The sequence below is a fragment of the Anomaloglossus baeobatrachus genome, chromosome 5, assembly GCF_048569485.1.
Source record: "Anomaloglossus baeobatrachus isolate aAnoBae1 chromosome 5, aAnoBae1.hap1, whole genome shotgun sequence".
NCBI lineage: Eukaryota > Metazoa > Chordata > Amphibia > Anura > Aromobatidae > Anomaloglossus > Anomaloglossus baeobatrachus.
The window spans coordinates 105,831,135-105,975,313 of NC_134357.1; the positions used below are offsets into that span (position 1 = coordinate 105,831,135).

Consider the following 144,179-nt stretch of genomic DNA (forward strand, 5'->3'; position numbering starts at 1 on the left):
TTAGGAGACAGTTGTAGAGAGTGGTTGAGTGGTGATTCTCGTGTCGAGAGGTCAGGGAGCTGGGCTCCTTAGTTACTAGGTGGCAGACGTTGATCTGGGCCTGGTAGGAGCTGGAACCCCAGTCGCAGGGGACTGTGTCAAAGGGCACGGAACTGTCGAGCAGGGCAGCCAGCAGCCTTGAGCTTTCTCCAGGCAGGGGCCAGGCCACGACTGGGTACGTGAACCCTAGGCCGGGAAGTAGCTTCATGCGTCCTGGTAATTTACCCGACGAGGACGAGGCCTTCAAGACTCGCCCTCCACCCGCTCCAAAATCGGGGTACTAGAGCAACGAGAGGGATAGGACTTTCCCACTACACAGTCCAGAAAATCCCAAGCGTGAACCCTGAGAGCAAGCTCACTCCGTTAGCCATACAGGTGAGCGGGACCCGTTCAGTTCCAAGCTGAAAGGAACCAACTGTAGAACAAGCTGCCAAGGTCAAGGTCACAGGCTAACAAGCAACATAATCAGGCACGGGATTCCGGCGTGCTCCCTCCTGGCTACAGAGGTGCTACGAATTCTGGTTCACAAGTTGTCGGTGTCAGCATTATTGGACTGAGTGAGTACGCAGTGACCCCTTTCCTCCCCACGGAACTCCCAACTCTCCATCACCAAGCCACGGGGCATCATCCCCCTACCCACGGAGGGGTTGAACATCCAGCTGCCATTCCCCGCCACCGGGCACCCTTAACAGCAGTGGTGGTATCCCACCTTATGACATACCATGGGTGGCGTCACGAACTACAATCACGAATTCCAATGTAAATACCCCCTTTTATTTCGGGTGTCCGAGCTACACCCCCCCCCTTGGGTACGGAGATCCCTCGAGCCACCGCAGATCCGGATCCAAGCAGCAGCCTGACTGCTGGCGCTGGGGCGGTACACCTCGAAAAACCTGGCGTCACGAACAGGATACAGGACCCACTTACCTGGGTGACATTCGCCTTGAAAGCCGAAAACCGCAAGTCAAGATTCTGCTTCCCACCAATTCCGCCATTTTCCGCCATCTGTTCGCACCAAAATGCTGTCTTCCCCGAGAAAGCACATGAAGCCTAATCCCCGCCCTTCGTCTTGCTTGTGAGGCTGGAACCGAAAGTTCCCAGAGGGACACAGCGTGTGAAGGAGTGCGAAGTGAAAACCAAGGGGGTGCGCGAAGATGTCGGCGCCAGACGATGGAAGTGTGGCAGCGCTGCCTCCACCCAACCAGGACAACGTTGATGCAGCGGGCGCCGCTCCGGCTGCAGAAGCGGCTGCACCAGGACCTGAGGCGGTTGTGCCCATAATGCCTATAACCTTGCCGTATGTACCGGGTGCTGCCTGGCTCCCACACTATGATGGCCGACCAGACGTGCTGCAAGGATTCAAGAGAAAAAAATGTAACGTCCTTGACATGTATGCCCTGACCGGACGGCAGTGGGCGTTGGTGGTGCTCGGGCAGTTGACTGGCACTGCCGAGCTAGAGGTGGAGACGTGGACTGAGGTGGATCGGGTATCCGCAGCCGCCATTTTCAGAAGACAAGGAGCTGCATTTGAAACTCGCATGGAAGCGGAGCTCAGGATGAGATTTTACAGCTGCAAGCAACAGCCCCAAGACAGCATTAGGGATTACGCCTTGAAGCTACAAGTGGCGCTGCGGACCCTACGACTGAGCAACAATATTGGAGAGCCAGAGGGGAACAAGATGCTAGTGGAGCAGTTCCTACAAGGCCTTGGGTCAGTGGAGGACCGCAAGCAGCTTAGGCTGTGTGCCCTAGAGCATTCTGCTTTGGACTTTGCTACCCTGAAGGAACAAGCAATTAAAGCCCTGCAACCCCCAAAAGGCTCCTGACTCTCCACTCCCGTCCTAGCAAGCTGGAACGTCTCCAATCCAAGTGAAGCCCACTGCCCTGGCACTGCCGGAGCCCCCTCCGTTAACAATGCCTGGGACCGGAACAAGCAATTTATCTACCCAAGTACAGCAACTAAGTAAAGATGTTGCCCGGATTCTAAAGGCAATGCAGCTCAAGTCCAAGACCACTTCATCAAGGGAAATCCAACTGGCCGACTGCCCTGAGGACGTCCCATGGATGAGGAAGCGGACCTCGGCGTATAAAGGACGGTGCAACGATCGGTATGGCCCACCAGTATGCTACAAGTGCAACAAGACCGGCCACTACGCACGAAGCTGTCCTTTAAGCGCGCAGCCCCTGAGGCCAAGGGCCAATCCCCAGGAATAAATTGCCAAGGCCCAGCAGACTGGAGAGAGCGGTATGTAAGGGGACGACCCATTGTTTCCATCACCCTGGATGGGATCCCGACCTCTGCAGTCCTTGATACCGGCTCCCAGGTAAAGACTATTCCCTACATACTGTATAAGAAATTCTGGCTTTATGATGATCTGACCCTACCGGACGATAGCCTGACCATCTATGCTGTCAACGGGTTACTTGTGACTCAAATTGGGTTCAAAGAGGTGACCATTAAGCAGGGTAGAATTGCCGAGACAAGGCCTCATAGTAATGCAAAATGACCCTAGTGATTGGAACCCGAAGATCATTTTAGGAACAAATGTCATTGAGAATTGTATGAGTGAAGTGCTGTTTTTGCTTCAACAGCTGTCTGAGACTGCAGGAGCATGGCGACAGAGAGTCCTACAAGTGAGATCCGAGCCCTCCTGCAGCAGCAACAGGTAAATTTTTCCGGAGGAGAAATAGGTGGTGTACGGGTAGTGGATGTGGCCACTCTGGTAGTGCCCCCACGAAATGAAATGTTGATATGGTGCAGGGCAGCTGTAGGCTCCCGGGGACAGGATTACCTGGCAGGGGTAGAGCCCCTACCCTCAGAGCATTTGCCCACAGTGTTTACGGCCAGGGGGGTAGTTGATGTCCAGAACGGGAGAGTGCCCATGTGAGTGCTGAACTGTGGGGAGGAGAAAGTTACACTACCCAGATACGCCACCATAGCCAAGCTGTTTACAGTAAATGCAGATGACATCCATGCAACAGGCTCCTCAGAGAAGCCTAGCCGGCTCCCCAGTGGTAGCCCCCAGGACCCGGCAGATAAGTGGTGTCAGGAGTTACACGTGGGTACCAACTTTACACCTGCACATCATAAACAAGGGGTCTACAGGGTTGCCAGGGAGTATGAGCAGGTCTTTAGCAAACACCCATTGGACTTTGGGCGGATTAAAGGGGGACAACACCACATACCCACAGACACTCACCCACCTCTCAAGGAGAGGTATAGGCCTATACCACCTGCCCATTACCAATGTGCCAAAGATATGCTCAGAAGCATGAAAGAAGCCTGAGTGATTCATGATAGCTGTGGTCCCTGGGCTGCCCCGCTGGTACTAGTAAGGAAAAAGGATGGGACAATCAGGATGTGTGTAGACTATCGACAGATTAACAAAATCACACACAAAGACGCCTACCCTTTACCCTGAATTGAGGAATAGTTAGCTGCTTTGAAGTCTGATACTTACTTTTTCACCCTTGATCTCACCAGCGGGTACTGGCAGGTGGCAGTCGCTGAGGAAGATCAGGAGAAGACCACGTTCGCTACTCTGATGGGCTTATGTGAATTTAATAGCATGCCATTCGGGCTGTGCAATGCACCCGGGACATTCAAGAGGCTAATGGAGTGCTGCTTGGGCCACTGCAACTTTGAGACCGTCTTGTTGTATCTGGACGACGTCATTGTTTACTCCAAAACCTACGAAGCACACCTGGAGCACCTAGCAGAGATGTTTGACACCCTGTCCAAATACGACATGAAGCTCAAGCCATCCAAATTTCACCTACTAAAGCCAAAGGTACAGTACTTAGGGCATGTGGTGAGTGCCGAAGGCGTAGCACCAGCCCCAGAGAAGATCAGCCATACAGAATTGGTCGCGGCCCACTACTGTCAGAGAGTTGCGACAGTTCCTGGGCCTGATGGGGTACTACCGGAGGTTTGTCAAGGGGTATACCCAGATAATGGCCCCCTTACAGGACCTTCTGGTGGGTCAGACAGTGCACGGCAAATCCTCAGGGCATTCAAATGGGGCAAGGAGCAAGAAGACTCCTTTGAGCGGATTTAGTCTGTCCTGACCGGAGACGAAATCCTGGCCTATCCTGACTACGGTCTCCCGTTCATGTTGTATACGTATGCCAGTAATGTGGGATTAGGAGCCGTCTTGTCGCAGGTGCAGAAAGGCAAGGGGAAGGTGATCGCCTATGCCTGCCGGAAGTTGAGACCTATGGAGAGAAACCAAGAAAATTATAGCTCCTTTAATTTGGAGTTCCTGGTGCTTGTCTGGGCTGTGACAGAAAGATTCAAGCACTACCTTGCCACCGCCAAATTCACAGTCTATACAGATAATAATCCGTTGACCCACCTGGATACGGCAAAGCTGGGAGCCCTGGAGCAATGATGGGTCGCACGGTTAGCCAATTATGATTTTGTTATCAAATATCGGGCTGGCCGTAAGAACACTAACGCCGATGCCCTGTCCAGGATGCCCCATCTGTTAGATGATGAGCGGGATGAAGATGATCTGGAAGAGGTGGAGCTACCAGCGTTCCATCAGCCCATACCTGAAGAGCGGTCCAGATCCAGTGTTCACCAGCAGGAGATGATCTGCAAACCGTTGCCTCATCACAGCTGGCAAGAAGCCCAGGACCGAGACCCTGCAATCAAGTTGGTCAAGGTGTTGCTAGCCAGAGCTGATGCCCGTCTTGGACCAGGCGCCCCAGAGGAGGCCAGAAAATTGTGACAAGACTGGGGTCGGCTTTATCTGCATCAAGGCAAGCTATGCCGAGGCTTGATCAACCCTAAGACCCACGAGAGAATCTGTCAGATCGTAGTTCCCAAGTCATACATTCCAGTGGTGCTGGAGGCATACCATGATGGAGCCGGGCACTTCTGGTGGAAGAAGCTGGAGATGTTGCTCAGAAGTCGCTTCTATTGGATAGGGATGAGAGACTCCATAGAGGCCTGGTGTAGGAATTGCGGCCCCTGTGCCCTGAGGAGGCAAGACGGCATAAGTCAACAAGCACCACTTCAGCCAATTGTCACCAAGCAACCCCTGGAGATCGTGGCTTTGGACCAAGTCAAGCTAACCCCCAGCCAAAGCGGGTACACGTATGCGCTCACAATGGTTGACCACTACTCACGGTTCCTGGTGGTGGTGCCTGTTAACACTAGAAGTCCCAGGAATTTCGAGCTCCATAGGGTTCCAATGGTAGAAATGTCAAATTACCCCTCCCTGGGACTTCTAGTGTTAAAGATTTGACTGCCAGTACTGCGGAAAAGGCGTTCCAAGCCCACTTTTGAAGGCCACATGGGTACCTTGACCGAGTCCTTACGGATCAGGGCCCTGCATTTGAAGCTGAGATCTTTCAGGAGTTCTGCAGTCTGTATGGTTGCAAGAAGATCCGCACTACTCCCTACCATGCACAGACGAATGGGATGTGCGAGAAGATGAACCACCTGGTGATTAATCTGCTAAAGACTTTCCCCATGAAGAACGGAATTGGTGGCCTGAACAACTGCCGGACTTAGTAGACATCTACAACAACATTCCGGTGGGATCCACCAAGTGTACCCCAGCCTACCTGATGAGGGCTCGACCTGGAAGACTCCCGGTGGACTTGGAGATGGAGGTTGAATTGCCTGAGGCCTGCGCACCCGGAGAGGATTGGGACTCATGTCGCCAAGCTCAGTACAAGCAGATTCAGAAGTGTGTTGAGGAAAGTTGGAATCAAACCCGAGAACGGCAAGAAAGGAACTTCAACAAACAAGCAAAAGTAGCTCCCTTTGGCCCTGGTGAAGTCGTGTTGAAAATAAAGAGGAAACAACACAAGTTGGATGATCAAAGGGAAAGGGAGCAGTATGTGGTACAGCCATCCAACTTAGACAACCAAAAGACCTGTTTGATCAGCAAGGATCACAGGAGAACTACGGCTACGGTGTCTCGGGATCATCTGAAAAAATGCCCAGAACCTTTAAGAGTGGCAGAAGAACCACAACCTCAGACCCAAGTGGCAGGAGAAAAGAGTGATCCATACCATTCTAGGAGATTTTCCGGAAGATTGGCCCATGCAGAATGGAGCAGTAATAGTCCCTGTGTTAATATTCCCACAACCTGTGGAAGAACCAGAACAGGAAAGGCTTACTGACACTGCACCCACTCCAGCACCTAGAGTAGTGCCCATACCCTTGCCACGCACACGTAGGGTCCTACCAGCAACACCTAGCGCTGAGGGTGAGGAACTTGGAGAAAGTGTAGCCATACCACAAGAAGGGGAGGAGGGAACAGAGTTGAGGAGATCATCCCATGTTAATTTTGGTCAGCTTCCCCGGAGGTACAGAGAAGAGTATTAAAAAAATGTTATAATACCAGTAGTTTAACGATGCCATAGAATTGTTAGGTACCGGTGCTTTTGTTTATTGTTTTTCACAGTTTGTTATTTTCTATGTACAAAATGTTAGTAAATAAATGCTGAATAACTAATTGCAAATGAACGAAGAAGTTACCTGATTAACCACTAGATTCCTTTTCAGAGTGTTCACCCGGTACATGGACTCTGTTATTGTTTTTATAGATATAAGTAAATATGGACCATGGTCATAGGACTGGCGTGACCAACACGAACTTGTGTATTGCACATAGTTGCACCTCCTGTGCCAACCAGAATCGTCGAAAGACAACACCCGGGACCTTAACCTGGTCACGGACCCAAGGATAGGTTTCCAGGGGTTCAGGTTGTTTGGTTGGCGGGTTATTGGGATCCGGGACATTGGGACTGGACTGTCGCAGGAAGGGGCTGCAACGGAGTAGGTTGGTTCTCCGTTGCCACCAAAATCAGTAGCGTCCCACCATTGAGAGACGAACTCAATTATTGTTTAGTAACATTTAAGTGAAGTGCCTCCCCTGTGTTGGATGGAACCTGTTAATAAAAAAAATTGTGTTAACCACTTTTCTTTCTAGTTGAAAAAAATAAATAAAATTAAACCTCTGGTGTCTGTAGCTCAGGGACGAGCTACATTTAACCAAGGGGGAATGTGACGCCCTGGCCTATCAGGTCGTCACAGGGTATTGTGCAATCTGCCCTTCAGCACAGTATCCGATCCTCCTTGGTTACGGATCCCTAGCCTGTGGTGTTGCCAAGAACAAGCTAATCAAAATCCTAGAAACACTCTGCACCACACCCACCAGGCACACCAGTGGACAGCCTGAAGGGAATAGGGCTGGCCACTTGGGGGGTTGGTAAGGGGAGGTCAGGACTGTTAGGAGACAGTTGTAGAGAGTGGTTGAGTGGTGACTCTCGTGTAGAGATTTCAGGGAGCTGGGCTCCTCAGTTACTAGGTGGCAGACGTTGGTCTGGGCCTGGTAGGAGCTGGAACCCCAGTCGCAGGGGACTGTGTCAAGGGGCACGGAACTGCAGAGCAGGGCAGCCGGCGGGTTTGAGCTTTGTCCGGGCAGGGGGTAGGGCACGACGGGGTACGTGGACCCTAAGGTGGGAAGAAGCTTCATGCGTCCTGGTATTTTACCCGATGAGGACGAGGCCTTCAAGACTCGCCCTCCACCCGCTCCAAAATCGGGGTACTAGTACAACGAGAGGGATAGGACTTTCCTACTACACAGTCCAGAAAATCCCAAGCGTGAATCCTGAGAGCAAGCTCACTCCGTTAGCCATACGGGTTAGCGGAACCCGTTCAGTTCCAACCTGAAAGGGACCAACTGTAGAACAAGGTGCCAAGGTCAAGGTCACAGGCTAACAAGCAACATCATCAGGCACTGGATCCCGGCGTGCTCCCTCCTGGCTACAGAGGTGCTACGAATTCTGGTTCACAAGTTGTCGGTGTCAGCATTATTGGACTGAGTGAGTACGCAGTGACCCTTTCCTCCCCACAGAACTCCCAACTCTCCATCACCAAGCCCCCGGGCATCATCCCCCTACCCACGCAGGGGTTAAACATCCAGCTGCCATTCCACCGCCACCCGGTGCCCTTAACAGCAGCGGTGGTATCCCACCTTACCACATACCGTGGGTGGCGTCACGAACTACGATCACAAACTCCCATGTAAATACCCTCTTTTATTTCGGGTGTCCGCGCGACCCCATCCTCCTCTCGGGTACGGAGATCCCTCGAGCCACCGCGGACCTGGATCCGAGCAGCAGCCTAACTCTTGGCACTGGGGCGGTACACTGATGCTCTCCTTTCATCAACTTTACTAATTGATCATCTATACGAATGGGATGTAATTGGATGCGCCCTCTCTTGCAGCAGGAAGGAAATGTTTTGTCCTGCGCCATTTTGCCTTGAAATTTTTAGATTGGCAGAACTTATAATGAAATGTCAGTTCGCCAGCATAGTGCTCTTCAATACGTGTCTGATCAATTTGATTGAGAAGCCCTTTAGCGGCCAATGTAACTTGCCGTCGTCGAGTGGCTCTTTCATTTTCGACACGTATTCTATCTTGTTCTCATCTTTGTGAAATTTGTGTCTTTGTGCATTGTGTGTTGCCTCATAATGTTGCCTCACAATGTTGCCTCACACTGTTACCTCGGCAACATAGGGCTGTGGATGACTCATTGCGCACAGACACACGGACACGTCTAAATTAGGTATATTGATATAAGATCAACTGAAAAACCTACTGAAAAGTCTGTACAGTAAATGCACTCAATACTTGGTCCTGTGACTACAATAGAATTAAAAGACATAAATTTAATACAATCGAGCAATGTGGTGTGATCGCGGCAAAAAAACCTTTCTCCTATACAACTCCATAAAGTAACTTTTTGATGATATTCTAATTTATTAAGACTTGTACATAACATCGGACCAGGCTACAATTTAAAAGCTAAGCATGTCAGCAGTTAGGAGGAGGTTTGCAGGGCTCCTGTTCGGTGCCTGCGCCGTCCCTGGCTGTTTAACCCACTAATTGTCACGATCAATACCGATCGCAACAGTTAGGGGATTGGCAAAAGGATCGCACTCTCTCTCCCATCTAAATCGGCACCCCCGCGATGTAATAACGAGGGCCCGATCATTGTGATGGTGACCTATTAAATGAAAAAGTTACAAAAAGTTTAAAAAAATAAAATATTAAAAAAAATCAGAAACTAAAGAATAAAAAAATAAAAAAATTCCAATAAATAGTTATATTTGTGTAAAAAAAACAAAATAAACAAAAAAAGTAAACATATTTGGTATTGCCGTGTCCGTAACAACTCGAGCTATAAAACTATCACACTAGTTAACCCCTTCAGTGAACACTTTATTAAATAAAATAAATAAAAAAATCTAACAAAAACTGTCTTTTCAATATACAGCTGACAAAAAAGTGGAATAAAATGCGATCAAAAAGTCATATATACATAAAAATGGTACAGCTGAAAACGTCATCTTATCCCGCAGAAAAACAAGCCACCATACAGCTCTCTCAGACAAAAAATAAAAAGTTATAGCTCTCAGAATGCAACAATACAAAAACTGTTTTTTTCTTATAAAATTGTTTTTATGGTATAAAAGCAGCAAAACAAAAATAAAACTATAAAAATATGGTCTTTCTGTAATCATACCAACCTGAAGAATAAAGTTATCTTATCACTTTTACGGCATGGCGAACGGCATAAAAAAAACAAAACCTATTCCTGAGTTGCTATTTCTTCTTGATTTTTGCCTCACAAAAAGTGGAATAGAAAGCAATCAAAAATTATGTGACCAAAAATGGTACCAATAAAAACTCCAAGCCATCCCGCAAAAAACAAACCCTCACATGACTCTGTGGGCAGAAAAATAAAAAAACTATAGCCTTCAAAATCCAATGATGCAAAAAACGTTTATTTTGTAAAAACCTAAAAAATTATATAAACCTGGTATCGCTGTAATGGTACTGACCGGAGAAATAAAGATGCCTAATCACCTATACTGCAAGGTGAACAGCATAAAAAATAAATAAAGTCAATTCTTCACCTGCTGTTGATTTGTTCATGCTGCCTCTAATAGATTGCAGTACGGCGCAGCTCATATATATCTTGCGCTCTACGCTGAGTGCTTGCACCAGGATTACGTGTAAGGGTGCGTGCCCATAATTAGGAATAGCAGCATATTGGACGCAGCGTGTTTTTGCTGCATCCAAACTGTTGCATTGTGCAGTACAAGCACAGTGGATTGATTAATAGAAATCCCATGCCCACTGTGCGTCTTTTCTCTGCAGCATAAACTGACATTCAGTATGGCTTCCCTAGATGCATCATGTGAATTTATGCTGCGGAGACGCGAGTGTCCTCAGCTGAGAAACAGAGTCTGGTGCCTCCTTAGTGAATAGATCCATCTTGTGTTATAACTAAATCACGTATATCGGAGATCTAGATGGAAACCCCGATGTAAGCAGTCAGCATAGAGCACAAGACAAATGTGAACTGTTGCAAAATGTTCTGTATCAAAATTTTCACAAAATAGCGTTCAACTGAACCCAAAAAAACACAAGTCCCCACTCAAGTCTGTCATTGTCAAACAGAATTATAGGAGGCTTCCACACTAGTGGAAAAACACTATGGCACTCCCACTCCAAATGAACCCCTCTCTTCTGAGCCCCACAATGTGCCTAAACCACAGATAGCATCCACTTGTTTGGCATTATTGTAGTGAGGAGAGCCCACTTAAATGTATGAGGTGCAGGTTTACAGACCCACAAGCTGGGCACAATGTACGGGCACTACAATGTGCTGGGCACAAGGGCTTATTTGCAATTTTTAATTCTGCAACATTCACTTGGTTTGACACCATGGTGTTTCCCAGAGACTAAATTGTTACTACACCCATTCTTCGTGCTTTTCACTCCATGCGAATGGGGGCCCGGGGGTTCTGCCATTCTTGGTCTGTCCCACTAGGAGGTCTTGCATGGGGGCTGCCATCTTGGTGTAACCCTTGATGAAGCGACGGTAGTAGCCCACCAGGCCCAGGAACTGCCTCACCTCTTTAACTGTGGTAGGCTGCGGCCAACTCTGGATGACTGGGATTTTCTCAGGATCTGGGGCCACACCTTCGACACTCACCACATGCCTGAGGTACTGCACTCTGGGCTTCAGCAGATGGCACTTAGAGGGTTTCAGTTTCATCCCGTATTTGGAGAGGGCTTCAAACACTTCAGCTAGGTGTTCCAAATGGGTCTCATACGTCTTAGAGCAGACGATCCCGTCATCCAGGTACAGCAGAACTATCTCGAAGTTGCGTTGTCCCAAGCAGCACTCCATGAGCCTCTGGAAGGTTCCTGGGTCGTTACACAACCCAAAAGGCATGCTGTTGAACTCGCAGAGACCCATCGGGGTAGCGAACGTAATTTTCTTGCGGTCTTCTTCCGCAACCGACACCTGCCAGTAGCCACTAGTGAGGTCAAGAGTAGAGAAATAATTAGCTGTCCTTAGCGCAGCCAACGATTCCTCAATGCGAGGAAGAGGGTACGCATCTTTATGCGTTATCTGATTAATCTTCCGGTAATCCACACACATTATCATGGTGCCGTCCTTCTTCTTCACCAGGACCAACGGAGCTGCCCAGGGACTACAACTATCACGGATGACCCCTGCCTCCTTCATGTTCCTCAACATGTGTCTTTGGCGCACTGGTAATGTGCAGGTGGAATCGGCTTATACCTCTCTTTGATCTCTCTCACTCCTCTCAACTTGAACAACAACCCAATCTAGGCTTGAACTGACTGTTTTTCCCACCCCAGGCTGTCTAGACCCCTGGGTGGGCGTGTCCAACCACCTGGTCCCGCCCACTGGTGTGCCTATCTTTCCCTAAGGGGGGTAACTAGGGTTTCAGGTCGGCTGTGTGTCACCTAAGTGAGGGAAGATGTTATGCGGGTGCCTATCTGTGACTACCTGGTTTTGCCAGGGCGTCACAGCGTCACAGACAGTTTACGGCAAATCCCGTACAAATACGTCCCCTTTTTATTTGAAGTGTCCGCGCTACCCCCAGGTCCGGTAGAATCCCTCGAGCCACACTGCGGATCCGGATTCAAGCAGCCCAGCTGCTGGCACGGGGGCGGCACACTGCACAACCACTATTATATCTCCCTCAGTCCAGTCTGTCTCCTCACGGACTCTTTCCCGCACTGTCAATGCTGGGTTAAACCACACACAGTCCAGAGTAGGGGAGGCGACTATGACACAAACCTGGAACAGGGGACACTGTTTCCTTATTTACCAAAAGTATCCAGTTCTGTGCTTGCCACCAGCTGGACAATGTACTACTAATACCAACTACTGACGAGTTCTCCCACTGGAAGAAGATACTGCTGATGTACTAGTCTCATTGTTCATAGCAGCATTGCAACAGTGACTTCTTCCTGCGGTGAAAATTGCTCTGTGGCCTGACATTAGTAGTACAATGCCAGACTACCTGACCTGAACTCCCTGCCAAAGCCCCGGATCTACGGTCACCACTGCTGCCCGACCTCAACTCACTGACTCTACTCCATCACGGCTCACCGCTACTCTCACTCTGCTGTCACGGCAGAACACTGTGACTGGTGACATTGGGAATTACTACAATACAATGGCATCCAACTTCTCCCACAGATAAGACCCTGACAGCCCTGTGGTCATCATGAATAGATCACAACTGCTGCAGCCACGATATAATAGATACAGTTAGATACTGACCAAAGTCTCCTCTGCCCTGCGGCTGCAGTATTCACGGTGTGTCATGCTCAGACACATACATATCAGCAAATAAATGCATAGCTGCAGAATAAATAAATACGGTACATGTTAACACAGTACATACCATTTCATATTAGAAATAAGTATATAATCAATACTTATTAATAGAAAAATAAAAATTGCAACACATTTTCTTTAACAAAACTTGACTCATTAGGTGCCAAATATTTTAATTCTTAATATTTTTGCAATGGAGAGACAAAATAAAAAATAAATAAATAATTTTATTTCACTCTGCAGCTACTATTACATCATGTGTCCAGTTCAACACAAAGAATTTCATGAAAGGTTCTCATTATGCAGTTTTTAGCCATAGATAGTAAGTGTATGCAGCAAGTAGGAGAACAATAAACTTCCATTATATTTCTGAATCTATTTGAATGCATAGCAAGCTATTCATATACAATATATTATATAGTACTGTACATTTTTGTATATAAATGATATTCCTTTTTTATAAATTATTAATACCAATCCTCTCTCCTATTTTCTATCACAGTGGGTTATCGAAGAAGGCATTACAGCTGCGATTACTACAACTTCAATGTCACTTTTCATGGAAACTTCTCATAAACGACAAAGACCCAGATGAACTAGAGGACCGATTGTATGACCAATTGACATATCTGGTCACCAAGAACAAATACATGGTGTACAATTTCCTTGCCTATGTGATACATCTGAGAAAAGATTACACAAAAGCTATTGCAAATTTAAAGAAAGCAGAAGAAATGATAGAAGAGAACAATCCGGATGGGACTGATCAAAAATATTTGGTGACATATGGAAATTATGCATGGGTGTACTACTACATGAATCAGTATGAAGATTCTCAGAAATATGTAGATAAAGTGGAGCAGATTTATAAAGACCTGAAAGGTCCACAGGATATAGCAGAAATCTATGGGGAAAAAGGCTGGTCATTCTTAAAATGTGGTGGACAATATTATGAAGAAGCAAAACAATGTTTTCAGAAGGCTTTAGAGCTAGAGCCAGAAGATCCTGAGTGGATCACGGGATATGCAACAGTGGTCTATAGACTGGAGGGTTTCAATGGCAGAACATGTACTGCTCCAGATTGCAAATCACTAGTTATTGAGAAATGCAGTAGAGAAGAGTCCAAAAGATCCCGTGGTGAAGGCACTTCTTGCATTAAAGCTGCAAGACCTAAAAAGAACTGGTGAAGGAAAAAAGTATATAGAAGAAGCCTTAGAACAAGCCCCAAGCCTTCCATATTTGCTCCGTTATGTAGCAAAGTTTTACAGAAGAGCTGAGATGGTAGGTGAGGGCTTGCGTGTCTTAAAATCAGCATTAGATCTCATCCCAACTTCTGGATTTCTACATCACCAAACTGGATTATGTTACAAAAGAAAGTACTTAAATATCAAAAAGTCGCTTGGAAATGGGAACTATTATAGCAGACAAATGCACTCTGCGGAATTAGATGACCTCCTCCAAAATGCCCTCTTTCATTTTGAGAAGACGGTGGAGCACAAGAAAACATTTGTGTATGCATACGTAGATTTAGCAAATATGTATAGTGAAGCAAAGAAGTATCAAAAAGCCGAAGAGAGCTTTCAAGCTGTTATGTCACTTCCCGATCTTACAGATGAGGAGAAGCAGCAGATCTATTACAATTATGGGCGGTTTAAAGAATATTGCATGAGATCTGAATCAGAAGCCATCGACTACTATAAAAAGAGTTTGCAGATCACTGTGCCCAATCAAGACAGAGAATGGAGTGAAAAGGCCCTAACAAGGATTTCTATGAGGAAGATTAAGAACGATATTCATGATGCTGAGGGCTACGCTTTGCTTGGCTTTGTCCATAATACTAATGGGGAAAGAAATGATGCAATTGATTGCTATGAAAAAGCCTTGAAATACGACTGTTACAATGAGGAATATGTGAGTGAGCTGTGTGAGCTGAAACTGATGATATGAAGAACAAGTGAACTAGAATGGAGATCTTGGATGATTAAACTTACCTTTTGTTTCCCTTTATCAATATATAAATCTTCTAGTAATTTACTAAGAATAAGTAAATAGTAAACCTGCATGGGGGAAATTAGGGGGATGCGGCTGCAGTGTCTCATGCAATGTCTCTGTAAAACCCTATAAGAGGAAAAGTAACGAAAGAGGGGTTTAAATTAATTAGGACCCACATGGCTGAGCTTCATCTATTTTATTAGCTGTTTTTGGAGTGATATTTACTTTTATTTTTGTGTCGTTTGTTCATTATATAGCAGCTTAATGCTTTCAGTTATCAAATTATAGTTTAGCTTTTGAAAAACGTATCCTTACATTTCACATGTTGCCATTTGCATAGGACTGCACTTTATAAAGGAAACACAAACATAAAAAAATAAATATATAAGCAAACTGGTAAAAGTCACATTTACTACATTATTAGAGCATAATTAATATATAATGAGAGCACTTTAATGCTCTGATTTGCAAAAATGCTTAATTTATATGTATATGTTTAAAATAGAGGATGCAAAACCCTGGTGGAGTGGCCATGTTAGTAGTCCACTGATCCAGAACCCAGGGAAGCTACTTTTACCCGGCTGCATCCCTGGCACTCTTCTGACCGTAATGATGATGGCCCACATATCAGTAGAGGCCCCGGGAATATACATGTTTATATAATGTAATCCTAAATTTTGCATTAAAGTTTTTAAAATTATTACTGCTTCTATGTTTATTATATTATTCATTTGTGAAAATAAAGTTTTGTTATATACCTATTTGGTAATTCTTGTAATATTTCTTTGTACTTTGGTACACCCATGGTACGGTGATGTAATAGCTTATAATAGGACTTGATAGCAGTAAAAAAGGGTAAAACTAGTGGCCTTCTTTAGGTCTCAGCTTCCATAACAATCCATTAGAAAGTCGCTATGAATTACAGCATCTAAGAAATTTGTGAATTGTAATTGTAAAAGCTATTGTAAAAGCTATTTTCAGTTAAGGTAGTCAGGGCCGGGTGAAAAAGTCTCAGTGGGCCCCATGCACACACACCTACACAAATATGTACACATACAGGAATGCAAACATTTACATATTTGAATACAAATTTACAAACATACAAATATATATGTATATATATATATATATATATATATATATATACACAGTAATATACACAGTAATATACACTGACATACATAAATACACACAACAAACATGCACACACAAACACACTGTGTGCAGAATTATTAAGCAAATAAGTATTTTGATCACATGATACTTTTTATACATGTTGTCCTACTTCAAGCTGTATAGGCTTGAGAGCCAACTACCAATTAAGTAAATCAGGTGATGTGCATCTCTGTAATGAGGAGGGGTGTGGTGTAATGACATCAACACCCTATATAAGGTGTGCTTAATTATTAAGCAACTTCCTTTCCTTTGGCAAAATGGGTCAGAAGAGAGATTTGACGGGCTCTGAAAAGTCCAAAACTGTGAGCTGTCTTGCAGAGGGATGCAGCAGTCTTGAAATTGCCAAACTTTTGAAGCGTGATCACAGAACAATCAAGCGTTTCATAGAAAATGGCCAACAGGGTCGCAAGAAGCGTGTTGGGCAAAAAAGGCGCAAAATAACTGCCCATGAATTGAGGAAAATCAAGCGTGAAGCTGCCAAGATGCCATTTGCCACCATTTTGGCCATATTTCAGAGCTGAAATATTACTGGAGTATCAAAAAGCACAAGGTGTGCCATACTCAGGGACATGGCCAAGGTAAGGAAGGCTGAAAAACGACCACCTTTGAACAAGAAACATAAGATAAAACGTCAACACTGGGCCAAGAAATATTTTAAGACTGATTTTTCAAAGGTTTTATGGACTGATGAAATGAGAGTGACTCTTGATGGGCCAGATGGATGGTCCAGAGGCTGGATCAGTAAAGGGCAGAGAGCTGCACTCCGACTCAGATGCCAGCAAGGTGGAGGTGGGGTACTGGTATGGGCTGGTATCATCAAAGATGAACTTGTGGGACCTTTTCAGGTTGAGGATGTAGTGATGCTTAACTCCCAGACCTACTGCCAGTTTCTGGAAGACAACTTCTTACAGCAGTGGTACAGGAAGAAGTCAGTAGCTAGGTAGAGTGTAGGCTAGAGGCTGGATCAGTAAAGGACAGAGAGCTCCACTCTGACTCAGACGCCAGCATGGTGGAGCTGGGGTACTGGTATGGGCTGGTGACACGCCCGCCCCAGGGCCTTAGAGATACTCGGAACTGGGCCGGAGTAGTCCGGGGATGTCAGTGGTGGCGGGGGTCCGGCTCCGTGACCCTGGCGGTGTCTTTAATAATAAAGGGGAGATGATGATGGGAGTTGTAGTTAATATTTAGTAAAATTTGTGATGCCACCTGTGGTATTTTGCGGCTATGAGGCCGCGACTGTGCTTCAGGTTCCCCGGGGTAGATGGTGATGGCGCAGCTGAGGTGATCTCTTGCTCCCCACAGGTGGAGCGAGACACCACAGGGCACAGTATCAAAGTCTATTTAGGGAGGCTGGTGGACTTCAGGGTGTGGGGCCGGGATACGGATAATAACAGACCAACACAGCAGTTTCTTTACCTCCTTCCTTTTACTCTGCAACACCCGGTGAAGTCCTGGGAGACCGGTACAAATGGTGGTAGCGATCCGGTTGGCCTAGAAGCAGTTGGGGGGGTATCTCCCTGGCCAGGTGAGTATTGAGGACTTCTCCCTACACTTTCTTCTCTTCTACAGGACCCCGCTGCGTTGGTTCGACGGAGGCCCTCTCTGCTGGGACTTGTGGTACTTCCCGCTCCCGTATGGTAAGCTACTCGGGCCTTCACTAATGCCACTCTGCTGGAGACAACACCGGGCCCTTAAAGTGCGGCTGTACCTTCGGGTTGTTTTGGGGCCAGGAGACCTGCAGTCCTCCTGCCCTTCGGATTCGGTTACTGGGACTCAAGCACCCTGGCAATCACGGACTCCGATGTCCGATTTTTAGCGTTTTCTTCTGAGGTGAGCCGGTTCAGCTCCCCTCTCCCCAGAATCTTCCTCCTGTGCCTCTCTGCAGACCTTGCTTTTCTGGGCTGAGCTATCTTAGCCCCAGACCCTAGCTTGCATGTCCGCACTACTCCAGTTCCTCACTCAAGCTCCTCTCTCCTCAACCGTCTGCTTTCAGCTCCTGACTAGACTGGACTCCTGTCAACTGTCAACTGTCACTTTTCTCTCTGACTGGAAAACTCACTCTGACTAGAACTGGCTGGTTCTAATCATTTCTCCTCACTACCTCACTACTCCTCCCCCAGGTCAGAGCTCCCCCTGCTGACCTGAGTAGGAACTGCATTCTTTGTAGGTAATTACTGGCCAAGGGACTCCCCCCTCTGGCTTCCAGGCTTAGTATTGACCTTTGTGGAACAACACTACTGTGGCAACTAGACCGCTGGGGTGCCACACTGGTATCATCAAAGATGAACTTGTGGGACCTTTTCAGGTTGAGGATGGAGTGAAACTGGCTGCGCCTGGGTTACAAAAGGAGAAACATAAAACGCACACATTTCAAGGACAACCTCAACTCCCAGACCTGCCGCCAGTTTCTGGAAGACAACTTCTTCAAGGAGTGGTACAGGAAGAAGTTGGTATCGTTCAAGAAAAACATGATTTTCATGCAGGACAATGCTCCATCACATGTATCCAACTACTTCACAGCGTGGCTGGTCAGTAAAGGTCTAAGAGATGAAAAAATAATGACATGGACCTCTTGTTCACCTGATCTGAACCCCATAGAGAACCTGTGGTCCCTCAGCTTGCCTAATACAACTTGCCTAATAATTCTGCACACGGTGTAGAGATATTTTAAAATGGGGAAGCCAGCAGCAGCCTCACTCACCTCCCCTGCTTGTCCCTGTCCAGCTCTTCCCGAGAGGGCATGTGGCTGTGCAGGGTTAGTCCATTATTCAAAGCTGTCTTATTCAAACAGATCTACCTGCTTTGACCAATAATTTTTTCAACTGAGCACACTGAGCAGCATGGGTGCGCAGCTTCAAGTCAAATAAACAAAACTGTGTGTACAGTGTGTCTTCTTTGTGAATATATGTGAAATCTGATACTGCATTGCATCATGCAGCTTTGCGTAGCTGTCCAAAACTGCTGCGTATAGGCAACGTAATCTCTTAGTGGCCACAGTACCACCAAACTGGAAAATGGAAACGGAGTCTTAGTCCATATTCAAAGCTGTCGTATTCATACAGGGCTGCCTGCTTTCAACAATAATTTAAAAAAAAAAAAAGCATCATCTTCACGGGATAGACAAATGGCGGAGGCTGGCAGTTGCAAGTCTAGCTAGTGTACCTCCCTTTTAAAGGGACTCCGTCATTACATTTTTACCACTTAAACTGAGAACAGCATTATGAAGCAAAAGAGACACTAATTCCCGATGTGTCACTTACTGGGCTACTTAGTGTAGTTTTGGTAAAATCACTGTTCAACTAGCAGGAGATTACCATTAGAGGACTACTTGGCGTGCTTCCAGGTAGTCTAGCAGATGCATGAGCTTGTTATATCTCAGCTCTACAATCAAATAATGCTAGATCTGGAGCAGAGAAAAAGTGATTTTATCAAAATGACAACAATCAGCTCAGTAAGTAACGCATCATTAAAATCAGGGTCTCTGTCTACATTATGCTGCTCTCAAGAGATGAGCGATCCCGATCCGTAAAGATCAGAAAATATTAAAATTGTACGATCAGGATCAGACATCCGAACATTTAACGTAAAGTCGGTGATCTTGCCAGAGATCTGTAAAAAACATCCTCTCCCTCCCCATCGCAGCCATGTCACGTATTGCCATGGCTGTGATTGGCCACTGTAAAATAAAAAGGAAGCAAAAGGGTTAAAGCAGTACATACTTACCGAGTATGCCCGCGGCTGCAGCACTTCTTCCGGGTCCGATAATTATCCCTCATCCATATTCACTGCTTTACCCACCCACTGACTTCTCTGATTGGCTGCAATCAGACAGCGCCCCCACCCTCTCTGACAGCGTTATACTGCTGGTGTAAAATAAATAAATAAATTAAAAAAGCAGTCTCCAAAGAAATAGCAAACCCCCAACATGCAACAACGTTGATGTAAGAAAACACAATACACAGATAAAAAATAGAAGTCAGCAAAGGTGAGGCCCGACTTACTAGATAGAACAGGACAGGACAGATAACCGATTGCGGCCAGCAAAAAAACCTGCAACAAATACCAATCTCATGATAATAAAAAATACTGAGCCAAACAGACTCTCCCCACTATATCAGGTACTCTTGTGCTAGACACTTTAAACAGAACTGCAGATATATAGGGAAGAAACAAAATGACAGAACAAATAATATTCTAAAGTGCAAATAATCCAAACATGAACAGAGAGCAAGCTCCTTTTCTTGCTGGAGGACTGCCCTGTTCACAAAAGCAGAAAGACAGATCCTCACATACAAGAAACCAAACAGAACCAAATGGAATATGTAGAAACACCCTTAAGTGCAAATCCAGCAATTAAGCACAGAAACAGTAAACATATCTGGAGTAGATTCAGGCACCAAATAAATGGGAAAAGTAGATGGGAAAACTCCCAGCCATCTTCAGAAGCAGGCAGGAACATTTATTACTGGTGACCGCCAGGCACAAAATGCTCTCCTAAATAAACCAGGCTGATCTGCAATAGGATTTCCTGAATTCCCAATTAATTCCATCACCTGTCTGAATCACAGATTCAAACTCCACTACATTACCATTCCTGGCCACCAGAGGGAGCTCCAAACCAGCACTCACTTGGATGACATTCACAACAGATCTGGTAACCGTGAACGATCACAAAAAATCCCATTAATCAGGGAAAAAAAATAAAACCACAAGAGTAGTTGAAAACTAAGCTGACCGCAATCCCCTATCTATCAGACAACACTAGAAGTAGCAGTGGGATGTTCCTAAGACACCTAGACACCTCGTCACTGCCAGAGAAACTTGCTACACCTCAAAGATAGAAATGAGGAATCCTAACTTGCCTCGGAGCAGTCCCCAAAGAAATAGAAAGCCCCCAACATGCAACAACGGTGATGTAAGAAAACACAATACACAGAAAATATATATTAGCAAAGGTGAAGCCTGACTTACTAGATAGAACAGGAGAGGACAGATAACTGATTGTGGCCAACAAAAAACCCTGCAAAAAATACCAAACTCCTGATAGGAAAAAAATACTAAGACCACTGGGTCGTCCCTTGCTATATCAGGTACTCTTGTGCCAGACACTATAAAGTGAACTGCAGATATAATGGGAAGAAACAAAATCACAGAACAAACAATATTCTAAAGTGCAAATAATCCAAACATGAACAGGGAACAAGCTCTGTTATGATTCAGGGACCGAGGAGGATCAAAAAATGCAGAATCCCAAATGGTAACAGAGTGGCTGGAACCTTAACGGATTGCAGACCTCATCCTGACACACAACTAGAAGTAGTCATGGGACGAGCCTACGATGACCTAGTCGTCTTGACTAGAGTTGAGCGCGGTTCATGGTTCGAGGTTCTCCAGTTCGCGGCTCGAGTGATTTTGGGGGCTGTTCTAGCTAGAACTAGAACTCGAGCTTTTTGCTAAAGCTCGATAGTTCTAGATACGTTCGAGAACGGTTCTAGCAGCAAAAAGACAAGCTAATTACTAGCTGGCTTTCTGCTGTAATAGTGTAAGTCACTCTGTGACTCACACTATTATAAAATTTCAGTGTATAGTGTGCGGGAACAGCGCATTCCGATCACTGCTGTATGGATAATGGCGATCGCCATTTTTTTTTTCCTTGTCTTCCTTCCCTAAGCGCGCGCGTGTAGTGGGGCGGTCCAGCATGTCAGCCAATCCCAGACACACACACAGCTAAGTGGACTTTTAGCCAGAGAAGCAACGGCATGTGTAATAGGATGTCCATGTCACATGTCCCTGCATTATAAAAACGGACATTTTCCTCCAGCATGCCATTATCTGCCTTCTGCGTCCTTGGTGTCAGTCATCACTGGCGCAGCTCCTATCGCCGATACTGCTGTGTACGCTCCATACACAGCGCTGTACAGCATAGGGATAGCACTTTCTATCAGTCCTTTTAAGGGCTCATACCGGCAAGGTCAGAGCCATAGGTGACAGGTCCGTGAAAACAGCGTTTAACAGCTACACAAGATGACAGCGTCTGTGTAGCTAAGGTCAGGGATTTCCTCGCTGCATTTCCCCATTAGGAGGGATAGAAAGGCAGGCTTCCTTTCCTCTACCCAGAGACCCACAACCCTGCCACTGTACCCTCCTGCCCTTTGCACACTCAAACTCATTGTTACTAAGCCATTATACTAGCAAACATTGAGTGAACTTAGTGGCATCCTAAACGTGGCTGTTGGACTTCTGTATCGTCCCACTAGTGCAAAGATATTTGCAGCACGTCTGCCTGCATTGCACACTCAAACTCATTGTTACTAAGCCATTATACTAGCAAACACTGAGTGAACTTAGTGGCATCCTAAACGTGGCTGTTGGACTTCTGTATCATCCCACAAGTGCAAAGATATTTGCAGCACCTCTGCCTGCATTGCACACTCAAACTCATTGTTACTAAGCCATTATACTAGCAAACACTGAGTGAACTTAGTGGCATCCTAAACGTGGCTGTTGGACTTCTGTATCGTCCCACAAGTGCAAAGATATTTGCAGTACCTCTGCCTGCATTGCACACTCAAACTCATTGTTACTAAGTCATTATACTAGCAAACACTGAGTGAACTTAGTGGCATCCTAAACGTGGCTGTTGGACTTCTGTATCGTCCCACAAGTGCAAAGATATTTCCAGCACCTCTGCCTGCATTGCACACTCAAACTCATTGTTACTAAGCCATTATACTAGCAAACACTGAGTGAACTTAGTGGCATCCCAAACGTGGCTGTTGGACTTCTGTCACAAGTGCAAAGATATTTGCAGCACCTCTGCCTGCATTGCACACTCAAACTCATTGTTACTAAACCATTATACTAGCAAACACTGAGTGAACTTAGTGGCATCCTAAACGTGGCTGTTGGACTTCTGTATCATCCCACAAGTGCAAAGATATTTGCAGCACCTCTGCCTGCATTGCACACTCAAACTCATTGTTACTAAACCATTATACTAGCAAACATTGAGTGAACTTAGTGGCATCCTAAACGTGGCTGTTGGACTTCTGTATCGTCCCACAAGTGCAAAGATATTTGCAGCACCTCTGCCTGCATTGCACACTCAAACTCATTGTTACTAAGCCATTATATTAGCAAACACTGAGTGAACTTAGTGGCATCATAAAAGTGGCTGTTGGACTTCTGTATCGTCCCACTAGTGCAAAGATATTTGCAGCACCTCTGCCTGCATTGCACACTCAAACTCATTGTTACTAAGCCATTATACTAGCAAACACTGCTGCCAGTTTAAGGGCTGTAGTTGCATTGACAGTGATAATTATTGTTGTTTATTCTGCTGTTAATAAAGATAGACCGCCGCTGCAATCTACACCAGCTCTCAATTTTTACTACCACATTTTAAGTGCACAATCTTGTCGCAATCAAAATGAGTGGCAAAATGACAGATGCTGGTGGAAAGGGTAAGAGGCGTGTTGGAAAAGGAAAAAAAGGGTTTGTCCGTGGGGAAGATGGCAAAGCTCCATTAACATCTGCTGAAGATAGACCATCTTCCAGCAAAAGTAAGATGTCTACTACTTACCGTGGACAATCCGATGTGCTCCCTTTTTTACGGACACGGACAACTGGAACAAAGGTAGATGATGGCCAAAAAAGGAAAATGCTTGAATGGATCTCAAGTGGTCCAACAAGTGCCCTCTCCGCCACCTCAACTACCGCATCCAAAAAACACCAGTCCTCTGAGTTGTCATCCCAATCAAACTTGCTTTCTCCCAGCCCTGAAGTCTCCATCCGCCCTGCACAGTATGGTGGAACTGAGATGGCTGAGTCTGCAGAGCTGTTCAGTCACACTATAGCCTGGGAATCAGAGGTCTGCTCCCAATCTACAGTGAGTACAGACCAGGAAATGGTCTGCAGTGATGCCCAGAACCTTTGTTACTCTGATTCAGTCCATGAGGACCAAGTTTCTGAGCATAATGTTGACCCTTTTTCACCAACTGTAACACCTGTTGTTATAGATAATGAGGAACATACTGATGACGATGAGACGCAGATACAAGATTGGGATGACAACTTAAATATTCGGTCAGGGCAAGAAGAGGCTCGGTCTGAGGGTGAGGGGAGTGCAAACACAACAATTGATGAGGAAGTTCTAGATCCCACCTACTGTCAACCCACAGTCAGGCACTCGAGGAGGTCAACAGAGGTGGTGGAGGAGGATGCAACTGATGACGAAGTTACCTTGCGCCTTCCTGGACAGAGTCGGAGTACTGGTAGCACATCTACAACTGCATCCTCAGCCACCACTCTGCCTCTGAGCACTAGTCGGGGTGGATCAACAGGTCGCATGGCCTCTAAGCCTTGCCTAGCCTGGTCCTTTTTTGACATAGCAAAAGATCGCCCAAATTATGTGATCTGTAAAATTTGTCATGATTCTGTTAGTAGAGGTCAAAACCTCAGCAGTTTGACAACTTCTTCCATGAATCGTCACATGAATAAATATCATATGTCCCGGTGGGAAGCTCACCGTGCTGCAATGCGGCCTAGCGGAGCGAACCATCCACTGCCTGCCCCTTCTAGTGCATCCGCGCGCTCTTCATCTTCTAGGACTGTGGGGACAGCTGTCACACCTGGTTTTCCACGCACAACTTCCACCACTGTAACCGCAACAGGCAGTTTGCTTGGTAGGTCGTCAGTTGGTTTGGAAGGGGAAACAAGTGCGTGTGTACAGCTCTCTCAGACATTGATAGCACCAACGTTGGATGAAGGCAACATCATGTCTACGCCTGCACTTTCCTCACAATGCTGCATTTTTCCAGGGACACCCTACTCAACACCGTCTACACACAGCAGCCATATCTCTGTCCCTCAGATGTGGACAAATAAAAGGCCATTTCCTGCGACCCATGACAAAGCTAAGAGGTTGACTTTATCCCTCTGTAAGCTCTTGGCTACCGAAAAGCTGCCTTTCCGCCTGGTGGACACAAGATTTTAGAGACCTTATGTCTGTCGCTGTGCCCCAGTATCAGATGCCCAGTTGCCACTACTTCTCTAAGAAAGGTGTGCCCGCGCTACACCAGCATGTCACACACAACATCACCGCTTCCTTGAGAAACTCTGTGTGTCAACGGGTGCATTTCACCACCGATACTTGTACCAGTAAGCATGGACAGTGACGTTACATGTCGCTGACTGGGCACTGGGTAACTATGGTGATAGATGGTGAAGGGTCTGCTGCACAAGTCTTGCCGTCCCCACGACTTGTGTGTCAATCCTCTGTCTGTCCAAGTTCCGCCACTGCTTCTGCCTCCTCCACCTCATCTGGGTCCTTCACCTCCGCCCCAAGCCTGCCTGGTCAGGCCACCAGCGTTCTCACTGTGCAGAAGGAATCACGCACCCCTCATTACTATGCTGGCAGCAGAGCGCAACGTCATCAGGCGGTCTTTAGCTTGACATGTCTTGGGAATAAGAGTCACACAGCTGAGGAGTTGTGGCCAGCTCTGCAGTCCGAGTTTAATAAATGGTTGTCTCCACTCAATAATAATGCAGCCACTGGTATGGTATATATTATGAAGATTCTGAATTACAGCAATAATACCTAAAATATAACTTTTAATGATTCCTCTTAAAAATAGGGAAGGATCACCTTGCCTATGCATAAAATTCAATAGGTTGCGAGATCCTCCATATAGCTCAGGGGACTGGCATACCTTGTAAACACGCAATGACACCTACATATAATTGGTGCTGGCAAAATCAACAAATTTAACCGATATGGTCAAGATTATTAATGCGGACGCTCACTTGAAACCCATTCACAGATCAACAGTGGCGTTAATCACTAGAGTGACCATAATACCCTCAGGTATGTGACTAATATGCTTCACATTCGGTTAAACAAATTAGCATTATCAAATGAACAAGTCATGGGGGGGCGGGTCGATGTAGCCGACCAGAGAGGACGCATGGGAAGAGAGCTCCTATAATCCTGATCTTATCCTGGCCATTTACACCCGGTTACCTGATCCATTTACTCACTGACCTGCTGCTGTGACAGGAGACACCATCTGGAGGCTGCAGATTCCCACTGGAGCTATTCTCTGACTCCTGCACGGCGTTGCTGGATCTCCTGAGGCTGGAGAGTGTGGAGCAGCAGCCATCTTCCTACAGCCTGCATTTCCACAGGGAGCAGCAGAGCATGACTCCGGAGAGCAGTGAGGAGTGACAGATTTATGGCCAGAGGTAAAGACCCAGGAGTGGTGAGCACAGGGAAGTTAATTCTCCCTTAGCTGTGTAACTGGCAGTCAGTGTGCAGCACATTAGGGGGCTGGCTGCAGTGTGGAAGACTTTAACCCATAGAGTGCTGGAGGGTCTGGAGTGTGTGCCTTGAAAAACGGGCCCTGCAGATTTTTCCTGACACATGAAAACAAATAAGTGACACATATTGAAGTCCCCACGCTGCACAGGCCTGCATCATCCTGATAAATACACCCTGAGTGCTGTGCTGTCCTGGGACTCCCTTCATTCTTATTATCCACCATATAAGTGGCTGTTTTCCGGCTCTCTGGACGTGGTGAGGAAGTGGAGACAGACATATTACTAAATATACATTATAAAGGCACAGATTCAGACGCACGGGGGCATGATAAGAGAGGGGTGCAGAATCAGCAAATCCCCAGTGTATCAATATGAGTCCCCCTAAACAAAGTGGAGCTATTGACAAACTTAAGGAGTTCGCAAGGGGTGGTCAGGCAGATGCCCCTAAAGCCAAGAGAAATGCCACCCCAAAAGGTCAGGCACTATTGGATGATGGGTCAGAGGATAAAGATGATTTAACCCTGAGGCAGATGTATGAACAGCTTCTACAAGCAATTTCTACAAGCAACAGCTCCCTCACAGGGAAAAATGAGCAGGTACATTCAGAGGTGGGCCTCCTGCGTCAGGACATGCAATCCTTGAGGGCCCGAACAGCGGAAGTCGAGACGCGAGTGTCTGAACTCGAGGATCAAACTTTAACACTCAAAACAAAAATGACCACAATGGCCGGATCGGCAAATGCATGGCGCCAGAAAGCAGACGATCTGGAGAACCGCATGCGTCGAAACAATATACGAATCATAGGACTGCCAGAGCGCTCGGAAGGTCAGCATCCGGAACAATTCCTGGAGGAGTGGCTGAAATGTAATCTCGGAGATGAATTCTCCTTGACATTTGCGGTGGAGTGGGAGCACAGAGTTCCAACGAGGCCTCCTATTCCAGGTGCGCCACCACGTCCCTTTTTAGCAAAGATGCTCAACTACAGAGATAGAGACACAGCACTCCGTCTGGCCCGACAGAAGAGCCCACTCAAATTCAATAATGCTGCGCTCTCGATCTTTCCAGACTTTTCGGTGGACCTCCAGAAACAGAGGGCCCACTTCATGGAGGTGAAGAAGAAATTAAGGGAGCGGAACATCATCTACTCTATGCTGTACCCTGCCCGGCTCTGCATAGTGCATGAAGGGTCGCCTCTGTTTTTTACTACACCTGCTGAGGCTGAGGACTGGCTACAGGTACACCCGAAACCTAAGGGGCAGAAGCCATGAGATTACTTTCCTAGGTGACATTTTCTGTGCCCCCTGGTGACCCTCTTCTTCCATGGTTGCTTGAAGCCCCCTTTGGAGACAGATGGGACTTGGCCAGGAATTGGTTCTTGTGAAATGGGAGCCCTATCTTGTGCACCCTTATACCACCTATACCAGGACACTGTATTCAGTGGTGGTATCCCCATTGATGTTTGAAATGTTTTACATGACTTATCGGAAAGGTCCTGAAGTTCGATATTGGTTCTATATGTTTACAGCTGCAATTGCATTAACTTTATTTCTTTGCAGGGACAGGCTTATTACTGTTGGAGGGTTTACCACACTTAATTGCAGGGCAGAAAGCGTCTTATACCTGGGATCCTGGTTCTATAAAAAGATCTATGTGATATGGGGTCAGAGCTAATATTTATGACCTGGAATGTCAGAGGCCTTAAATCGCCCAAAAAACGTATTAAGGTATTCTCCCAAATTAAGCAAGTCAAGGCCCAACTGGTGGTACTGGTAGAGACTCACCTCACACGGGACACAGCCAGACTAGTAAACAAACCGTGGGTACAATGGTCGGCACATGCGTTCCACACCAGCTACTCCAGGGGTGTCTCTCTATTGGTCCATAGACATATCCGTTGGGAAGTGAAGGTGGTGAGGCGTGACCCGGAGGGGCGATTTGCGTTTATATATGCGTCTATAAACTCTAGAGATTATGTGCTGTTATGTATTTACAACCCCCCGCCAGCTCGCATCTCCATTCTTCAACAAGCACTGAGCCTTGCCCTCAATTATCCAGATGCGTATGTGTTATGTATGGGGGATTTTAATCTTGTGATGAATGAGCAGCAGGACAGGTTTCGGATGGATGGAGGGGGACAACATTCCGCCACACACTTGACTGATTTGCAGCAATGCGCGGAGGGAGGTGGGTGGATTGACCTTTGGCGACTCCGGCATCCTAACACCCGAGAATATACATGTCATTCTTCTACTAGACGCACGCTGTCAGGACTAGATTATATTTTTGGGTCGAGCAATATCGCAACCTGGGTGGATGACGTGGTACACGGGGTCAGGGGCATATCAGATCACAGCCCAGTGATTCTTACTATGAAGACTAACCAAGGTGTTGGTAAACCCTTTTGGAGGTTAAACCCCTTTTGGCTGAAACTAATAGATCAAAGTGATAGAACTCTGTCCCAAATAGAGGATTTCCTGGAAGCACACCCTAAACCCTGGAATATTAACTTGGTGTGGGACACTCTTAAAGCCTACCTTAGAGGGTGTTTGTCTTCAACCATAACATATCTTACAAGAGTGACTAAAACTGAGGATGATATAGTAGAGGGGAGACTTAGGGACTTAGAGGCAATATATATATTGGCCCCAACCGATGGAAATAGAGCGGCCTGGATGCAATCATATAGGTTATATATGCAGCACTCTGAGACCAAGTCCAAACGCAAATTGTTCTTTACCCGACAATCATATTTTGAGCTTGGAAATCAATCCAGTAAATTATTGGCATATATGGTTAGGCAACACAACACTTCAAATACAATATTGGGTATACGGAGGATGGATGGCTCAATAGCTACATCCCCTGAGGATATTTTAGAGTGCTTTTGTAAATACTATAAAACCCTATACACATCTAGAAATCCTCATGGAGTTCAAAGTTGCGTGACATATTTGTCGGATTTGGAGTTTCCCACTTTGAGTGAATCACAACGGGAGTCTCTGGAGGCGGACATCACACTGGATGAAGTGATTACTGCCATCTTGGATATGGCTAGGGGGAAATCCCCGGGTCCAGATGGCCTTCCCATAGAATTCTATAGTAAATATTGTGACGTATTGGCCCCGATTCTTTTAGAGGTTTTCTCACATTTTTCAGCCGGTGACTCTCTACCTGCCTCCTTATACGAAGCACATATAGTCGTGCTGAGGAAGGAGGGTAAAGACCCACTAGACTGCGGTTCATACCGTCCTATATCCCTAGTTAACGTGGATTACAAGATCTTTACCAAAATACTGGCGTCCAGGCTTAATTCAGTCATATTGAGTATAGTTCACCCAGATCAAACCGGATTTATGCCTGGGAAAAACACCTCTATAAATATAAGACAGGTCCAGTCCATAGTGCAATATAGCACACTGGTCCAGGAGAACGAGTGGGCCTTGGCCTCACTGGACGTGGCCAAGGCATTTGACACGGTAGAATGGCCATTTTTATTTGCCTGCCTCCAGAGATTCGCTTTTGGGCCTAAATTCAGTAACTGGATTCATATGTTGTATAGGTCCCCGACAGCCAGGATACTAGTCAATGGTGCTATGTCTACACCCTTCTCATTGAACCGGGGCACAAGACAGGGATGCCCTCTGTCTCCAGCATTGTTTGCACTAGTTATTGAAGCTTTGGCAATTAGAATCCGCTCTCATCCACAGATCACTGGAATCACTATAGCCGACTGAACAGATCAAATAGGATTGTATGCGGATGACATGGTTGTCTTCTTAGATCGAGTGCAAGAGACTCTACCGGTGGTTATAGATACTATAGATACATTTGGGGAGTTTTCGGGACTACGCATCAACTGGGATAAGTCGGCTTTGATGCCATTAATGCATGGGTCTGGAATTTCAATGGAGGGTAGGTCACCTTTGCAAGTGGTAACTAGCTTTAAATACCTGGGAATACACATACAGAAAGACCATACACTAGACCTGCAGACGAGTATAACACCACTTCTGGAGCACATTAAACTTAAATATAACTTGTGGAGCAAGCTACCCCTGTCAGTGGTTGGCAGAATAAATTTAATCAAAATGATATTACTTCCAAAGCTTAGCTATACACTACAACATAGTGCAGTATCAGTACCCAAATCCTTCTTCTCAATGTTGAACTTGGTTACTACCTCTTTCATATGGGGGAAATCCAGACCCAAACTTCGGTTATCCATTTTACAGAGATCCAAAAGACTGGGAGGGATGGCTCTGCCGGAGTTCTTCCTCTACTACCTCACGGGACAGCTTAGGGCACTAGAGACTTGGATGCCTGGATGTCAGCTGCCAAACTCTGAGAGTCACTTGGCACACGCGGCTGGGACTGATTGTTTAGTGGGTTTTCTCGAATCAGAAGGACTGAGAACACCACGGCAATTACCCCTCCTCAGGTTGGCAAGATTAGTCTGGCGACAAGCCAAGAGGGTGGTACACTTCGAAGGGGTGGTGGCGGAACTCCCATTATGGGGGAATAGCCACTTCCATACTCTGAGAGATCACCCCTCGGCGCAATTCTGGGCCACTCACAGCGTCAGTGCATTAGGTGATCTTTTTGTCCCGGGAACCACAACCTTCAAGTCCTTTGAACAAGTCCTGATTGAATATAATGTTCCAAGATCACAGTTTTTTAGATACCTGCAGATTCGCACAGCGATTCAATCCCACATACAGAAAATTGGAGTGAGGAAATTGATATCATCACTTCCTATGATAGGTATTCTAAAATCACAAGGACCTCGAGGCCTCATCTCAGCTATATATACATACCTGTTGTCGGTGGGGGTGGAGTCGGACCCCTTGCCAGCCCAGGATAGATGGAAATCTCTAATTCCCTCTCTACAGGGAGAGGAATGGGAAGAGATATTGGAATCTCCGACTGCGGTATCCCCATCAGTTAATAATAAGTTGATTCAATGCTACATTGTCCACCAGGCATACCTTACTCCAACTCGATTATTTAATAATATGGGCCATTCTCGTACATCGGAGTGCCCGAGGTGTCATCTCTCAGGGGCAAATTTCATACATATGATTTGGAGCTGTCCCAATATATCTTCGTACTGGCGGGGAGTGACATCTCTGCTGACATCGATTGTGTCGATTCCTGTTTTGTGTGACCCTTTGATATGCCTGTTTGGGGTGGTGGAGGAAGAGTCCTGGGATCATTACATGACAATATTCCTCAGAGAGGCATTGTTTCTGACTAGGAAATTAATAGCTCTGAGGTGGATGGGAGATTCGAATCCAACTGTGCGGTCCTGGGTTAAACTAGTCAATGCATCCATAGTCTATGAGCGGGTGGTATATTATAATAGGGGGTGCCCGGGAAAATTTAACAAAATCTGGGGTTTGTGGAATTCTTCTTCAGACACACTTGCGGAGGTTTGAGGGAGATTATGCGGATAATGGTGGTTCCCGCTAGATGTTGGGATATGAAACACTGTCCAATGGTATATTGAGATATAATAATGCAATGTGGCTGTTGTTGTTCTTTCTTTTCTCCTTTTTCTCTTCCTTTTTCTACCTTGTTTTCAAAATATGGTCATGCTGATAGAGCTGTTCTTATGCTCAATATAAAATTAGATATATATGCAAATGATAAGAAGTTTGGATAATAACATTGTTCTATGTTAAGTGCTAAAGATATTATGGACTTTATATGACTGTTTATTGTTATATTTAAATATTACTATCTATGTACTGAGCTATCTTTATATGGCAAATGTCAGTTGTACCATGTTTGAAATTGTTAATAAAACGAAGTTAAAAAAAAAAAATTAACAAGTCATGGATCCACAAGGAATTTACTACCCCTGTGTCATCCTGGGGAGAGTAAATGCTTGTGGATTTGGAATGTGCTTGATGCAAATCAAAACATCCTGTTTGCAACTAGGGCACAAGTGCTGCCACTGATGGGGTGTCTGTGTGGCCCACTTTTTTTAAAAAAGGGAGAGTCCGCTTGGAGTAACCCTTGCTTACATTGTTTTTAAAAATGATCCAAGATGAACAAGTCATGGTTCAGCAAAGACTTTATCTACCTACCCCGGTGTCATGCTGGGGACGGTTAATTATGGCATATTTTTGAATGTGCTTGATGCAAATCTAGCTGTGAAGTGTACAACTGGGGCACAAGTGCTGCCACTGAAGGGGTGGGTGTGTGTGGGGCCCAATTTTTGGAAAAAAGGGAGACTCCGCTTGGAGTCACCTTGCGGTGTTTTACATGATTTTATAAGGGCGTGCCATGCCTATATCTGTGTCTCCTCCTCTTTTTCCTTGTCCAGCTCTTTTGTTTTCGCATGAGTATATGTCCTTGTCACTTTCCCATGTGTTTGTGTTGTGTTGTGAGTTGTTTGTCACCTTTTGGACACCTTTGAGGGTGTTTTCTAGGTGTTTTTATGTGTTTGTGAATGCCTGCCATTGTTTCCTATGCGGTTCGAGCTCGGTTCGTCGAACGTTCGATGAACCGAACTCGAACGGGACCTCCGTTCGACGAACCGAACTCGAGCCGAACCACGACCGGTTCGCTCATCTCTAGTCTTGACACAGCTGGAGAACTAAATATTCTCACAGATAGAGATATAAGAAAGCTAATCTGCATCGAAGCAGTCCCCAAAGATAGATAGATGGCTCCCCACATGTAAAGGCTACGGTGATATAGAAAAACACAATAGAAAGCTAAAAAAGAGAGATTCAGCAAAGGTGAGGCCCAAACTATCTTTATAAGAAAGGATAGGAAGGAGCACTGTCTGCAACTGTAGAAAACCCTAATATATACCAGCACTTCTGATATGGAAAAATCCTGATGTCACACAACCTCTCCCCCACTGTATCAGCACTCTGATGTTACTGGGATCCAAAAACACTAATGTAGATGAGGGACTGAATTAATACCAAGCATGGCAAACACAATACCTTGCAGAATCATGGAGCTAAGTATACAGACACTCCCAGCAGGGAATGATCCCATTCCACCAAGAACTCTACACAGACAAAATAGGAATCAAGCATTAGTATCAAAGCTGAAAAAACAACAAGAAAGTTGAAAACAAACAGCAGAGGTCCAAAGACTACTTATCTGAGAGGAGTTCTGGTAGTGAGCAGAGCTGGTTACAGAATGTCCTTAACACACAGGAGACCATTGAGCACTGGCAAGTAACAAGAGAAAACTACTCAGTTAAATAGCCCAATCTGACCCTGATTGCCAGTCTTTCACAGGTGTGTGGCTTTCATTCCAGAAATTTACTGCACCGCCAGCAGTGACCACAAGAGGGAGCCCCAAACTGGAAAACATATTCACAACAAAGCTCCCTTTCTTGCTGGAGGAACTGCCCTACTCACAAAAGCAGAGATACAGATTCTCACATACAAGAAAGCAAACACAGAACCAATTGGAACAAGCAGAACCAACCTTAAGTGCAATTTCAGCAATTAAGCAAAGAAACTAGCAAACTTATCTGGGGTAGATTTAGGCACAGAATAAATGGGAGAAACTGAAGGGAAAACTCCCAGCCATCTTCAGAAGCAGCAAGAAAAAAAACTATCACCGGTAGCCGCCAGGCAGAAAATGCTCTCCTAAATACACTAGGCTGATTTGGAATAGGACTTCCTGGATGCTCAATTAACTCCAACACCTGTCTGAATCATAGATTTAGACTCAGCTTCATTACCATTCCTGGCCACCAGAGGGGGCTCCACACCAGCACCCACTCGGATGACATTCACAACAGTACCCCTCCTTGAGGAGGGGTCACCGAACCCTCACCAGAGCCACAGGGTTTGTCAGGATGGGCAGCATGATGAAAGGCACAAACCAACCTGTCAGCGTGAATGTCAGAAGCAAAAACCCAAGAATTGTTCTCCTGACCATAACCCTTCTACTTAACAAGCTTTCGGCTATTAAGGCGGGAATCCCAAATTTTCTCTACTTCATACTCTAGATCCCCATCTACCAACACAGGTTCAGGAGGCGCTGCCATGGGAACTGCTGGTTCCACATGTTTCTTTAACCCCTTCAGCCCCAAGCCTATTTTGACCCTAAAGACCAGGCCATTTTTTGCAATTTTGACCAGTGTCACTTTATGAGGTTATAACTCTGGAACGCTTCAACGGATCCCGGTGATTCTGAGATTGTTTTCTTGTGTCATATTGGGCTTCATGTTAGTGGTAAATTTAGGCCGATATTTTTTGCGTTTCTTTGTGAAAAAAATGGAAATTTCGCGAAAATTTTGAAAATTTTGTAATTTTCAAACTTTTAATTTTTATGCTCTAAAACCAACGAGACATATGACACAAAATAATTAATAAATAACATTTCCCACATGTCTACTTTACATCAGAACAATTTGGGGGAAAAAAAAAATTTAAGGAAGTTATAGGGGTTCAAAGTTTATGAGCAATTTCTCATTTTTACAACAAAATTTACAAAGCCACATTTTTTAGGGACCACATCACATTTGAAGTGATTTTGAGAGGTCTACATGACACAGAACACCCAAAAGTGACACCATTCCAAAAACGGCACCCCTCAGGATACTCAAAACCACATTCAAGAAGGTTATTAACTCTTCAGGCGCTTCACAGTAACTAAAGCAATGTGGACGGAAAAAATGAACATTTTACTTTTTGCAACAAAAATGTTAATTTAGCCTCAAATATTGCATATTCACAAGGGTAGTAGGAGTAAATGAACCCCCAAAATTTGTTAGGCAATTTCTTCTGAGCACGCAGATACCTCATATGTGGCGAAAAAACACTGTTTGGGCGCACGGCAGGACTCGGAAGGGAAGGAGCGCCATTTGACTTTTTGAACAGAAAATTAGCTAGAATCGTTAGCCACACCATGTTGCGTTTGGAGAGCCCCTGAGGTGCCGAAACAGTGGAGTTCCCCCATATGTGACCCCATTTTGGAAACTAGACACCTCATGGCATTTATCTAGATGTTTATTGAGCACTTTAAACCTCTGGGGGCTTCACAAAAGTTAATAGAGTTGAGCCGTGCAAATAAAAAAAAAACATTTTACCACAAAATTGTTACTTCAACCAGGTAGCTTTTTTTTTCACGAGGGTATCAGGAAAAATTGCACCATAAAATGTATTGTGCAATTTCTCCTGAGTACACAGACACCTCATATGTGGTGGAAATCAAATGTTTGGGTGCACAGCAGGGCTCAGAATGTATGGAGCGTCATTTGACTTTTCAAACGCAAAATTGTCTGGGATAATTAGCGTATTCCATGTTGTGTTTGGAGACTCCCTGAGGTGCCAAAACAGTGGAGCTACCCCACATGTGACCCCAATTTGGAAACAAGACCCCCATGGCATAGAAAAAAAAATAGGGCGCACGCACAAATGTTCTGCAAAAAGGGGGGGGGGGGACTAGGTGGGATGGAAAAAAGAAGTCCTGTCCAAAGTCGAGTATGACTGCAGGACGATTGCTGATCAGGTACCTAATTGTACATGTTTTGTTTTGTTTTTTTTATTTGGGGTGCACAAAAAAAAGCAAAAACTAGAGCAACAATTACGTACCTGATCAGCCAATCACGTAGCTGATCAGCACTTGGCGGCAGGCAGGTGGGGGAGGAGGGGGGGAGAGGGAGTGGGAGATGCAATTGGGGATAGTTAGAAAAGAGCCACAAACAATACTTACAGGATGGATCAGAACAGCGGCAGATTGGGGGGCGGCAGATTGGGTGGCAGCAGATGGGGGGCAGTGGCATATAAAGGGAGCATCTGTGAATGTGAGACGGCGGCGGCTGGGATAGGGTGGGGGCGGATGGGAGAGGGCGCAGTGGATGCAGGAGCGGCAGAGGATGGGGGGAAGGGGGGATGGCAGGGAAGGGGAGTGGGAGGTGAGATTGTGGATAGTTACCCTACAGGATGGATCTAGGCAGCAGGATCACAGGAGATGAAGGAGGCAGCATATCGGGGAGGGTGAGAGGTGGGAGAGGGAGCGCAGCGCAGATCACGGGGGAGACAGGTGAGCAGAGCACAGATCACGGGGGTGAGAGGTGAGGGAGTGCAGATCCCGGGGGTGAGAAGTGAGCAGAGCGCAGATCACGGGGGTGAGAGGTGAAGGGAGAGCGGACAGCAGATCACGGGGGTGACAGGTGAGGGAGCACAGATCACGGGGGTGACAGGTGAGGGAGCACACATCACGGGGGTGACAGGTGAGGGAGCGAACATCACGGGGGTGACAGGGGAGGGAGTGCACATCACGGGGGTGACAGGGGAGGGAGCGCACATCACAGGGGTGACAGGGGAGGGAGCGCATATCACAGGGGTGACAGGGGAGGGAGCGCACAGCACGGGGGTGACAGGGGAGGGAGCGCACATCACGGGGGTGACAGGGGAGGGAGCGCACATCACGGGGGTGACAGGGGAGGGAGCACACATCACGGCGGTGACAGGGGAGGGAGCGCACATCACGGCGGTGACAGGTGTGGGAGCACACATCACGGCGGTGACAGGGGAGGGAGCACACATCACGGCGGTGACAGGTGAGGGAGCACAGATCACGGGGGTGACAGGTGAGGGAGCACACATCACGGGGGTGACAGGTGAGGGAGCACACATCACGGGGGTGACAGGGGAGGGAGCACACATCACGGCGGTGACAGGTGTGGGAGCACACATCACGGCGGTGACAGGTGAGGGAGCACACATCACGGCGGCGACAGGGGAGGGAGCACACATCACGGGGGTGACAGGGGAGGGGGCGGGTAGCTGACTACGGGGGTGAGAGGTGGGGGGAGCGTGCAGCACATCACGTAGGGGAGGGGGCGAGCAGCAGATCACGGAGGGGAGGGGGCGAGCAGCACATCACGGAGGGGAGGGGGCGGGCACCGATCACGAGGGGGAGGGGTCGGGCAGTAGATCGGAGGGACCGGTGGCACTATGACAGATGGAGGAGGACAGGGATTGCGCAGCACATCACATCACGGAGGGGAGGGGTTGGGCACCGATCACGAGGGGGAGGGGCCGGGCAGCAGATCGGAGGGAGCGGTGGCACTGTGGCAGATGGAGGGCGGCGGCGGCGGCAGCAGATCGGGAGGTGTGGGGGTGAGGGTGCGGGCAGCAACTTCCGGGTCTCATGCTCCAGTCTCATAACAGCATGGGACCGGAGCTTGTTGCCCTGCCATTGCACTGTGTACACTCACTGTGCTGGCGTGCTGCAGGGACGACAAGTGAAGCTGATGGGGCGGTCACCGGCAACAGGTCCACTGTGATTGGAGAAATCGGTCACAAGGCCGATCTCTCCAATCAGAGCTACTGGAGCTGGGGGAGGGTGAACCAGTGAGGTCACCCAGCTCCAGCCAATGGCCAGTGCTACAGCTGCACTGGGCAGGGCTGGATTTTAATGTTTCAGTCATTTTAAATGGCTGGAACATTACAGTGGCTGTGATTGGTTGAGCGGCGTTCGTCAGCCAATCACAGCCTCCGTAGGTCCGGGGAGGAGGCACCACCCCTCCTGAGGTCAGGAACAGGTCCCCTCCTCCCCGAATCTGCGGTTTATGTTAACACATTGCAGTCACCGGAGGCTCCGGTGCCGCGATTCCGCCATGACGGAAAGATCCGTCCTTGGTCGTTAAGGCCCAGGGCACAAGGACGGATCTTTCCGTCCATGGTCGTGAAGGGGTTAACAAAGACTTATGAAAAACATTGTGAATTTTAAAAGACTCAGGAACAGCCAAACGAAATGATAGGAGATTAATAATCTCCGAAATCTTATAAGGCCCAATAAATCTTGGCTTAAATTTAGGAGAAACCCTCATAGGAATATTTTTGGAGGACAACCAAACCATGTCCCCCACTTTAAACCAGGGACCAACAGTCCTACGCTGGTTGGCAAACCTTTGGGTATTCTCCTGGGCCTGAAACAATTTGTCCACTAACTGACCCCAAATCTGCTGCATTCTCTCCACCACAGAATCAACTCCCGGACAGGCCGAAGGCTCAACCTGCCCTGCAGAAATCCTGGGATGAAACCCAAAATTGCAGAAAATTGGTGACATCAAAGTAAAGATCTGGTAACCGTGAACGATCACAAAAAATCCCATCAATCAGGAAAAAAACAAAACCACAAGAGTAGTTGGAAACTAAGCTGACTGCAATCCCCTATATATCAGACAACACTAGAAGTAGCAGTGGGATGTTCCTAACACACCTAGACACCTCGTCACTGCCAGAGAAACTTGCTATACCTCAAAGATAGGAATGAGGAATCCTAATTTGTCTCGCTGCAGTCCCCTAAGAAATAGTAAGCCCCCAACATGCAACAATGATGATGTAAGAAAGCACAATACACAGATAAAAAATATAGATTAGCAAAGGTGAGGCCCGACTTACTAGATACAACAGGACAGGACAGATGACTGATTGCAGTCAGCAAAAAACCCTGCAAAAAATACCAAACTCATGATAGGAAAAAAGTACTAAGACCACTGGGTCTTTCCACTCTTGTGCCAGACACTATAAAGTGAACTGCAGATATAATGGGAAGAAACAAAATCACAGAACAAACAATATTCTAAAGTGCAAAAAATCCAAACATGAACAGGGAGCAAGCTCCCTTTGATGTTGGAGGAACTGTCCAGCTCACAAAAGCAGAGAGACAGATTCTCACATACAAGTAATCAAACACAGAACCAAATGGAATCAGCAGAAACAACCTTAAAGGCTGCTTTACACGCGCCTATATGTCGTGTGATCGCATGAGCGATCGCACCCGCCCCCATCGTTAGTTGCCCATGGCGCACAAAGTCGGTAACCCCCGTTACACGTACTTAACTCCCGAACGACCTCGCTGTGGGCAGCGAACATCCTCTTCCTGAGGGGGAGGGACGTTCGGCGTCACAGCGACATCACACAGCGGCCGGCCAATAGAAGCGGAGGGGAGGAGATAAGCGGGACGTAACATCTCGTCCACCTCCTTCCTTCCGCATTGCTGGCGAGATGCAGGTAAGCTGTGTTCATCGTTCCCGGGGTGTCACATGTAGCGATGTGTGCTGCCCCGGGAACGATGAACAACCGGCGCAGAGAAGGAAAGACATTATGAAAATGAACGACGTGTCAACGAGAAACGATAAGGTGAATATTTTTGCTCATTCACAGTCGTTCAGTGGTGTCACATGGTACGATATCTCTAACGATGCCGGATGTGCGTCACAAATTCCGTGACCCCAACGACATAATGTTAGATATATCGTAGCGTGTAACGGGGCCTTTAGTGCAACTTCAGCAATTAAGCAAAGAAACTAGCAAACTTATCTGGAGTAGATTCAGGCACAGAATAAATGGGAGAAACTGAAGGGAAAACTCCCAGCCATCTTCAGAAGCAGCAAGAAAACATCTATCACCGACAGCCACCAGGCAGAAAATTCTCCCCTAAATACACTAGGCTAATTTGCAAAAGGATTTCCTGGATTCCCAATTAACTCCAACACCTGTCTGGATCACAGATTCAGACTCAGCTTCCTTACCATTCCTGGCCACCAGAGGGAGCTCCACACCAGCACCCACTCAGATGACATTCACAACAGGATATGTTATTCTCAGGCTGGCAAGACCCATGCTTATAGGGCCACCCAGCCTAAAAATATCAGCCTGCAGCCACCCAGGATTGTCACATCCATTAGATGCGACAATCCTGTCACTTTGCCAAGCTCATCCCGATTTACCTGGTGTGGTGGCAATCGGGGTAATAAAAGGGGTTAATGGCAGTCAACAGCAGCCACTTAGCCCTAGATTAGTAATGGGAGAGGATCTATGAGACCCCCATTACTAATCTGTAAGTGAAAAGAAATAAACACAAATTCAAAAAATATCCTTTATTTGAAATAAAATACAAAAAATACCCTCTTTTCATAACTTTATTAACCCCAAAAGACCCAGGTCCCGAAAGACCCATAATCCACACGAGACCAAGACGATTCCAACTCTGCTATATTACTGAAGTCACAGATTGAGGCCATAGAACATGACCGAGCAGTGATCAGCTTAGACATCACTCAAGTTAGTTGTGGTCACATCTGGAGGTTCCCATCTTCCACTTGTGACCGCAGGTAAATTGACCTTCTGAGGTGAGGTTAATGAGTTCATTGAGGTCCCCTGAGATCAGATTACCTGCGGTTACAGATGGAGGACTGTGGGAATCTCCAGCTGTGACTGCAACTAACATGAGTGATGTCACTGTGATTGCTGCAGCTCAGTCTCTGCCTTAAACTCACAGTGGGTGGTTATGTTCTATGGCCATCCCCGTCACTTCAGGTGTAGAAGAGCTGGAAATATCATGGGATCTTGTGTGGATTAAGTTGGAGCTGGGTGTTTTGGGGGTTAATAAATTGGTGAAAGAGGTTTTTTTTATTTTTTGAAATAAAAGATTTTTCTGTGTGTTTGCATTTATTTCTTTTTACTTATAAGATTAGTAGTGAGGGGTAAAGTTCTGGGATTGTGACATCTAATGGGTGAATGCAGACTCTATTTTTAGGCTGGGGGGCCCAATAAGCATGGGTCTCCCCAGCCTGAGAATACCAGCCCCCAGGGATGGGTGTGGGGGGGACCACACAGGTTTTTTAAATTATTTATTTATTTTATTTTTTTTAAACTACATGCGGTTTCTTTTACTTTGATACATAGCCACAATAAGTGCATGGCTTGGGGGCTGCAACCTGTAGCCGTATGCTTTATCTGTGCTGGGTATCATAATATGGGGGAACCCTACGCCAATTTTTATTTATTTATTTAGTTTACACCACTATAAGGACACAGATAGCGTTTGTGATTACAACCAATCACAAACACTGTCTTAGAGGGTGGGGTGTGGTCCATCAGCAGCCGATCAGACACGCCGGTGGAAGGCGAAAGCAGTGAATATGGATGAGGGATAATTATCGGCCCTGTAATTAGTGCTCCAGCTACGAGGAGACTTGGTAAGTCTGTAACCCTTTTTTATCTAGCCTCTTTTACAGCCCCCACCACACACCATTTTTAAAGACATCACTTTTGCCTCCCATTGAATTTATTGGGTTCGGCTAGGATCGTTGATCTGATCGACGAAGATCTGAGGCAGGTTCGGTCATCCTGAACCGATCCAATGCCTTGGCAGGATCACTCATCTCCACTGAGGTAGCAACACCTGGTGACAGAGTCCCTTTAAATGCAGCAACTAGACTGTCTACCACTGGAGCAGAAAATTGGCTGCTGTGTGGAAACTGTTAAAACAGGCAGTCAAAGAATCGGTGCCCTGCTGAAAGCGTAGAGTTGGAAGAGCATTGCCATCTTTCATCAATGTCACCCCTTTGAAAATGAGCAAAGCAGTGTGAACTTAAACAAGTCAGGCACCTGTAACTTGTGGTTTTTGAGCAGTCTGTTGGATGGGGTTCCGTGGCCTATCTCTGTTTTAATTGGGAGTTGTGTGGTGGATCTCGGGCGATGAGAGCTGTGAGGGTCAACCGGGCTGTTCAGGGGCCTTTTTAAACATTGGGTGCTGTGTGGTGGATCTCGGGCGATCTTGGCTGTGAGAGTTAACCTGTTAAAGAGGCTGCTTAAAGGGAACCTGTCAGCAGAAATTTCGACTTAAACCTAACAGATTCCCCCTCTGCAGCTCCTGGGCTGCATTCTAGCAAGGTCCCTGTTAGTATTGTGGCCCCTTTCTGACCCAAAAAAAGAGTTTATATCGAGGTACCTTTTTGGCTTCTGATTCTCTAAATGTGTCACGGGGGCGGGCTGCCTGATGGCCGTTATTCTGCCCCCTGGTCCTGTATGCCGCCCCCATCGCCGATTTCTATACTTCTGGACGCCGCCCACTGCTCCAGCCATCCCCGCGCATGCCCAGTGCTCATCTCTCGTGGATGAGCACTGTGCCCAGTGTCACCGGTGGTGACGTACGTGCAGGGTTTAGATTATGGGCGGTGCTGTGATGTTAATTACCAAGCAACCGCCCATAATCGCGGGACCGCGCATTCCCCCTCGGCCTGCTTCTTTCTGCGCAAGCGCGCTGCAGCTGAACTCCTCCTGATCGGTGTAGTCACTGCTCCGCGCTCCTCCCATCTATTTCCTGCCTCAGGGCAAGATGGGAAGGAGGTGACGTGAGTTCAGCTGCAGCGCGCTTGCGCAGAAAGCAGGCCGAGGGGGAATGCGCGGTCCCGCGATTATGGGCGGTTGCTTGGTAATTAACATCACAGCACCGCCCATAATCTAAACCCTGCGCGCACGTCACCACCGGTGACACTGGGCACAGTGCTCATCCACGAGAGATGAGCACTGGGCATGCGCGGAGATGGCTGGAGCAGTGGGCGGCGTCCAGAAGTATAGAAATCGGCGATGGGGGCGGCATACAGGAACAGGGGGCAGAATAACGGCCATCAGGCAGCCCGCCCCCGTGACACATTTAGAGAATCAGAAGCCAAAAAGGTACCTCGATATAAACTCTTTTTTTGGGTCAGAAAGGGGCCACAATACTAACAGGGACCTTGCTAGAATGCAGCCCAGGAGCTGCAGAGGGGGAATCTGTTAGGTTTAAGTCGAAATTTCTGCTGACAGGTTCCCTTTAAGGGTCTTTTTTTACAATTCAGTGGTAGGTGGTGGAACTTTGTCAATCTTGACTCTATAGGGGAACTCAGAATACAGGCTACATATGACAAATTTGTTAAACTTCTTGCTCTGTGGGGGAATTCTGGCAATCTTGGCTGCGTGGGACAACTGTTTAAAAAGGTTCTGTTAAGGTTTCTGTTTTAAAATTATGATCTGTGGTTAAACTTTGGCAAACTTGGCTGTGTGGGTCACCTGGGAATATAGGCTATTTAGGGTAAACTGACTGCTCTGTGGGGGAAGTCCATGTCTGTGGGGTAACTGAAAAATTTTAGTTTCTTCATTTACTTGCTATGTAACCATAATTAATTGGGTGACAGAAGCCCTTTAAGTCATTTACCACATTTGTTTGCAGAGCAACTGACCTGCTTTTACCCCCATTCAGGTACCATTTTCGGCCCCCTAGCCCTTACTACATCTATTTTACAGCCCTGAACGTAGGCTCCCCATTAACTTGTATGGGTTTCGTTGTTTGGTGTCAAGTTCGCTCACCGATCCCGATTTTTTTTTCCCGTGCTGGTGCAGTGAACTTGAATATTCACAGGTTCACTCATCACTAATTAAGAGGCACAGATAGTTTAATGAATAAGGTGCATCTTCAAAGTGCTGTGAGCTCCTAGCAGAAATTTACTCCAGTCAGGGACTAGAGTACCTTTCCAGGAGTAAGTTACATCACTAGAGTGGCATAACTTTTCATGGATTTGATGGGTAGGTGTTGCTACGCCCCATCCCGCCCATGCTACAAACCATAGGAGACTGGGACTGCCATTAAAATTACAAAAGTCTCAAATTTGTTTGTGCAACATCGGAGTTACACAAAAATACAGTATTGTGACCTATTAAGGTGTTTTATTCATTGGTCCCTAAATGTCAAGCCACTGTCAAAGTTTCTTTCCTGATTTCAACATAATATAACATACAGTCATGGCCAAAAGTTTTGAGAATGACACCAAAATTATATTTTCACATGATCTGTTGCCCTCTGGTTTTTAATTGTGTTTGTCTGATGTTTACATCACATACAGAAATATCTTTGCAATCATATTATGAGTACCAAAAGGTTATATTGACAGTTAGAATGAGTTAATGCAACAAGTCAATATTTGCAGTGTTGACCCTTCTTCTTCAGGACCTCTGCAGTTCTCCCTGGCATGCTCTCAATCAACTTCTGGACCAAATCCTGACTGATAGTGACCCGCCCCAGGGCCGTGGGGTACTCGGTTCCGGGTGTTGGTTGATGGGATTATGTCACGGGGGCCTGTGCCCGGTTCCGTGGCCCTGGTGGTCGCTGAAAGTCAATAAATAATAAAAATAAAAAAATAAAGAAAAAATAATAAAGAAAAAAATAAAATAAATAAATAAAAGTATTTTGTGACGCCACCTACGGTTCCAGTATGGTTACTGGGGCTGCAGGTCAGACCTCTGGGGTGATGGTTAGGCAGCCAGTTTTTTACGCTTCCCGTAGGTGAAGCGGGGTCCCCAAGGCAGTTTTAGTAGTACACAGATATGGCGGTTTTTCTTCACAGCCTTTTCAACTGTCACTTTAGTGCAGCAGCCTATGGCTCCTCAGATGAAAGAAATAAAGTGCGTCACACCAATTCATTAACTCTGACCAGATTTTACTTGCAGGTGTTATTAAAAATGGGTTCAGTTTCTGATGTTACAGTTTTTGGGTAATCTGGGAACAGTTCAGGATCTCTGCACCAGGTTAGTTGTGTGGCCTCCCTGCTGCGCTGTGTCTCTCCTTGGTACTAGGCTGCCTGTAGCTATACCTTGTCCCTCTCTCACTGTCTTCACCTGTATGGCAGGCGGCGGGAGCTTCTCTAAGGGGCACTGCTGTACTCACTGCGGTCCCTAAGCTCTGTGTAGCGACTTTGCCTTCAGGTGCTGCTGTGGCCAGGAGATCTGTAGTCTCCCTGGCCTCCGGTCTTTATTGCTGGGCAAATTAGATCCCTCACAATCTCGGACGCCGGTGTCCGGTAATCAGCGCTGTTCCTTGGGGATGAACCGGTCTGGCTCCACCTCCCCGGTCACTCTTCTTTTGCCTCACTCTTGATCCCTCAGGCGGTCACACAGTTACTTGTGCAGGCTAAGCACTGCCCTCTCCATTTTGATGTCTTCCCTCACTCTCTGCTCGCACAGTCTCCTTTTCTCCAACTGTCAACTGTCTCTCTGACTCCGCCTCCAAACCTGGCTTTAAAGGGGACCTCACCTGAACTCGACTTGTAGAGCTCCCCCTCCAGGCTTGGAGTGGAAATGTTGTATGTGGGATTACCTGATGTGGAGACCCTTCCCTGCCCAGGTACAGGTATATTTGTGGCAACTGAACCCTGGGGTGCCACAATAGCTGTATTTTGCCAGAACTTGTTGGTTTTAGTTTGTCCACCCGTCTCTTGATGATTGCCCACAAGTTCTCAATGGGATTAAGATCTGGGGAGTTTCCAGGCCATGGACCCAAAATCTCTATGTTTTGTTGCATGAGCCATTTAGTGATCACCTTTGCTTTATGGCAAGGTGCTCCATCAAGCTGGAAAAGGCATTGTTGTGCGCCAAATTGCTCTTGGACAGTTGGGAGAAGTTGCTCTTGGAGGACATTCTGGTACCATTCTTTATTCATGGCTGTATTTTTAGGCAAGACTGTGAGTGAGCCGATTCCCTTGGCTGAGAAGCAACCCCACACATGAATCGTTTCAGGATGCTTAACAGTTGGCATGAGACAAGACTGGTGGTAGCGCTCACCTCTTCTTCTCCTAATAAGCTGTTTTCCAGATGTCCTAAACAATCGAAAAGGGGATTCATCTGAGAAAATGACTTTCCCCCAGTCCTCAGCAGTCCACTACCTGTACCTTTTGCAGAATATCAGTCGGTCCCTGATGTTTTTTCTGGAGAGAAGTAGCTTCTTTGCTGCCCACCTTGAAACCAGGCCTTGCTCAAGCAGTCTCCGCCTCACAGTGCGTGCAGAAGCACTCACACCAGCCTGCTGCCATTGCTGAGCTAGCTCGGCACTGTTGGTAGTCCGATCCCACAGCTGAAACAGTTTTAAGATACGGTCCTGGCATTTGCTGGTCCTTCTTGGGCGCCCTGGAGCCTTTTTGGCAACAATGGAAGCTCTCTCCTTGAAGTTCTTGATGATATGATAGATTGTTGACTGAGGTGCAATCTTTGTAGCTGCGATACTCTTCCCTGTTAGGCTATTTTTGTGCAGAGCAATGATGGCTGCACGTGTTTCTTTAGAGATAACCATGGTTAACTGAAGAGAAACAATGATACCAAGCACCAGCCTCCTTTTAAAGTGTCCAGTGGTGTCATTCTTACTTAATCATGACTGACTGATCACCAGCCCTGTCCTCATCAACACCCACACCTGTGTTAATGGAACAATCACTAAAACAATGTTAGCTGCTCCTTTTAAGGCAGGGATGAAATGATGTTGAAATGTGTTTTGGGGGTTAAAGTTCATTTTCTTAGCCAATATTGACTTTGCAAGTAATTGCTGTTAAGCTGATCACTCTTTATGACATTCTGGAGTATATGCAAATTACCATTAGAAAAACTTAAGCAGTAGACTTTGTAAAAATTAATATTTGTAGCATTCTTAAAACTTTTGGCCATGACTGTATATGGCACAAATTAGCCTCCATGAGAATGGTAAATTACTGGAAATAGTATAAAGCATATAGTATATAGTCTTTCAAGGATAGCATAATAACTCATACATTATCAAGTTTGCTTAGAAGACAAGGCAGCCACTTTCATCTGATGCACTTTTCACATGGAAGGTGGAGGGGGCATGAGGGGAGACTGTCGGGTAAATGTGAGGGGACAGTATTGGCAGAAAAATGAGGTTACAGTATGGGTGGAAAGGTGTGATTGGACAGTTGGGGGGAGGAGTGTAAGGGAACTGTAAGGCACAGTATGGGGGGCGTGTGAGAGGATAGTATGGGGGGGAAGTGTGAGGGGACTCCAAAGGGGGAAAAGTGTGAGGGGACAGTATAGAGAGGAGTCTGAGAGGGCATAGTATAGAGACTAGATAGTGTGGCAGAGGCCATATAGAGAGGGGGCAACATTCGGGGACAGTGTGAGGCTACAGCAAGTAAGGAATAGTAAACAGAGGGTGGAGTGTAAAGAGAGACCACAGTATGGATAAAGCAGTATGGTTGCAGATGTAAAATAGGGACAGTGTGGAGGTTACAGATAAAAAGGGAGGACAGAGACAGATATAGTTTGTAAGGGCGGACAGTGAGGATGCAATATTTTATAGAAGAGTACAGTGTGGAGGCCATATTCTATAACAAAGACAGTAGCAAAGTTATATTTATGCAGGGAACAGTCAGGGGTAACTATTTACGCAGGAGCACAGCAAAAACAGATATTTTTATTCAGGAGGATTATAATGAGACTGTTATTTTTAAGGTCACCATGTCAGGGTGTAATGCAGAAGACCAAGGAACATGGAAGTCTGCAGAAAGGAGCTGTAAATATCCAAAGTCATCATGGCATCTACAGTTAGGTCCAGAAATATTTGGACAGTGAGACAAGTTTTGTTATTTTAGCTGTTTACAAAAACATGTTCAGAAATACAATTATATATATAATATGGGCTGAAAGTGCACACTCCCAGCTGCAATATGAGAATTTTCACAACCAAATCGGAGAAAGGGTTTAGGAATCATAGCTCTGTAATGCATAGCCTCCTCTTTTTCAAGGGACCAAAAGTAATTGGACAAGGGACTCTAAGGGCTGCAATTAACTCTGAAGGCGTCTCCCTCGTTAACCTCTAATCAATGAAGTAGTTAAAAGGTCTGGGGTTGATTACAGGTGTGTGGTTTTGCATTTGGAAGCTGTTGCTGTGACCAGACAACATGCGGTCTAAAGAACTCTCAATTGAGGTGAAGCAGAACATCCTGAGGCTGAAAAAAAAGAAAAAATCCATCAGAGAGATAGCAGACATGCTTGGAGTAGCAAAATCAACAGTCGGGTACATTCTGAGAAAAAAGGAATTGACTGGTGAGCTTGGGAACTCAAAAAGGCCTGGGCGTCCACGGATGACAACAGTGGTGGATGATCGCCGCATACTTTCTTTGGTGAAGAAGAACCCGTTCACATCAACTGAAGTCCAGAACACTCTCAGTGAAGTAGGTGTATCTGTCTCTAAGTCAACAGTAAAGAGAAGACTCCATGAAAGTAAATACAAAGGGTTTACATCTAGATGCAAACCATTCATCAATTCCAAAAATAGACAGGCCAGAGTTAAATTTGCTGAAAAACACCTCATGAAGCCAGCTCAGTTCTGGAAAAGTATTCTATGGACAGATGAGACAAAGATCAATCTGTACCAGAATGATGGGAAGAAAAAAGTTTGGAGAAGAAAGGGAACGGCACATGATCCAAGGCACACCACATCCTCTGTAAAACATGGTGGAGGCAACGTGATGGCATGGGCATGCATGGCTTTCAATGGCACTGGGTCACTTGTGTTTATTGATGACATAACAGCAGACAAGAGTAGCCGGATGAATTCTGAAGTGTACCGGGATATACTTTCAGCCCAGATTCAGCCAAATGCCGCAAAGTTGATCGGACGGCGCTTCATAGTACAGATGGACAATGACCCCAAGCATACAGCCAAAGCTACCCAGGAGTTCATGAGTGCAAAAAAGTGGAACATTCTGCAATGGCCAAGTCAATCACCAGATCTTAACCCAATTGAGCATGCATTTCACTTGCTCAAATCCAGACTTAAGACGGAAAGACCCACAAACAAGCAAGACCTGAAGGCTGCGGCTGTAAAGGCCTGGCAAAGCATTAAGAAGGAAGAAACCCAGCGTTTGGTGATGTCCATGGGTTCCAGACTTAAGGCAGTGATTGCCTCCAAAGGATTCGCAACAAAATATTGAAAATAAAAATATTTTGTTTGGGTTTGGTTTATTTGTCCAATTACTTTTGACCTCCTAAAATGTGGAGTGTTTGTAAAGAAATGTGTACAATTCCTACAATTTCTATCAGATATTTTTGTTCAAACCTTTAAATTAAACGTTACAATCTGCACTTGAATTCTGTTGTAGAGGTTTCATTTCAAATCCAATGTGGTGGCATGCAGAGCCCAACTCGCGAAAATTGTGTCACTGTCCAAATATTTCTGGACCTAACTGTATATGGACTGGGAGAACTGAGCCTTCTATGAGGAAAGCTGCACTAAAAACTGCAGGAGGAGAATCTGTCCTACCTGTATAATAGGAAGTAGCATAAAATCATGACCTTAACATGACTTTTAAAATAAAGATAATGTGGCCAACCCAGCTAACTCATTCTGCAGCCATCAATAGACAGTATAATACAGTGGCTATAGGAGGCACATCATGCAAAATTTTTAATGAAACCCAATTGCAAAAGTGATTTTTAGCCCCACTTGTATTCATTTAAGTGAGAAACAAAAATGTCTCAGCAGATAACCGTGATGTTGCTGGAAATAAATCTTCATACAAAGGCCAACACCGATATTACCGCCATACAGTGACCATACAGTGGTAGATACTAGACATGCAGAACATCAAAGAGATTACAGTTACAGATGGTGACATACAGGTGACATTCTTTCAGATGGAGTAATTCACATTTCTCGTCTTTTCCATTTGGCCCAGACCAACACAACAACTTCTTCCAGCCACATCTCATTTGCAGAGATTTCAACAAAGACACATTTGACTTCCCACATATCCAGCCCCATCCCCATCCACTCCCAACCTGTACAAACTGCTCATCCTCCTTGTCACCCCAATGCTGAGCCACTGCTGCCATATGTGTCCGTATTACTACGCCTGCTGTGTGGTAGAAAAACAGCGTTCTTTTTTCTACCCCACATAATAATGCCACCACTGCGCCCCATATAATAATGCCACGACTGTGCCCCATATAATAATGTCACGACTGTGCCCCTTACATGGTAATAATGCTGTAACATCTTGGAGGTGGTTTCTCGGGGCCGTGCACCGGACTCCCCCAGTGAGGAAACCCGGAGCTAACTGTCCGATCACCCCACCAGAGGGCCTAGATGCACGGTAGCTGGTAGCTGGAACACTAGGAGTACGGAATCAGAGTCCTTCAGGGATCGGCACAGGAATATCAGAGTCCAATGGGCACCGTAACCAGGACGGATGACTGGAACCGGGTTCAGGTGCCGGGGTCCGGCGAGATGCGCAGGCTGAAGGTACCAGGTGGAGTCGGGAATCGGTGACAGTTCAGGCTGACGAAAGATGGCGGGATCCTCAGCAGTCACCGGGAGACTTCCTGGGGATCAGCAGTCAGAACCAGGTTAGGGCGGCAGACGGACTCTGCGGAAGAGACAGTGTTAAACGGGAGATAAAGTACAAAGGGACCTGAACACCTAGTTATAAAACACGTTGAACAGGCACTGCCCACCTGGAAAGGGAAGTTTATATACCCTGTACCTGTATCAGTCATATCCTGTTCCCGGGAAGCTGGCCCTTTAAGAGGAGGTGAGTGAGCGCACGCGCGCCCTAATGGGCATGCACGAGGCCCGAGTGCCGGTGGCCAGTACAGGAAGCAGTGAAGGAGATGCAGGGGTGCCAGACAGAGTATCTTGTGTCACAGGGAGACGCCGGGGACGGGGGACGGGAGGTACAGAGGACGCAGAGGAGGAGGAGTGAGAGGAGCAGCTGCGGGCAGGAGGACCGGGGACCGGAGCGGTGAGTGACAGGCGGCTCCGGGACCCGGGGAGCGTGACAAATGCCTCAATTGTGCAAGTTCCCTCTAAAGTAATAATGTTCATTGTGCACCTTTGACAGTCACAATACCCTGACATTTAATAATGTCCCCTGAATTCCCCCCATATAAAGCTCCCCTCTAAACAGTATGATGGTCCCACAGCTCCCCTCCACACAGTATGATGTCCCTACACCTCCCCTATGCACATTATCGGCACATAGGTCCCCCAAAACAATGATCCGCACAATGTATAATGGTCACCACACTGAAATGGCCACCACAGTAGCTTCCATGCTGTAAAATGACCCCCACATTAGCTCTCATGCTGTATAATACCCCCACAGTTGCTCCCATGCTGTATAATGACCCACACATTAGCTCCTGTCGTGCCCCGGGGCAGCCGGGCTGCTCCGATCTGGACGGTCCATGGCTCGAGGGATCCCGGATCTGGGGGCACTGTCGACCAGTTTTAAATGAAAATAAAAATAAAGTATGACTATGTACTGACCCGGGCCTCGGCCGGCTGCCAAGCCGCTCGGATCCGGGCTCGTCGGTGGGTGGCTCGAGCTCCTCCCGGACCCGGGGGTCACGTCGCTCTGAAGGGGACACTGGCGCTACGTGAGGGGTGGTGTACGGTGGGGTGGTCCATGGCCGAGGCCATGGTTTTTTGGGGGTTGAGTTCGTGACACCACCCACGGGTTGTGGTGAGTAGATGGACACCACCGCTGCCGTTGACTAGGCTCCCGGGGACGGTGTTGCGCAGCTTGGTGTTGACCCCTCCGTGGGCAGGGGGTGATGGTCCCGGGGCCTGAGGGTGAGGCTAAGGGAGTGTGTGTCGTTGTGGTGCGGTGCGGTACGGTGCGGTGCGCGGCCCGAGGGCACTGTAGTACTCATATGACAGACACACCGGAGTCTCTGGTAAACCAAACAAGATGGTGGACGGTGCCCGCAGCCGGATGCGCTTCTCCCCTTTTTCAGGTTGGTGGTTTCCGCCTTTCTCCTGCACCTCACTTTTAGTGGAATCGTGACTCCTATGCCTGAGCAACAGTAGTCCGCTCCCAAGCTTTATGTGTGCAAGGGACTACCTGGCTAGTCCAGGGCGTCACATTCCCTCTTGGGTTAATGCAGACCGTCCGCGGGCTGCCCATCCACCACCGGTTTATTTTGTTGCTTTAAAAACTGAAAAAGATAAAAACATGTTTACAAACATAATAACTTTTGTACAAGTTTAAGCATATTTTAAATCTTCCCTCACGGGAGGCACATTCTTCAACCGTTGCAAACATAAAACATTTGCATTACTAACAGTAACGGGATCGGGTCCTTCCGCTTGCCCACCCAAGCAACCTGAACCTTGATGCTGCCCCTAAGAAACAGGCAGCACCCCTCTTCCCCAGTCCAGGAATGGGTCCAGGTTTCGCTTTACGGGACGGTGTTATGATCCGGAACCATGGAAGACCACCATAAATCATTGGTAAAAGGTGACAAGAGCATTGGCAACTAATCTGGCCTCCATCCCTGTACTAACCATCAACACTAGAAGTAGCCGAGGGGTGAACTAACATCCTGTGCACCGCGAACTCAGCCAGAGAACTAGCTATCCTAAAGGAAGGAAAGATGAATAACTCTCTGCCTCAGAAAATAGATAAAGAAAAGCAAGCCACCCACATTCAAAGACTGCGGTGATATAGAAAAACACAATACACAGATAGATGATAGGATTAGCAAAAGGTGAGGTCCTACTGACTAAATAGGACAGGACAGGAAAGGGACTGATGGTGGCCAGAGAAAAAACCCTGCAAAAATCCAAGAACCCGATAGTACAAAAAGGTCCCCAGATCACTAGATCTGAACTCCGTCCTATACCAGGTGCTCTTGTCATACCAATGAACAGAAAGCAGGAATCATTACAAATTCAAGAAGCAACAAACACATGGACTCACAGGAGCAATACTCCAAACATAGCTGCAGGGGGCTTCCCAGCTAAGAAACTAAGAGGGAAGATCCCTGCATGCAAATAAACTGACAACAACCACAGCAAATGACAAATTCAGATAAGAGCAGAAGAATCAAACAATCAATATAGAGCAAAGCACTTATCTGAGGTAGATGTGGTCTGGAGCAGGGTGAAGCAGGCTGGTGAACAAATAACAACTGACATCTGGCACAGCCTGCTATCAGATCAGGGTTTAAATAGGCAGAGAGTTAGCAATGGAAACACCCATTGCTCCACACACCTGGTCTCTGACTAAACCATTCCTGGCCACAAGAGGGAGGTAAGCCACAAAATGTCATTGCCTAAGAAGCTGGCTGTTCACAGGGTGCTGTATCCATTCATATTAATAGAAGGTTGAGTGGAAGGAAAAAGTGTGGTAGAAAAAGGTGCACAAGCAACCGGGATAACCGTAGCCTTGAAGGGATCCAAGACATGGGCTACAACTGTCGCATGCCTTGTGTCAAGCCACTCCTGAATAATAGACAACGCCAGAAGTGTCTTACCTGAGCCAAGGAGAAAAAGAACTGGACTGTTGCTCAGTGGTCCAAGGTGATGTTTTTGGATGCAAGTAAATTTTGCCTTTAATTTGGAAATCAAGGTCCCAGAGTCTGTAGGAGGAGTGGAGAGGCACACAATCCAAGATGCTTGAGGTCTAGTGTGAAGTTTCCACAATCAGTGATGGTTTGGGGAGCCATGTCATCTGCTGGTGTACATCCACTGTGTTTTATCAAGACCAAAGTCAGGGCAGTCATCTACCAGGAAAGTTTAGAGCACTTCATGCTTCCCTCTGCCGACAAGCTTTTTGGAGATGGCAATTTAATTTTCCAGCAGGACTTAGCACCTGTCCACACTGCCAGAAGTACCAATACCTGGTTTAATAACCACAGTATCACTGTGCTTGATTGGTCAGCAAACTCACCTGACCTAAACTCCATAGAGAATCTCTGGAGTATTATCAAGAGGAAGATGAGAGACATCAGACCCAACAATGCAGACAAGCTGATGGCTGCCATCAAAGCAACCTGGGCTTCCATAACACCTCAGCAGTGCCACAGGTTGATCGCCTCCATGCCACACCGCATTGATGCAATAATTCATGCAAAAGGAGCCCTGACCAAGTATTGAGTTTATTTACTGTACAGACTTATCAGTAAATGCACTCAACATTTCTGAGTGTAAAATATTTTTTTTCATTTGGTCTTATAAAATATTCTAATTTTCTGACATAATGACTTCTGGGTTTTTATTGGCTGTAAGCCATAATCATCAACACTAACAGAAATAAACAATACAAATAGATCCCTCTATTTGTAATGACTCTATAAAAAAAGTTTCACATTTTTTATTGAATTACTGAAATAAATTAACTTTTTGATGATATTCTAATTTATTGAGAAGCAGTAGTAGATATAACCTGAGGTAAATGGATCCTCTTTCTAATGTCACAATGCCTGGGTGTCCCAATAGATCAAAAAACTTTATTATATAATCTTTTCACCCTTTGCCTGGCATATTTTTGGTCATATATATGGGTCCCGCAAAGGCAGATCATTGTGCTGTGATCACATACACGAGACATCAGAATCCAGGCATCGCACCACACAATGACGTTACCGCTCTGGGACTCTGACATCCTGTGCATGTGCCGGCAGCGGCGCCCTCATCCAGTTGTTCTGTAGACCACAGTCCTAAAGAACCCTGTGTTCTACAAAACAGAGAGTGCAGTGCACAGAGATTGTGGCTCCCTGTTCTGCCATAGAGGTTAACTACATCAGCGCTTTGTGCTGTGCAAGCTGATATAGTCAGGCGTGGACATATCATTGGTGTAACCTTTGCAGCTGCACAGGGGCCCAAGAGGTTGGGGGACCATTTTTATCTCCTAAATCTGGTGGAATTGTGCAGTATGATGAGCTTTTGGATTGCAAAGGGCCCGTGTACTGCTCTTGCACAAGGCCCCTGTTCTGTCTGTGACCGCCAGTGGATATAGTAAACAGTGGCAGTAGCACTGGGGGCCCCTGATCGCCCCCTCTGCCCCACTCTCCCAGGTTTCTACGCAACTGCCTGTAGATTAACCCCATGTCTGCAGATTAATAATGTTTTTCACGACAGGATCTCATTAATGCAAGAATGAATGCTGCTTCATTGTTAGTTTACTCACATAACTAGTTTCAGTTTCCAGTTTTTGCTAAATAACATAAGTCTGTTTCTCTTTCTCCTCACTCTGAGCAGTATCGTTTCTCCCTTCGTTTCTTCCCATTCTGAGCAGTATCGTTTCTCCTTTCTCTCCTCCTCTAAGGATTGTCCAGCTGTAAAAGCATCCAGACAGGCTCTGTTTATTGCAGTTGGAAAGCTTCATCTTCCATTGGCAGAGGGACAGGAACAGAATGAGGTAAATATTTTTACTGAAAGTTTAGTTTATTATTAGCCCTCCAGATGCAATATGTAATGGCAATATTTATAGGCTTTTGCCTTAAGTTTCAGCTGTCATGTGATTGGAAGACATGGCTATTCAGTCTCATTGCATAATTGTAAAACATGGGTTCAGATAAGTGGACAAAATATTTCTCATGATACAGAGATTCATTGAGAATTACATTATTCTTCTTTCTGAGGACACCGCTGCACATTTTCACGGAGTTTAAAGGGGTGGTCCACTTATCTTTACTAGCCACATCCATATAACGTTCAGAAACAAGGCTTCTCTCAAATACCTTGTGTTGGCCATAGTGCCTCTGGGTGGCACTACTGTGGTCTGCTCATCCCCAGCGTGTGACTCTCGGGCTCCGTGCCCTCTGAAATCCAGTGATGTCACGTCAACTTCCAGTTCACCCGACATCACCGAGGCCGGCCCCAGTCTCCCTGAGTGACTTAGCTGTGGGTTGATTTTCCCCGCACATCACAACCCAGCATTGCTCCTGCTTGCAGCGAAGGAGAGCGTGCGCAAGATGTTGGGCTGTGACGAGCAGGGAAACTCCACCCACAGCCCAGTCACTCAGGGAGACTGGGGACGGTCTCAGTGATGTCGGGTTAACTGGAAGTTGACGTGATATCACCAGCTTTCAGAGGGCATGGAGCCTGGGGGTCGCACGATGGGGATGAGCGGACCACAATAGTGCCTTTCAGAGACACTATTGCCAACACAAGGTATTTGAGAGAAAACTTGTTTCTAAATGTTATATGAATGTGGCTAGTAAAGCTAAGTAGTGAACCACCCCTTTAACACATTCATTATGGTCCCTTAACACATTATTCCCTGGAAAGTGTTAATGCCCAATGGGCACCTTTGACAGTCACAATACCCTAAGTGCCCCTATAAAAAAATGGTTCTTAAAAGTCCACTTAACATTTAATAGTGTCCCCTGAATCCCCCCCATGTACAGCTCCCCTGTAAACAGTATGATGGTCCTACAGCTCCGTATATGTGACGCCCTGGACTAGCCAGGTCGTCACAAGCATACCAACATACACACCCCCACCCTAGGCAGTTACAGCAGCCAAACACAAAACCCTTGTTGCCTCCCTCCAGAGTCTGATGTTCACACCAGGTGGGGCGGAGCCAGGCGGTTGGCCCCACCCACCGAGGAGTTCACAGGCCTGGAGGCGGGAAAAGTGACAGATAGTTTTTGGAGGTGAAAGTGAGAGGAGTGAACACTGGGGTGTCTGGGTTGGAGCCCAGACACTGACAGCAAGGTTGGCAGACGGTGGTGGCCGTCTGCAGGAGTTGGTGGAACTCCGCAGAGCCGTAAGGACCGGGGTCGGGCGTCGGCCCGCCGGTACCGGACCGGGAAACGGAGTGAAGCTAAGCACACAGGCAGGGCCATCGGACCCCGACCAGGCTTGGAGCCGCCGTCAATAGTCAAATCCGAATGTGACAGGAACCCCAGGGGTTTCCCAACTACCAAGTCCTGATTGAAGGCACCGTCCACCCAGAGAGGATATACAGCCACCGCCACAGGCTAGAGATCCAAGGGCCAGCGCCTGGGGGCAAAACGGGCTCCTACGGCACCTATACGCCACGGAGCGGACTACCGGTGGGCAACCACAGGAGTCAAGAACATTCTTAAAGGTGCAGGGAAAGACAGCCACCATCAGCCATCCGGGGAGAGCACAACAACAACACTGCAGCCAGCTGCGGGACCCGTCCATCCGGCCATTTTGGTTTACCAGAGACTTTGTCAGTGATTGTCTGAGTGAGTACACCAGTGCCGTCCGGCACCGCGCCGCGCTGTCCCTACAACCCTGCACACCCAGCCATCCAGCCTCCCCGTCACACCACCGGGCCCCCCGGGATCACCAACCTCCCTACCCACGGATGGGACAACATCTCAGCTGCACTCTACCATCTCTCCCAGGATCCCCGTTACCAGCAGCGGTGGTGCCATTATCACCACGACCCGTGAGTGGCGTCACGAACAATCTCCCTAACCAAACCATCCCTTTTCACTCACGGGTGAGGAGCGCTGCTCGAGTCCCCGAGTCCGATCCACCGCTCGAGCCACCGAGCAGCAGCAGCAGAAGCCCCGGACCCGAGCGTGACGAGTGCGTCCCCTCCGCCCGCGACAACTTGTCATTACGAACAAGATAGAACCCATCTACTTACCAGTAGAAGTGCGCCTTGTAGTCTCCGCCGGCGGCGTCCGGACGAAAAATTGAAAGCGCCGCCATCTTTGGTGCAAAAATCTCCCGCTCGAGCGTCTTCCCCGAGCAGGGAAGGCGCGACTGCGAAGCCCCGCCCCCAACAAGCGGAAGTGCTAGAAAGAACCAAGGGGGGACGGGAAAAAGATGTCTGCGCCCGACGGAGCCATTGGAGGAGTGGCGGTCGCAGCCGTAGCGGTGCCCGCAGATGGAATGGTGGCATGTAACTAGCGTTGCAGCGTGCAGGGATACCAGGACTCTGCTGAAACACGTTCCTGGATCCAGCCGCAAGATGTGCCAGGAGCTCCAGGCCCAAGTCCACTTCATGCTGGCGAAGTGGACGTCGGAGATGAAGGGCCTGGCCGCAACCGTTTGGGCATCCGAAGTGGAGGTGGTCTCAGAGGAGTGGGTAAGCGACCCATGCCCCTATGTCCCCGAGGGATCGGTCGATACGGCTGAGGGGCCCGGTCTGCTACTGTCCACCACGCTACCTCCCTCACTGCCCATGCCCGCGGTCAACGCCCCGACCGACCCGTTACCCCTGCCACCGGTAGCGGAGCCCGCAGCGTCTATAGGAAAGGGCCCAGACCTGGGGCCCCCAGGCCTTACCTTTATCACCGCCCTGGCACCCGTCCCGGCTTCCATCTCGGCCGCGACGGAGATGACGACGGCCCCGGCAGTCCGCCCGGCCGCAACGGAGGCGACCCTCGCCCAGAAGTCCAGACACCCGGCCTCGGCTGAAGCACGGCGGGGACGCAGCTGCTAAGCGGCAGAGCAGGCCACATCACAGCGGGGTCCCTCATTACTGAAGGTGCCGGTCGTAACCGGCACAGAGGGACTCCAGCTGGGCCCGTCCCCCACGTACGCTGATCCGGAGCAAGCCACTGATCGGTGGGGCCCACGGCAGTGTGAGAGGCCGGTCGTGGCCGACGCTGTGGGCACCCAGGTGGTCCTGGCCCCTGGGCAGGAGAGTGGATGTACATGCCCGCGTTTATTCTGAAGAGAGTTGAATCGACAGCGGTCCTCCGTTGCACTACAGTTGTCCCCGTTGGGACCCTCAGCACTTTGTTTCCGTTGAATGAATGAACACAAATCAAACCAAGTTTTTCATCTGATTATCTATGTGATTATTCCGGCTGTTGCCGGCAAGTTGTCCCCGGAGGGACCCTATGTGTTTACCGTATGCTTGAGGAACTGCTCATGGACATGGCCGAGAACTGGCAGGCCACTAGAGATGAGCGAACCGGTCCCGGTTCGGCTCGAGGTCGGTTCGCCGAACGGAGGTCCCGTTCGAGTTCGGCTCGTCGAACGTTCGACGAACCGAACTCGAGCCAATAGGCTATAATGTGAGGCAATCACAAACACATAAAAATGCATTATAAATGTACACAAACAGTTAATAAACATTGCCATAACACTTACCGGTCCTCGCGATCCCTTCTGCACTCTGTCTCCTGCCGCTATTCCGTCCGATGATCGCTGAATCCTCCCGGTGACGGCACTGCCAGCAGAGAAGCAGGACCTATCGTGACGTCAAAATAGCCATGTGAGCAGTCACGTGGCAATTATCTCATTGGCTACAGACTGGTCACATGACTATGACGCGTCATGTAGGACCTGCGAGTGCATCTCTCCGGTACACGGTGCACATATGTGTATCGCCGTGTACTGGCGACATGCTCTAGCACACGGTCGACTCCCCGTTCCGTTAGGGACCGGCTGACACAGCCGGTCATTAACGGAGATCACCGTTGCCATAGCAACGCAGTTAGCGGTGACGTCACCGCTAACCGCAGCTCCGAGAGCACCGTTGCTATGGTAACGCGTCTGTCAGCGTTACCGCTGTTACCGCTGACAGCCAGCACTGAGCACTCACGGAGTGAAGGCTGCACGCTGCTTCCCGATTGTAGTGAGGATTGTACTGAGGATGAGGTTCCCCAGCCCCAAGTGATGGGCTGGTGAACCTCATCCTCACTACAATCGTCACTACTACTACACTAGAAAGAAAGAAGACAGAAGAGCAGGATCGTGGAGGGCTGACAGGGGGTAATAAAGATGGAGTCTCTAATGTGTCTGTGTATTTATTTCTATTAAAGTATTTTTTCTCTGTGTGGTGTCTTTTTTTTAACCCTTTATTGGAGATTCTTAATGGCCGGGTCAAACGTGCCTGACATTAAGAATCTCTGGCTTAATACTGGCTAGTAAAACAAAGCCAGTATTAACTCATGATTACCCAACAAGCCACCCGGCTCCAGGGCTGTTGGAAGAGTTGGATACAGCGCCAGATGATGGCGCTTCTATGAGAGCGCCATTTTCTGGGACGGCTGCGGACTGAAATCCGCAGCAGAGGCGCCCAGAAACCTCTGGCTAACCTGTGCTGCGGATTCCAATCCCCAGCTGCCTAGTTGTACCCGGCTGGACACAAAAATGGGGCGAAGCCCACGTCATTTGTTTTTTAATTATTTCATGAAATAAGTGAAATAATTAAAAAAAAATGGGCTTCCCTATATTTTTGGTTCCCAGCCGGGTACAAATAGGCAACTGGGGGTTGGAGGCAGCCCGTGGCTGCCTGCTGTACCTGGCTAGCATACAAAAATATGGCGAAGCCCACGTCATTTTTTTGGTGGGCAAAAAACTTCTGCATACAGTCCTGGATGGAGTATGCTGAGCCTTGTAGTTCTGCAGCTGCTGTCTGCTCTTCTCCATACAGACAGAAAGCAGCTGCAGAACTACAAGGCTCAGCATACTCCATCCAGGACTGTATGCAGAAGTTTTTTGCCCCCTGAAAAAATTATGTGGGCTTCGCCATATTTTTGTATGCTAGCCAGGTACAGCAGGCAGGTACGGCTGCCCCCAACCCCCAGTTGCCTATTTGTACCCGGCTGGGAACCAAAAATAAAGGGAAGCCCTTTTTTTATTATTTCATGAATTTCATGAAATAATTAGAAAACAAATGACGTAGGCTTCGCCCCATTTTTGTGTCCAGCCAGGTACAACTAGGCAGCTGGGGATTGGAATCCGCAGCACAGGTTGGCCTGAGCTTTCTGGGCCCCACTGCTGCGAATTGCAGTCTGCAGCCGCCTCAGAAAATGGCACTTTCATAGAAGCGCCATCTTCTGGCGCTGTATCCAACTCTTCCAGCACCTGCCTGCTATACCTGGCTAGCATACAAAAATATGGCGAAGCTCACATCCTTTTTTTTGTAGTTTTTTGGCAAAAAAAATAAAAAATGCTTCCCTGGATTTTCCATTGCCAGTAAAGGTAACACCAAGCAGTGGGGGTTAGCAGCCAGTAGCTGCTTGGATTACCCTTAGCTAGCAATACAAAAAATGCAGCGGGAGCCCATATATATTTTTTTTAATTATTTATTTAAATAACTAAAAATAAAATGGGCTTCCCTGTATTTTGATTGCTGGACATCACAGTGCTGTAAAAATAAATCTTTAAAAAAATGACGTAGCGCTCCGCGGTATTTTTGATTCTCAGCAGATAAAGCAGACAGCTATGGGTTGCCACCCCCATCTGCCTGCCGTTACCTTGGTTGGCAATCAAAATACAGGGAAGCCCATTAATTTTTTCTATTTAAAAAATAGTTAAAAAAAAAAATGACGTTGGGTCCCCCCATTTTTGATAGCCAGCTAGGGTAAAGCAGACGGCTGTAGTCTGAAAACCACAGCTGGCAGCTTTACCGTGGTTGGGGATCCAATGTGGAGGTCCCCTCAGGCTCTTTTTTATAATTATTTTATAAATATTAATAATTACACAATAAAAGTAGGGTCCCCCCCAAATTGGATCACCAGCCAAGGTAAAGCGGACAGCTGTGGTCTGGTATTCTCAGGGTGGGAAGGTCCATAGTTATTGGGCCTTCACAGCCTAAAAATAGCAGGCCGCAGGCACCCCAGACGTGGCGCATCCACTAGATGCGCCAATCCTGGCGCTTCACCCCAGCTCATCCCGTGCCCTGGTGCAGTGGCAAACGGGGTAATAAATCGGGTTGATACTAGCTGTAAAGTCACCTGAGATCAAGCCCAGCAGTTTGTGATGTCATGGCGTCTATTAGATACCCAACATCATAAACTGTCAGTACTAACAAAAAAAAAAAAAAAAAAATCGACAAAAGAAATTTATTTGAAAAAACAGTCCCCAAAACATTTCCTCTTTCACCAATTTATTGTAAGAAAAAAAATAAAGGGGTCCCACGACGACTCTGGACCGTCTAGAATATGGGGGGGAGACACTCAGGGAACGTATCCCCCATTTTCTAGGAGTGCGGACCCTTCATGTGAGGAGTGTGGGTGCAATGAATCTGCACTCACTCTCCCCGGGTCCACAGCAGCAGAGTCCATGTCGTAATGGTTGCTACCAAAGCTGCAATGCCCTGCTCATGAGGTAAGGGCATGCCTAATCAGGAGAACTACTGTAGAGGAAGCTCTGCTCACTGGTATATAGGTGCTCAGAGGTAATAATAGATAAAATTAGTGAGTAACCTCGGCACTCTAAATCTCCCAGACGAAGTCAGTAAGTCACAACGGATAGTAATGCAAAATCACTCTTTATTGGTCCGTATTAAGAAAAAAAATGTTTCATAAGCATATATGTTTTTGTCCAAAACAAGTTACAAATGACGTTTCGGCCTCAGCCTTCGTCAGATTGGACTTATCTGCTTGTAATCATGAAAAATGACAATAATCAGTATCACATAAGAGTGAGAGAACAATAACATAAACTCGAACAATGTAGAGGTACAATTGGGATGCAGCAAAAAAATTGCAACACAGCAAGAAATGAAATACATGATACAAATGTCATAATACAGTACAAGGACAATATAGTAATGACAAATATGGGGTCAGAGTAGGCTTAGACAGCTCTGGTACGAAAGAGATGTCAATCATAAAGTAACATGTGCAGTAGGTGTAGAGCTAGAGTATGCATGGCAGAGCTAATGGGTAGACTGACCATAGAAAAAGAACGGAGAAAAAGTGGAAAAAAAGGGGAGAAAAAATGGAGAAAAAGTGGAGAAAAAGTGGAGAAAAAAATGGAGAAAAAGTGGAGAAAAAGTGGAGAAAAAGTGGAGAAAAAGTGGAGAAAAAAATGGAGAAAAAGTGGAGAAAAAATGGAGAATAAGTGGAGAAAAAGTGGAGAAAAAGTGGAGAAAAAGTGGAGAAAAAAATGGAGAAAAAATGGAGAAAAAGTGGAGAAAAAGTAGAGAAAAAGTGGAGAAAAAAATGGAGAAAAAGTGGAGAATAAGAGGAGAAAAAGTGGAGAAAAAGTGGAGGAAAAGTGGAGAATAAGTGGAGAAAAAGTGGAGGAAAAGTGGAGAAAAAGGGGAGAAAAAGGGGAGAATAAGTGGAGAAAAAGTGGAGAAAAAGTGGAGAAAAAGTGGAGAAAAAAATTGAGAAAAAGTGGAGAAAAAATGGAGAATAAGTGGAGAAAAAGTGGAGAAAAAGTGGAGAAAAAAAAAGGAGAAAAAATGGAGAAAAAGTGGAGAAAAAGTAGAGAAAAAGTGGAGAAAAAAAATGGAGAAAAAGTGGAGAATAAGTGGAGAAAAAGTGGAGGAAAAGTGGAGAAAAAGGGGAGAAAAAGGGGAGAAAAAGGGGAGAATAAGTGGAGAAAAAGTGGAGAAAAAGTGGAGAAAAAAATGGAGAAAAAGTGGAGAAAAAGTGGAGAAAAAAATGGAGAAAAAGTGGAGAAAAAGTGGAGAAAAAAATGGAGAAAAAGTGGAGAAAAAGTGGAGAAAAAAATGGAGAAAAAGTGGAGAAAAAGTGGAGAAAAAGTGGAGAAAAAGTGGAGAAAAAGTGGAGAAAAAAATGGAGAAAAAGTGGAGAAAAAATGGAGAATAAGTGGAGAAAAAGTGGAGAAAAAGTGGAGAAAAAGTGGAGAAAAAAAATGGAGAAAAAATGGAGAAAAGGTGGAGAAAAAGTAGAGAAAAAGTGGAGAAAAAAATGGAGAAAAAGTGGAGAATAAGTGGAGAAAAAGTGGAGAAAAAGTGGAGAAAAAAATGGAGAAAAAGTGGAGAAAAAATGGAGAATAAGTGGAGAAAAAGTGGAGAAAAAGTGGAGAAAAAGTGGAGAAAAAGTGGAGAAAAAAAATGGAGAAAAAATGGAGAAAAAGTGGAGAAAAAGTAGAGAAAAAGTGGAGAAAAAAATGGAGAAAAAGTGGAGAATAAGTGGAGAAAAAGTGGAGGAAAAGTGGAGAAAAAGGGGAGAAAAAGGGGAGAATAAGTGGAGAAAAAGTGGAGAAAAAGTGGAGAAAAAGTGGAGAAAAAGTGGAGAAAAAGTGGAGAAAAAAATGGAGAAAAAGTGGAGAAAAAGTGGAGAATAAGTGGAGAAAAAGTGGAGGAAAAGTGGAGAAAAAGGGGAGAAAAAGGGGAGAAAAAGGGGAGAATAAGTGGAGAAAAAGTGGAGAAAAAGTGGAGAAAAAGTGGAGAAAAAGTGGAGAAAAAAATGGAGAAAAAGTGGAGAATAAGTGGAGAAAAAGTGGAGAAAAAGTGGAGAATAAGTGGAGAAAAAGTGGAGAAAAAGTGGAGAAAAAGTGGAGAAAAAAATGGAGAAAAAATGGAGAAAAAGTGGAGAAAAAGTGGAGAAAAAGTGGAGAAAAAGTGGAGAAAAAGTGGAGAAAAAGGGGAGAATAAGTGGAGAAAAAGGGGAGAATAAGTGGAGAAAAAGTGGAGAAAAAGTGGAGAAAAATGGAGAAAAAGTGGAGAAAAAGTGGAGAAAAAGTGGAGAAAAAGTGGAGAAAAAGTGGAGAAAAAATGGAGAAAAAGTGGAGAAAAAATGGAGAAAAAGTGGAGAAAAAGTGGAGAAAAAGGGGAGAATAAGTGGAGAAAAAGGGGAGAATAAGTGGAGAAAAAGTGGAGAAAAAATGGAGAAAAAGTGGAGAAAAAGTGGAGAAAAAGTGGAGAAAAAAATGGAGAAAAAGTGGAGAAAAAGTGGAGAAAAAGTGGAGAAAAAGTGGAGAATAAGTGGAGAAAAAGTGGAGAAAAAGTGGAGAATAAGTGGAGAATAAGTGGAGAAAAAGTGGAGAAAAAGTGGAGAAAAAGTGGAGAAAAAGTGGAGAAAAAAATGGAGAAAAAGTGGAGAAAAAGTGGAGAATAAGTGGAGAATAAGTGGAGAAAAAGGGGAGGAAAAAATCGAGAAAAAATGGAGAAAAAAATGGAGAAAAAGTGGAGAAAAAGTGGAGAAAAAGTGGAGAAAAAGTGGAGAAAAAGTGGAGAAAAAATGGAGAAAAAAATGGAGAAAAAGTGGAGAAAAAGTGGAGAAAAAGTGGAGAATAAGTGGAGAAAAAATGGAGAAAAAAATGGAGAAAAAGTGGAGAAAAAGTGGAGAAAAAGTGGAGAAAAAATGGAGAATAAGTGGAGAAAAAATGGAGAAAAAGTGGAGAAAAAGTGGAGAAAAAGTGGAGAAAAAATGGAGAAAAAAATGGAGAAAAAGTGGAGAAAAAGTGGAGAAAAAGTGGAGAAAAAGTGTAGAAAAAGTGGAGAAAAAATGGAGAAAAAATGGAGAAAAAAATGTAGAAAAAGTGGAGAAAAAATGTAGAAAAAGTGGAGAAAAAATGGAGAAAAAGTGGAGCACCCTTTGGTGCCTTTCATGTGGCACTAAGGGGTGCTTAGCTTTGTATTTAGCCAAAAAAATGAAAAAAAAAATGACGTAGGGTTCCCCCTAGTTTTCTAGCCAGCTAGGGTAAAGCAGACGGCTGCAGCCTGCAGACCACAGCTGGCAACCTCACCTTGGCTGGTAATCCAAAACTGAGGGCACCCCACGCTGTTATTTTAAATTAAATAAATAATTAAAAAAAAAAACACGTAGGGGTCCCCCAAAATTGGATCACCAGCCAAGGTAAAGCAGACAGCTGGGGCCTGATATTCTCAGACTAGGGAGGTCCATGGTTATTGGACTCTCCCCAGCCTAAAAATAGCAGGACGCAGCCGCCCCAGAAGTGGCGCATCCATTAGATGCGCCAATCCTGGTGCTTCGCCCCAGCTCATCCCGCGCCCTGGTGCGGTGGCAAACGGGGTAATATATGGGGTTAATACCAGATGTGTAATGTCACCTGGCATCAAGCCCTGGGGTTGGTGAGGTCAGGCGTCTATCAGATACCCGACATCACCAACCCAGTCAGTAATAAAAAAAAAATAGACGACAAACACATTTTTATTTGAAAAAACACTCCCCAAAACATTCCCTCTTTAACCAATTTATTAGAATGAAAAACAAATCCAAGTCTGGTGTAATCCAAGGGGTTGCCATGACGATCCACACTGTCCCAGTCAATGAAGAGCAGGATGTTACCCATTGGCTGGGAGAGCAGTGCAGTGACCTGAGCTAACATGAATGGGTCAGCCCAGGTCACTGCAGGGGATGACAAGTGCTGCTGTCAGCGATGTACATTACCTGCGCTGATCTCCAGCACACTGACAGCCCCTGTCACTGAGTTCAATGACCGGCGCCTTCACACCAAGTATCGCGAGAGGCCCGTGACGTCACCGCTAGTCAGTCTCGGGTCGGAGGCCATGGAGGACAGTGACAGCGCTGAGGTCGGGATGGCGGGACTTCATCACCGCAAGTAAGCCGAGCGGGGGTGTGTGTGTGTGTGTGTGTGTTTGTGTGTGTGTGTGTGTGTGTGTGTACATGCCGCGGGCAGGAGGGAGCGGAGCGAGCTGAGCGGGGAAGTGTGGGCTTCCTGCACGTAACTAGGATAAACATCGGGTTACTAACCAAAGCGCTTTGCTTGGATACCCGATGTTTATCTTGGTTACCAGCTTCTGGCAGGCTGCCAGCGATGGCTCCTGCACACTGTAGCTGTAAAAAGCCCTGCTTTTTGCTGCTACAACCGTTCTCGAACGTATCTAGAACTATCGAGCTTTTGCAAAAAGCTCGAGTTCTAGTTCGATCTCGAACAGCCCACAAAATCACTCGAGCCTAGAACTGGAGAACCTCGAACCGTGAACCGCGCTCAACTCTACAGGCCACCCACGAACTTGTGGGCCTGTAAATAATGTTGTGGGATGGATACCGTTGCCGCCTCCGGAGAGGCAGATTGGAGGAAGGGCCTGCAGCACAGCAGGCTGGGGCCCGGCCACCACCAGGACCGGTGGCCATCCTCCGGGGGTCAGGGGTCCCCCTGGACGTCGGGTCTCCTGAAGTGACAGTCGGGTGAGAGTTACCGTACCCGTTCCCGCTCGGGCAGCCTGAACCTGGACTGGGGTAAAGGGGTGCTGCCCACTTCTTAGGGGCAGCACCAGGGCTCGGTTGCTTGGGTGGGAGAGCGGAAGACATCCGTCCGTCCGTCAGTTTTAAAAATGTTTATATGTGCAACGTTTAAGGTGACCTGAAGAAAATGCTTATGTTTTAAATGTTTACCGTTTTACTTGTTATTTATATATTTACAGTTTTGAAAAATAAAACTGGTGATGGACGGGCAGCCCGCGGATGGTCTGCGTTTTACCAAGGGGAAATGTGACGCCCTGGACTAGCCAGGTCGTCACAAGCATACCAACATACACACCCCCACCCTAGGCAGTTGCAGCAGCCAAACACAAAACCCTTGTTGCCTCCCTCCAGAGTCTGATGTTCACACCAGGTGGGGCGGAGCCAGGCGGTTGGCCCCACCCACCGAGGAGTTCACAGGCCTGGAGGCGGGAAAAGTGACAGATAGTTTTTGGAGGTAGAAGTGAGAGGAGTGAACACTGGGGTGTCTGGGTTGGAGCCCAGACACTGACAACAAGGTTGGCAGACGGTGGTGGCCGTCTGCAGGAGTTGGTGGAACTCCACAGAGCCGTAAGGACCGGGATCGGGCGTCGGCCCGCCGGTACCGGACCGGGGAACAGAGTGAAGCTAAGCACACAGGCAGGGCCATCGAACCCCGACCAGGCTTGGAGCCGCCGTCAATAGTCAAATCCGAATGTGACAGGAACCCCAGGGGTTTCCCAACTACCAAGTCCCGATTGAAGGCAACCGTCCACCCAGAGAGGATATACAGCCACCGCCACAGGCTAGAGATCCAAGGGCTAGCGCCTGCGGGCAAAACGGGCTCCAACGGCACCTATACGCCGGGGAGCGGACTACCGGTGGGCAACCACAGGAGTCAAGAACATTCTTAAAGGTGCAGGGAAAGACAGCCACCATCAGCCGTCCGGGGAGAGCACAACAACAACACTGCAGCCAGCTGCGGGACCCGTCCATCCGGCCATTTTGGTTTACCAGAGACTTTGTCAGTGAGTGACTGAGTGAGTACACCAGTGCCGTCCGGCACCGCGCCGCGCTGTCCCTGCAACCCTGCACCCCCAGCCATCCAGCCTCCCCGTCACACCACCGGGCCCCCAGGATCACCAACCCCCCTACCCACGGAGGGGACAACATCTCAGCTGCACCCTACCATCTTTCCCGGGATCCCCGTTACCAGCAGCGGTGGTGCCATTATCACCACGACCCGTGGGTGGCGTCACGAACAATCTCCCTAACCAAACCATCCCTTTTCACTCACAGGTGAGGAGCGCTGCTCGAGTCCCCGGGTCCGGTCCACCGCTCGAGCCACCGAGGAGCAGCAGCAGCAGAAGCCCCGGACCCGAGCGTGGCGAGCGCGTCCCCTCCGCCCGCAACATATACACAGTATAATAGCTCATAGCTCCCCTCTACACAGTATGATGTTCCCACAGTTCCCCTCTACACAGTATAATGCAACAACACCTCCCCTACACAAGGCATGATGGGCATATAGCTACACCAAAACAATGGTTACCACACTGTATAGTAGCTACCACAGTAGCCGACACATTGTATAATGGTCTTCATAGTTGCTTCCATCCTGTATAATGACCCCCACATTAGCTCCCATGCTATATAATAATGACCCCCACATTAGCTCCCATACTATATAATAATGTCCCCCACATTAACTACCCCACTGTATAATGACCCCCGCATTAGCTCCCATGCTGTATAATGCCCCATACAGTTGCTCCCATGCTGTATAATGACCCCCCCATTAGCTCCCACACCATATAATGGCCTCCACATTAGCACAGTAACTTACACACTGTATAAAGGCCCGCCACAGTACTTACTACAATGTATAAGGGTCCTCACAGTGCTCCAAACTATGTATAAGGACCCCAAACAGTACTTCCTACAACTTATGAGGTACATCCACACTGTATCAGGGTCCCCCATACTTTATGATGCCCCCACAGTCCCACCACAAATTAAAAAAATAAATAATATTCTCACCTAATCCGGGATCCTGATGGGTCCAGCAAAGAGAACAAAATATATAGCCAAATATTAATAAAATATCAGTTTTAATTGAAATTGGTTAAAATACAAGGTGCAATAGTGAATAGAAGAAACAGCACAGCAGGGGGAGAAAAATAAACAGAATGCACGTGTCTTGTATATATCACAAGGTCCAAAGACAGTGTCAAAACATGATGGGTATGTTACCTAATGGCATGACCTCCCGCTGGGACCTGGCACCAACACCAGCGGGAGGAGATGCCATTAGGAAAAATACGCATCCTGTTTTGACATTGTCTTTTCCATTCTAACTGCATGCACTTGTGGAGCCCCGCAAACGCTGTGTCGGTGCATTACCTTCAGGGACTCCACGTAGATGGATCTGTCTGGTCACAGGTAGGAAACCTTCTTTGTAGTTTGTCGTGACGCCACTCTCAGATTTGCGGTCAGTGGGGGACCGCCACTGCAGGTTAAGGGATGCCTGGGGCTGATGGTGGGTGCAGCCAGTTGTAGTAGCCTCCTGAGAGTGAGGCAAGCCCCAGGGCCCTGTGTAGATGCGTAGAACTACAAGGCGCAGAATGACTCAACACAGGCAGGATGTCTTTCAGGGTTTTTACTCACAGTTGATGGCAGGGTGAGTGACCCGGGCGTAGCTGGGATGAACCAAGTGGGAACCAGGTGTCCTTCAGGCTGACTTGTGAGGGTGACTACTAACTCGCCTTCCTTAGCCCTTGGTGGTTTGGGGTAACCCCGACTTTGAGTCCCTATGGGGGTCACCCAGGGAAGATGCTGCAGCCTCTCTCCCCTTCGTTTGCCGTTTGCTTGTCGCCTGGACCAGGCCACTCCAGCTGCTTGCCTCCTGTGACCTATGGGCCCTAACTGTGGCTACGTGGCTGCGGCTTTTGTGGTGTTGTGGCGTGGGCTTTGAGAGCCCCACACCGGCAGGTTTAGCAAAAGAAAGCTGGATCTATCTCCGCTTCGGGATCTGCCGCCCGTTTGGGCCTGGTACTCTCTAGCAGTCTCCTTACTTCCCACTCCGTTGCTCTCTCTCTAGCTGAAGATGGATTTCGGGTAGCACTCCTAGTTGACCGTTCTCCCCCGTCGGTAGCCACTGCGCGGACGCTGTCAGACTACAGCAGCCCACGGGATCTGCTCCTCACTCGAGCTCCCTGGACTCTGCACTGAACCGGCTCACATCTGGGACCTTCACTGCTGCTCCTGTCTGAGCTTCACTTTCCTGCTCCTCACTCCTCCACACTCTGCTGCAGACTCTAGACTGTTTACTCCTCCTTCTCTTTTCCCTTTTGTGCCTGCCTACGCCACCTAGCAACCAGACTCTCTTACCACACCCCTTGAGAGGAGATGGAGGCTTTTGGCCCCCTCCACTATTCCAGTGAAGGTGAAGGCTTTTCCCCCTCCTGGGATCCCCAGGGGTCCTCTCATGGGTACATGTGTGAGACCTGATCACTATGCGCCTGTGTTCCACACCCCGGTCAGCCTTCTGGATTACCTGTATTGTACTGTCCCCAGCATGGGTGCAGTACTCAGTGGTGCCTGACCAGGTCAGGGGCGCCACACACTTATTGCACTTTATGTTATTGGCATTGCACTTGATTGTTACTACATGAGCGTACATTTACTGTCTATATGTAAGATTTCACGTGAAAGTGCTTTTTGCATATGGTCACCGGACCTTGTGATATCTACAAGACATATGTGCATTATGTTTATTTTTCTCCCCCTGCTGTGCTGCTTTCTTCTATTCACTATTCGACCTTGTATTTTAACAAATTTCAATAAAAACTGATACTTTATCATTTGGCTATATAGTTTGTTCTAAGTATTTTAGATATAGATATATATATATATATATATATATATATATATATATATATATATATATATATAAAAAAATATATATATATATATATATATATATATATATAGCCTAAGGTAAATGGACCCTCTTTCTAATATCATCAGGCCTACATGTCCCAAACAATAGATCATAAAACTTGATGATAACACATGACCCACACTCCTCTCTCACCACCTTGCATACTAAATAACTGACACAAGAGAATAAATATTATGGAAATGAATGGCCATGTTGTTTATTAAGAGGTAATTCATAAAATTAAATTAAACCATATTATATAAAACCATAAAACCATAAGTATTCCACTAATATTCAGTAACTACCAACACCATAAATAGCCAAAATCCACCAAAATGGCTGGGCGATTGTTCCTCACTAATAAAACAACAGGATAAATACATAAAAACACTAAAAATACCTAACATTGGGTGGGTGTGTGGTAGAAAATTCCTCTTTATCAGCTGTAACTGACAGACAGCTGACAAAAACAGACCCTTATATAGAAAAAACATCCTGCTCAAAAACTTCAATCATAAAACCTTAAAAACGGCGCCCAGCAAAGAGCTATGGCTCGCTCGCGTTACTAGGTAGACTGTTTCAACCCTTAACCAATATATCTAATAGCCCTAACCTAACCTCCTCGGGTCAGTGTAATCATGCAATCCTTGCACTAGTCGCTAACAGGGATTGTTCATTATATATACTCTTTTCACCCTTTGCCTGGCACATTTTTTGTCATATACAGTCATATGAAAAGGTTTGGGCACCCCTATTAATGTTAACCTTTTTTCTTTATAACAGTTTGGGTTTTTGTAACAGCTATTTCAGTTTCATATATCTAATAACTGATGGACTGAGTAATATTTCTGGATTGAAATGAGGTTTATTGTACTAACAGAAAATGTGCAATCCGCATTTAAACAAAATTTGACCGGTGCAAAAGTATGGGCACCTCAACATAAAAGTGACATTAATATTTTGTAGATCCTCCTTTTGCAAAAATAACAGCCTCTAGTCGCTTCCTGTAGCTTTTAATGAATTCCTGGATCCTGGATGAAGGTATATTTGACCATTCCTGTTTACAAAACAATTCCAGTTCAGTTAAGTTTGATGGTCGCCGAGCATGGACAGCCTGCTTCAAATCATCCCACAGATTTTCAATGATATTCAGGTCTGGGGACTGTGATGGCCATTCCAGAACATTGTAATTGTTCCTCTGCATGAATGCCTGAGTAGATTTGGAGCGGTGTTTTGGATCATTGTCTTGCTGAAATATCCATCCCCTGCGTAACTTCAACTTCGTCACTGATTCTTGCACATTATTGTCAAGAATCTGCTGATACTGAGTTGAATCCATGCGACCCTCAACTTTAACAAGATTCCCGGTGCCGGCATTGGCCACACAGCCCCAAAGCATGATGGAACCTCCACCAAATTTTACTGTGGGTAGCAAGTGCTTTTCTTGGAATGCCGTGTTTTTTTGCCTCCATGCATAACGCCTTTTTGTATGACCACACAACCTTAATCTTTGTTTCATCAGTCCACAGGACCTTCTTCCAAAATGTAACTGGCTTGTCCAAATGTGCTTTTGCATACCTCAGGCGACTGTTTGTGGCGTGCTTGCAGAAATGGCTTCTTTCACATCACTCTCCCATACAGCTTCTCCTTGTGCAACGTGCACTCTATTATTGACCAATGCACATTGACACCATCTGCAGCAAGATGAAGCTGCAGGTCTTTGGAGGTGGTCTGTTGATTTTCCTTGACTGTTCTCACCATTCTTCTTCTCTGCCTTTCTGATATTTTTCTTGGCCTGCCACTTCTGGGCTTAACAAGAACTGTACCTGTGTTCTTCCATTTCCTTACTATGTTCCTCACAGTGGAAACTGAAAGTTTAAATCTCTGAGACAACTTTTTGTATCCTTCCCCTGAACAACTATGTTGAATAATCTTTGCTTTCAGATCATTTGAGAGTTGTTTTGAGGAGCCCATGATGCCACTCTGCATAGGAGATTCAAATAGGAGAACAACTTGCAAGTGGCCAGCTTAAATACCTTTTCTCATGATTGGATACACCTGCCTATGAAGTTCACAGCTCAATGAGGTTACAAAACCAATTTAGTGCTTTAGTAAGTCAGTAAAAAGTAGTTAGGAGTGTTCAAATCAAGAAATTGATAAGGGCGCCCATACTTTTGCACAGGTCAAATTTTGTTTTAATGCGGATTGCACATTTTCTGTTAGTACAATAAACCTCATTTCAATCCAGAAATATTACTCAGTCCATCAGTTATTAGATATATGCAACTGAAATAGCTGTTGCAAAAACCCAAATTGTTATAAAGAAAAAAGGTTAACATTAATTGGGGTGCTCAAACTTTTTCATATGACTGTATATGGATCCAGGAAAGGCAGATCATTGTGCTGTGATCACACACATGAAGGGGAAAGCCGGGTGATTGCTGGCAGGGCTCCACCATCCTTCCTCATTCGGGTGATGTGCATGTGTTCCGTACCGGCCTGGGCTGGAGTACCTTGGGCCCTCCAGAGAAAATCATTCTTGGGGTCCACCATGTAGCTACATAGAAATAAAAGACCGCCAATTGAGTGGTAAAACGCACTAATATCAGGGTATAATACAAGGCAGTACGCTTCTCAAAGCACCTGTCCTGTTTTTTTTATTATTTTATCGCAGGAGTGGTGCTTCAAATTTAAGGTCCCTGACCTTACCTTATACTTATCCTCTGGTGCCTTCACTCACTATTACCAACACTCTCATTGGTGTCTAACAGCTTGTGACCTGCCGGAAACTCCATTATTTTATGACTCTCACAGACTTGTATTGAGTGCTTTTGACGTAACGTCTGGCTTCTGGCCAGTCAGAAGATACAGGCACAAGATGGTGCCATGGGACAGGAGCGGTGCCGAAGAAAAGTGAAAAAACTGAGTATAAAACAGGGGGCCAGGATACTTAGCTAAAAGTATCACTACAGCACAGACAAGACAAAACAAAATGAACAAAAAAATACTACGCTGGAATGATGCTCTAATGTTATAGAATGAGCTTGCACCTGTCTTTTGATGCAAATTCAATGATAAATGTTCTCCAATGTGATGGGGTAATACAGAAGGAGAAGGGACTCAGTCAGTTAGGGGCTATACTGAGAATGGGTCTCAGTCAGGGGTGGTAAAGGAGGCGCAGTCAGCCATGGGTGATACAGGAAGAAGGGGCTCAGTCAGGGGTAATACAGGGTGAGGGTAGTGAGTCAGTCAGAGGTGATATTGGTATATTCAATGCTGGAGGGTAGAAGGGGTTCAAGCCACGCTGTCGCCCAACGATGAAAAACATTTTTTTTTTGTTGATTTAATGAAAGATTATTTTATTCCATAGGTCTACGTGTTTCGAGGTGAGGACCTCTTCTTCAGGACCACAAATATCAGAAAAATCAACAATACAGTATTGTTAATTTTTCTGATTTTAGTGGTCCTGAAGAAGAGGTCCTCACTTCGAAACACGTAGACCTATGGAATAAAATAATCTTTCATTAAATCAACAAAATATTTTTTTTTTCATCCTTGGGCGACAGCGCAGCTTTAACCCCTTTTACTCTCCAGCATTGAAGATATACACACATGGGGCTGTGGCAGCCACCTATTATCTATGTTCTTTTTATGTTGGTTGTGACTTTCACAACCACACTAGGTGACTGTACAGTGACATACTTTTATTTTAATATCTGGTAAGACATTATTTTTCAATCTCTTTCTCTCTTAGTTTTACCTAGAGGTGATACTGGGAGAGAGGACACAGTCAGTCAGGGATGATACGGGGGGAGAAGGGGCTCACTCAGGGATGATACGGGGAGAGGGGCTCAGTCAGTCAGAGGTTATACAGGGGAAAGGTGCTTAGTCAGTAAGAGGTGGTACATGGGGGGGCTCAGTCAGTCAGGTGTGATACAGGGCGAGGGGGCTCAGTCAGTCGGGGTGATACAGGGGGAGTAGAGGCTCAGTCAGTCAGGGGTGATACTTGGAGAGAGGAAGCAGTCAGTCAGGGGTGATACAGGGAGAGGGGCACAGCCAGTCAGGGGAGATATGGGGAAAGGGGCTCAGTCAGTCAGGGGTGATACAGTAAAAGAAGGAGCTCAGGGGTATGGGGCTCTTTCAGTCAAGGGTGATGCAGGGGGAGAAGGAGCTCAGACTGAGGTGATAAGGGGAGAGGGGCTCCGTCAATCAGAGGTGATACAGGATAGAGGTGCTCAGTCAGTATGTAGTGCTGATGTCCCTGCACTCCCTGCTCTCCTTCTGCTCCCGAAGGGACGCGCGCCACTCACCACCGTGGCCATCTCTCACATGTGTCCCTGCACTCCCCGCCCTCCTTCTACTGTGGGGACGCCCCTCACTCACCGCCACAGCCAGTGCGCACATGTATCCTGGCGTCTTCCACGTGTGCATTCCCTGCTTCCCCCTACCAGGGCCTGTGCATGCAACGCAGGTCCTCCAGGAATGTTCCTGTGGCCTGCGTACGCACCACTGCTCTTTTGTTAAAGGGCCAACGCGTCGGTCCCAGCAAATGCCTCTCAGCCTATCGCAGAGGCACCGGGTAATAAGGCCAGCTCCCACTAGGAGAGTTACCTGATCAAGGTGGATAGCTAACTAGTGTTCCTATGTCCTAGCCAGCTAGTTGTCAAGTCCCCTTGTCCGCTGTACCTTACAGTGTATGATTTCGCTCAGCTATCCTGGTGGCTCACGCCACACCAGTGACTGTGCCTGTCTGCCCCGGCCGTGCCTCCAGCCTCAGCTTCCCTTGTGGCTTACGCCACACCAAAGACTGTGCCTGTCTGCCCCTACCTTGCCTCCAGCCTCAGTTACACCGGTGGCTCACGCCATGCCATAGGCTGTGCCTGTCCACCCCGGCTGTTCTTCCAGCTTCAGCTACCCTGGTGGTTTACGCCACAGCGGTGACTCTGCCATTTCATCCCAGCCGTGCCATCTGATACTCCTTGTCTGTTCCTGTGCCTGTCCTTGCTCTGGGAGTCAGCTACCACAGTCTCAGTTCCTGACCTGGAAGTAGCACTTGACGTCCACCTCATAGTGGGTGCTTAGTCGAGCCCTTCGCACTAAAAGGGTAGGTTTGGGGTCCCCCTGTGGTCCAGTGGATCCACTTTAGCTCACCACTTCAACATCTCTAGTGGTGAGCGTAACACAGTTACAGTGTACGATTTCCCTCAGCTACCCCGTTAGCTCACACCACACCAGTGACTGTGCCTGCCCACCCTGGCCGTGCCTACAGCCTAAGCTACCCCTGTGGTTTACACCACATCAGAGACTGTGCCTTTGCAGTAATCAAAGCAAAAGGTGGCTACTTTGAAGAACCTAGAATATAAGACATATCTGACTAAGGAGGAGAGCGATGGGGTGCTACGCCAGATGACCTGGCCTCCACATTTACCAGACCTGAACCCAATCGAGATGTTTTGGGGTGAGCTGAACCACAGAGTGAAGGCAAAAGGGCCAGCAAGTGCTAAACATCTCTGGGAACTCCTTCAAGACTGTTGGAAGACCATTTCCGGTGACTACCTTTCATCAAGAGAATGCCAAGAGTTTGCAAAGCAGTAATCAAAGCAAAAGGTGGCTACTTTGAAGAACCTAGAATATAAGACATATTCTCAGTTGTTTCACACTTTTTTGTTAAGTATTTCATTCCACATGTGTTAATTCATAGTTTTGATGCCTTCAATGTGAATCTACAATTTTCAGAGTCATGAAAATTAAGAAAACTCTTTGAATGAGAAGGTGTATCCAAACTTTTGGTCCGTAATGTGTATGTACCACATATATATATATATATATATATATATATATATATATATATATATATATATATATATATATATAAATTAATTTTATAAACTAGAAAATGAGTGTCACATAGCACCCTTAATTGCCTGAGTGCACCCTTCATCCACTGTGTCACCTCCCCTTTAATTTCCTAAGGGCCCCTTCACCCACTGTCACCTCACCTTTAATTTCCTGTGGGCCCCCTCACCCACTGTCATTTTGCTTTTTATTTTTCTGCAGTCCTCTCCACCATTGTCAACTCACCTTTAATTTCTTGTGGGCCCGATCACAGTTGGTAAGGGGGCCCAACAAAAATTAGAGGTGACACAGTAGGGGAGGGAGCCCTCAGGAAATTAAAGTTGAGGTGACAGTGGGGGAGGGGGCCCTGAGGAAATTAAAGGTGAGGTGACACAGTGGGGGAGAGGGCTCTCAGGAAATAGAAATTTACTATGGGACCTGTCCCCCTGTGTTATCTTTAAATTGCATGTGGGCCTCCTCTCCTAACACTTAATGGCAGTGGCTGGAGAACTATCCAAGCAGCACCATCGTGAACTAAGAGGAACAGCAGAGGGACATTGCTGGCCTGGCTGCCTTGTGAGGAGCAGCAGAAGGATATTGCTGGCCAGGCTGCTGTGTGAAGTGAGGTAATTATATCACATGGGAGGGCAGGGGGGTGAAGCATGATTTTGTAGTGGAAGGGAGAAAACATGACCAAGCTCACTAACCAAGCCGGTCACACCCACTAACCCAGCTGATGACACCCACTAACCTGGAAGGAGCCTATACATCCTAGGCTCAATAGTACCTGCTCCCGCGGCCACTCCTACATCAGGGCCTGCTCATTAGCCTCATGCATATTCACTGGTTTCCCCCCCACAGGAGTCTGTGATTGGTTGCAGTCAAACACGCCCCCAGTCTGTGTGACAGCGACTGACTTCAACCATTCACCGACCCTGTTTGTGGGTCTATCGTACAGAAAAAAATAAATTTAAAAAATTTGACGTAGGGTCACCCATATTATGATACCCAGAACAGATAAAGCCCACAGCTACAGGCTGCAGCCCCCAGCTGTTGGCTTTATCTTGGCTGGGTATCAAAATAAGAGGAACTACTCCATGCTGGGTTTTTTTATTATGTAAATAATTTTTAAGTGCCGGCCAGATATCCTGGATGAATTCCGGGCTGGAACCGAGTTTATTATTAACCCGGCTACACCTGCCAATCCAGGATATCTGTAAGGCCACCCATCTCTAGGTTGAAAAACCGTGGCAAAACCGCTGAAAAGAATTGTCATGTTCATTCTTTTCATAACACAGCAAAACCGGAGGTGGTTCATAAAACCATCAGCAAAATCCTGACGTGTTTGTGTGTGTATGCATGAGATTTCAGGAATCTCAGACATTGCTGGGACTGTTAAGGCAGCATTTTATTAGCATGGATTTGCATAAAACCAAGGCAAATCAGTAGCTAAAAAACGCTGCAAAAACGCCCTATGTGAAAATAGCCTAAGGCTGCTTTCATACATCAGTTTTTCGTCATCAGGCACATACTGGCAAGAACATGAAAAAACGCATCCAGCATCTGTTGCTGCCGGATGCATTTTTTCCCCCATAGATTAGTGCCGGATTGTGTCGGTTGGCCTTACATTCCATCCGGCTTTCGCATGTCCAGCGGACGGATGGAACGTTGAAGGGAAAGTTTTTTGTCTCCGGCGAAAAAACGGATCGCGCTGAATCCGTCTTTTGGTTTATAATGGAAGCCTATGGGCGCCGGATTCGTCATCATCCGTCATATGCCGGAAACCAACGATGGCTACGATTTTTATTTCTGGGCATGCCCAGAAGTTGTGTAAATAGTCTCTCTCTCTGCCGATGTGTCGGTCGGTCCGTCGGTCTCTCTCTCTGTCGGTAGATCTATCTCTTTGACGGTTGGTCTCTCCCTCCCTCCTTTACACTCACCGATCATAGTCACGGTGCTGCACGGCTGTCACACTGCTCTTGCGGCTTTTCTTCTTTTGAAAATGCCGGCCGCTCATTATTCCATCTCGTATTCCTTGCTTCCCCCGCCCACCAGCGCCTATAATTGGTTGCAGTCAAACACGCCTCCACACTGAGTGACAGCTGTCTCACTGCAACCAATCACAGCCGCCGGTGGTCTATATAGTGGAGTAAAATAAATAAATTATGAGGGTGTTTTTTGTCTTTTATTTCAAATAAAGGGTTTTTCGGTGTTTGTGTTTATTTACTTTCACTATAGATTAATCATGGGGGGTGTCTCATAGACACCTGCCCATGATTAACCTAGAACTTAGTGGTAGCTATGGGCTGCCATTAACTCCTTATTACCTCGATTGCCACCGCACCAGGGTAATTCTGGATGAGCCGGGTAGAGTCCCGGAACTGTCGCACTAATAGATGCGGCAATTCCGGGCGGCTGCTGGCTGATATTTTGAGGCTGGGGGCTCCCCATAACTTAGAGCTCCCCATCCTGAGAGTACCAGCCATCAGCCGTGTGGCTTTACCTTGGCTATATCAAAATTGGGGGGGACCGCACGTGTTTTTTTTTTAATTATTTATTTTACTGCACAATATAGACCCGCCCACCAACGGCTGTGATTGGTTGCAGTGAGACAGCTGTCACTCAGCATGGGGGCGTGTCTGACTGCAACCAATCATAGGCACCGGTGGGCGGGGGAAACAGGGAATACGAGATGGAATAATGAGCGGCCAGCATTTTCAAAAGCAGGAGAAGCCGCCAGAGCAGTGTGACAGCTGTGCAGCACCGTGCCCGTGATCGGTGAGTATAAAGGAGGGAGGAAGAGACCGCCCGACAGAGAGAGACTGACCGACACATCGACAGAGAGAGAGACTATTTACACAACGTCTGGGCATGCCCAGAAACAAAAAACGGAAACCGGCTCCGGTTTCCGGCATATGACAGATGATGTCGAATCCAGCGCCCATAGGCTTCCATTATAGAAAAGCCGTACGACGCCGAATTCGGCACGATCCGTTTGTTCGCCAGAGACAAAAAACGTTCCCTTCAACGTTAACATCCGGCTGCCGGACAATCAAATTTTGCTGCGCCGGATGGATCGCAAGGCCATCCGACACAATCCGGCACTAATAGAAGTCTATGGGGGAAAAAACGCATCCAGCGGCAACAGACGCTGGATCAGTTTTATCCATTTTTTATCGGATTGTGCCTGGTGCCAAAAAAACTGATATGTGAAAGTTGCCTTAAAGAGCTCTGTGTCCTACAAAACAGAGAGCGCAGTGCACCGAGATCATGTCTCCCTGCTTTGCCGCAGAGATTAACTACATTGGCGCATGCATGCTGATATAGTTATCAATGACAGTAGCACTGGGGGTCCATGATCGCCCCCTCTGCCCCACTCCCCCCAGTTTCTACATTACTGCCTGCAGATCAACTCCATGTCTGCAGATTTGTGTTTTTCATGATGGGTTCCCTTGAAGAAGGAATACCAAATGCATTGGTATAACTGGTTTCACTTTCGATTCTTTATTCTTTGCGGTTTCTTCTCACTCTGAGCAGTATCGTTTCTCCCTTCTCTCCTCCTCTAAGGATTGTCAGCAAATAAAAGCATCAAGAGAGGCTCTGTTTACTGCGTTGGAAGGAAAGCTTCATCTTCTATTGACAGAGAGACAGACACAGGAACAGAATGAGGTAAATATTTTTACTGAAAGCTTTGTTTATTATTAACCCCCTAGATGCAATATCTAATGGCAATATTGATAGGGTTTTGCTTTATACTCTACTTAAGTTTCAGCTGTCATGTATTTGGAAGACATGGCTATTCGGTCTCATGGCAAACTTGTACAATACAGATTCAGATTAGTGATAAAAAGATTTCTCATGGGACAGAGGCTCACTTAGAATTACATTATTCTTCTTTCTGCAGTTCAATACATTCATTACAGTCTCATTTTTCCCATGATTCATCATGATGAACTCGCATAATTTCATGTGTACTGTCCCTGAAGACACACCTAAATATTCCATTACACCCTCTATCCATACTTCTAGTCCGCACCAATCACAAACATCTGACATTTCATGTACAGTGGAACCTTGGATTAAGAGTAAATTGGTTTGAGAGCGTTTTGCAAGACAAGCAAAGCTTTTTAGAAATTTGTAACTTGGTTAAGAGCAATGCTTTGCTATAAGAGCAAATACTTACCGTGCACACTTCCGGTTCTGTCCTTTCACCGCGCTCTGACCCGCTCTGGACATGTGTACCGTATACAGTATACCATTGTACTGTATATACTATATAGCATGTCTATCAATTTCCATTTGTGGATATAGTATTGTACTTTTTTCTGCTAAGTTTAATTTGTTTATGTTTTTTACTGCACTGTACAGTATTTTGTATTAGTGTGCTATAATAATTTTATATGAATACAGGACATTATTTTGTATAACTGTAATAAGTTTGTATAAATACAGTAAATATTTTTGGGTTGTGGAACTAATTGTCTGCATTTCAGTTATTTCCTATGGGAAAATTCACTTTGATATAAGAGTAACTTGGTTTAAGAGCACAGTCCCAGAACCAATTATGCTCATAATCCAAGGTTCCACTGTATACACTAACAGACGTATTCCTCTCGTTCACATCTCACACATGTTATTTCACTTCACTGCTCTCATTTCATCCTCCATTCCTTCAGCTTTCTTGTCTCTGTAATATAGTAAAGATCTCCATACTCCCCATCAGTTTCAGTTTATATTCATTGTGTTTTCCATACTTTGTCCCTTCTTTTTCATATATCCTTTTTCTTTATACATGTCCACATTTCTCTCTGTCCTTTCTCTTTATCACCTTTAGCAATCAATAGATATATGTCTATAAAGAGGTACTATAACCTCATATACTCCGTTCCCTTCATATAAGCACCTTTTCATTCTATACATTTATTGTTCCCCATCATGTCGCTCCCCTCTCAAGATCTCAATATAACCCTTGCTCTACTCCACATACATATGAAAGTACATATATATATATATATATATATATATATATATATATATATATACGCACAACTTTCTAATTTATATTTACATTTTCTATTTTACAGTATTTATTTTTTTCCTCTTTATCCGTCATTGCTTTTTATTGCTCTTCATACTGTCAGTTCTCTATATTACATCCCACATGCTCATTCACAGTCGATAGTCCAATTTCATCATATACTTACAGTCACTTCATCTGTGTTTCACTCCCCTGCTATCACACTAAATAAAGATGCTGCTGTTCCATGTCTACTAGGACCTAATTTATACTCAACAGTAGGTCACAGCCTCCCTCCCCCGCACAGAACTTAAAACATAACGGTCGTTTTAATTTTTATTTCATAAATCAATAGTAAAATTGAAAATAAGCAACTTTGTAATATATCTTATCAGACACATCTGCTTCTTTCTCTGTCAGAATTGATTAGTCATTATCAAAATTCTCAATTCTGAGATAAAATCTATATTTGGTGAACACTTTCCCATTGCTGAGATAAGAGATGAGAGCTACTACTGATAAGCTTATATCTAGATAGAAGGGAGAGGAGGAGTGCGGAGCTCAGTCTTTAGCTCCTCCCTCTGCCTCTAGGCGCTTCTTGTCTCTAGCGCTTCCTTCTGCCTGTAGCTCCTCCCTCCACCTCTAGCATAGAATCTCATCAGCACCAACTGCCATCTCCTATCTCAGTAATGGGAAAATCTTAACCAACTACAGAATTGAGAATTTTCATAATGACTGATCAATTTTGTCAGAGAAGAAGCATGTTTGTCTGATGATATATTACAAAGTTGCTTATTTTCATGTGTACTCTTCATTTATTAAAAAAAAATTAAAACGCCGGTTATGCTTTAACCCCTTCATAACAGTACGTCCTAAATCATGAAGGGGTGATCACCGCTGGTTGCTGTGGTAAGCCAGAAGCGATCCCCACACATGTCTGCTGATTTGATCAGTGCTGTGCAATGAGCGATCAGACTGCTGATCCTTATAGTCCCCTAGGGGGACTAGTAAACTAAAAAAATTAAAAAAGTTTAAAAAAAAATAATAAAAAACCTAAAAGTTCAAATTACCCCCCATATGGCCCATTGAAAATTAAAGGGTTAAAAAATACAAATATTTGGTATCGCCACATTCAGAAATGCCCAATATATCAAAATATAAAATCAATTAATCTGATTGGTAAACAGCGCAAAAAAATTTCAAAAGCAAAAATTACGTTTTTTGGTTGTCATAAATTTTGTCCAAAATGCAATAACAGGGGATCAAAAGGTAGAATCTACTCAAGAATGGTACCATTAAAAACGATAGCTCAAGACGCAAAAAATAATCCATTACTGAGCCCCAGATCCCAAAAAATGAGAACTCTACAGGCCACTTTTTTTTGGACAAATTTCTGGATTTTTTTTAACCCCTTACACAAAAATAAGCCTATACATGTTTGGTATCTGTTAGGTTGGTCTAAATCAGACCATATAGATATATTGGATGGTAGCCAAATTGGATGGTAAGACTGCAGTCCGTATGCAAATGACGCAGAGTCAATAATGAGCCTGGGTAAAAATGCAAGTACCATAAGTTTATTGAACAAATCACTCATATTTATACACAGGTAGGTGTGTGGACGTGTATGTGTGGACGTGTTAGCCAAAGTCCCTTATGACCTAATAAGCATGATCTAATATTACGCGTGACATCTGCAGTTTCTGATCAATATGCTGAATGTAGCAACAATTATGCTTAGCAGATTTTTTTTATTAGTAATAAAATGATAAAGTGGCTGGTACAAGCTGGTACTTGTGTAATAGTCACAGAAGAGTCTATAGGTCATCGTGATAAATGAAACCGTATTAAGAATTATTTTATATTGGTTTCTGGAAAGGGGGTCTTACTGCCCTATCATATCTATGAACTTGTACCAACCTGAGGCATCACACCGACACATCAGTTTTACCATATAGTGAACACGGTGAGTAAAATACCCCAAAACATCGTGCAATTGCATTTTTTTGCAGTTTTTCCGCACTTGGAAATTTTTTTGCCATTTTTCATTACAATATATGGTAGAACTCATGGTTTCATTTTTAAGTACAGCTCATCCCACAAAAAAACAAGCCCTTATATGGCAAGATTGATGGAAAAATAAAAAAAGTTACAGCTCTCGTAAGAAGAGATAAAAAACAAAAAAACAAAAATTGCCCAGTGGTGAAGGGGTTAAAGTTGCTTTCACTACTTTTCCACATGTCTCCTTTTAATCTCATTTCAATTTTATTTTGCCTCATTAATTTATCAGTTTTATACATGTCAGAGTACATTTCCATATACAGTGTAACGGAGATCTATTTCATTCACATACTTCACATATTCTTATGTACTTTTATTCCTTTTATATAGTACGGTGGCTCAGTGGTTAGCACTGTTGTTTTGCTTAAGGCCGGGGCCACACGGGGCACTAGTGCGATCCTCGCATGACACTCGGCTCACCCTGGCAGCACAGCAGAGCCAAGTGTCATCCCTGATGCACTTTTTGTACAATAAATATTAATGTTTATTATAGTGCTTTTAGTGTCAATTCTTGACCCTGGAATGTATGTATTTACAAATTTAAAGACTTCTGTCTTTCCTTGTGTGTGTCATATGCTGTTTGAAGTTGTTGCCTCTTAATTTTTCAATGAGGTCCATTTTTACTGCTCTGCTTTATTTAATTCTGGTCCCCATCTTGTAGTAATGTCCCCATCCTTGTCCCCATCTTGTAGTAATGTCCCCATCCTTGTCCCCATCCTGTAGAAATGTGCTTATGCTAGTCGTCTTCTTGTAGTAATGTGCCCATGCTATTACCTTTCTTGTAGCAATGTCCCATCCTGTAGTAATGTCCCTTAGGCTATGTGCGCACGTTGCGTACTGGCCCTGCAGAAATTTTTGCAGCGATTTGAACAGCACACGTGCGCTTCAAATCGCTGTAGAAAGAGTCCATAGTGAAAAAAAAAAGCCGATTTCATGCGCTCTGATTGCAGCCCCTCCCATAGACAGAGCGGGGACTGCATGCAGAGCGCAGGAAAGAAGTGACATGTCACTTCTTAGAACGCGCGCTTCGGGCAGCAGCCGAATCGCTGCGCTCTAAGATGCCACGTGCGCACGTCTCCTGCATAATCTTCATAGATTATGCTGGGGACGCAGGACGCATGCAGTTACGCTGCGGTGCAGATTGCAGCGTAACTGCATGCAAATACGCAACGTGCGCACATAGCCTTACTGTGCCATTCTCCACATACACATAAAAAAAAATATTCTTACCTGCCCTATGTTTTATCGGTGTCCTGTTTTCTGCGTCTTGTGGCCCACAGGCATGTAAGCCACCATGGCCTAATGAAGGGAGCCACCGGCGTCAGCACTTTATTTCAGATAAATGTATTGGCGGCACTGCACAGAGAAACCCTCTGCACAGCGACACCAAATGGCAGCTGCCGGCCAATTAAAGGCCAGCAGCTAACGTTGATGTTTTAACAGGTATTTATTTATTAATTCATTTTTTCAGCAGCTATGTATTTATTTGCTGGTGTGTAAGTGTCTGAGCACACACAGTAAATACTGCAGCCTCGGGGCAGAGGACACTGTGGTCAGTGTCAACTAAAGTTGCATACATTTTCAAGAATTAGGCTACTTTCACACATCCGGTTTTTGCTCTGCGGCACAATACGGCACTCTGCAGAAAAACCGCAACCGTTTTTTTTTGCCGCCGGCTGCGTTTTTTTTTGCATAGACTTACATTAGTGCCGTATTGTGCCGCATGGGCTTGCATTCGGTCCGGTTTTTGCTGCATGCGGCAGATTTAGCCGATGCCGCGGCCGGATGGAACGTTGCCTGCAACGTTTTTTGCTGCGGCGCATTTTCAATGCATGCCTATGGACGCCGGATGCGGCGTGATTCAGAAAAAAATGCATCCGGCCGCCGCATGCGGTTTCTTCCACTGCGCATGCTCAGTAGCGTGCCGCAACCGGAAGAAACCGGACCGGCCGCATGTAAAAACTTATGCAAAGGATGCGGTGTTTTCGCCGCATCCGTTGCATAGGTTTCACAGCCGGATTGAGCCGCAGTGCTCAAACCGGATGTGTGAAAGTAGCCTTAGATGAGTAGGCTTAATCACAGCCCATCCCATTACGGCAGAGCTGACCAAGACTGGCATGAAAGCACCAAAAGTTACAACATTTTTGAGACATTTGAAGGTATTTACAATTGAAAACTGGCAAAAATACCTTTATGAATTTGGACCATAACTTTCTGATTTTTTTGTTGCTCAAGCTGTGTTTTTTTGCAGGACAAACTAGTTTTTTTTGTAACACTTTGGGGTACATATAGCTTTTTGATAGCTTTATTTTTATTTTTTGGACAAGGTGAGATGACTGTACCACACAGGATGAGCTTTGATACACACACTGTACCAAATAAAATGGAGTTAGATACACAGGGTTCCACATATAGGATTGCTACTAGATAAAGTGAGAAAAATAATTATTTGATATACTGCCGATTTTGCAAGTTGTCCCACCTACAAAGAATTGAGAGGTCTTAAATTTGTATCATAGGTACACTTCAACTGTGACAGAATAAAAAAAATCCAGAAAAATCACATTGTATGATTGTTAAAGGGAACCTGTCATCAGAAATTTGGCTTTCAACCTAAATGTTTCCCCCTCTGCAGCTCGTGGGCTGCATTCTAGCAAGGTTTCTATACTTTTTGTGCCCCCTTTTAAACCAAAATAAATACTTTATAAAACTGTACCTTTCGGTTTGAAAATCTTGTAAATTCTCCATGGGGGCGGGCCGTGTGGCGTCCGTTGATGTATCTTACGCCGTCCCCCATGCTCCAAATCATCCCTCAGGACGCAGCCCACTGCGCCCGAGGTCCCGTGCACGCCAGGACACCTGGTGACGTGGTCGCAGGCACGAGAGTATGGGCGGCGCTGTGATTGCATCGCAACTGCCCGCCCATACTCTCGTGGGCGCGCTCTCCCCTCTGTACGTCGCTCAGATCCTCCGCTTCTCCTGTAGTGGCCTGCTCCGCTCCTCCCATCTATTTCCTGCTGCAGGGTACGATAGGAAGAAGGTGACGTCGGGCCGGCGCAGAACGCTGGAGGCAGTGGGGAAAGGGGCGGGCACGAGAGTATGAGCGGGCACTTGCGATGCGAGGACATATATAACAGGAGTCACCCAGGCTGGGGGTTATACCAGGAGTGGGACATATTTTATATATATATATATATATATATACATATAAAAATATATCAGTATATATATATATATATATATATATATATATATATATATATATATATATCTCAGTATATATATATATATATATATATATATATATATATATATATATATATATAAAAAATATATATCAGTATATATATATATATATATATATATAATAATATATCAGTATATATATATATATATATATATATATATATATATATATATATATATATATTACACACATACATGTATATATATATACACATACTAGAAGGTGGCCCGATTCTAACGCATCGGGTATTCTAGAATTTACGTATTGTGTAGGTAATGTATGATTTTTGTTATATATATAGATGTTGTGTGTAGTTGCCAAGTGTTTGTGTAGGGCGCTGTAAATGTTCTGGGTGTTGTCTGGGTGTGGGGGTGTGTGAGAGTGGTGTTGTTTGTGTGTTGCGTTGTGTGTGTTACGTTGTTTGTGGAGCGCTGTGTGTTTGCAGTGTTGTGTGTGTGTTGTGCTGTGTGTGTTTCGCAGTTTGTGTGGGTGTGGCTGTGGGGTGCGTGTGTGTGTTTTGGGGGGAGGTATGTTTTGTGCAATGTGTGTGTGTTGCGCGGTATGTGCGTATATTTGTGTATGCCGCGGTGTTTGTGTGTTGGGTGTTGTGTGTGTGCGGCGTTGTCTGTGTGTGTATGGATGTTTGTGTAGGGCAGTGTTTGTGGTTCCCAGTGTGTGTGTGTGTGTGTGTATGTGTGTGTGTGTGTGTGTGTTGTGCGGTGCGCGTGTGGCAGTGTGTGTGTTTTTGGGGGAGGTGTGCACCCCCATCGTGCTCCATCCCCCATGCTGCGCACACCCCATCATGCTCCATCCCCCATGCTGCGCATCCCCATCCTGCTCCATCCCCCATGCTGCGCACCCCCATCATGCTCCATCCTCCATGCTGCGCACCCCCCATCATGCTCCATACTCCATGCTGCACACCCTCATCGTGCTCCATACTCCATGCTGCACACCCCCTATCGTGCTCCATCCTCCATGCTGCACACCCACCATCGTGCTCCATCTTCCATGCTGCACACCCCCATCATGCTCCATCCTCCATGCTGCACACCCCCCATCGTGCTCCATGCTGCACACCCCACATCGTGCTCCATCACCCATGCTGCACACCCCCCATCATGCTCCATGCTGCACACCCCCCATCGTGCTCCATCCTCCATGCTGCGCACCCCTCATCGTGCTCCATCCCCAATGCTGCGCACCCCCCATCGTGCTCCATCCCCCATGCTGTGCACCCCCCATCGTGCTCCATCCCTCATGCTGCGCACCCCCATCATGCTCCATGCTGCACACCCCCCATCGTGCTCCATCCTCCATGCTGCACACCCCCATCGTGCTCCATCCTCCATGCTGCACACCCCCCATCGTGCTCCATCCCTCATGCTGCGCACCCCTCATCCTGCTCCATCGTCCATGCTGCACACCCCCCATCGTGCTCCATGCTGCATACCCCCCCATCGTGCTCCATGCTGCACACCCCCCATCGTGCTCCATCCCCGATGCTGCACACCCCCCATCGTGCTCCATCCTCCATGCTGCACATCCCCCATCGTGCTCCATCCCCGATGCTGCACACCCCCCATCGTGCTCCATCCCCCATGCTGGGGCCGCCGGGGGCGGGGCCGAGCGTGCCAACGTGTGCCGGGGTCGGGGCCGAGCGGGAGAGGCATCAGCATATGCCGGCTCCCTGCACATGTGTACCGGGAGCCGGTGTACGCTGGTAACCATGCTACACATCGGGTAACTAAGGGAAGCGCTTCCTATAGTTACGCGATGTGTGTCATGGTTACCAGCGTACACCAGCTCCGTCACGATCCCAGCATCGCAAAGTTATGTCCGCCGGGGGCGGGGGCGAGCGGGCGAGGCGTCAGCGTATGCCGGCTCCCTGCACATGTGTACCGGGAGCCTGTGTACTCTAGAGCGGGTGACGCGTGCAGAGGGCCGTTGCGAGCGGCCAATCCATGCGGGGGGCGGGGCCAGGCCGAGGCGAGCGGGAGCGAGCGATGCATGCGGAGGGCCGTGGCGAGCGGCCAATCCATGCGGGGGGCGGGGCCAGGCCGAGGCGAGCGGGAGCGAGCGATGCGTGCGGAGGGCCGTGGCGAGCGGTCAATCCATGCGGCGTCAGCGTATGCTGGCTCCCTGCACATGTGTACCGGGAGCCAGTGTACGCTGGAGCAGGCGATGCGTGCGGAGGGCCGTTGCGAGTGGCCAATCCATGCGGGGGCGGGGCCAGGCCGAGGCGAGCGGGAGCGAGCGATGTGTGCGGAGGGCCATGGCAAGCGGCCAATCCATGCGGGGGGCGGGGCCAGGCCAAGGCGAACGGCCAATCTGTGGGGGGGGGGGGCCGGGCCAGCCCGAGCCTAGCAGCCAATTCGCTGGTTGTCACAGTAAGGACACAATTTTGGAGCAAGATAGACAGACAGACAGACAGAATAAGCAAATTATATATATAGATACACAGTCATATGAAAAAATTTGGGCACCCCTATTAATGTTAACCTTTTTTCTTTATAAAAATTTGGGTTTTTGTAACAGCTATTTCAGTTTCATATATCTAATAACTGATGGACTGAGTAATATTTCTGGATTGAAATGAGGTTTATTGTACTAACAGAAAATGTGCAATCCGCATTTAAACAAAATTTGACCGATGCAAAAGTATGGGCACCTCAACATAAAAGTGACATTAATATTTTGTAGATCCTCCTTCTGCAAAAATAACAGCCTCTAGTCGCTTCCTGTAGCTTTTAATGAGTTCCTGGATCCTGGATGAAGGTATATTTGACCATTCCTGTTTACAAGTCAATTCCAGTTCAGTTAAGTTTGATGGTCGCCGAGCATGGACAGCACGCTTCAAATCATCCCACAGATTTTCAATGATATTTAGGCTGGGGACTGGGATGGCCATTCCAGAACATTGTAATTGTTCCTCTGCATGAATGCCTGAGTAGATTTGGAGCGGTGTTTTGGATCATTGTCTTGCTGAAATATCCATCCCCTGCGTAACTTCAACTTCGTCACTGATTCTTGCACATTATTGTCAAGAATCTGCTGATACTGAGTTGAATCCATGCGACCCTCAACTTTAACAAGATTCCCGGTGCCGGCATTGGCCACACAGCCCCAAAGCATGATGGACCCTCCACCAAATTTTACTGTGGGTAGCAAGTGCTTTTCTTGGAATGCCGTGTTTTTTGCCTCCATGTATAACGCCTTTTTGTATGACCACACAACTCAATCTTTGTTTCATCAGTCCACAGGGCCTTCTTCCAAAATGTAACTGGCTTGTCCAAATGTGTTTTTGCATACCTCAGGCGACTCTGTTTGTGGCGTGCTTGCAGAAACGGCTTCTTTCGCATCACTCTCCCATACAGCTTCTCCTTGTGTAACGTGCACTGTATTGTTGACCGATGCACATTGACACCATCTGCAGCAAGATGAAGCTGCAGGTCTTTGGAGGTGGTCTGTGGATTGTCCTTGACTGTTCTCACCATTCTTCTTCTCTGCCTTTCTGATATTTTTCTTGGCCTGCCACTTCTGGGCTTAACAAGAACTGTACCTGTGTTCTTCCATTTCCTTACTATGTTCCTCACAGTGGAAACTGACAGTTTAAATCTCTGAGATAATTTTTTGTATCCTTCCCCTGAACAACTATGTTGAATAATCTTTGTTTTCAGATCATTTGAGAGTTGTTTTGAGGAGCCCATGATGCCACTCTTCATAGGAGATTCAAATAGGAGAACTACTTGCAAGTGGCCAGCTTAAATACCTTTTCTCATGATTGGATACACCTGCCTATGAAGTTCAAAGCTCAATGAGGTTACAAAACCAGTTTAGTGCTTTAGTAGAGTTGAGCGCGGTTCGTGGTTCGTGGTTCTCCAGTTCGCGGCTCGAGTGATTTTGGGGCATGTTCTAGATCGAACTAGAACTCGAGCTTTTTGCAAAAGCTCGATAGTTCTAGATACGTTCGAGAACGGTTCTAGCAGCAAAAAGCAGGGCTTTTTACAGCTACAGTGTGCAGGAGCCATCGCTGGCAGCCTGCCACAAGCTGGTAACCAAGATAAACATCGGGTATCCAAGCAAAGCGCTTTGGTTAGTAACCCGATGTTTATCTTAGTTACGTGCAGGAAGCCCACACTTTCCCGCTCAGCTCGCTCCGCCCCCTCCTGCCCGCGGCATGTACACATACATACACAAACACACACACACACACACATCCCCCCCCCCCCATCCCCCCCCGCCCGCCCGCCCGCTCGCTCGCTCGCTCGGCTTACCTGCGGTGATGAAGTCCCGCCATCCCGACCTCAGCGCTGTCACTGTCCTCCATGGCCGCCGCTTGTCACATCACCTATCGCTTCCGACCCGAGACTGACTAGCGGTGACGTCACGGACCTCTCGCGATACTTGCTGTGAAGGCGCCGGTCATTGACCTCAGTGACAGGGGCTGTCAGTGTGCTGGAGATCAGCGCAGGTAATGTACCTCGCTGACAGCAGCACTTGTCACCCCCCTGCAGTGACCTGGGCTGACCCATTGATGTTAGCTCAGGTCACTGCACTGCTCTCCCAGCCAATGGGGAACATCCTGCTCTTCATTGACTGGGACAGTGTGGATCGTCATGGCAACCCCTTGGATTACACCAGACCTGGATTTGTTTTTCAATCTAATAAATTGGTTAAAGAGGGAATGTTTTGGGGAGTGTTTTTTCAAATAAAAATGTGTTTGTCGTCTATTTTTTTTTATTACTGACTGGGTTGGTGATGTCGGGTATCTGATAGACGCCTGACCTCACCAACCCCAGGGCTTGATGCCAGGTGACATTACACATCTGGTATTAACCCCAAATATTACCCCGTTTGCCACCGCACCAGGGCGCGGGATGAGCTGGGGCGAAGCACCAGGATTGGCGCATCTAATGGATGCGCCACTTCTGGGGCGGCTGCGGCCTGCTATTTTTAGGCTGGGGAGATTCCAATAACCATGGACCTCCCTAGTCTGAGAATATCAGGCCCCAGCTGTCTGCTTTACCTTGGCTGGTGATCCAATTTTGGGGGACCCCTACGTGTTTTTTTTTTTAATTATTTATTTAATTTAAAATAACAGCGTGGGGTGCCCTCAGTTTTGGATTACCAGCCAAGGTGAGGTTGCCAGCTGTGGTCTGCAGGCTGCAGCCGTCTGCTTTACCCTAGCTGGCTACAAAACTAGGGGGAACCCTATGTCATTTTTTTTTCATTTTTTTGGCTAAATACAAAGCTAAGCACCCCTTAGTGCCACATGAAAGGTACCAAAGGGTGTTCCACTTTTTCTCCATTTTTTTCTCCACTTTCTCTCCACTTTTTCTCCACTTTTTCTCCATTTTTTTCTCCACTTTTTCTCCACTTTTTCTCCACTTTTTCTCCACTTTTTCTCCACTTTTTCTCCACTTTTTCTCCACTTTTTCTCCTCTTAATCTCCACTTTTTCTCCTCTTATGCTCCACTTTTTCTCCACTTTTTCTCCACTTTTTCTCCACTTTTTTCTCCACTTTTTCTCCTCTTATGCTCCACTTTTTCTCCACTTTTTCTCCACTTTTTCTCCTCTTATGCTCCACTTTTTCTCCACTTTTTCTCCACGTTCTCTCCACTTTTTTCTCCACTTTTTCTCCTCTTATGCTCCACTTTTTCTCCACTTTTTCTCCACTTTTTCTCCACTTTTTCTCCACTTATGCTCCACTTTTTCTCCACTTTTTCTCCACTTTTTCTCCACTTTTTTCTCCACTTTTTCTCCTCTTATGCTCCACTTTTTCTCCACTTTTTCTCCACTTTTTCTCCTCTTATGCTCCACTTTTTCTCCACTTTTTCTCCACTTTTTCTCCACGTTTTCTCCACTTTTTTCTCCACTTTTTCTCCTCTTATGCTCCACTTTTTCTCCACTTTTTCTCCACTTTTTCTCCACTTTTTCTCCTCTTATGCTCCACTTTTTCTCCACTTTTTCTCCACTTTTTCTCCACGTTTTCTCCACTTTTTTCTCCACTTTTTCTCCTCTTATGCTCCACTTTTTCTCCACTTTTTCTCCACTTTTTCTCCACTTTTTCTCCACTTTTTCTCCTCTTATGCTCCACTTTTTCTCCACTTTTTCTCCACTTTTTCTCCACTTTTTTCTCCACTTTTTCTCCTCTTATGCTCCACTTTTTCTCCACTTTTTCTCCACTTTTTCTCCACTTTTTCTCCTCTTATGCTCCACTTTTTCTCCACTTTTTCTCCACTTTTTCTCCACGTTTTCTCCACTTTTTTCTCCACTTTTTCTCCTCTTATGCTCCACTTTTTCTCCACTTTTTCTCCACTTTTTCTCCACTTTTTCTCCACTTTTTCTCCTCTTATGCTCCACTTTTTCTCCACTTTTTCTCCACTTTTTCTCCACTTTTTTCTCCACTTTTTCTCCTCTTATGCTCCACTTTTTCTCCACTTTTTCTCCACTTTTTCTCCACGTTTTCTCCACTTTTTTCTCCACTTTTTCTCCTCTTTTTTCTCCACTTTTTCTCCTCTTATGCTCCACTTTTTCTCCACTTTTTCTCCACTTTTTCTCAACTTTTTCTCCTCTTATGCTCCACTTTTTCTCCACTTTTTCTCCACTTTTTTCTCCACTTTTTCTCCTCTTATGCTCCACTTTTTCTCCACTTTTTCTCCACTTTTTCTCCACTTTTTCTCCACTTTTTCTCCTTTTATGCTCCACTTTTTCTCCACTTTTTCTCCACTTTTTCTCCACTTTTTCTCCTCTTATGCTCCACTTTTTCTCCTCTTATGCTCCACTTTTTCTCCACTTTTTCTCCACTTTTTCTCCACTTTTTCTCCTCTTATGCTCCACTTTTTCTTCACTTTTTTCTCCACTTTTTCTCCTCTTATGCTCCACTTTTTCTCCACTTTTTCTCCTCTTATGCTCCACTTTTTCTCCACTTTCTCTCCTCTTAATCTCCACTTTTTCTCCTCTTATGCTCCACTTTTTCTCCACTTTTTCTCCACTTTTTCTCCACTTTTTTCTCCACTTTTTCTCCACTTTTTCTCCTCTTATGCTCCACTTTTTCTCCACTTTTTTCTCCACTTTTTCTCCTCTTATGCTCCACTTTTTCTCCACTTTTTCTCCACTTTTTCTCCACTTTTTCTCCTCTTATGCTCCACTTTTTCTCCACTTTTTCTCCTCTTATGCTCCACTTTTTCTCCACTTTTTCTCCTCTTATGCTCCACTTTTTCTCCACTTTTTCTCCTCTTAATCTCCACTTTTTCTCCACTTTTTCTCCACTTTTTCTCCTCTTATGCTCCACTTTTTCTCCACTTTTTCTCCTCTTATGCTCCACTTTTTCTCCACTTTTTCTCCTCTTAATCTCCACTTTTTCTCCTCTTATGCTCCACTTTTTCTCCACTTTTTCTCCACTTTTTTCTCCACTTTTTCTCCACTTTTTCTCCTCTTATGCTCCACTTTTTCTCCACTTTTTTCTCCACTTTTTCTCCTCTTATGCTCCACTTTTTCTCCACTTTTTTCTCCACTTTATCTCCACTTTTTCTCCTCTTATGCTCCACTTTTTCTCCACTTTTTCTCCACTTTTTCTTCACTTTTTCTCCACTTTTTCTCCACTTTTTCTCCTCTTATGCTCCCCTTTTTCTCCACTTTTTCTCCACTTTTTCTCCTCTTATGCTCCACTTTTTCTCCACTTTTTCTCCTCTTATGCTCCACTTTTTCTCCTCTTATGCTCCACTTTTTCTCCACTTTTTCTCCTCTTAATCTCCACTTTTTCTCTTCTTATGCTCCACTTTTTCTCCACTTTTTCTCCACTTTTTTCTCCACTTTTTTCTCCACTTTTTCTCCACTTTTTCTCCTCTTATGCTCCACTTTTTCTCCACTTTTTCTCCACTTTTTCTCCACTTTTTTCTCCACTTTTTCTCCTCTTATGCTCCACTTTTTCTCCACTTTTTTCTCCTCTTATGCTCCACTTTTTCTCCACTTTTTCTCCACTTTTTCTCCACTTTTTCTTCACTTTTTCTCCACTTTTTTCTCCACTTTTTCTCCTCTTATGCTCCACTTTTTCTCCACTTTTTACTCCACTTTTTTCTCCACTTTTTCTCCACTTTTTCTCCTCTTATGCTCCACTTCTTCTCCTCTTATGCTCCACTTTTTCTCCACTTTTTCTCCTCTTAATCTCCACTTTTTCTCCTCTTATGCTCCACTTTTTCTCCACTTTTTCTCCACTTTTTCTCCACTTTTTCTCCACTTTTCCTCCACTTTTTTCTCCACTTTTTCCTCCACTTTTTCTCCACTTTTTCTCCACTTTTCCTCCACTTTTTTCTCCACTTTTTCTCCTCTTATGCTCCACTTTTTCTCCACTTTTTTCTCCACTTTTTCTCCACTTTTTCTCCACTTTTTCTCCTCTTATGCTCCACTTTTTCTCCACTTTTTCTCCTCTTATGCTCCACTTTTTCTCCTTTTTTTCTCCTCTTAATCTCCACTTTTTCTCCTCTTATGCTCCACTTTTTCTCCACTTTTTTCTCCACTTTTTTCTCCACTTTTTTCTCCACTTTTTCTCCACTTTTTCTCCTCTTATGCTCCACTTTTTCTCCACTTTTTCTCCACTTTTTCTCCACTTTTTTCTCCACTTTTTCTCCTCTTATGCTCCACTTTTTCTCCACTTTTTCTCCTCTTATGCTCCACTTTTTCTCCACTTTTTCTCCTCTTAATCTCCACTTTTTCTCCTCTTATGCTCCACTTTTTCTCCACTTTTTCTCCACTTTTTTCTCCACTTTTTCTCCACTTTTTCTCCTCTTATGCTCCACTTTTTCTCCACTTTTTCTCCACTTTTTCTTCACTTTTTCTCCACTTTTTCTCCACTTTTTCTCCTCTTATGCTCCACTTTTTCTCCACTTTTTCTCCTCTTATGCTCCACTTTTTCTCCTCTTATGCTCCACTTTTTCTCCACTTTTTCTCCACTTTTTTCTCCACTTTTTCTCCACTTTTTCTCCACTTTTTCTCCACTTTTTCTCCTCTTATGCTCCACTTTTTCTCCACTTTTTTCTCCACTTTTTCTCCTCTTATGCTCCACTTTTTCTCCACTTTTTTCTCCACTTTTTCTCCACTTTTTCTCCTCTTATGCTCCACTTTTTCTCCACTTTTTCTCCACTTTTTCTCCACTTTTTCTCCACTTTTTTCTCCACTTTTTCTCCACTTTTTCTCCTCTTATGTTCCACTTATTCTCCACTTTTTCTCCACTTTTTCTCTACTTTTTCTATGGTCGGTCTACCCATTAGCTCTGCCATGCATAGTGTAGCTCTACACCTACTGCACATGTTACTTTATGATTGACATCTCTTTCGTACCAGAGCTGTCTAAGTCTACTCTGACCCCATATTTGTCATTACTATATTGTCCTTGTACTGTATTATGACATTTGTATCATGTGTTTCATTTCTTGCTGTGTTGCAATTTTTTTGCTGCATCCCAATTGTACCTCTACATTGTTCGAGTTTATGTTATTGTTCTCTCACTCTTATGTGATACTGATTATTGTCATTTTTCATGATTACATGCAGATAAGTCCAATCTGACGAAGGCTCAGGCCGAAACGTCATTTGTAACTTGTTTTGGACAAAAACATATATGCTTATGAAAAAAAAATTTTCTTAATACGGACCAATAAAGAGTGATTTTGCATTACTATCCGTTGTGACTTACTGACTTAGTCTGGGAGATATAGAGTGCCGAGGTTACTCACTAATTTTATCTATTATTACCTCTGAGCACCTATATACCAGTGAGCAGAGCTTCCTCTACAGTAGTTCTCCTGATTAGGCATGCCCTTACCTCATGAGCAGGGCATTGCAGCTTTGGTAGCAACCATTACGACATGGACTCTGCTGCTGTGGACCCGGGGAGAGTGAGTGCAGATTCATTGCACCCACACTCCTCACATGAAGGGTCCGCACTCCTAGAAAATGGGGGATACGTTCCCTGAGTGTCTCCCCCCCATATTCTAGACGGTCCAGAGTCGTCGTGGGACCCCTTTATTTTTTTTCTTACAATAAATTGGTGAAAGAGGAAATGTTTTGGGGACTGTTTTTTCAAATAAATTTCTTTTGTCGATTTTTTGTTTTTGTTAGTACTGACAGTTTATGATGTTGGGTATCTAATAGACGCCATGACATCACAAACTGCTGGGCTTGATCTCAGGTGACTTTACAGCTAGTATCAACCCGATTTATTACCCCGTTTGCCACTGCACCAGGGCACGGGATGAGCTGGGGTGAAGCGCCAGGATTGGCGCATCTAGTTGATGCGCCACGTCTGGGGTGCCTGCGGCCTGCTATTTTTAGGCTGTGAAGGCCCAATAACTATGGACCTTCCCACCCTGAGAATACCAGACCACAGCTGTCCGCTTTACCTTGGCTGGTGATCCAATTTGGGGGGTCCCCTACTTTTATTGTGTAATTATTAATATTTATAAAATAATTATAAAAAAGAGCCTGAGGGGACCTCCACATTGGATCCCCAACCACGGTAAAGCTGCCAGCTGTGGTTTTCAGGCTACAGCCGTCTGCTTTACCCTAGCTGGCTATCAAAAATGGGGGGACCCAACGTAATTTTTTTTTTTTAACTATTTTTTAAATAGAAAAAATTAATGGGCTTCCCTGTATTTTGATTGCCAACCAAGGTAACGGCAGGCAGATGGGGGTGGCAACCCATAGCTGTCTGCTTTATCTGCGCTGAGAATCAAAAATACCGCGGAGCGCTACGTCATTTTTTTAAAGATTTATTTTTACAGCACTGTGATGTCCAGCAATCAAAATACAGGGAAGCCCATTTTATTTTTAGTTATTTAAATAAATAATTAAAAAAAATATATGTTAGCTCCCACTGCATTTTTTGTATTGCTAGCTAAGGGTAATCCAAGCAGCTACTGGCTGCTAACCCCCACTGCTTGGTGTTACCTTCACTGGCAATGGAAAATCCAGGGAAGCATTTTTTTTTTTTTTTGCCAAAAAGCTACAAAAAAAGGACGTGAGCTTCGCCATATTTTTGTATGCTAGCCAGGTATAGCAGGCAGGTGCTGGAAGAGTTGGATACAGCGCCAGAAGATGGCGCTTCTATGAAAGTGCCATTTTCTGAGGCGGCTGCAGACTGCAATTCGCAGCAGTGGGGCCCAGAAAGCTCAGGCCAACCGGTGGTGCGGATTCCAATCCCAGCTGCCTAGTTGTACCTGGCTGGACACAAAAATGGGGCAAAGCCTACGTCATTTGTTTTCTAATTATTTCATGAAATTCATGAAATAATAAAAAAAGGGCTTCCCTTTATTTTTGGTTCCCAGCCGGGTACAAATAGGCAACTGGGGGTTGGGGGCAGCCGTACCTGCCTGCTGTACCTGGCTAGCATACAAAAATATGGCGAAGCCACATAATTTTTTCAGGGGGCAAAAAACTTCTGCATACAGTCCTGGATGGAGTATGCTGAGCCTTGTAGTTCTGCAGCTGCTGTCTGTCTGTATGGAGAAGAGCAGACAGCAGCTGCAGAACTACAAGGCTCAGCATACTCCATCCAGGACTGTATGCAGAAGTTTTTTGCCCACCAAAAAAATGACGTGGGCTTCGCCATATTTTTGTATGCTAGCCAGGTACAGCTGGCAGCCACGGGCTGCCTCCAACCCCCAGTTGCCTATTTGTACCCGGCTGGGAACCAAAAATATAGGGAAGCCCGTTTTTTTTAATTATTTCACATATTTCATGAAATAATTAAAAAACAAATGACGTGGGCTTCGCCCTATTTTTGTGTCCAGCCGGGTACAACTAGGCAGCTGGGGATTGGAATCCGCAGCACAGGTTAGCCCGAGGTTTGTGGGCGCCTCTGCTGCGGATTTCAGTCCGCAGCCGTCCCAGAAAATGGCGCTCTCATAGAAGCGCCATCATCTGGCGCTGTATCCAACTCTTCCAACAGCCCTGGAGCCGGGTGGCTTGTTGGGTAATCATGAGTTAATACTGGCTTTGTTTTACCAGCCAGTATTAAGCCAGAGATTCTTAATGTCAGGCACGTTTGACCCGGCCATTAAGAATCTCCAATAAAGGGTTAAAAAAAGACACCACACAGAGAAAAAATACTTTAATAGAAATAAATACACAGACACATTAGAGACTCCATCTTTATTACCCCTGTCAGCCCTCCACGATCCTGCTCTTCTGTCTTCTTTCTTTCTAGTGTAGTAGTAGTGACGATTGTAGTGAGGGGCATCACTTGGGGCTGGGGAACCTCCATCCTAACTACAATGCTCACTACAATCGGGAAGCAGCGTGCAGCCTTCACTCCGTGAGTGATCACTGCTGGCTGCTAGCGGTAACGCTGACAGACGCGTTACCATAGCAACGGTGCTCCCGGAGCCGCGGTTAGCGGTGACGTCACCGCTAACTGCGTTGCTATGGCAACGGTGATCTCCGTTAATGACCGGCTGTGTCAGCCGGTCCCTAACGGAACGGGGAGTCGACCGTGTGCTAGAGCATGTCGCCGGTACACGGCGATACACATATGTGCACCGTGTACCGGAGAGATGCACTCGCAGGTCCTACATGACGTGTCATAGTCATGTGACCAGTCTGTAGCCAATGAGATAATAGCCACGTGACTGGTCACATGGCTATTTTGACGTCACGATAGGTCCTGCTTCTCTGCTGGCAGTGCAGGTCACCGGGAGGATTCAGCGATCATCGGATGGAATAGCGGCAGGAGACAGAGTGCAGAAGGGATCGCGAGGACCGGTAAGTGTTATGGCAATGTTTATTAACTGTTTGTGTACATTTATAATGCATTTTTATGTGTTTGTGATTGCCTCCCATTATAGCCTATACGTTCGAGTTCGGTTCGTCGAACGTTCGACGAGCCGAACTCGAGCCAGACCCCCCGTTCGGCGAACCGCCTCGAGCCGAACCGGGACCGGTTCGCTCATCTCTATGCTTTAGTAAGTCAGTAAAAAGTAGTTAGGAGTGTTCAAATCAAGAAATTGATAAGGGTGCCCATACTTTTCCACCGGTCAAATTTTGTTTAAATGCAAATTGCACATTTTCAGTTAGTACAATAAACCTCATTTCAATCCAGAAATATTACTGAGTCCATAAGTTATTAGATATATGAAACAGAAATAGCTGCTGCAAAAACCCAAATTGTTATAAAGAAAAAAGGTTAACATTAATAGGGGTGCCCAAACTTTTTCATATGACTGTATATATGTACATACTTGGCTTTTATTGATACAAAACATATAAGGCTGGTTTCACACTACGTTTATTTAACATCCGTCCATAACGTTTTTTTGCTGCAAAAGCGGATCCTGCTTTTACAGCAAAAAACGCATACAAACGCATGTGTACTTTGCAGGATCCTGTCACTGGATGTTTAGGGGCGGGCGGAGTCATGTGTCATGTGATCGGGAGTGAGGGGAACTTAACGTGCCAGACTGGGAGCCGGCATCTGACAGCTGCGAGGCTCGTAACCAAGGTAAACATCGGGTATACTTGCTTGGATACCCGATATTTACTTTGGATACGAGCGTCTGCAGCTGCTAGGAGCCGGGCTCCCTGCACACGTTACCAACGTAAACATCGGGTAACTAAGATAAGTGGTTACCCGATATTTACCTTGGTTACGAGTGTCCGCAGCTCTCAGGTGGGGGAGAGGGAGGGGGAGAGACAGAGAGAGAGGGAGGAGAGAGACAGAGAGGGAGGAGAGAGGAGAGAGATAGAGATAGAGGGAGGGGGAGAGAGGGACTGATCACGGAGGCTGGCTTCTGGGCATGCTCAGTAGAGCATGCAGGATCCTGCCTATCAGCACGCCAGCGTTCACTTGCGTTTGCGTGCTGTTTAGTCAGGATCCAGCAATTTGCAGAAGTTGGACGGAGCTCAAAAACGCTACAAGTAGCGTTTTTGAAACATGTTAAAATAACGCAAAAGTACGGATCCTGTGTCTAACGCACGCAAACGCATGCGAACGCAGGTGGACGCGAGTCCATTGCAAATGCATTGAAATCAAAACGCATTTGCACTGGATCCGTTTTTCCGCTAAAAAAAACGTTATGGACCGATGTTAAATAAACGTAGTGTGAAACCAGCCTAAGGCTGACGAAAACAAAGGTTGAAAACCTATCCTCTATTGAGTTACTGCCACATTACCTTTATTACCTTTAACGTGAGGCTCTACAGCCAGGTATTGTGCGTTTTGGGATTATATTATTTACCTGCAGACACTGCCTTGTTTATATACTTATTGTACATTCTATTATCAGTGCCCTGATACTTCATTGGGGATAAGTACTGGATTATTATGTCCATCCCCTATTTCATCCATTCTGTTTCTTTTGTCAATCAAGTTTTTAACCTTTGTTTTTGTCAGCCTTACACAGTCCCTGACAGAAGTTCTGTCGCTTATCCATGTTATGTAAATAAAAGCTTATAACCTGACTTTAAATTCATCAATTGGTTTCATAAATTACTCTTTTGAAAGCTGAAACCCTCCCAAATTTGGTTTAGGTTATGAAAATAAAGTTGCTGCAAAGCTGAAATATTGATCATTTAATGAACACAGAAAGGTCAGATTTTGGCAAGACAAAAGTTTTGTCGCCACAGAAAGTAATGTGAAATTCAAACAAATTAACTTGTAATACAAAGATATGTTGCATAACATTGGTGAATGAAGTTGTGGTGCTATTAGAGCCATATTTAATATTTTGTGTGACTTCCATGAGCCTGAAGGACTACATCCATGCGGTTCAACAATGATTCATACAATTTATTGATGAAGTCATCAGGAATAGCAAAGAATGCAGTCTTACATGCCTCCCAGAGTTCATCTAGATTCTTTTGTTTTGTCTTCCAAGCTTCCTCTTTCATCTTACCCCCAAACATGCTCAATGATTTTCATGTCTGGTGACTGGGCTAGCCAGTCCTTAAGCACCTTGATCTTCTTTGCCAGGAGGAACTTTGTTGTAGAGATGGATGTATGAGATGGAGCACCATCCTGCTGCAGAATTTGACCCCTTTTATGATTGGGAATGTAAGAGGTAGCTAATACGTCTTGATATTGTAGGCTATTGATATTGTCTTCCACCTTGCAAATGTTTCGCACACCCCCATACTGAATGTAACTCCAGACCATGATCTTTCCTTCACCAAACTTAACTGTTTTCTGGATCCATACGGACTCTAGTAGGTCTCCTGCAGTATTTGCGGTGGCTGTGGTGAAATTCAACTGAAGATTCATCAGAGAAATCCACCTTCTGCCACTTTTCCAGCATCCATCTGTTTAGCAGGCTGTGGCACTTGGCAAATGCCACACAGTGTTTTAATTGCCTTTTGTTTAGTGCTGACTTCTAGGCACTGATTCGACCATGGAGGCTATTTCGAGACAGAATCCTACAAACTGTTCTAGTTGACACAGGGACTTGAGGTGACCAGACCCGTTGGAGCTCTGCTGCAGTGGAAGAGGGGCTGGCTTTGGATTTTCTAACCAACAAATGTTCCTCCTGAGCAGTTGTCTTGCGTGGTCTGACGAACCTGGGCTTGTCAAAAACATCTCCAGTCTCTTCAGATATTTTTTAATTCTTTGTACTTGAGGCTGAGACACATTAAAGGTGCCAGCCACCTCTGAAGTGAATCTGGTCTTCAGCCTCTTGATAATCAAAGCTTTGGTCACAGAGTGGATTTTTGGCATTTTGTCAGAAGTCAAGTTGCAGTTCAAGTGAATGTCTGGGGTGCTGGGTTTCTTTTTATACACCCACTAGTTAACCGATCATTTAGTGAGCACAGGTGAGGATGTAAACTAGGATTGGGTGCATTATATGACAAGGCGACAAAACTTTTGTCTTGCCAAAATCTGACCTTTCTGTCTTCATTAAATTATCAATATTTCAGCTTTGCAGCAACTTTATTTTCATAACTTAAACCAAATTTGGGGGGGTTTCAGCTTTCAAAAGAGTAATTTATGAAACCAATGGATGAAATTAAAGTCAGGTTATAAGCTTTTATTTACATAACATGGATAAGCGACAGAACTTCTGTCAGGGACTATGTTTTCTATCAATAAAAATTATGTTTAAACATAAATAGCTGTGTGTGCACATTTTTACTTTGCAGCTTTTTTCCTCTCATGTGTGGGGGATATTATACAGAGAGGCAGTGTATGTGGGAGAGATATACTGAGAGGCAGTGTGTGTTGGGGGATATTATACAGAGGAGCAGTGTATGTGTGGGATATTATACAGAGGGTCATTTTGTGGGGGATATTATACAGAGGAGCAGTGTATGTGGGGGATTTTATAGAGAGGGGCAATGTGCAAGTGGATATTATACATGGGGCATTGTGTGAAGGATATTATACAGAGCAGCAGTGTGTTGGGGATATGATACAGAGGGTCAGTGTGCAGGTGGATATTATACATGCGGCAGTGTGTGGGGGATATTATACAGAGAGGCAGTGTGTTTGGGTGAGATATACAGAAGGGCATTGTGTGGGGGTATATTATGCAGGTATATTATGCAGAGAGGCAGTGTGTGTAGGAGTGATATACAGAGAGGAGCATTGTGTGAGGGAATATTATACAGAGGAGCAGTGTGTGGGGGATATTATACAGAGGGGCAGTGTGCAGGTAAATATTATACATGGGGCATTCTGTGGAAGATATTATACAGAGCAGCAGTGTGTGGGGGGATATTATACAAAGGGGCAGTGTGTGGGGGATATTATACAGAGAGGCAGTGTGTTTGGGAGAGATATACAAAAGGGCATTGTGTGGGGGTATATTATACAGAGAGGCAGTGTGTGACAGGGATATTATGGAGAGGGACAAAGTAGAGGATATATTGTTTGTGTAGTGTGCATATTATGGAGAGGGGTGGTGTAGGGGGTATATTATTAATTTTTTGAGGGAAATATTTCATTTTCTGGAATAACTTTAAGAGAGCTATCATTTTTGGCCACTATTGTGTCTGTGTGTCATATATATATATATATATATATATATATATACACACACACACACACCGTATATATACACAGTGCCTTGCAAAAGTATTCGGCCTCCTTGAATTTTTCAACCTTTTCCCACATTTCAGGTTTCAAACGTAAACATAAAAAATTAAAGTTTTATGGTGAAGAATCAACAACAAGTGGGACACAATTGTGAAGTTGAACGAAATTTATTGCTTATTTTTTAAATTTTTGTAAAAAATAACTGAAAATTGGGGCGTGCAATATTATTCGTCCCCTTTACTTTCAGTGCAGCAAACTCACTCCAGAAGTTCATTGAGGATCTCTGAATGATCCAATGTTGTCCTAAATGACTGATGTTGATAAATATAAGCCACCTGTGTGTAATGAAGTCTCCGTATAAATGCACCTGCTCTGTGATAGTCTCAGTGTTCTGTTTAAAGTGTAGATAGCATCATGAAGACCAAGGAACACAACAGGCATGTCCGTCATACTGTTGTGGAGAAGTTTAAAGTCGGATTTGGTTGCAAAAATATTTTCAAAACTTTAAACATCTCAAGGAGCACTTTGCAAGCGATCATATTGAAATGGAAGGAGTATCATACCACTGCAAATTTACCAAGACCCGGCCGTCCCTCAAAAATTTCATGTCAAACAAGGAGAAGACTGATCAGAGATGCCGCCAAGAGGCCTATGATTACTCTGGATGAACTGCAGAGATCTACAGCTGAGCTGGGAGAGTATGTCCATTGGACAACAATCAGTCGTACATTGCACAAATCTGCCCTTTATGGAAGAGTGGCAAGAAGAAAGCCATTTCTCAAAGATAGCCATAAAACGTGTTGTTTAAAGTTTGCCACAAGCCACCTGAGACACACCAAACATGTGGAAGAAGGTGCTCTGGTCAGGTGAAACCAAAATAGAACTTTTTGGGTGTAATGCCAAACGATATGTTTGGCATAAAACTAACACAGCTCATCACCCTTAACACACCATACCCACTGTCAAACATGGTGGCAGCAACATCATATTTTGGGCCTGCTTTGCTTCAGCAGGGACAGCGAAAATGGTTAAAATTAATTGGAAGATGGATGGAGCCAAATAAAGGACCATTCTTGAAGAAAACATGGAGCCTGCAAAAGACCTGAGACTGGGACGGAGACTTGTTTTTCAACAAGACAATGATCCGACACATAAAGCAAAATCTACAATGGAATGGTTCACAAACAAACGTATCCAGGTGTTATGTCCAAGTCAAAGTCCAGACCTAAATCGAATCAAGAATCTGTGGAAATAGCTGAAAAGTGCTGTTCACAAACGCTCTCCATCCAACCTCACTCAGCTCCAGCTGTTTACAAAGAAGAATGGGCAAGAATTTCAGTCTCTCGATGTGCAAAACTGATAGAGACATACCCCAAGCGACTTATGCTGTAATCGCAGCAAAAGGTGGCGCTACAAAGTATTAACTTAAAGGCGACGAATTATATTGCACGCCTCAATTTTCAGTTATTTTTTACAAAAAATTAAAATAAGCAATAAATATTGTTCAACTTCCCAATTGTGTCCCACTTGTTGTTGATTCTTCATCATAAAAATTTTAAATTTTTATCTTTATGTTTGAAGCCTGAAATGTGGGAAAAGGTTGAAAAATTCAAGGGGGCCGAAAACTTTCGCAAGTTACTGTGTGTGTGTGTATATACAGTTAGGTCCAGAAATATTTGGACAGTGACACAAGTTTTGTTATTTTAGCTGTTTACAAAAACATGTTCAGAAATACAATTATATATATAATATGGGCTGAAAGTGCACACTCCCAGCTGCAATATGAGAGTTTTCACATCCAAATCGGAGAAAGGGTTTAGGAATCATAGCTCTGTAATGCATAGCCTCCTCTTTTTCAAGGGACCAAAAGTAATTGGACAAGGGACTCTAAGGGCTGCAATTAACTCTGAAGGCGTCTCCCTCGTTAACCTGTAATCAATGAAGTAGTTGAAAGGTCTGGGGTTGATTACAGGTGTGTGGTTTTGCATTTGGAAGCTGTTGCTGTGACCAGACAACATGCGGTCTAAGGAACTCTCAATTGAGGTGAAGCAGAACATCCTGAGGCTGAAAAAAAAGAAAAAATCCATCAGAGAGATAGCAGACATGCTTTGAGTAGCAAAATCAACAGTCGGGTACATTCTGAGAAAAAAGGAATTGACTGGTGAGCTTGGGAACTCAAAAAGGCCTGGGCGTCCACGGATGACAACAGTGGTGGATGATCGCCGCATACTTTCTTTGGTGAAGAAGAACCCGTTCACAACATCAACTGAAGTCCAGAACACTCTCAGTGAAGTAGGTGTATCTGTCTCTAAGTCAACAGTAAAGAGAAGACTCCATGAAAGTAAATACAAAGGGTTCACATCTAGATGCAAACCATTCATCAATTCCAAAAATAGACAGGCCAGAGTTAAATTTGCTGAAAAACACCTCATGAAGCCAGCTCAGTTCTGGAAAAGTATTCTATGGACAGATGAGACAAAGATCAACCTGTACCAGAATGATGGGAAGAAAAAAGTTTGGAGAAGAAAGGGAACGGCACATGATCCAAGGCACACCACATCCTCTGTAAAACATGGTGGAGGCAACGTGATGGCATGGGCATGCATGGCTTTCAATGGCACTGGGTCACTTGTGTTTATTGATGACATAACAGCAGACAAGAGTAGCCGGATGAATTCTGAAGTGTACCGGGATATACTTTCAGCCCAGATTCAGCCTAATGCCGCAAAGTTGATCGGACGACGCTTTATAGTACAGATGGACAATGACCCCAAGCAAACAGCCAAAGCTACCCAGGAGTTCATGAGTGCAAAAAAGTGGAACATTCTACAATGGCCAAGTCAATCACCAGATCTTAACCCAATTGAGCATGCATTTCACTTGCTCAAATCCAGACTTAAGACGGAAAGACCCACAAACAAGCAAGACCTGAAGGCTGCGGCTGTAAAGGCCTGGCAAAGCATTAAGAAGGAGGAAACCCAGTGTTTGGTGATGTCCATGGGTTCCAGACTTAAGGCAGTGATTGCCTCCAAAGGATTCGCAACAAAATATTGAAAATAAAAATATTTTGTTTGGGTTTGGTTTATTTGTCCAATTACTTTTGACCTCCTAAAATGTGGAGTGTTTGTAAAGAAATGTGTACAATTCCTACAATTTCTATCAGATATTTTTGTTCAAACCTTCAAATTAAACGTTACAATCTGCACTTGAATTCTGTTGTAGAGGTTTCATTTCAAATCCAATGTGGTGGCATGCAGAGCCCAACTCGCGAAAATTGTGTCACTGTCCAAATATTTCTGGACCTAACTGTATATATATATATATATATATATATATATACACACACATACAGCTCTGGCAAAAATGAAGACATGTCTCCGAATTTCAAAGCAAAAAATGTTGTATTTATTTGGAATTTCGGAGATATGTTGTCAGTGGTTTATAGAATAAAAGAACAATTTACATTTTACTCAAAATCTAATATATAAAGCTGAGTGTATGTGTATGTGTGTGTGTGTGTGTGTGTGTGTGTGAGAATGTCCGCTAAAGGAATCCGCACCATCGCATTTACAATCATGAAATTTTGCACAGACGCCACATGTGACCAAAGGAGCGTCATAGACTATGTTTTGACAGAAGTATTTAACCCTGTGCTTTACAGTTAGGGGTACTTTGCACACTGCGACATCGCTAGCCGATACTTGCGATGCCGAGCGTGATAGTCCCCGCCCCCGTCGCAGATGCGATATCTTGTGATAGCTGCCGTATCGAACATTATCGCTATGGCATCTTCACACGCACTTACCTGCCCTGCGACGTTGCTCTGGCCGGCGACCCGCCTCCTTCCTAAGGGGGCGGGTGGTGCGGCGTCACAGCGACGTCACACGGCAGGTGGCCAATAGAAGCGGAGGGGCGGAGTTGAGAGTTGAAACATCCCACCCACCTCCTTCCTTACTCATTGCAGGCGGGACGCAGGTAAGGAGATGTTCCTCGCTCCTGCGGCTTCATACACAGCGATGTGTGCTGCCGCAGGAACGAGGAACAACATCGTACCTGTCGCTGCAGCCAAATTATGGAAATGACCGACACTACACAGATCACCGATTTTCGACACTTTTGCGATCATTTATTGGTGCATCTAGGCTTTACACGTTGCGACGTCGTTACTGGCGATGGATGTGCGTCACTTTCGACTTGACCCTGACGATATCGCAGTAGCGATGTCGCAACATGCAAAGTACCCCTAAAGCCCGCTTTACACACTACAATATATCTTACGATGTGTCGGCGGGGTCACGTCGTAAGTGACGCACATCCGGCATCGTAAGGTACATTGCAGTGTGTGACAGGTACGTGTGATTGCGAATGAATGGTAAAACGTTCATCGCACGCACATCGTTCATTCGCAGCGACATCGCTAAAGCGATGTCGTTGGGGTCATGGAATTCGTGACGCACATCCGGCCGCTTTAGCGATGTCGTTGCGTGTGACACCTATGTGCGATCGAAAATGGTCGCAAAATTGTTAATCATTGTCATGCTCTCCTATTCCCAAAAATCGTTGCTGCTGCAGGTACGATGTTGTTCGTCGTTCCCGAGGCAGCACACATCGCTATGTGTGACACCGCAGGAACGAGGAACCTCACCTTTCCTGCGGTCGCCGGCAGTGAGGAAGGAAAAAGGTGGGCGGGATGTTCGTCCCGCTCTTCTCCGCCCCTCCGCTTCGATTGGGTGGCAGCTTAGTGACAACACTGTGATGCCGCACGAACCGCCCCCTTAGAAAGGAGGCGGTTTGCCAGTCACAGCAACGTCGCTAGGCAGGTAAGTAGTGTGACGGGTCCAAGCGATTTTGTGCGCCACGGGCAGCGATTTGCCCGTGATGCATAACCGATGGGGGCGGGTAGTACGCACGCTAGCGAGATCCCAGCGTGTAAAGCGGCCTTAAGACCCTGACAGCCCTGGAGTCATACCTAGATCACAGGTGCTGCAGTCACAGTATAATAAATTGGATACTGACCACAGTCTCCTCTGCCCCGCGGCTGCAGTATTCACGGTGTGCGTCGTGCTCAGACACATACACATCAGCAAATAAATGCATGGTTGCAGAACAAAAATGAATAAATAATTACGGTACATGTTAACACAGTACATAACATTTCTTATTAGAAATAATTACATAATCAATACTTATTAATAGAAAAATAAAAACTTAACTCATTAGGTGCCAAATATTTTTATTGCAAATATCTCTGCAACAGAGAGACGAAATAAAAAAGAAATAATTTTATTTCACTCTGCAGCCACTATTACATCATGTGTCCAGTTCAACATGAAAAATTTAGTGAAAGGTTCTTTTTGCAGTTTTGAACCACAGATAGTAAGTGTATGCAGCAAGTAGGAGAACAATAAACTTCCATTATATTTCTGAATCTATTTCAATGCATAGCAAGCTATTCATATACTGTACATTATATACTACTATAAATTTTTGCATATAAATTATATACTTTTAATAAATTATTAATACCAATCCTCTCTCCTATTTTCTATCACAGTGGGTTATCGAAAGAGGCATTAAAGCTGCGATTACTACAACTTCAATGTCACTTTTCATGGAAACTTCTTCTAAAGGACACAGACCCAGATGAGCTAGAGGACCGATTGTATGACCAACTGACATATCTGGTCACCAAGAACAAATACATGGTGTACAATTTCCTTGCCTATGTGATACATCTGAGAAAAGATTACACAAAAGCCATTGCCAATTTAAAGAAAGCAGAAGAAATGATAGAAGAGAACAATCCGGATGGGACTGATCAAAAATATTTGGTGACATATGGAAATTATGCATGGATATACTACCACATGAATCAGCATGAAGATTCTCAGAAATATGTAGATAAAGTGGAGCAGATTTACAAAGAACTGAAAGGTTCACGAGATGTAGCAGAAATCTATGGGGAGAAAGCCTGGTCACTGCTAAAATTTTGTGGACAATATTATGAAGAAGCAAAACAATGTTTTCAGAAGGCTTTAGAGCTAGAACCAGAAGATCCTGAGTGGATCACGGGATATGCAACAGTGGTCTATAGACTGGAGGGTTTCAATGGCAGAACATGTTCTTCTTCAGATTGCAAATCACTAGAGTTATTGAGAAATGCAGTAGAGAAGAGTCCAAAAGATCCCGTGGTGAAGGCACTTCTTGCATTGAAGCTGCAAGACCTAAAAAGAACTGGTGAAGGAAAAAAGTATATTAAAGAAGCCTTAGAACAAGCCCCAAACCTTCCATATTTGCTCCGTTATGTTGCAAAGTTTTACAGAAGAGCTGGGATGGTAGATGAGGCCTTGCATGTCCTTAAATCAGCATTAGCTCTCATCCCAACTTCTGCATTTCTACATCAACAAACTGGATTATGTTACAAAAGAAAGTACTTAAATGTCAAAAAGTCGCTTGAAAATGGGAATTATTATGGCAGACAAGTGCACTCGGCAGAGGAATTACATGACCTCCTCCAAAATGCCCTCTTTCATTTTGAGAAGACGGTGGAGCACAAGAAAACATTTGTGTATGCATACGTAGAATTAGCAAATATGTATAGTGAAGCAAAGAAGTATCAAAAAGCCGAAGAGAGCTTTCAAACTGTTATGTCATTTCCCGATCTTATAGAAGAGGAGAAGCAGCAGATCTATTACAATTATGGGCAGTTTAAAGAATATTGCGTGAGATCTGAATCAGAAGCCATCGACTACTATAAAAAGAGTTTGCAGATAACTGTAATCAAACAAGAGAGACAATGGAGTGAAAAGGCCCTAAGAAGGATTTCTACGAGGAAGATTAAGAACGATATTCATGATGCTGAGGGCTACGCTTTGCTTGGCTTTGTCCATAAGACTAATGGGGAAAGAAATGATGCAATTGATTGCTATGAAAAAGCCTTGAAATACGACTGTTACAATGAGGAATATGTGAGTGAGCTGTGTGAGCTGAAACTGATGATATGAAGAACAAGTGAACTAGAATGGAGATCTTGGATGATTAAACTTACCTTTTGTTTCCCTTTATCAATATATAAATCTTCTAGTAATTTATCTACTAATAAGTAAATACTAAACCTGCATGGGGGAAATTAGGGGGATGTGGCTGTAGTGTCTCATTCAATTTTCATGTAAAACCCTATAAGGGGGAAAAGGAACGAAAGAAAGGTTTCAATTATTTAGGACCCACATGGCTGAACTTCATCTATTTTTTAGCTGCTTTTGGAGTGATATTTAGTTCTATTTTTGTGTCATTTGTTTAATATAAAGAAGCTAAATCCATTAAGTTACCAAGTAATAGTTAAACTTTTGAAAAAACATGTATCCTTACATTTCACACAACGTTGCTATTTGCATAGGACTGCACTTTATATAAGGAAACACAAACAGGGAAAAATAAATATATAAGTAAACTGGTAACAGTCCACTTTACTACATTATTAGAGCATAATTAATATATAATGAGAGCACTTTAACACTGTTATTTGCAGAAATGCATAATTTATATGTATATGTTTAAAATAGAGGATTCTGACCTGATATGTTAAACCCTGGTGGAGTGGCCATGTTAGTAGTCCACTGATCCAGAACCCAGGGAAGCTACTCTTACCTGGCAGCATCCCTGGCACTCTTCTGATAGAGTAGGCCCTGTGTGACATCATGCGTCCATTATACCGTAATGATGACGGCCCACAATTCAGTAGAGGCATCGGGAATATATCTGTTTATATAATGTAATCCTCAATTTTGCATTAAAGTCTTTACAACTATTACTACTAATATGTTTATTATATTATTCATTTGTGAAAATAAAGTTTTGTTATATACCTATTTTTAATTCTTATTCTATTTCTTGGTACCTTGGTACACCCATGGTACGGTGATGTAATAGCTTATAATACGACTTGATAGCAGTAAAAAAGGGCAAAACTAGTGACCTTTTTTTAGGTTTCAGCTTCCATAACAACCCATTAGCAGCTCGCTATAAATTGCAGCATCTAAGATGTTAAACTACCAATGTAAAAGCTATTTTCCATTATAGTACTAGCAAGCAGCTATCGTCTGCATAACGCAGCTGGAACCCAAGAGCAATGGAGCTGGCATAACTCCCTATCTCCATACACTTTCTGCTAAATTTTATGTCATATTTTGCCAAGGGTTATAGGTGTAGCCCTTGTCCCCTTCCTGAAATGAAGCATCATCAGTTACGCTCATTTCAGGGGCTGGGCTATTCTCTGCATGCTGTGTACTGTGAGATGAGCACAATGACAGTGCACTCTGTTGCCGACTCTGATCAGCAGTAGTGAACCAGCAACAGAGTAGAAAGCATTGGCAGAACATGCCATCAGAATACCTACCAAAGTGTAGAGACCCAAAAGTGATGTCACTGGTCTCTGTACGCTGGGTATTCTGACTTCACACTGACAGTGTGCTCTGCTTTGTTGCTGGCTTGTTACTTCTGATCTGAGCCGGCAACAGTGTACGCTGTTATTGTGCACAGTGGACAAGGACTAGCACAGCCACTAAAACCAACAGCACTGATGATTCTTTATTTCAGGGAGGGGCAGGGGCTGCAGCCTCTCCCCTTTGAAGATACTTTGGGCGTAAAGGCAGTCAGATGCGATCATACATACCAATTGGTATGATATGTATGATCGCATCTGACTGCCTTTACGCTGCTCAACAGCAATAGGATTACTTTATGGAGCAGTAGGATGATCAAGTGAGGCCTGCCCCTGGGGTATCAGAATACTGGGGACTTTTCTCCAATCTTTTGCTGCACTCTGCAGGTATGAATGGTGGGAAGGTTTCCCTTTATACACTAATGACTGTATTTTCCTGCCAATATTGAGTGCATTATATTGTTACTCTAGTCCTGATCCCCACATTGTGAGGTTACTTCCTTGTATGCCTATACTTAATGTTACATTTGGGATAGACATGGTGTTTGTTATGTATTGTCCCTTTTATTATGTTTAATAAAAACTTTGCATTTAAATAAATTCCATTGTGTGGTGCACACAATTTTGTAATATTGGATTAAGGAGTTTTATAATGATGGAATTACAGGGGGTTACTATCTACTAGTTGTTTTGATAATACATCCCAGTTCTCTATGAAAACTATATCAATACAGCAGTTAGATAATGTAGTTAGGGAAGGATAGGAAATTTTAATGCAGAGCATATCAGAAAATAGTTTAGATTATTGCACTAAATGGATTGGGATTTAGAATGAATATTAGTTTGCTTTGAACCACCCCTTTAAAGGTTCTATTCACACACAAAAAAAAATAATCCAGAATTGTTTTATAATTTAAATTACAGCTTGTGTCATCTGGCAGTGTGTAATATTCATAAGACTCAAGATGAGAAACCCCTCTATAACCTGATATAAAGAAAAAAGGGACAGCTAATAAGGATTAATTTTAACAAAAAGCCACCTATAAAGATGGGCAACCTATAATACTCCTACAAGGTTAAACCAGCTGCTGTAACAGTATGAAAATACAGAGAACATAAAAACTAAAATAAAAATATAAATGGAATCTTTTTCAGAAAATAGCTGGTGTCCTTTAAAAGGAACCTGTCAGGTCCGATATGCGTTCTAACCTACAAGCAGGGTGTTATGTGGCCTAGAAACCCCTTTATACCCATCTCTGTGTTGTTATATTGTGTAATATGAATTTATAAAAAAGTTTTAGAACTTACATGTTCCCTATTTAAATAGGAGAGAGTCTAGTCCCCTGGGCGTCACTTCGCCCCTGGGCATTTGCATGCTTTCCGTGGTATCACACCCCTGTGGGCATGATACCATGGATTTACATGAGCGACGTCACTGTCAGCTCTCGGAGATGCCACGCGTGCGTACTCGTCATTCGTGCAGACTTCATATCCAGGTGTTTACTTGCCGGGTTTAGACGTGATCTGCGCATGGTCAGAACCGCAGGAATCTTCTTATCATGTGCAGTGCACTTTTGAAGCCGACAAGCAAACACCCAGATAAGAAGGCTATGCGAATGGCAAGCGCGCACGAGCAGGATCTCCAGGAGCCGACGGTGACATCGCTCATGTAAATCCATGGTATCATGTCCACAGGGGCGTGATACCACGGAAAGCATGCAAACGCCCACGGGGTGAAGCGACGCCCAGGGGACTAGACCCTCTCCTATTTACATAGGGAAAATGTAAGTTCTAAAACATTTTTTTTATAAACTCATATTACACATGATTACAACACAGGGATGGGTAGGAAGTGATTTCTAGGCCACACAACACCCTGCTTGTAGGTTAGAATGCATATGGAACCTGACAGGTTCCCTTTAAGCCCTGGCTTATATTATCCTAATATCAAGGAGTGTAACTACACTAGGTGCAGGGGTTACAGTCACAACCAGGCCCTTGAGCCCAAGTGTCCCAAAAAGTCCCTTTGGCCTATATGAAAAAACTAATACAATTCATTGGGGGCCCCGTTGGAGCTTGTGTATTAGGGCCCATAAGCTTCACAGTACACCACTTCTAAGCCCTAATATTTTATCATGGTGGCACAAAACATCAAAACTACCTAGAAATATAATATCTTTCATAAACATGGTATCATCGGACATGCAGAAATCAGTTGACCACATAAAAAGTGCAATTGTGGAATGGCCAGCTTGCGCAGTAATTGGTATAGTTGACATGACATACCGTGTTTCCCCGAAAATAAGACCTCCCCCCAAAAATAAGGCCTAGCAGGAGTTTTGAAAAAGGCTTAAATATAAGACCTCCCCTGAAAATAAGACCTAGTCGCGATTCAATAAGTATCCATGCAGCAAAAAAAGTTAAAGAATACTGAAGGACACTTCTTTATAGACAGCAGACACCCCCAAAAGAAAGAAGACAGAAGAGAGAAGACCTGCGGTGAAACGCACACCTACACGCATCAGATCACACACACAATCACACATCACATTGCACACACATACTCACCACATCCAGTAATATCGATTGCTTCTGGGAGGCATAAGGACCTCTAATGTTGATGTTATGCAGTGGAGCTCCAGGACCTGTGGGTGGAACGCATTGAGGACCTAGTGGTGGAATGCATCATAGAGACAACAGAGCAGAGTCCCCTGCTGGCTGTAAGCAAGTGGTATCACTGGATGTGGTGTGTGCTGCGCGATTGTATGTGCGATCTCATGGGTGTGTGTGTGTGTGTGATCTGATGTGTGTGATCTGATGTGTGAGATCTGATGTGCAAGATCTGCTATGCGAGATCTGATATGTGAGATCGGATGTGTGAGATCTGATGTGTGAGTGTCGGCCAGAAGAAGGGGAGCAAAGCGTGCAGCATACCTGCTGTGAGAGCCCACCGGAAATCGCAGGAGGACCTGGGAGCCTTGCAGACACCTGGGATCTGGTAATTATAAGTCTCCTGAGAAGGGGGATCTGCATTTTTTGGGGGGTAAACTTATCCCCAACTGTATTTCCCTGAGAATAAGCCCTTCACTGAAAATAAGACCTAGCGCTTTTTTCAGAGCAAAAAAACAATATAATACAGTGTCTTATTTTCAGGGAAACAGGATAGTTGACAAAGGAGAGCAGAGTGGGGTACTTCAGCTTATTATACTGTGACCATGCCATACACCAGAAGTTCCCAAACTCGTGAGCCACATGTGGCTTGCCTGCTCCTGACATGTGGCTCGCCACCGGTCAGCAAAGAGAAGGTAGTGTATGGAGTTGTTTGTTAACACCCCAGAGAGCTGCACAGCTGGGCCGCAAACTTTCCAGCTGTCGGCTGCATGGCTTCCTCTGTGTATTTGTGACGTCCTGGCCTATCAGGTTGTCACAGGGTATTGTGCAATCTACCCTTCTACATGATATCCACCTCATCCTTGGTTACGGGTCCCTGACCTTTGGTGTTGCTAACAACAAGCTAATCAAAACCCTAGGAACACTCTGCACCACACCCACCAGACACACCAGTGGACAGCCTGAAGGGAATAGGGTTGGCTACTTGGGGGTTGGTTAAGGGGAGGTCAGGAGTGTCAGGAGACAGTGAGTTGTGAAGTGACTCTGGAGAGGAGAGGTCAGGAGCTGGGCTCCTTGAGACTACTAGGTGGCAGACGTTGGTCTGGGCCTGGTAGGAGTTGGACCCTGGTCGCAGGGGATCATGACAAGGGGCACGGACTGTCGAGGAGGACAGCCGGCGGCCTTGTGCCATCACTGGGCAGGGGCCAGGGCATGACGGGGTACGTGGTCCCTAGGCCAGGAAGTAGCTTCAGGCATCCTGGTAATTTACCCGACAACGACAGAGCCTTCAAGATCCGTTCTCACCCGCTCCAAAATTGGGGTACTAGCAAACGAGGAGGACAGGACTTTCCCACTGAATAGTCCATAAAATCCAAAGCGTGAACCCTGAGAGCAAGCTCACCCAGTTAGCCACACTGGTGAGCGGGACCCATTTAGTTTCATGCTAAAAGGGACCAACTAGAGAAAAGAGGTGCCAAAGGTAAGGTCACGGGCTAACAAGCAACACCAACGGGCACGGGATCCAGGCATGCTCCCTCCCTGCTGCAGTGGCATCAAGAACTTTCATTTACCACGGTTGTCAGTGTCAGCGTTATTGGACTGAGTGAGTACGCAATTAACCCTTACCGGCCCGACGGCACCTCCCCAACACCATCACAGAGTCCCGGGGCATTCCTCTACCCATGGAGGGGTTAAACACCTGGCTGCCCACTCCATCGCCACTGGGTACTCCCAACTGCAGCGGTGGTACTTCACCCTTACCCAACACCACGGGTGGCATCACAAACTTTAACCAAACAGTCCCATGTAAATATTCCCCCCTTTTATATGAGTGGCCGCATGACCCCGACCCCCGGGTCCGGAGACCCCTCGAGCCACCGCGGATCCAGATCCGAGCAGCCTGGCTGCTGATGCGGGGGCGGCACACCTCAACACCACTATCACTAGTCTGCAGTGCAATAATGAAAGTGGTGTTAACTCCTACAGGAAGCAGGCAGCTGACAGACTACAATGCAGTGTGTGTAAAAAGAAGGAGGAGGGGCAAGAATTGCTGAGCTCAAACATTGCTGAGCTCAAACTACACTCGAGCTTCCTTCTCCTCTCTCTTCTCCTTGCCAATAACGTTCTCTGCTCTGAGCGGCCTTCTTCTCACTTTCTTCCTTGCTGATGAGGGGTGTAATGCTTGTGGTCGCAGGGATCATGACCGGGCTCAAGGACGCATTCAGCTGAAATGCATTGCAGCATAGAGACCTGTCAGATTCCGGCATTGCAAAGTGCCGGACGCCGATTAAGGATATGAATATTCACTGATCCCTAAAACCATAATCCTGTCCACCTTTTTCCACTGAAGACGGTCAGATATGTTTCAGACATAGGCAGAGCACTGATCTACACTCATCAGTACATAATGCACACCCATGGTCAATGCCCTTGTCCCTTGTAGTGTTCTGACCCCTGAATCTTTATCACTCCGGATTTTCATATGTCTCTCCAGTTTGGAGAAAGAATCCAGACGTCTGCTGCAAAATCTGTCACCTATTACTAGAGTTGAGCGATGCTCGAGTCGAACGGTTCGCCAATTTCAAATTCGAGTGATTTTGGGGGGTGTTCGACGAACTAAAACAATTTGCTTAAAGCTCTGCAGTTCGAGTTACAGTTCGAGAACGGTTCGATCACCAAAAGCATGGCTTTCCACAGTAAGTATGTGCGCATGTTGCGTATCTGCATGCGTCCTGCATCCCCAGCACAATCCCTCTCTCTTTCCTACTCACCGATCACAGGCGCCTCGCTGCACGGCTGTCACAAATCTCCAGCGGCTTTTCCTCTTTTGAAAATGGCTGCCGCTTCATTATTCAATCAGGTATTCCCTGCTTTCCCCGCCCACCGGCGCCCATGATTGGTTTCAGTCAGACACGCCCCCACGATGAATGACAGCTGTCTCACTGCAACCAATCACAGCCATCAGCGGGCGGGTCTATATCGTGCCGTAAAATAAATAAGTAAATAATTAAAAAAAAAAAAACTGCGGTCCCCCCAATTTTGATACCAGCCAGGATAAAGCCGCACGGCTGGAGGCTGGTATTGTCAGGATGGGGAGCGCCACGTTATGAGGAGCCCACCACCCTAACAATATCACCCAGCAGCTACCCGGAATTGCCACATCCATTATATGCGGCAGTCCCGGGACTCTACCCAGCTCATCCCGAATTGCCCTGGTGCGGTGGCAATCGGGGTAATAAAGGCGAGATAATAAAGGAAGAGGCATCTCCCCGACCTTTCATGATTAACCTGTAAGTGAAAGTAAATAAACACCCACAACGAAAAATCCTTTATTTGGAATAAAAGACAAAAAAAATCCCTTATTTATAATAATAATTTAATTATGCACTGAGGGGAGGAGCCGGACATCAGCTGTGAGCCGCGGGACACACCTCTAAAATCGGAGCAGTTCATGGAATGAGGCTGCATTGCTCTCTCCTCTCTATCTTCTCTCTCTCTCTTCTCTCTTTCTTTTCTCTCTCTCCTCTCTCTCTTCTCTCTCCTATCTCTCTTCCCTCTCTTCTCTCTCCTCTCTCTTTCTCTCTTTTTTTCTCACTCTCTCTCTTCTCTCTTTCTCTCTTTTTCTCTCTTGTTCTGTCTCACTCTCTCTTTTTCTCTCTCTTTTCTATCTCTCTTTTTCTCTTTCTCTCTTTTTTTCTCTCTCTCTGTTGTTCTCTCTCTTTTTCTCTCTCTCTTTCTCTCTTTCTTTCTCTCTCTTTTTCTCTCTCTTTCTCTCTTTTTGTTTTTCTCTCTTTTTCTCTCTTTTTCTCTCTCTCTTTCTCTCTCTTTTTCTCTATCTTTTTCTCTCTTTCTCCCTCTCTCTCTTTTTCTCTCTCTCTTTTTCTCTCTCTTTCTCTCTCTCTTTCTCTCTCTTATTTTGTTTTTCTCTCTTTTTCTCTCTCTTTTTCTCTCTCTATCTCTTTCTATGTTTCTCCCTCTCTCTTTTTCTCTCTTTCTCCCTCCCTCTCTCTCTTTTTCTCTCTCTCTTTCTCTCTTTCTCCCTCTCTTTCTCTCTCTTTCTCACTCTCTTTCTCTCTCTTTCTCCCTCTCTCTCACTTTCTCTCTTTCTCTCTCTTTCTCCCTCTCTCTCACTTTTTCTCTCTCTTTATCTCTCTCTCTTTTTCTCTCTCTTTATCTCTCTCTTTTTCTCTTTCTCTCTCTTTCTCTTTCTCTCTCTTTCTCTCAATTTCTCTCTCTTTTTCTCTCTTTCTTTCTCTCTTTTTCTCTTTTTTTCTCTCTCTCTCTCTCTCTCCTCTTTGCAGCTGAATAATGCACTTCTGGATTCTCAAGTGCAAAACAGATGTCAAGATTACCAAATCTTCCTAGGCATTTCGTTAGAGGCAGTGGCTCAATGGTTAGAGCTACTGCCTAAGGAGAATTAGTTCACAAGTTTGAGTCCCGGCCGTCCCGGTTAAGAATTTAATTTAATTTATTTTTTATTTTTAATTATAATTATTTATTTATAATTATAATTTAATTATGCACTGAGGGGAGGAGCCAATCAGCTGTGAGCCACAGGACACACCTCTAAAATTGGAGCAGTTCACGGAATGAGGCTGCATTGCTCTCCCCTCTCTCTCTTCTCTCTCTCCTCTCCTCTTCTCTCTCTCTTCTCTCTCTTCTTTCTCTTCTCTCTCTCTTCTCTCTCCTCTCTCTCTTACCTCTCTCTTCTTTCTCTTCTCTCTCTCTTCGCAGAAGGGGTGTCCAGAAAGCTTGGGCACCCTGCACTGCAGATTACAATCCCCAGCTGCCTAGTTGCACCTGGATGGACACAAAAATTGGGTGAAGCCCATGTCCTTTTTTTTTAAACTATTTCATGAAATTCATGAAATTAAAAAAATAAGGGCTTCCCTATATTTTTGGTTCCCAGCCAGGTACAAATAGGCAGCTCGGGGTTGGGGCAGCCTGTAGCTGCCTGCTGTACCTGGCTAGCATACAAAAACATGGCAAAGCCCATGTAATGTTTTGGAGGGGGGGGAAACTCCTGCATACAGTCCTGGATGATGTATGCTGAGCCTTGTAGTTCTGCAGCTGCTGTCTACAAGGCTCAGCATGCTCCATTCACTAGTGTATGCAGGAGAGCAGACAGCAGCCGCAGAACTACAAGGCTCAGCATACTCCATCCAGGACTGTATGCAGGAGTTTTTTGCCCACCAAAAAAATGACGTGGGCTTCGCCATATTTTTGTATGCTAGCCAGGTACAGCAGGCAGGTACGGCTGCCCCAACCCCCAGCTGCCTATTTGTACCCGGCTGGGAACTAAACATATAGGGAGGCCCTTTTTTTAATTATTTCATGAATTTCATGAAATAATTAAAAAAAAAAAAACGACATGGGCTTCGCCCCATTTTTGTGTCCAGAGAGATACAACTAGGCAGCTGGGGATTGGAATCCACAGCAGAGGTTGGCCCGAGCTTTCAGGGCCCCTCTGCTGTGAATTGCAGTCCGCAGCCACCCAAGATAATGGCGCTTTCATAGAAGTGCCATCATCTGGTGCTGTATCCAATTCTTCCAGCTGCCCTGAAGCCAGGTGGCTCGCTGGGTAATAATGGGTTAATACTAGCTTTGTTTTACTAGCTAGTATTAAGTTAGAGATTCTTAATGTCAGGCAAGTTTGACTCGGCCATTAAGAATCTCCAATAAAGGGTTAAAAAAAAGACACCACACAGAGAAAAAATACTTTAATAGAAATAAATACACAAACACATCAGAGTCTCCATGTTTATTACTCCCTCTCAACCCTCCACGATCCTGGTCTTCGGTCTTCTTTCTCCTTCAACCCTGCAGCTCTGCTACATCAGACAGCACTGCATGGGAGGAAGATGCTGCTGCTCCCGTGCAGTCTAATCACTCAGTGAGTAAGCAGAGGCTGCGGGCTGTAAGCGGTGACGTCACCGCTGACAGGCGGGTTACTATAGCAACGGTGATCTCCGTTATTCACCGGCTGTGGCATCCAGTCCTTACATGTGGGCTGACTCTGTAAAGAGCGCCAACATACATGGACGGTGAGTCGACCATGTGCCAGAGCATCTTGCCGGTACACGGAGATGCCCAAATGAGCACCGCGTACTGGAGAGATGCACTGACAGGACTTAGCATGACGTCTAGCCATGTGACCAGTCTGTAGCCAATGAGATAATAGATCACATGCTATTTTGACGCCACGGAAGGTCCTATCATCAGTGCTGGATACCGGGAGGGCGCAGCGATGATCGGAAGGGAAAGCGGTGGGAGACAGAGTGCAGGACACATCGCAGCGACCTGTAAGTGTAATGGCAATGTTTATTAACTGTATGTGTATATGTATAATGTGTTTTTATGTGTTTGTGTTTGCCTGCCATTGTTTTCAATGGGGTTCGAAGGGGTTTGTTGAACGTTCGTCGAACGTTCGCCGAACGGAGCCACCGTTTGACGAACCGAACCGAACTTGAACACTAGGGGGGTGGCTCAACACTACCTATTACATAACCTCCCAGTCCTATTATTATGCAATGTTCCTTATACTGTGCACCAAATATCAAGATCAGAAAAAATATTCCAGCAAGCAAGTCCACGGAAAAAATCTCCATTTAACATTCATTATTTTATTTATAAATCCTTATTAAAACAGTCCATGTTAAATCAATCTGCCCCACTTGACGACGCGTTTCGAACGACCATGTTCTTAATCCGTCTCTAATTCTTTTGAGAAAAAAATGGACTCATTAAAAAGGGGCTGAAACCCCAACATTGAACATCATTAACCAGTGAAGATTTAGAAAGGTGCAGCAAAAAAGTTCTCCCATTAACCCTACGTATCCAAAGCCCTAGAAAAGACTGACAACAGTCTTCTATAGCGCTACCTCGTATATATCCAAAACATTTAATTTATTCTATTTTATCATCCTATCATTTTATCATTCTATCATTTGATGTCCTTTTACAAAAAAATCAGAGGAAAAATCCCCTTCTGATGAAAATCAGTTTTCTAAAAAAATTTTTTTTTTTTTCTCTTAATTCATTTATAATTTTTTAATTTTTAATTTTCAAAGAAGTCCCCCTTTTTTTCTCAACAAGAAAAAAGACCCAAGAACCAATGCACACAATATTTCTATCCACTCCTATATCAACTCTGATGTAAAAAAACCACAGAAACATCACCCATTTAGAATATAATACCGCAGTCTAATATGCATATAACACATCATTCCTCCTATTCAAACCCATTGGGGATCTAGTTCCCATCAAAAAAATCCACTTGATCTCTCTGTGTAACAACAGCCTCTTCAAATCACCTCCCCTTTTAGGCAACTTTACTTTTTCTATCGCTTTTACCTTCATATCTCTCAAATCTCCTGCATGAACATCCCGAAAATGCTGGGACACTCCAGACAGACTCCTGGTTGTCACATTATTTGTATAATACACATGTTCTGAAATTCTTCTCCTTAAAGGACGCGAAGTGCTATCAATATATTGCAACCGGCAAGCTACACAGGAGATCAAGTAGACTACGTGATCCGTACCACAGTTTATCATAGAATTTATTTCGTAATTTTTTCCTTGGCTAAAGGAAGAAAAACTTTTTGTACTCTGCATAAAAGCACACAAGCCACATGATTTGTGTCCGCACTTATAAGATCCCTTTGTTGGAAGCCAGTTCCCCGTGGTTTTCTCCACCCCATCCACACTAGGTCTATTCGTGTGATCAATGGGTGACAATAACGCATTCAAAGCCGTATTTCGTTTAGACACAAACTTAACTCCTTCCTTCAAGATTTTAAACAGTGTCTCATCTGTTGATAATATCGGCAAATACTTTTTGACTACATGTACCACTTCATGATAATCTTTACTAAATTTTGTGGAGAAAACCACAGGCAACTTCGACCTCCCAATTACTTCTTTAGCTTCCAAATACTGTGTCCTACTTTTCAAATTAGTTTTTTCTTTAGCTCTTTCCAAATTCTCTCGGCGGGAACCTCTGGCTACAAATCTTTCATCAATAATTTTGCATTCCAGCTTATAGTCCTCCTCACTCGTGCAACATCTTTTTGCCCTTATGTACTCACATGTTGGGATGTTCTCAATAATATGCCTCGGGTGACAACTCCCTGCATGAAGCAGAGAATTCCCCGCTGCAGGTTTTCGATATAATTTGCATTCTATCTCTCCCATACTAGGATTACCATTCAAATTCATATCCAAAAAGTTTATTTCTTGTTCCTCATGCTGGTGGGTAAAAAATAAATTATGAGCATTATTACTAATATAAAATAAAAAATCCTTTACTCTATCTTTCTCCCCTTTCCATATGATCAGTATATCGTCTATATACCTAAGGTATATAGCCATGTCTTGCGAGAAAGAATTAGAGTGATTAAAGATATACTGCTCTTCCCACCAGAACATGAATATCCCCGCAAAAGAAGGCGAGAATTTGGAACCTATAGAACATCCCTGCAGCTGGACATAACGATTACCCAAAAATGAAAAATAATTATTCTTTAGTAGGAAATTAGTTACTTCCAATATAAATTCTTGTAAATCAGATGTATAGCCAGAATACCGTTCGAGCTGATTTTTCAGAGCCAAGATCGCCAGGTAGTGTGGAATCGACGTGTAGAGTGTCTGGGCGTCCTTTTCCTTCCTAGACAGATTCTGAGCCATGGTTTTCTTCCGATTATACAAACATGTCAGTTCTTTCTCCACAATATTCTGAAAATCTGTCATCTGATCTGTCCTTGACGCAATAGGGTAAAATTCTGGATTAGGGATCCTCTTTTTTCTGACCATATCATCTTGAACAGTAAGCTTCAAAACATCTGTGGAAAGATCTCTCAGATCCTGCAACGCCAATTGTTCACAGAATGAAGAGGGGGAAAAAAACGCATCAGTCTGATGAGGTTCCTCCAACTCCTCCTTCTGATCGCAAAAGAAATGTCTCCTGACAGTCAGTTTTCTGACAAATTTGTTTACATCAAGTATGGTTTCAAATAGGTTGAAACCCGTGTTAGGTACAAAATTTAAACCTTTCTCCAAGATCTTAATCTCATTTCGATTTAGAAAGGTGCAGCAAAAAAGTTCTCCCATTAACCCTACGTATCCAAAGCCCTAGAAAAGACTGACAACAGTCTTCTATAGGGCTACCTCGTATATATCCAAAACATTTAATTTATTCTATTTTATCATCCTATCATTTTATCATTCTATCATTTTATGTCCTTTTACAAAAAAATCAGAGGAAAAATCCCCTTCTGATGAAAATCACTTTTCTAAAAATTATAACACAGATGCATCTGAAAGTAATATGGAGGATCCATCGACTTCTATGGTGAATTCAAAAAACCAATATTTTTTTCAGAAAAATCAAAGAAAAAAACAAGGAGGGCCGGCCGCAGGCATAGAAGGAAAGGAGTATCAGCATGGACACTTCACGAGGGGGAAGAAGAAATAAAGAAAAGAGATGTGCAATCTGTAATAAATATGTCAGCATGCATTTTGAGTGGAAATGAGATTAAGATCTTGGAGAAAGGTTTAAATTTTGTACCTAACACGGGTTTCAACCTATTTGAAACCATACTTGATGTAAACAAATTTGTCAGAAAACTGACTGTCAGGAGACATTTCTTTTGCGATCAGAAGGAGGAGTTGGAGGAACCTCATCAGACTGATGCGTTTTTTTCCCCCTCTTCATTCTGTGAACAATTGGCGTTGCAGGATCTGAGAGATCTTTCCACAGATGTTTTGAAGCTTACTGTTCAAGATGATATGGTCAGAAAAAAGAGGATCCCTAATCCAGAATTTTACCCTATTGCGTCAAGGACAGATCAGATGACAGATTTTCAGAATATTGTGGAGAAAGAACTGACATGTTTGTATAATCGGAAGAAAACCATGGCTCAGAATCTGTCTAGGAAAGAAAAGGATGCTATAAAATCTCTACAGGATAATCCGAATATTATTATAAAAAACTCCGATTAAGGGGGAGCAGTGGTAGTGATGGACGTGGGACTGTATGAGAGAGAAATTTTGAAATTACTTAAGGATAGTGAAACGTACAAGAGTATAGATTATGATCCTACAGAGAGGGTTAAAGATGCCCTGGAGAAATTGACAGATGAGGGTTTACACTTGGGATTGATTAATATCAAACAGAAGGAGTATTTTATTCCCTCATGTCCACGAACATCACTACTACATGCTCTCCCTAAATCACATAAGAATTTATTCCCGTCCAGTTTTAGACCTATAATATCGGGTATTGGGTCAATGACAGAGCATTTGTCAGAATGGCTTGATGACCATTTACAGGCACTGGCAAAGGCATCTCCGAGTTTTGTGTTAGATGGGAAACATGTCTTGAGTATTCTGTCGAATGTGGAGTGAAGGAAAGGTTATAGTTGGTTAACATGTGATGTGCAGACACTCTACACGTCGATTCCACACTACCTGGCGATCTTGGCTCTGAAAAATCAGCTCGAACGGTATTCTGGCTATACATCTGATTTACAAGAATTTATATTGGAAGTAACTAATTTCCTACTAAAGAATAATTATTTTTCATTTTTGGGTAATCGTTATGTCCAGCTGCAGGGATGTTCTATAGGTTCCAAATTCTCGCCTTCTTTGGCGGGGATATTCATGTTCTGGTGGGAAGAGCAGTATATCTTTAATCACTCTAATTCTTTCTCACAAGACATGGCCATATACCTTAGGTATATAGACGATATACTGATCATATGGAAAGGGGAGAAAGATAGAGTAAAGGATTTTTTATTTTATATTAGTAATAATGCTCATAATTTATTTTTTACCCACCAGCATGAGGAACAAGAAATAAACTTTTTGGATATGAATTTGAATGGTAATCCTAGTATGGGAGAGATAGAATGCAAATTATATCGAAAACCTGCAGCGGGGAATTCTGTGCTTCATGCAGGGAGTTGTCACCCGAGGCATATTATTGAGAACATCCCAACAGGTGAGTACATAAGGGCAAAAAGATGTTGCACGAGTGAGGAGGACTATAAGCTGGAATGCAAAATTATTGATGAAAGATTTGCAGCCAGAGGTTACCGCCGAGAGAATTTGGAAAGAGCTAAAGAAAAAACTAATTTGAAAAGTAGGACACAGTATTTGGAAGCTAAGGAAGTAATTGGGAGGTCGAAGTTGCCTGTGGTTTTCTCCACAAAATTTAGTAAAGATTATCATGAAGTGGTACATGTGGTCAAAAAGTATTTACCGATATTATCAACAGATGAGACACTGTTTAAAATCTTGAAGGAAGGAGTTAAGTTTGTGTCTAAACGAAATACGGCTTTGAATGCGTTATTGTCACCTAGTGATCACACGAATAGACCTAGTGTGGATGGGGTGGAGAAAACCACGGGGAACTGGCTTCCAACAAAGGAATCTTATAAGTGTGGACACAAATCATGTGGCTTGTGTGCTTTTATGCAGAGTACAAAAAGTTTTTCTTCCTTTAGCCAAGGAAAAAATTACGAAATAAATTCTATGATAAACTGTGGTACGGATCACGTAGTCTACTTGATATCCTGTGTAGCTTGCCGGTTGCAATATATTGGTAGCACTTCGCGTCCTTTAAGGAGAAGAATTTCAGAACATGTGTATGATACAAATAATGTGACAACCAGGAGTCTGTCTGGAGTGTCCCAGCATTTTCGGGATGTTCATGCAGGAGATTTGAGAGATATGAAGGTAAACGCGATAGAAAAAGTAAAGTTGCCTAAAAGGGGAGGTGATTTGAAGAGGCTGTTGTTACACAGAGAGATCAAGTGGATTTTTTTGATGGGAACTAGATCCCCAAAGGGTTTGAATAGGAGGAATGATGTGTTATATGCATATTAGACTGCGGTATTATATTCTAAATGGGTGATGTTTCTGTTTTTTTTTTACATCAGAGTTGATATAGGAGTGGATAGGAATATTGTGTGCATTGGTTCTTGGGTCTTTTTTCTTATTGAGAAAAAAAGGGGGACTTCTTTGAAAATTAAAAATTAAAAATTAAAAAATTAAAAATGAATTAAGAGAAAAAAAAAAAAATTTTAGAAAAGTGATTTTCATCAGAAGGGGATTTTTCCTCTGATTTTTTTGTAAAAGGACATAAAATGATAGAATGATAAAATGATAGGATGATAAAATAGAATAAATTAAATGTTTTGGATATATACGAGGTAGCGCTATAGAAGACTGTTGTCAGTCTTTTCTAGGGCTTTGGATACGTAGGGTTAATGGGAGAACTTTTTTGCTGCACCTTTCTAAATCTTCACTGGTTAATGATGTTCATGTTGGGGTTTCAGCCCCTTTTTAATGAGTCCATTTTTTTTCTCAAAAGAATTAGAGACGGATTAAGAACATGGTCGTTCGAAACGCGTCCTCAAGTGGGGCAGTTTGATTTAACATGGACTGTTTTAATAAGGATTTATAAAAAAAATAATGAATTTTAAATGAAGATTTTTTCCGTGGACTTGTTTGCTGGAATATTTTTTCTGATCTTGATATGAGTTCTGCTACCTTCCTTTCCGTGCACAGTCCTGGATAAGTGGTCTCCAGTGAGAAGCAGGGGGGCTGGACAAAGATTTTGGGTTGTTCTGTGCACTAAATATACATTAGCTTATAATCTCTCTATCTCTCTATCGGTCTGTCTGTGTGTCATTCTGATCTATATGTACATCTGTCTGTCTATAGGTACCGTCACACTAAGCGACGCTCCAGCGATCCCACCAGCAACCTGACCTGGCAGAGATCGCTGGAGCGTCGCTACACGGGTTGCTGGTGAGCTGTCACACAGGCAGATCTCACCAGCAACCAGTGACCAGCCCCCAGCCAGCAGCGACGCGTGGAAGCGATGCTGCGCTTGGTAACTAAGGTAAATATCGGGTAACCAACCCGATATTTACCTTGGTTACCAGCGCACACCGCTTAGCGCTGGCTCCCTGCACTCCTAGCCAGAGTACACATAGGGTTAATTACCCGATGTGTACTCTGGCTGCGTGTGCAGGGAGCAGGGAGCCGGCACTGACAGCGTGAGAGCCGCGGACGCTGGTAACGAAGGTAAATATCGGGTAACCAAGGAAAGGGCTTCTTGGTTACCCGATATTTACCTTTGTTACCAGCGTCCGAAGAAGCCGGCTCCTGCTGCCTGCACATTTAGTTGTTGCTCTGTCGCTGTCACACACAGCGATGTGTGCTTCACAGCGGGAGAGCAACAACTAAAAAATGGTCCAGGACATTCAGCAACAACTAGCGACCTCACAGCAGGGGCCAGGTCGTTGCTGGATGTCACACACAGCAACATCGCTAGCAACATCGCTGTTGCGTCACAAAAGTCGTGCCTCAGCAGCGATGTTGCTAGCGATGTTGCTTAGTGAGACATGGCCTTATATCTAGACATACAAAAGATGAAGACACAGTGGTAACTTGAACCAAAGATTACCGTATTTTTCGCTTTATAAGACGCACTTTTCCTCCCCAAATTTTGGGAGGAAAATGGGGGGTGCGTCTTATAAAGCGGTAGCGGGGGGGGGGGGGTCCTGTCTGAAGCGATCGGGCGGGTGCCTGTGGCTGCATGCAAGCGGCCGGGTACCTGTACTTGCATGCAGCGGCAGCCGGGTACCCGTGGCTGTGTGCGGGCGGCAGCGGGTGCTGTGTGGGGTCGGCAGCCAGGTACCTGTGCTTGCATGCGGTGGCAGACGGGTACCCATGGCTGTGTGCGGGCGGCAGCCGGGTGCTGTGTGCGAGCGGCAGTCGGGTGACCGTGCAGGTACCCGGCTGCCGCCCTCACACAGTCACCCATCTGCCGCCCGCACACAGCCATGGGTACCCGGCTGCCACCGCACGCAAGCACAGGTACCCGGCGGCTTGTACGCAGAGTGGGCGGGCAGCCTGCTGGCTGCCACTCTGTGCATGCGGGGCGGGCGGCTGTGCAGCTTACCAGTTGTCCGCGGTCCCACTTTCAAATGATGGCGCCGGTGGAGCTCTTGGATGAGAGCTCCATCTGCGCACGCGCTGCTCCGGGAGTCAGCGCGTGCGCAGATGGAGCCCTTGGATGAGAGCTCCATCTGCGCATGCGTCGCTCCGGGCGCCATTACTTGAATCGGGACCGCGGACACACTCCACCACTGAGCCGTCGCCGCCGCTCCCACCACTGAGCCGCCGCCGCCGCCGCTGCCACCACTGAACCGGGACCGCGGACACACGCCACCACTGAGCAGTCCCTGCCGCTGCCACCACTGAGCAGTTGCCGCCGCTCCCACCACTGAGCCGCCGCTGCCACCACTGAACCGGGACCGCGGACACACGCCACCACTGAGCAGTCCCTGCCGCTGCCACCACTGAGCAGTTGCCGCCGCTCCCACCACTGAGCCGCCGCCGCCGCCGCTGCCACCACTGAACCGGGACCGCGGACACTCACTGCACCGGCCTGCTGCACGGCTCTCATGCCACGGCTGCTGCCGCCACCACGGACCCCACGGATCCTGCCACCGCGGACACCACCGCGCCTGCAACCACGGACGCCACGGCACCTGCAACCACGGACCCCGCTGCCACTGACCTGCCGCGCCTGCCAGCACAACCTGTGCCTCCTGTGACCCCGCTTCACCACCACTGCTGCCCCCCTCCGGTAAGAGAACATCGGAGTATAAGACGGACCCCATTTTTCTTTTTTTTACCTTTTTTTATGTCTAAGTTTGGGGTGCGTCTTATATTCCGGTGCGTCTTATAAAGCGAAAAATACGGTATTTATTTACATAACACAAACACTTTAGGTGCCTAGGGTACAATGTTCAGGAAGGTAGATTATAGGAATGCTGCACAGTATATTTTACTCTATGAATATATTGATTCTGGATAAGAATGTTACTATAACAATTCTAACAATACACTTCTATTATACAAGTAAATAAACAGCTATTATTTACAATGATAATGTACACACACAGAGAGCCAATTATTGCATAAAAAAAAGAACTGACAGTCCTCAGTGGTTGATAACTTTTAATGGATAACCGAAAAAGATGGTTATAATAGCAAGCTTTCGAGACTACGCAGGTCTCTTCATCAGGCTCAATATAACACAAATTCTGAAGAGTCACATATTTATACACAACAGGGAGGCTGAGGCTGGTGGATTGCTTGAGTCCATGAGTTCTGGGTTACCCTGTGCTATGTAGATCGGTTGTGTCCACACTAAGTTCCGTGTCAATATGGTGACTTTGAGGGAGCTCAGAGCTACCAGGTTGTCTTAAGGAGAAGTGAATCGGCCCAGGTCGGAAACGGAGCAGGTCAAAACTCCCGTGCAGATCAGTAGTGGGACTGTGCCTGTGAATAACCAGTGTAGAGCAGCCTGGACAACACAGCGAAACACAGACTTTAAAGCTGGGTGTAGTGGCGCACACCTGTGATCCCAGCTTCCTGGGAGGCTGAGGCTGGTGGATTGCTTGAGTCCATGAGTTCTGGGTTACCCTGTGCTATGTAGATCGGTTGTGTCCACACTAAGTTCCGTGTCAATATGGTGACTTTGAGGGAGCTCAGAGCTACCAGGTTGTCTTAAGGGACATAGAATGGAGCAGTACAAAAGACACGTTATGTGAACCAGAACGATCAGTATGGCAAGAGGACAATCAGTTGTGGCCGTAAATATTACAGCAGTTCATAGATAAGCAGTGTGAAAGTTTTATTGTCCTCGGATTGGGTCTGGTCCAAAGTTGTGATTCCCCCAGATGTTCTGAAGGGAACATTTCTTAATTGATGTAAAAAGACATAAATCCATGTGACAGATTCATTCCTGCTCTGAATGTGTCAAAGGTCATCATAACTTTGTATTCCCATAGTCTTCGGTCTCTTTGGGACTTGAAATTTTCTTTCAATACCAGCAATTTCATGTTCATGATGCTGTGGTCTGGGTTACAAAAATATTTGGCCACAGGTAGATCTATCCTTTTTTCTCTAATTGTGTGGCGGTGAGAATTCATCCTTGTCCTGAGCTGTTGTCCGGTCTCCCCTACATACAGACCCCCAGTTGGACATTTGGTACATATAATTAAGTACACTACATTTGTTGTGGTGCAGCTGAAGGTACCTGGGATCTTGTAGTCCTGATGTGATCTGGGAATCTTTATCTTGTCCGTTGTCAGTATAAATGGACAGGTCTTACATTTTTTCTGGTTGCAGGGAGGTGTTCCTGTTGTTGTTGGAGAGGACAGGGAGCTTCTGACAATGATGCTTCTTAGATTTGGGGGCTGCCTAAAACACAGAAGTGGGGGGGGTCTGGAAAAATAGATTTTAATTGGGCATCTTTTTGCAGTAATGGTTGTAGTTTCCGTGCAGCTCCCCTTAAAACCTCCAGATTTGGATTGAAGGTGATCACAAGAGGTACCCGGTTGTTTTCTTCTTTAGTTTTATAATGTAGGAGATGGTTTCTTGATATTCTGGTGGCTCTTGTAATCTGGTTTTCAATTGTTCTTGGGTGGTTGCCTTGATTCAAAAAGGTCTTTCTGAGGCCGTCAAAGTGATTGTCTCTTTCTGTAATGTTGGAACATATCCGATTGTACTTGATGGCCTGACTGTACACTAGAGTTTTTTATGTGTTTGGATGAAAACTGTCCCATTTCAGGTATGTTGGACATTCAAATTGGCTTCTTGTACAGTCTCTATTTCATTGTTCCGTAGTTTAATGATGGTGTCCAAAAAGTTTATTTCAGTGCAGGAGTAGTTGAGTGTTAGGTTGATGGTGGGATGAAACTGATTAAAGTGTTCATGGAAGGTCTTCAGCTGCTTCAAAGACTTTGTCCAGATGATTAAAATATCGTCAATGTAACGGTAGTAGGCCAGAGGCCTGATAGGACAAGAGGCTAAAAAGTCACTCTCAAGCTTGGCCATGAAAAGATTTGCATATTGTGGTGCCATTTTGCTTACCATTGCAGTCCCAGTCTTCTGTAGATATATGTTATTGTCAAATGCAAAATAATTATGGGTGAGGATGAATTTTGTAAGCTTCACCACAGAATCGGCATCAATTCCTGTATTTTCCAGGAAGACTTTGCAGGCATTTAATCCATCCTGGTATGGAATATTCAAGTACAAAGATTCCACATCCATGGTGGCAAGGATGGTTCCCTCTGGAAGAGGACCTATTGCTGAAAGGTATCAACCACTGAGAACTCTCAGTTCTTTTAAACAATTTTTTTATCTTTACTGGCTAACACGGTACAAAGATATATTATACCTAGATAATAATGCAACTTTGCAGGACATCCACAAGATAGCAGAAAACCTAACAATGAAAGAGGATGCTTGATATACACTGACACAGTAGCCAATATACACCATGAATAAAACACCTGAATAGATTCATTTGTGTAAATAAAAAGGGAAAAAGGGAATAAACACTGCATAAACATGCTAGTATAGAGACAATGAAGAAATCTATAAAAAAAAAGCTGCTGATAATACGTTGCAGATCTGCAAGATATCCACAGGATAATAGAAAAATCTGAGGTGGAGGCAAGGAACATTTAAATGCAAAAAAAAGGAAAACCTAAAGGGAGCTTTACACGCAGCGACATCGCTAGCGATGTCGCTCGTGAAAGCACCCTCCCCCATCGTTTGTGCATCACGGGCAAATCGCTGCCCGTAGCGCACAATATCGCTAGGACCCATCACACGTACTTACCTTCCTAGCGACGTCGCTGTGGCCGTCGAATAGCCTCTTTTCTAAGGTGGCGGTTCATGCGGCGTCACAGCGACGTCACACGGCAGGCGTCCAATAGAAGTGGAGGGGCGGAGAGCAGCCGCAAGAAAGTCACGCCCACCTCGTTGCCGGAGGACACAGGTACAGTGTTGTTCGTCATTCCTGGGGTGTCACACACAGCGATGTGTGCTGCCTCAGGAATGACGAACAACCTGCGTCCAAAAGCAGCAACGATATTTTGGAAATGGACGACGTGTCAACAATCAACAATTTGGTAAGTATTTTGCATCGTTAGCGGTTGCTTGTACATGTCACACGCAACGACGTTGCTAACAAGGCTGGATGTGCATCACAAATTCCGTGACCCCAACGACATCTCATTAGCGATGTTGTTGTGTGTAACAGGGCCTTAACAGATGCTAGTGTACCGCCCCGGGGCTCGGCCGGCTGCCGAGCCACTCGGATCCATGCTCATCGGTGGGTGGCTCGAGCTCCTCCCGGACTCGGGGGTCACGTCGCTCTGAAGGGAGGCTGGCGCTACGTGTAGGAATTTCGGTGGGGAAGGTTCACGGCCGAGGCGTTTAGGGATGTAAGTTCGTGACGCCACCCACGGGTTGTGGTGAATGTGGACACCACCGCTGCCATTAACTAGGCTCCAGGGGATGGTGTTATGCAGCCTGGTGTTGACCCCTCCGTGGGCACGGGGTGATGGTCCTGGGGCCTGGTGGTGGTGAGGTGCAGGCGGGATGGTGCGGTGCGACGCGGTGCGCGGCCCGAGGGCACTGTTGTACTCACTATGACAGATACACCGGAGTCTCTGGTAAACCAAAAGGATGGTGGTCGGTGCCCGCAGCTGGCTGCGCTTTGCTCCTTACTCAGGTTGGTGGTTCCCGCCTTCTCCTGCACCTCTGTGTAGAATTTGACTGCCTATGCTTCAGCAACGGTAGTCCGCTCCCCAGCTTTAGGTGTGTCGGAGAACCCGTTTGCCCGCAGGCGCTGGCCCGTGGGATCTCTCTGCCTGGGCGGTGGCTTTCTATCCCTCTCGGTGGGCTGTTGCCATCTTTCGGGTCTTGGGACGGGAAAGGACCTAAGGTCCAGACCTCAATCAGTGAATTCGACGTGGTCCAGTGGCTTCGGGACCTCGTTCTCGGTCTGAGTACCCCTCCTGGTGCTCCGGTTTCCAGTTGGTTCTCCGGTTCGGTACAGGCGGGCCACTACTCTGTCCCTTACGGTTCCACCAGCTGTCTTCCCGACTCCTGCAGGCGGCAACTACCGTCTGCCTCATGGCCACAGGGTATCCGGGCTACAACCAAGACCCCTGACAGACGTTCTCTACTAACTCCTCTCACTTCCACCTCCAAAACTGATCTGCTAGTGTTTTTCCCGCCTCAGGCTATCCGAACTCCTTGGAGGGCGTGGCCAACCGCCTGGCTCCGCCCCGGGTGTGAACGTCAAAACCTGAGAGGGGTGACTCAGGGTTTTTAGGTTGGCTGGTTACACCTTTTTAGGGGCTGGTGTTTGTGCAGGGGGTCTACCTGTGACTACCTGGCTAGTCCAGGGCGCCACACTAGTGTAAATGATCCATGGAAGTATGTGGCTAGAGACAGCAAAAGGAATAATGGGTCGGAACAAAAAAGCAGGTTCGTGAAAAGAAGAACATCCAAAGTCAGAGAGGCTGATGAAATACACAACCTGAGGGTCAGGAGGTCCCGGAGGTCAGGCCCGGACTGATAATCTGGCATAGCGGGCAAATGCCTGCTGGGCTGCGGTGTAAATATGCATAGTGGGCCGCCACTGCGTCTGCTCGATCACTAGCGAGCCTCTTTGGCTCAGGCTACATGGGGATTACTGTGTGTCCTTGCATGACACTCTTCTCACGCTCGCAGCACAGCGGGAGCAGAATGTCATGCGAGGGTCATGCAACTGTGGTCTGATCGTGCGATAACACCACAGTTGCGGAGGGGAGGGCCGGCACTGCGGAGGGGAGGGAGGGATTTATCTCCCTCTCTCCTCCGTTGCCGGCTATTACAATTCTCGCACTGCACTGGCGTTATACTGGTGTAACGCGAGTGCAGTGCAATGTTTCTCTCACCCTATAGACTTGAATGGAGGCGAGAGAGAGAGTCTCGCATTACAGTCGCAGCATGTTGCAGTTGTTTTCTTGGTCCAATTAGGGCTGAGAAAATAATCGCCCCATAGAGTAATATTGGTCCGAGTGGAATGCGATTTTTTATCGCATTCCACTCACTCCAATTTTCTCGCCATGTGTCCTAGGCCAAGACGAGCACAGCCCTGTGCACTCTGCGGCGGCCTCTGTTAGAGAACGTGCATGCACAGGGCTCTGCACCAGAGTCTTAAAGGGCTGACAGCCCATTTTGCTGTTCAATATCTTTGGCCCTTTCAAAGTGTAAATGTCATTTTGTTGAAAAAGAAACCAATAAACCAAGACTATGCTGGTTGTTAGTGATGGTCACATAGCAGATAAGATTATGGGGGCTTTTGTGCGCTATGACATATTTTCTCTATTTTTTTGTGTTCTTTTAAAAACTACCTGTTAGGGCTGCATGGGCGTAGCCAGCACTCCTTAGTTACGCAGCTTCCCTCACCTCCCATAATGCATTGCCCTCTCTCTGTCTCTCTATATATATATATTGTTCTATCCCATATGTATCTCTCACTTCTATCTATATTTTACCAACCTCTCTCTTTCTCTCTCTCTCTATCTATTTGTTTATCTCTATATGTGATGCCCTGGCCTATCAGGTCGTCACAAGGGTGCCCTGCAATCTGCCCTTCTGCATGGTACCCGCCTTGGTTACGGGTCTGTCAATTTGGTGTTGCTACCAACAGGTATACCTAAATCCTGAGGAACACTCTGCAACACACCCACCAAACACCCATTGGGCAGCCTGAGGGGAATAGGGCCACCCAGATGGAGGGATGGAAGAGGGAGGGTGGAGATGTCAGTTGAGTAGTAGTTGAGCAGTGAGACAGCAGTGACATGACAAGTCACGCTGTGGAGCTGGGCTCCTGTACCCGTCCCAGGTGCTAGACGTTGTCCTGGCCAGAAGGAGCTGGAACCCCGGTTGCAGGGGGTAGTGACAGGGGACACGGTGCTGCTACTGAGAGCAGGCCGGCTGCCTTGCGCTACAGCCGGGCAGGGGCCAGGGCACGACGGGGTACGTGGACCCTAGGCTGGGAAGAAGCTATATGCAGCACAGTAATTCACCCGACGAGTACGGAGTCTTCAGGAACCGTTCCCCAACCACTCCAGAATCGGGGTACTAGTGCAACGAGGGGGATAGGACTTCCCACAACCGTCCAGAAAATCCCAAGCGTGAACCCCGAGAGCAAGCTCACCCTGCTAGCCACGCAGGTGAGCGGGACCCGAGTAGTCTTAGGTGAAAGGGATCCATACGAAGGACACACAGTGCCAAGGGACAAGGCTTCAGACCAACCAGCAACACCAAAGGGGCTCTGACCCAGCGTGCTTGACCAACGAAGACGGAGCATTCAAGAGTTTGGTTTACCTAGTGTCAGCGTCAGTGACTTTGGACTGTGTGAGTACCCGATATCCCTTCACCCCCGCTGGGTTCCTCCACTCCATCCATCACCGCCTTAGATCCGGAGACCCCTCGAGCCACTGTGGATCCGGGTCCGAGCAGCCCGTCGGCTGTCGCAGGGGCAGCACATATATACCTATCTAAATCATATCTGTAATGTTAGCAGAGTGTGTACTGCTGGACAGTTGTAGTGTGTAGTGCATTATACATTAAGTGCGCTGAGGTATATTGAGTGAACACAGAAAGAGCCAAATGGCAGGGCAAGGGGTAGTAGGGGCTACAGGGTGGGGGGAGGGACTGTGTGCCAATCCATTAGCTGACAGAGCAGAGATAAGGCCAGGGCCACACGGGGACTAATGCGATCCTTGCATGACACTCGGCTCGCGCTGGCAGCACAGCGGGAGCAGAGTGTCATGCGAGTGTCACTGCGACTGAGGTCCGATCATGCGATCGGACCTCAGCTGTGGGGACAGGCAGGCTCTGAGAAAGGGCGGGCCGGCACGGAGGAGGAGAGGGAGGGACTTATCGCCCTCTCTCCTCCGTAGCTGGCTATTGCCATTCTCGCCCTGCACTCACGGTACACCGGTGTCCGCGAGTGCAGTGCGATCTTCCTCTCGCCCCATAGACTTGAATGGAGGCGAGAGAGTCTCGCATTACAGTCGCAGCATGTTGCAGTTGTTTTCTCGGTCCGATTAGGGCTGAGAAAATAATCGCTCATGGGTGCTGGCACATAGGCTAATATTGGTCCGAGTGGAATGCCATGTTTTATCATTTACATCCCGCTCATCTCCGCCCCTCTACTTCTATTGGCCGCCTGCCGTGTGACGTCGCTGTGACGCAGCAGGACCCGCCTCCTTAGGAAGGAGGTGGGTCGCCGGCCAGAGCGACGTCGCAGGGCAGGTAAGTGCGTGTGAAGCTGCCATAGCAATAATGTTTGCTACAGCAGCCATCACAAAATATCGCATGTGCGACGGGGGCGGGTACTATCACGCTCGGCATCACTATCATCGGCTAGCGATGTCGCAGCATGCACAGTACCCCTTAAGCTGGGTTCACACATAGCGACAGCGACAACGACGTCGCTGTTACGTCCCCATTTTCTGTGACGCAACAGCGACCTTGTAAGTCGCTGTTATGATCGCTGCTTAGCTGTCAAACACAGCAGAAGCAGCAGGATCACAACGACACGCATTGCTTTGCTACATGTGCAGAGAGCAGGGAGCCGCGCACACTGCTTAGCGCTGGCTCCCTGCACTCCTAGCTACAGTACACATCGGGTTAATTACCCTATGTGTACTGCAGCTACATGTACAGAGAGCAGGGAGCCAGCACTGGCAGCGAGAGCGGCGGACGCTGGTAACGAAGGTAAATATCGGGTAACCAGGGAAAGGTCTTCCCTTGGTTACCCGATGTTTACCCTGGTTACAGCTTACCGCAGCTGCCAGACGCCTGCTCCTGCTCCCTGCTTGCTTCATTTCGTTGCTCTCTCGCTGTCACACACAGCGATGTGTGCGTCACAGCGGGAGAGCGACGACCAAAAAATGAAGCTGGACATTCAGCAATGGCCGGCGACCTCACAGCAGGGGTCAGGTCATCGCTGGATGTCACACACAGCGACAGCGATGGGACGTCGCTGCAACGTCACAGAAAATGGTGACTTAGCAGCGACGTCGTTGTCGTCGTCGCTGTGTGTGACACCACCCTTAAGGCGGCTTTGCACGTTGCAACATCGCAGGTGCGATGTCGGTGGGGTCAAATCGAAAGTGACGCACATCCGGCGTCACTTTCGACATCGTAGTGTGTAAATCCTAGATGATACGTTTAACGAGCGCAAAAGCGTCGTTATCGTATCATTCATGTATTCTCCAACATTTCCATAATGCCGGTGCAGCGACAGGTACGTTGTTGTTCCTCGTTCCTGCGGCAGCACACATCGCTATGTATGAAGCCGCAGGAGCGAGGAACATCACCTTACCTGCCGCCGCCGGCTATATGGAAGGAAGAAGGTTGGCGGGATGTTTACATCCTGCTCATCTTCGCCCCTCCGCTTTGATTGGCCGCCTGCCGTGTGATGTCGCTCTGACGTTGTACGACTCGCCCCCTTAGGATGGAGGCGGGACGCCAGCCAGAGCGACGTCGCAGGACAGGTGAGTGCATGTGAAGCTGGCATAGCGATAATGTTCGCTACGCCAGGAATCACAAGATATCGCTGCTGCGATGGAGGCGGGGACTATCGCGTGCGACATCGCAGCATCGGCTTGCGATGTCGTAACGTGCAAAGCCCGCCTTAGTCAGAGGAGCAGATCAGATAAGCTGCTCTGAGGGGAGGGCACTGGCAGAGGTGCTTGTGCAGACAGACTGATAGAGCTCAGCATTGTGTGGTAGCCTGATGTAACCTGACCCTACATCAGCTGCTGCTGGGAGCTCAGGCTCTGTAGGCTCCGCCCCCACCTCAGAAGAGGACAACCAGCCTCTATCTGGTTCAGAAACAGCCCAGGGGGACATGTTCCAGAGGGTTTTGGAAAGGTTTACGTCTAGAGTTGAGCGGATCAGTTATAATCCGGGTCTTACGGATTCGGATCGGGTTGCTGCCGAAGTCCGGATCCGATCCGGAATCCGCGGCTATGTAAATGAATGGGGACCCGGGACCCGGGACGAGAGTGAGAGTGAGAGTGAGCGTGAGAGAGAGGAGAGAGAGGTTTTGCTGCAGAATTTCTGCATCAAAAAAATAGCAGCAGGTTACTTGCAGTATTTTAAACCATTGACTGTAATGAAATCATGAAATAGCGCAGGGAATAACGTAGGTAGCAAATTATGTGCGTTTCAATGCATTATTCCTGCGTTTTTTTGCGTTTTTCGGGACATATTTTTCATCACTACCCTGCATTTTGCAGAGGAAGTGATGTCATTAGGAGAGGAAGAGAAAATTCCTCAAGTTTCTCCAGCTTGTAGGAATTCCACAAAATGGCTTGGTATCACAGAATGTCCATCAATGTGAAAAAATTAATAAAATTGGTAAGGATATAGTACCCCAAGACACACACATATCACACTCACACACAGATATATACATATATAATGCACAGACACAATCAGAAACGTACATATTAAAAAATGTGGGCTCCACCATACTTTTACCATCCAGCCAAGGTAAGCACACAGCAGGGGCCTGGTATTCTCAGGCTGGGGAGGGCGAGGGCCATGGTTATTGCCCCAGCCCGCAGCTGCCCCGAGAATGTCGCATCGATTAGATGCGACAATCCCGGCGTGTTACCGGCTCTTACCGATTTCCCTGATGTGGTGGCAATCGGGGTAAGGAGTTAATGGCAGCCCATAGCTGCCAATAAGTCCAAGATTAGTAATGGCAGCGTCTATGACATGCCATTACTAATCTGTAAGTGACAGTAAATAAACACATACACCGAAAAAATCCTTTATTTTAAATAAAACACAAAAACACAAGAAAGAGGGGTAACTCCCCCTCTTTCACCACTTTATTAACCCACCCAAACACGCAGGTCCGACGTAATCCACATGAGGTCCCACGACGATGTTTGCATACTGATCCTGCGACGTCTGAGACCTAGTACTCAATGCAGCCTCATTCCGTGAACGAGGCTGCACGAGTAACTCCAGGACATTTCTTACAGTCGGTGATAACACATTACCGCACGCGAGAACTTCAGTGTGTCATCCTGCTAGAAAGCACAACCCAGGGCCTCACCAGCGGTAATAGAGTGATGTCACCGACCGGCAGTGAACCTGAGAGAACTCAGATCCAAGGTCCCGCAGGGTCACTGCTCTATCACACATACTGTTGGGGGAGGAGCGGGGGGGGGGGGGGCGGGTAAACATACATCAGAAATGAAAGCTGTAATATCTATCAACCTTTCCATCATCTATCTATCCTTTTTGATCTAGCTATCTATCCATTATCTATCTCTATGTACCCAATATTTATCTATCTATCCATTTTCTATCCATATATCTGTATGTCCATTATCTATTTATCTATCCATTATCTATGCATTATTTATCTCTAGCTATCCATCTATCCTATTTTTTTTATCTATCCATTAGCTATCTATCTATCTAGATAGATAGATACATAGATAGATACATAGATAGATACAGATAGATAGATAGCTACAGATAGATAGCGATAGATAGATACAGATAGATACAGATAGATAGATACATAGATAGATACATAGATAGATAGATACAGATATATAGATAGATAGATAGATAGATAAATAGCTACAGATAGATAGATAGATACAGATAGATAGATAGATAGATAGATACAGATAGATAGATACAGATAGATAGATACAGATAGATAGATAGATAAATAGCTACAGATAGATAGATAGATAGATAGATACAGATAGATAGATACAGATAGATACAGATAGATAGATACAGATAGATAGATACAGATAGATACAGATAGATAGATACAGATAGATAGATACAGATAGATAGATAGATACATAGATAGATACAGATAGATAGATAGCGATAGATGGATAGATACAGATAGATAGATACAGATAGATAGATACATAGATAGATGCATAGATAGATAGATACAGATATATAGATAGATAGATAGATAGATAAATAGCTACAGATAGATAGATAGATACAGATAGATAGATAGATAGATAAATAGCTACAGATAGATAGATAGATACAGATAGATAGATAGATAGAAAGATACAGATAGATAGATACAGATAGATAGATACAGATAGATAGATAGATAAATAGCTACAGATAGATAGATAGATAGATAGATAGATAGATAGATAGATAGATACAGATAGATACAGATAGATAGATACAGATAGATAGATAGATAGATAGATACAGATAGATAGATAGATAGAAAGATACAGATAGATAGATACAGATAGATAGATACAGATAGATAGATACAGATAGATAGATACAGATAGATAGATAGATAAATAGCTACAGATAGATAGATAGATAGATACAGATAGATAGATACAGATAGATAGATACAGATAGATAGATACAGATAGATAGATACAGATAGATAGATAGATAAATAGCTACAGATAGATAGATAGATACAGATAGATACAGATAGATAGATACAGATAGATACAGATAGATAGATACAGATAGATAGATAGATAGATACATAGATAGATACATAGATAGATACAGCTATATAGATAGATAAATAGCTACAGATAGATAGATACAGATAGATAGATAGATAGATAGATAGATACAGATAGAAGGATACAGATAGATAGATAAAAAAGTGTTTTAAATACATTACATGTTTAACTTACCTTACTTTTCAGACCATAAGACGCACCCTGGTTTTAGAGGAGGAAAATAACATTTTAAGCAAAAAAATGTGACCATGACACTGTTATGGAGTGAGGATCTGCTGCTGACACTGTTATGGGGGTAATGTCCACAAATTTTGTTAAGGTACCCCATCCTGGTAATGATCCTCCTGCCTTGTATATTATCCCCATCCTTGTATATATGTCCCTTATCACATAAAATCATAAACGTTTAGGCTATGTGCGCACGCTGTGTTTTTGCCACATTTTTGGGTGCAGTTTTGGTCTCAAAACCGGATGAATTTCCTTCCCCAGCAAAGTCTATGAGATTTCATTTTTGCTGTCCGCACATTGCAGTTTTTTTTGGCTGCATCTTTGTGGTGACCACAAAGATGCAGCATGTCAATTCTTTTTGCGTTTTGTCCCTGCGTTTCAGAGGGCTGGTATTTGGCCAGATACTGCTCCCCATATAAAGTCTATGGGGACCAGAATCGGACACAAAGGGGTAGGAGCAAGCGCTTCACATACTCACCGATCACCACTCACCTGTCACACTGCTGCCGTGGCAGCTCTTTCATCTTCCGGAGCCGGCCGCTCATTAGGCTCATAACATATTCACTCTTTCCCTGCTCACCGGTGGCTGTGATTGGTTGCAGGCAGACCCGCCCCCACACTAAGTGACAGCTGTCTGACTACAGCCAATTACAGACGCCGGTGGCCGGGTCTATATCGTACAGTAAATTAAAAAAAACTGACGTGCGGTCTCCCCCCCAATTTGATAATCAGCCAAGATAAAGTCTCACAGCTGGGGGCTGGTATTCTCCGGCTGGGGAGACCCACATTTTTGGGAGCCCCCCAAACCTAAAAATATCAGCCAGCAGCTGGCCAGAATTGCCGAATCCATTAGATGCAACAGTCCCGGGACTTTTCCCGGCTCATCCCGATTGCCCTGATGCTGGTCACGCATATGGCGCTCATTTAACTTTGATGCTCAAAGTGGCCACCGTCAGCTGCAATGCACATCTGGACTCTGGACAGCATACTGTATCTTGCTGCAGATTGTGCAATATGGTAGGTGACCACAAGCATCTGTGATACATCGTCGTAGGTCCTGCAATGTTGGTGGAGGGGTCGGATACACCTGCTGTTTGATGTGACCTCACAGAAAGAAGTCCAATGGGGTCAGGTCAGGTGAGCGTGGAGACCACTCCACGCAGCCACCATACCCAATGACTTGTAGGAAGGTCTCCATGAGGTATCACTTCACGTCCGCAGCCTTGTGGGTTTTACACGTTCTAATCATAGCATTTCTGTATGCAAGGTGTCGATTCGTATTGAATTGATGATGCCCTACAACTTTGTAATTCACTTTTTTTCCTCTATCTTGTTCCATTTTCAAGATAAAAATGCTAACTCTGTTGTTTTCCACCAGGTGGCGCTATAGGTGGTTTCATTGCGTAGTGAATGGCTACTTTACTATACCTAGACACCACTTCTATGCCTATAGCTGCCGCTGTTCTCAAGTTAATGGTGGTGGACAGGATATGGGTGGACACACTGTATAAGTGATACTGCCAGCAATCACAGAGAAAAGAGTTTTCCAGTACAATATCCAAGTAAGGAAGACTTTTGTTTTTATTGCCAGCAGTCACAGTATCAGCTATGTAATGCACATATTGCAGTCTATATACATTATATAGGTGATACTGCAATTGCTGGCAGCATCACCTATGTAATGCACATACAGCAGTCACAGTATCATCTATGTAATGTAAATACAGCAGTCGCAGTATCGCTTATATAAACACACATACAGCAGTTGCAGTATCACATACTGTATGTAACTTATGTACAACAGTCGCAGTATCGCCTATATAATGTATATAGAGTACTGTATGCATTATATAGCTGATACTTTGACTGCTGGCAGTATCACCTATATAATGCACATATAGCATTCTATAGACATTATATACGCACATGGTCAAAATTGTTGGTACCCCTTGTTTAATTAAAGAAAAACCCACAATGGTCACAGAAATAACTTGAATCTGACAAAAGTAATAATAAATAAAAAAAAAAATTATGAAAATGAACAAATGAAAGTCAGACATTGTTGCTTTTCTGCTTCCACAGAATTAAAAAAAAAATAAAAGTCATGAAATAGGCCTGGCCAGAAATGATGGTTCCTTAACTTAATCCTGTAACTGCCAATGAGACTTCTGCACTCCTCAACAGGTATTTTGGCCGCTTCTCAAGAGCAAACTGCTCCAGTTATCTCATGGGTGAAGGTTGCCTTTCCAGGACGACATGTTTCAGCTCTTTCCAAAGATACTCAATAGAATTTAAGTCAGGGCTCATAGAAGACCACCTCAGAATAGTCCAATGTTTTCGTCTAAGCCATTCTTGAGTGTTTTTAGCTGTGTGTTTTGGGTCATTATCCTGTTACAAGACCCATGACTTGTGACTAAGACCACATTTTCTGACACTGGGCAGTACATTTCTCTGTAAAACCCTTGATAGTCTTGAGATTTCATTGTACCCTGCACAGATTCAAGACACCCTGTGCCAGATGCAGCAAAGCAGCCTAAGAACATAACAGAGCCTCCTCCATGTTTCACAGTAGGGAGTGCTCTTTTCTTGATATGCTTAATCTTACCATCTGTGAATAAAGAACTGATGTGCTTTGCCAAAAAGTTCCATTTTGTCTCATCTGTCCATAAGACATGTCCCGGACGCGTCCCGCCCCAGAAGCGGTCAGACAGCTCGGATCTGGACATCGCTACTCGTGGCTCGAGGTTCTCCGGACCCGGGGGCTCGGGGGAACGCCAAAACGTGATTGGGGTTATTTACAGGGGATTTAGGTAGTTTGTGACGCCACCCATGGTGTGCGGTAATAGGGTGTACCGTCGCTGCCATTGGGAGTACCCAGGGTGATAGAGTGGGGCAACTAGATGACGTTACCCTCCACGG

The 144,179-nt window shown here is 45.5% G+C and overlaps 2 protein-coding genes across 3 annotated transcripts; both read left to right on the forward strand.

Moving 5' to 3' along the window:
- The first annotated feature begins 1,193 nt into the window (after positions 1-1,193).
- On the forward strand, positions 1,194-14,800 carry LOC142312668 (interferon-induced protein with tetratricopeptide repeats 5-like). Its single transcript, XM_075351664.1, is given in 5 exon segments — positions 1,194-1,724; positions 1,885-2,147; positions 4,514-4,696; positions 13,241-13,831; positions 13,833-14,800. Coding segments are annotated over 5 exon segments (2,421 nt in total). The 3' UTR covers positions 14,686-14,800.
- Positions 14,801-54,889: 40,089 nt separating this feature from the next.
- LOC142313351 (interferon-induced protein with tetratricopeptide repeats 5-like) lies at positions 54,890-112,535 on the forward strand. 2 transcript variants are annotated; one of them, XM_075352362.1, is made up of 3 exons: positions 54,890-54,967; positions 79,747-79,848; positions 109,081-112,535. In XM_075352362.1, the coding sequence occupies exons 2-3, from the start codon at positions 79,844-79,846 to the stop codon at positions 110,528-110,530; spliced, it is 1,455 nt and encodes a 484-aa protein (XP_075208477.1). In that variant the 5' UTR covers positions 54,890-54,967; positions 79,747-79,843; the 3' UTR covers positions 110,531-112,535. The 2 variants fall into 2 exon arrangements, with proteins under 2 accessions (XP_075208477.1, XP_075208478.1); XM_075352363.1 differs by lacking the exon at positions 54,890-54,967 and adding an exon at positions 79,641-79,657.
- The last annotated feature ends 31,644 nt before the right edge of the window (positions 112,536-144,179 follow it).